Here is a 123,590-nt window from a genome sequence, read left to right as displayed (position 1 = left end):
TGGCTGCAGTGCTGATGTCACAAAGACAGCACAGCAGACAGAGGTCGCAATAATAGCTGTACAAGCATCGCAGTTGCCTGTGCAGGCTGCCTACACTTCAAGGACTCGTGCAAACGACGATATTTTCGGCCCGAGTATGATCCAATGTTTTGAAGTCATGTTATTCTATGGGGCCATGCACATGTCCAATTTTTTCCCTTGGACCAAATCTGTCCAAGGAAATTGTTTTTCCATCTTCTCCACATCTGAGAAAATCAGATCACACTATGATCACACACTGATCAAAGTCCGATCAGAGTCTGATGAGAGCGTGATTAACATAATCGGACCAATTTTCTCAGATGAGAGTGTAACGCTAATGGGTGTGGACCCACTGAGCCATGGGCTAGGCTTACCCGGGAGGGGCATAACTAAATGTCTGGTATTCACTAGAACATCAGATGGTGAGGATAGACTTGGTCACAAGTAGTGTTGAGCATTCCGATACCGCAAGTATCGGGTATTGGCCGATATTTGCGGTATCGGAATTCCGATACCGAATACCGATACTTCCCGCGTATCGGATACCGGAATCGGAAGTTCCCAGAATTCAAACAGAACGCAGCAGCCAATGAGGAATGATTGGAAGTGTGGGCACATCCTGTTTAGCATGGTGGGCATGTAAGTACTGGCAAGGCTGGGATTGGCTGCTGAAATGATGTCACTCTGCACTATAAAAAACGCTGCCGCCATTTTGCGCTCACTCTGCTGTGATTTCAGTTAGGGACAGGACGCTGTGTTCTAACTGAGGGCCAGTTGAGATAGCTAATTGCTTTATTTTGCTTTTCCAAGGCTAATTTAGCAAACGCTGTGTTCACTGTTCAGTTCAGCTTGCTCTTGCCTTGCAGCGCTGTTTTAACAGCGTTCTGCAAGGTCTCTGTGTGTGTGTGTGTGTGTGTGTGTGTGCAGCTCACTCTGTAGTTTGTGTGCAGCCATATACCCGGTTGTATTCAGCTCAGGGGGGGTTCACACTGCCTCACACAGTTGTCCTTTTTTGCTCATAGTGCAGCCTGCTGCACATTTTTTCTCAAATTTCCTATTAGTGTTTTTCCACCCGTCTCCAGCTAAATTGTGGAAAAACACTACATAGGATAACCTAGAGGGGGGGTTTTGGGCCTTGCAGCGCCGTTTACGGCTGTCTGCACGGTCTCCGTGTGAGCCCAGCTCGCCCTGTAGTCTGTGTGCAGCCATAGCCGGTTGGATTCAGCTCAGGGTTCGTTACTGGCTCATACCTTGAGAAAAATTTTCCTTTTTTTCAAATAGTGCAGCCTGTTTAAAAATTTAAACAAAAAATTCCCTATTAGTGTTTTTCCACCCGTCTCCAGCTAAATTGTGGAAAAACACTACATAGGATAACCTAGAGGGGGGTTTTTGGGCCTTGCAGCGCCGTTTACGGCTGTCTGCACGGTCTCCGTGTGAGCCCAGCTCGCCCTGTAGTCTGTGTGCAGCCATAGCCGGTTGGATTCAGCTCAGGGTTCGTTACTGGCTCATACCTTGAGAAAAATTTTCCTTTTTTTCAAATAGTGCAGCCTGTTTAAAAATTTAAGCAAAAAATTCCCTATTAGTGTTTTTCCACCCGTCTCCAGCTAAATTGTGGAAAAACACTACATAGGATAACCTAGAGGGGGGTTTTTGGGCCTTGCAGCGCCGTTTACGGCTGTCTGCACGGTCTCCGTGTGAGCCCAGCTCGCCCTGTAGTCTGTGTGCAGCCATAGCCGGTTGGATTCAGCTCAGGGTTCGTTACTGGCTCATACCTTGAGAAAAATTTTCCTTTTTTTCAAATAGTGCAGCCTGTTTAAAATTAAAAAAAAAAAATTCCTATTAGTGTTTTTCCACCCGTCTCCAGCTAAATAGTGGAAAAACACTACATTAGATAATAATAATAATAATAATAATTTTTATTTATATAGCGCCAACATATTCCGCAGCGCTTTACAAATTATAGAGGGGACTTGTACAGACAATAGACATTACAGCATAACAGAAATACAGTTCAAAACAGATACCAGGAGGAGTGAGGGCCCTGCTCGCAAGCTTACAAACTATGGGGAAAAGGGGAGACACGAGAGGTGGATGGTAACAATTGCTTTAGTTATTCGGACCAGCTATAGTGTAAGGCTCAGGTGTTCATGTAAAGCTGCATGAACCAGTTAACTGCCTAAGTATGTAGCAGTACAGACACAGAGGGCTAATACTGCATAAAGTGTATGAGAACATGATGCGAGGAACCTTTTTTTTTTTTTTAATTATAAATAGGCCACACAGGGATCGTTAGGTTAATGCATTGAGGCGGTAGGCCAGTCTGAACAAATGAGTTTTTAGGGCACGCTTAAAACTGTGGGGATTGGGGATTAACCTAGAGGGGGTTTATTGGGCCTTGCAGCGCCGTTTACGGCTGTCTGCACGGTCTCTGTGTGAGCGCAGCTCGCCCTGTAGTCTGTGTGCAGCTATAGCCGGTTGGATTCAGCTCAGGGTGCGTTACTGCCTCATACCTTGAAAAACAATTTACTTTTTTTCAAATAGTGCAGCCTGTTTAAAATTTTAAAAAAAAATTCCTATTAGTGTCTTTCCACCCGTCTCCAGCTAAATAGTGGAAAAACACTACATAGGATAACCTAGAGGAGGGTTTTTTGGCCTTGCAGCGCCGTTTACGGCTGTCTGCACGGTCTCCGTGTGATTTAAACTAGCTCTGTAGCCCGATCTGCACAAAAAAAAAAGTAAAGTTCACCAAACACAACTTAACACTTGTGTAGGCCACATTTGAAAAATAATAAAGTTTAGTCCACACTTTACAACATTAGTGTTTCTTACACCTGTTAGGAGGAGCATTTCAGGAATAAGCACACTAAGGCCTTAGTACTTTTCTGCTTATCTTTATCTGTCAACCAAGATGAAGAGGGCAGGGAGTAAGGCACGTGGGCGTGGGCGCGGAGCAGGGAGAGGAGCAGGGAGAGAACGTGGTGATTCTGTGCCTGCTGCGGGCGCCGGTGACTCGTCGTCACTCAGTTTCAGCAGGGAACAGTCCTTCATGCGCAGCTTTGTCGGAGAGCGCCGTGCACCGCTGCTGCGTGAAGACCAAATTGAAGCCGTTGTTGGGTGGATGGCAGCTAACGCCTCGGCATCGACTTCAGTTAGTGCCACATCCTCTCAGGCACAGAGCACTGGAGAGCAGCCATCTGTCTCTTCACCACCTGCCAAATTGGCCAGGCAGTCAGAGAGCCCAGGACAGGAGCCGTCTCTACTTCTGTTCTCTGAATCTCTTGGCTTGGAAACAGGGGGCCAGCCAAGCAGCATTGGAGAAATGGAAGAAGAGGCAGTGTGCAGTGATGCCCAACAGCTTTTTCTCTCTGACTCTGAAGAGGCAGGTGGGCCAGTGCCTCCGGTGACCACAGCACAGTACGCATCTGATGATGAAACTCAGGTGCCGCTTTCTGATGCGTGCTGTGCTGCCGAGACTACCCAGGAGGAGCAGTTGGTGGCAGAGGGTAGTGGAGATGATGAGGTCCTTGACCCATCGTGGCGTGAGGAACAGGAAGGTGGTGGGAGCAGCTCTGAGGAAGAGCTTCCCCTTACGGGCCAAAGAGGGAGAGGGAGGGGGAAGACTGCGGAGCCTGTAGCCTCCACTTTGGCACCCGTTAGGAGCCTGTCTCTTTCCAAAGCCAAAAAGGGCGCTCCCAAGACTTGCAGTGCCTGGTCCTTTTTTGACACAGTTGCAGATGACATTTGTTTTGTCAAATGCAAGCTGTGTCATCAGAAAGTAAAAAGAGGGAAAAATGTCAGCAACCTCAATACCACAAATATGTGGAAACATGTGCGGACCAGGCACGCGGTGGAGTTACAGAAACAGACTGAAGATGTAGGCCAACCAACAGCGGCAGCTACCACCTCTTCAGCTCGTGTTGCCTCTTCCTCCAGCTCACGCACAGCTGGTTTGGCTTCCTCCCAGGATCGCCATGGAAGAACCTCTGGCACTGTTGTCCAGAGACCTTGTGTAATTCCACCCACAGCACCACCTTCCCAGTCATCCTCACACTCCCAGTCTACTCTACAGCCATCGGTAGTACAGGCATGGGAGAAAAGGCGGGCATTCTCGGCCAACCACCCCCGAGCACAGGCTCTGAATGCAGGCATTGCCAAACTGTTGTCCCTGGAAATGCTCTCGTTCAGGCTGGTGGAGACTGACAGCTTCCGTGACTTGATGGCATTGGCAGTCCCACAGTACAAGGTGCCCAGCCGCTTTTACTTCAGCAGGCAGGCTGTCCCTGCCCTGCACAGGCATGTTGAGGCAAACATAAAACATGCGCTACTGAACGCCGTCAGTAGCAAGGTCCACCTCACCACCGATGCGTGGACCAGTCAGCATGGACAGGGGCGATATGTTTCCCTCACTGCCCATTGGGTTAATGTTGTTGAGCCAGGTACAGATCGTGCGAGTGGCGCAGGATGTGTCCTGCCCACTCCAAGGATTGCAAGAATCCAGTCTGTACGCATCGACTCCTCCTCTTACACCAGTTCCTCAGATTCCTCTCTGCAGGATCCGTCACAGTCCACCTCCACATGGACCCGTGAACGTTTACCTATGACCGACATGAGCACAGCCGTGGCCAAACGTCAGCAGGCCATCTTGAAACTAGTTTCATTGGGGCATCGAAGCCACACAGCGCAGGAGCTCTGGAATGCCATCAAGCAGGAGAGCGATGTGTGGTTACTGCCAGCGAATCTCCAGCCAGGCATGGTAGTGTGTGACAATGGCCGAAATCTGGTGGCAGCTTTGGCCCTTGGCAACCTCACTCACATCCCATGTCTGGCACATGTGCTCAATTTGGTTGTGCAGAGTTTTCTGAGGGACTATCCGGATCTTGATGCCCTGCTGCACAAGGTCCGCCTAGAGTGTGCTCACTTGCGGCGTTCCAGCTTGGCCAGATCCCGTATTGCTGCTCTGCAGCGCCGATTCCGCCTTCCGGAACACCGCATCATATGTGACCTACCTACCCGGTGGAATTCCACGTTACATATGTTGGAGCGGTTGTGTGAGCAGCAGCAAGCAGTTATGGAGTACCAGCTGCATCAGGCGCAAAGAAGTCGCAGTCAGCGCCGATCAGACTTCAAAACCACAGAGTGGGCCACTATGAAGGACGTCTGCCAGGTTTTGCGTCCTTTTGATTATTCCACGCGGATGGCAAGTGCAGATGATGCACTAGTCAGCATGACTGTCCCCCTTATCTGCCTGCTTCAGCAAACTTTGCAAGGGTTAAGGGATGATGTTGTGGAAGAGGTGGAGGATGAGGAGTCACCTTTTCCATCAGCTTCTGGAGAGTCAGCGCCACGTGGTTCCTCACAAAGGGGTACGCAGGGGCCAATTTGTGAGGAGGATGAGGAGGAGTCAATGGAGGAGGAAGAGCTCCGTCCAGAGGAGGGAGCGACACAATTGTCCAGTGTGAGAGGAGTGCTGCTAGTGCTTTACAAAGCAGCTCAGTGCGTCGAGGCAGTGGGGGAGGCTCTGCCCAAAGAGGGAGCAGAAGCAGTGCCTCTGCCCAAGGCAAGCCCAGTATGGCACAACTCTGGCACACTTTTGTGTGCCCGCCCCAAATGTCTACACCATCACCGGCAGCTCCAGTCAGCAGGAGGCAACGGTTCCGTCAGATGGTGACAGACTACATGGCTTGCCCTCTTACTGTACTCCCTGACGGCTCTTCCCCGTTCAAGTTTTGGGTCTCTAAGCTGGATACATGGCCAGAGCTAAGCCAGTATGCATTGGAGGTGCTGGCTTGCCCTGCGGCTAGTGTCTTATCGGAACGTGTCTTGAGTGCCGCAGGTGGTGTACTAACAGACCATCGCATGCGACTATCCTCCGATAACGTTGACCGGCTTACTTTCCTGAAAATGAACCAGGCCTGGATCTCGCAGGAATTTGCCACTCCTCTGCCTGATTAAGTAATTGGGTGTCATCCAGGTCTCCTGCTGTGTTCATCTTTCTACCACCTGAACTGCTATTCCTGGGCTCCAACACCACCAGTTGCGGCTCAGAAGTGCAGGCTGCACAGTAAAAACATACGACCCAGTGTTATTGGGTTTCAGTAACGTCAGCTGATCCCCAGCTGTGTAGCCTGCGACCGCCACGCTGGCACAACAACCTAAATGTAAGGGAACCTGTCCCCCCCCGCCCCCCCCCCGTCGTTTGTTACTGAAAGAGCCATCTTGTGCAGCAGTAATGCTGCACAAGGAAAAGGTAGCTCTTTTTTTTTAGCTCCTTGCACACGCAGAACTTAACACTTATAAAATGTGTTCACTGATACCGTTATACTGTCCCGGAGCTGGGACTTTCCTTCGTAATGTGACGCAGCACAGCCGTCATTCCTACCCCCTTGGTGCCATGCGCTGCCTCCTCAGCGTTGTTTTAAGCTGTCACGGAGCCTGCGCTGTTCTGTTATCCCTTGGGCATGCCCTATTTGCGCTGCCTGTCTTCTGACATAATTTGGTGTCAGGCTGGCTGTGCCTGTGCGGCCGCGCTGCCCGAGATCCCGCCTCGCAGTGTCTTCTGATTGAGTCACACTGCGGGCCTGGGATCCATGGGCATGCGCAGTGCATATCTTCCCCTCGGGGTCTCGCTCATTTCCCTCCGCCTTCTTTAGACTATGCGCCGTCAGCTGATCCTTAATAGCATGCCACGGTCCGTGACACCGCACAGTCTGAAGAAGAGGGAAGGAGGGGAGTGAGAGTCGAGGATATGCACTGTGCATGCCCATGGTTCCAAGGCCCGCAGTGGGATTACGTTAGACGAGACTGCGAGGTGGGATCTGGAGCAGCGTGGACGCACAGGCACTGACAGCCTGACACCAAATTATGTCAGAAGACAGGCAGCGCTAATTGGGCATGGCCAAGGGCTAACAGAACAGCGCAGGCTCCGTGACAGCTTAAAACAACGCTGAGGAGGCAGCGCACGGCACCAAGGGGATAGGAATGACAGCTGTGCTGTGTCCCATTACGAAGGAAATTCGCACCTCCGGGACGGTTTAACGGTATAAGGGGACACATTTTTAGTGTTTACTTCGGTGTTTGCAAGGAGCATAATTAAAAGAACCACCTTTTCCTTTTGCATCCTTAGTGCTGCACAAGATGGCTCTTTCAGCTACAAACGTCTTGGGGGGGGGGGGTTAAAGGTTCCCTTTCAACTTGCTCCAATCAGGCTTCGGCCTACACTCTGTTCCTCTGCTCCTCCTGCTGTCCCTGGGCTCTAACAACGCCAGTTGGTGCCTGGAAGTGCTGTGTGCACAGTCAACAGTCGCTCCTCTGTTATTGGGGTTCAGTAACGTCAGCTGATCCCCAGCTGTGTGTGCGGCAATACCTCCAATCTGCTCCTCCTGCTGTCCCTGGGCTCTAACACCGCCAGTTGGTGCCTGGAAGTGCTGTGTGCACAGTCAACAGTCGCTCCTCTGTTATTGGGGTTCAGTAACGTCAGCTGATCCCCAGCTGTGTGTGCGGCAATACCTCCAATCTGCTCCTCCTGCTGTCCCTGGGCTCTAACACCGCCAGTTGGTGCCTGGAAGTGCTGTGTGCACAGTCAACAGTCGCTCCTCTGTTATTGGGGTTCAGTAACGTCAGCTGATCCCCAGCTGTGTGTGCGGCAATACCTCCAATCTGCTCCTCCTGCTGTCCCTGGGCTCTAACACCGCCAGTTGGTGCCTGGAAGTGCTGTCTGCACAGTCAACAGTCGCTCCTCTGTTATTGGGGTTCAGTAACGTCAGCTGATCCCCAGCTGTGTATCCGGCAACGTGTCATGCGACCGCCACGCTGGCACAACTAAAATGTAAGGGGACCTGTCCCCCTCCCCCCCTAGGCGTTTGTTACTGAAAGAGCCACCATGTGCAGCACTAATACTGCACAAGGGAAAGGTCGCTCTTGAAATTATGCTCCTTGCAAACGCTGAACTACACACTCATGTAATGTGTCCCCTCACACCGTCCAACCGTCCCGGAGGTGGGACTTTCCTTTGTAATGTGACGCAGCACAGCCGTCATTGCTACCCCCTTGGCACCGTGCGCTGCCTCCTTAGCGTTGTTTGATTCCGTCATGGACCCTGCGCTGTTATGTTATCCCTTGGCCATGCACAGTTTGCGCTGCCCGTCCTCTGACATCATTTGTTGTCGTCCTGGCTGCGCCTGTGCGTCCACGCTGCCCGAAATCACACCTCGCAGTGTCGTCTAATGTGATCCCACAGTGGGCCTGGTATCCATGGCCATGCGCAGTGCATATACTAGCCTCTCACTCCCCTTCTTCACGCTTCTTCAGACTAGGCGGCGTCAGCTGATCCCTAATAGCATGCCACGGCCGTGATGCCGCACAGTCTGAAGAAGCAGGAAGGAGGTGAGTGAGAGGCGATGATATGCACTGCGCATGCCCATGGATCCCTGGCCCGCAGTGGGACTACATTAGATTACACTGCAAGGTTGGATCTCGGGCAGCTTGGACGCACAGGCACTGCCAGCCTGACACCTACATGATGTCAGAAGACGGGCACCGCTAACTGTGCATGGCCAAGGGATAACATTACAGCGCGGGCTCCGTGACAGAACCAAACAACGTTGAGGAGGTGGCGCCCGGCACCAAGGGGGTTGGAATGACGGCTGTGCTGTGTCACATTACAAAGGAAAGTCCCACTTCCGGGATGGTTTGACGGTGTGAGGGGACACATTATATGAGTGTGTACTTCAGCGTTTGCAAGGAGCATAATTTTCGGAGCCACCATTTTCCATGTGCAGTATTACTGCTGTACAAGATGGCTCTTTCAGCAACAAATGCCTGGGGGGGGGGTTAAAGGTTCCCTTTCAACTTGCTCCACTGCAGGCTTCGGCCTACACTCTGCTCCTCTTTGATTCCCTGGGTTTCAACACTGTCAGTTGCCACCTGGAAGTGTTGTCTACACAGAAAAAACACTAGGTGATGTGTCAGTGGGGTTCAGCACCGCCAGCTGTTCCCCTGCTGTGTAGTCGGCAACGTGTCCAGCACAAGCCACGCTGGCACAACAGAACAAAAGCTGCCACCAGTGCAGGCTTCGGCCTACACTCTGCTCCTCTCCTCCTCCTGCTGACCCTGGGCTCAAACACCGCTAGTTTTTGCCCAGAAGTGCTAGCTGCACAGAGAAAAACACCAGCCAATGTGTTAGTGGGGTTCAGCACCGCCAGCTGTTCCCCTGCTGTGTAGCCGGCAACGTGGCCTGCAAACGCCACGCAGGCACATGAACTGAAATTAAAGGGAACCTGGCCCCACCCCCCCAGGTGTTTCTATGTATAACAGCCACCTAGTACAGCAGTACTGCTGCATTTGTGCAAGGTGGCTGTTTTTTTATCCTTGCCCACGTAGAATTAAACACGTAAAATATGTGTCTCATTACAGACCATTACAATGTCCCTGAGGTGTGACTTTACTTTTTAATGACACGCACCACCCCCCTTGGTAGCGCTGCCCGTCTTCTGACATCATTGGTTGGCTGCCTGTGCCTGTGCGTCCGCCCTGCCCGACACAACCCCCCTCGTTTCATATATTTTGGCTGCGAGGGTGTGATTGATGGGCATGTGCAGTGCATATGTTCGCCTGTCTTAACTCATCTCCTTCCGCCTTCTTCAGACTGTGCGGCCTCCTGGCCGTGGTAGGCGATAAGGGATCAGCTGAGGCCGCCCAGTCTGAAGCAGGTGTAAGGACATGTGTGAGCGGCAAACATATTTACTGCACAAGGCCACGAATCCCAGCCACGCAGTGTGATTTTTTGAAAACACGCTGGGGCCTGGGATTCAAATCCATTGCTAACCGCAACGGCCAACATGAAATGAGGTGAGAAGACAGGCAGCGCTCAGAGCGCATGGCCAAGGGATCACAATAGCGCAGACTCCTGTACAGCTAATACAACGCTCAGGAATCTGCGCCCAACACCTAGGTGTAAATTTTGACACCTGTGCTGCTTTTCTTTAAAAAGACAAGTCACGCCTCCACTACTGTTTGACAGTTTAATGGGCTAAATAGTGTACGTGTTTTATTCAGCGTGTGCAAGGAGCAAACTAAATAGAGCAACCTTTTACTTGTGCAGCATTAATGCTGCACAAGGTGTGGCTCTTCTACCTTGCAACACCTGAGGGGGGGTTAAAGGTTACCTTTGAAATTGGTTCAACTAGGCTTCGGCCTACACTCTGCTCCTCTCCTCCTCCTGCTGACCCTGGGCTCTAACACCGCTAGTTTTTGCCCGGAAATGCGAGCTTCACAGAGAAAAACAACAGCCAATGTGTTAGTGGGGTTCAGCACCGCCAGCTGTTCCCCTGCTGTGTAGCCGGCATCGTGTCCAGCACAAGCCACGCTGGCACAACCGACCAAAAGCTGCCACCAGTGCAGGCTTCGGCCTACACTTTGCTCCTCTCCTCCTCCTGCTGACCCTGGGCTCTAACACCGCTAGTTTTTGCCCGGAAATGCGAGCTTCACAGAGAAAAACAACAGCCAATGTGTTAGTGGGGTTCAGCACCGCCAGCTGTTCCCCTGCTGTGTAGCCGGCATCGTGTCCAGCACAAGCCACGCTGGCACAACCGACCAAAAGCTGCCACCAGTGCAGGCTTCGGCCTACACTTTGCTCCTCTCCTCCTCCTGCTGACCCTGGGCTCTAACACCGCCAGTTTTTGCCCGGACATGCGAGCTGCACAGAGAAAAACACCAGTCAATGTGTCAGTGGGGTTCAGCAACGCCAGCTGTTCCCCTGCTGTGTAGCTGGCAACGTGTCCTGCAAACGCCACGCAGGCACATGAACTGAAATTGAAGGAAGCCTGCCCCCCACCCCCAGGTGTTTCTATGTATAACAGCCACCTTGTACAGCAGTACTGCTGCATTTGTACAAGGTGGCAGACTTTTTCTCCTTGCCCACGTTTAATTAAACACGTACTAAATGTGTCTCATTGAGACCATTCCACTGTCCCTGAGGTGTGACTTTCCTTTCTAATGATACGCAGCACCACCCTTGTTAGCGCTGCCCGTCTTTTGACATCATTGGTTAGCTGGCTGCGCCTGTGCGTCTGCCCTGCTCGAAACAACGCCCCTCTGTGTCTTATTTTTTTGGACAACGAGGATGTGATTGATGGGCATGTGCAGTGCATATGTTTGCCTGTGTTCACTCATCTCCTTCCGCCTTCTTCAGACTGGGTGGCCTCATGACCGCGGCATGCGATAAGGGATCAGATGAGGCCGCCCAGTCTGAAGCAGGTGTAAGGACATGTGTGAGCGGCAAACATATTTACTGCACAAGGCCACGAATCCCAGCCACGCAGTGTGATTTTTAGAAAACACACTGTGGGTCTGGGATTCATGTCCATCGCTAACCGCAACGGCCGACATGAAATGAGGTCAGAAGACAGGAAGCGCTCACAGCGCATGGCCAAGGGATAACAAGAGCGCAGACTCATGTACAGCAAATAACAACGCTCAGGAAGCTGCGCCCATGCACCAAGGTGTTATTTTCGACACCTGTGCTGCTTTTCTTTAAAAAGACAAGTCACGCCTCCACTACTGTTCTACAGTAGAATGGGCTAAATAGTGTACGTGTTTTATTCAGCGTGTGCAAGGAGCAAAATTAAGAGAGCAACCTTTTACTTGTGCAGCATTAATGATGCACAAGGTGTGGCTCTTGTACCTTGCAACACCTGAGGGGGGATTAAAGGTTACCTTTGAAATTGGTTCAACTAGGCTTCGGCCTACACTCTGCTCCTCTCCTCCTCCTGCTGACCCTGGGCTATAACACCGCCAGTTGTAGCCTGGAAGTGCTAGCTGCACAGAGAAAAACACCAGCCAATGTGTTAGTGGGGTTCAGCACCGCCAGCTGTTCCCCTGCTGTGTAGCCGGCATCGTGTCCAGCACAAGCCACGCTGGCACAACTGATCAAAAGCTGCCACCAGTGCAGGCTTCGGCCTACACTCTGCTCCTCTCCTCCTCCTGCTGACCCTGGGCTCTAACAACGCTAGTTTTTGCCCGGAATTGCTAGCTGCACAGAGAAAAACACCAGCCAATGTGTCAGTGGGGTTCAGCACCGCCAGCTGTTCCCCAGCTGTGTAGCCGGCAACGTGACCTGCAAACGCCATGCAGGCACATGAACTGAAATTGAAGGGAGCCTGCCCCCCACCCCCAGGTGTTTCTATGTATAACAGCCACCTTGTTCAGCAGTACTGCTGCATTTGTACAAGGTGGCTGACTTTTTCTCCTTGCCCACGTGGAACTCAACACGTACAAAATGTGTCTCATTGAGACCATTCCACTGTCCCTGAGGTGTGACTTTCCTTTCTAATGATACGCAGCACCCCCCTTGGTAGCGCTTCCCGTATTTTGACATCATGGTTAGCTGGCTGCGCCTGTGCATCCGCCCTGCGTGAAGCAACGCCCCTCGTTGTCTTATTTATTTTGTCAGCGAGGGTGTGGTTTATGGGCACGAGCAGTGCATATGTTCACCTGTCGTCACTCATCTCCTTCCGCCTTCTTCAGACTGTGCGGCCTCCTGGCCGCGGCATGCAAAAAGGGATCAGCAGAGGCCGCCCAGTCTGAAGCAGGTGTAAGGACGTGTGTGAGCGTCGAAAATATTTACTGCTCAAGGCCACGAATCCCAGCACCGCAGTGTGACTTTATGAAAAGGCAGTGTGGGTCTGGGATTTATGGCCATCGTTAACCGCAGCGGCCAACATGAAATGAGGTCATTAGACGGGCAGCGCTAACACGGCATTGCCAAGGGATAACACAAGAGCGCAGACTCCTGTACAGCAAAAAACAACGCTCAGGAAGCAGAGCCTAGCACAAAGGCGTTATTTGGGACACCTATGCTGCGTCTCCTTAAAAATACAAGTCACGCCTCAACTACAGTTTGACTGTAGAATGGGCTAAATTGTGTACGTGTTGCATTCAGCGTGTGCAAGTAGACAAATTAATAGAGCAACCTTTTCTTGTGCAGCATTAATGCTGCACAAGGTGTGGCTCTTGTACTTTGTAACACCTGAGGGGGGGTTAAAGGTTACCTTTGAAATTGGTTCAACTAGGCTTCGGCCTACACTCTGCTCCTCTCCTCCTCCTGCTGACCCTGGGCTGTAACAACGCTAGTTTTTGCCCGGAAGTGCTAGCTGCACAGAGAAAAACACCAGCCAATGTGTTAGTGGGGTTCAGCACCGCCTGCTGTTCCCCCACTGTGTAGCCGGCAAAGTGTCCTGCAAACGCAACGCAGACACAAAGCTGCCTCCAGTGCAGGCTTCGGCCTACACTCTGCTCCCCCTGCTTACCCTTTGCTCCAACACCGCTAGTTGGGGCTGTAGGAAGACAATGTTTAATAGGCAAAGCATCCGGGTTCCAGCACCGCCAGCTGGTTCTCGGCAGTGTTTTTGTCACGGGTACTCCCTCGTGCCAAACCTGGTTTCAGAACCGTCAGCTGTTTCCGGGTTGTGTCAAGTTCACTGAGACGCCTATTCTTGCCCCTTCGTGGTGCGGTCGGGTTAGCCAACTCCAGGGTGCCTCCAGTTTAGGAGCTTCCTATGTGGGCTGCGTGAACTGGTAGTCAAGGCTGGTTCTGTAGTGCCAGTAGGCCCAGCTCCCCCTGTAGGACTGTTGGGGTTCGGTAACTGCAGCTGCCTCGCGGCCTAGCTGTTCTCTCCTCTCCTGTGGACCTTCGGGTCCACCACCTGGTTCCAGCACCGTCAGCTGGTTCCGGGCCGAACCTTTGGCTTAGGTGCCTCCTCCTCGGTATCCGAGTTCCGCCAACGTCAGGCGGTCCTTGGTAGTGCTTTTAAGCGCGGGCACCTACAGCTTAGTAACCGGGTTCCAGCACCGCCAGCTGCTCCTCGGTGCCATTGGCTCTTGCACACTGGGGCAACGCATCTGGGTTCCAGCACCGCCAGCTGGTTCTCGGCAGTGTTCTTGTCACAGGTACTCCCTCGTGCCAAGCCTGGTTTCAGCACCGTCAGCTGTTTCCGGGTTGTGTCAAGCTCACTGAGACGCCTATGCTTGCCCCGTCGTGGTGCGGTCGGGTTAGCCAACTCCAGGGTGCCTCCAGTTTAGGAGCTTCCTATGTGGGCTGCGTGAACTGGTAGTCAAGGCTGGTTCTGTAGTGCCAGTAGGCCCAGCTTCCCCTGTAGGACTGTTGGGGTTCGGTAACTGCGGCTGCCTCGCGGCCTAGCTGTTCTCTCCTCTCCTGTGGACCTTCGGGTCCACCACCTGGTTCCAGCACCGTCAGCTGGTTCCGGGCCGAGCCTTTGGCTTAGGTGCCTCCTCCTGGGCATCCGAGTTCCGCCAACGTCAGGCGGTCCTTGGTAGTGCTTTTAAGCGCAGGCACCTACAGCTTAGTAACCGGGTTCCAGCACCGTCAGCTGGTCCTCGGTGCCATTGGCTCTTGCACACTGGGGCAACGCATCCGGGTTCCAGCACCGCCAGCTGGTTCTCGGCAGTGTTCTTGTCACAGGTACTCCCTCGTGCCAAGCCTGTTTTCAGCACCGTCAGCTGTTTCCGGGTTGTGTCAAGCTCACTGAGACGCCTATGCTTGCCCCGTCATGGTGCGGTCGGGTTAGCCAACTCCAGGGTGCCACCAGTTTAGGAGCTTCCTATGTGGGCTGCGTGAACTGGTAGTCAAGGCTGGTTCTGTAGTGCCAGTAGGCCCAGCTCCCCCTGTAGGACTGTTGGGATTCGGTAACTGCGGCTGCCTCGCGGCCTAGCTGTTCTCTCCTCTCCTGTGGACCTTCGGGTCCACCACCTGGTTCCAGCACCGTCAGCTGGTTCCAGGCCGAGCCTTTGGCTTAGGTGCCTCCTCCTGGTTATCCGAGTTCCGCCAACGTCAGGCGGTCCTTGGTAGTGCTTTTAAGCGCGGGCACCTACAGCTTAGTAACCGGGTTCCAGCACCGTCAGCTGGTCCTCGGTCGTGCCATTGGCTCTTGCACACTGGGGCAACGCATCTGGGTTCCAGCACCGCCAGCTGGTTCTCGGCAGTGTTTTTGTCACAGGTACTCCCTCGTGCCAAACCTGGTTTCAGCACCGTCAGCTGTTTCCGGGTTGTGTCAAGCTCACTGAGACGCCTATGCTTGCCCCGTCGTGGTGCGGTCGGGTTAGCCAACTCCAGGGTGCCTCCAGTTTAGGAGCTTCCTATGTGGGCTGCGTGAACTGGTAGTCAAGGCTGGTTCTGTAGTGCCAGTAGGCCCAGCTCCCCCTGTAGGACTGTTGGGATTCGGTAACTGCGGCTGCCTCGCGGCCTAGCTGTTCTCTCCTCTCCTGTGGACCTTCGGGTCCACCACCTGGTTCCAGCACCATCAGCTGGTTCCGGGCCGAGCCTTTGGCTTAGGTGCCTCCTCCTGGGTATCCGAGTTCCGCCAACGTCAGGTGGTCCTTGGTAGTGCTTTTAAGCGCGGGCACCTACAGCTTAGTAACCGGGTTCCAGCACCGTCAGCTGGTCCTCGGTGCCATTGGCTCTTGCACACTGGGGCAACGCATCCGGGTTCCAGCACCGCCAGCTGGTTCTCGGCAGTGTTCTTGTCACAGGTACTCCCTCATGCCAAGCCTGGTTTCAGCACCGTCAGCTGTTTCCGGGTTGTGTCAAGCTCACTGAGACGCCTATGCTTGCCCCGTCGTGGTGCGGTCGGGTTAGCCAACTCCAGGGTGCCTCCAGTTTAGGAGCTTCCTATGTGGGCTGCGTGAACTGGTAGTCAAGGCTGGTTCTGTAGTGCCAGTAGGCCCAGCTCCCCCTGTAGGACTGTTGGGATTCGGTAACTGCGGCTGCCTCGCGGCCTAGCTGTTCTCTCCTCTCCTGTGTACCTTCGGGTCCACCACCTGGTTCCAGCACCGTCAGCTGGTTCCGGGCCGAACCTTTGGCTTAGGTGCCTCCTCCTGGGTATCCGAGTTCCGCCAACGTCAGGCGGTCCTTGGTAGTGCTTTTAAGCGCGGGCACCTACAGCTTAGTAACCGGGTTCCAGCACCGTCAGCTGGTCCTCGGTGCCATTGGCTCTTGCACACTGGGGCAACGCATCCGGGTTCCAGCACCGCCAGCTGGTTCTCGGCAGTGTTCTTGTCACAGGTACTCCCTCGTGCCAAGCCTGGTTTCAGCACCGTCAGCTGTTTCCGGGTTGTGTCAAGCTCACTGAGACGCCTATGCTTGCCCCGTCGTGGTGCGGTCGGGTTAGCCAACTCCAGGGTGCCTCCAGTTTAGGAGCTTCCTATGTGGGCTGCGTGAACTGGTAGTCAAGGCTGGTTCTGTAGTGCCAGTAGGCCCAGCTCCCCCTGTAGGACTGTTGGGGTTCGGTAACTGCAGCTGCCTCGCGGCCTAGCTGTTCTCTCCTCTCCTGTGGACCTTCGGGTCCACCACCTGGTTCCAGCACCGTCAGCTGGTTCCAGGCTGAGCCTTTGGCTTAGGTGCCTCCTCCTGGGTATCCGAGTTCCGCCAACGTCAGGCGGTCCTTGGTAGTGCTTTTAAGCGCGAGCACCTACAGCTTAGTAACCGGGTTCCAGCACCGTCAGCTGGTCCTCGGTCGTGCCATTGGCTCTTGCACACTGGGGCAACGCATCTGGGTTCCAGCACCGCCAGCTGGTTCTCGGCAGTGTTCTTGTCACAGGTACTACCTCGTGCCAAGCCTGGTTTCAGCACCGTCAGCTGTTTCCGGGTTGTGTCAAGTTCACTGAGACGCCTATGCTTGCCCCGTCGTGTTGCGGTCGGGTTAGCCAACTCCAGGGTGCCTCCAGTTTTGGAGCTTTCTATGTGGGCTGCGTGAACTGGTAGTCAAGGCTGGTTCTGTAGTGCCAGTAGGCCCAGCTCCCCCTGTAGGACTGTTGGGGTTCGGTAACTGCGGCTGCCTCGCGGCCTAGCTGTTCTCTCCTCTCCTGTGGACCTTCGGGTCCACCACCTGGTTCCAGCACCGTCAGCTGGTTCCGGGCCGAGCCTTTGGCTTAGGTGCCTCCTCCTGGTTATCCGAGTTCCGCCAACGTCAGGCGGTCCTTGGTAGTGCTTTTAAGCGCGGGCACCTACAGCTTAGTAACCGGGTTCCAGCACCGTCAGCTGGTCCTCGGTCGTGCCATTGGCTCTTGCACACTGGGGCAACGCATCTGGGTTCCAGCACCGCCAGCTGGTTCTCGGCAGTGTTTTTGTCACAGGTACTCCCTCGTGCCAAACCTGGTTTCAGCACCGTCAGCTGTTTCCGGGTTGTGTCAAGCTCACTGAGACGCCTATGCTTGCCCCGTCGTGGTGCGGTCGGGTTAGCCAACTCCAGGGTGCCTCCAGTTTAGGAGCTTCCTATGTGGGCTGCGTGAACTGGTAGTCAAGGCTGGTTCTGTAGTGCCAGTAGGCCCAGCTCCCCCTGTAGGACTGTTGGGGTTCGGTAACTGCGGCTGCCTCGCGGCCTAGCTGTTCTCCCCTCTCCTGTGGGCCTTGGGGTCCACCACCTGGTTCCAGCACCGTCAGCTGGTTCCGGGCCGAGCCTTTGGCTTAGGTGCCTCCTCCTGGGTATCCGAGTTCCGCCAACGCCAGGCGGTCCTTGGTAGTGCTTTTAAGCGCGGGCACCTACAGCTTAGTAACCAGGTTCCAGCACCGTCAGCTGGTCCTCGGTCGTGCCATTGGCTCTTGCACACTGGGGCAACGCATCTGGGTTCCAGCACCGCCAGCTGGTTCTCGGCAGTGTTTTTGTCACAGGTACTCCCTCGTGCCAAACCTGGTTTCAGCACCGTCAGCTGTTTCCGGGTTGTGTCAAGCTCACTGAGACGCCTATGCTTGCCCCGTCGTGGTGCGGTCGGGTTAGCCAACTCCAGGGTGCCTCCAGTTTAGGAGCTTCCTATGTGGGCTGCGTGAACTGGTAGTCAAGGCTGGTTCTGTAGTGCCAGTAGGCCCAGCTCCCCCTGTAGGACTGTTGGGGTTCGGTAACTGCGGCTGCCTCGCGGCCTAGCTGTTCTCTCCTCTCCTGTGGTCCTTCGGGTCCACCACCTGGTTCCAGCACCGTCAGCTGGTTCTCGGCAGTGTCTTTTGCTCTTGTACCTTCTGCTCCCCATCCTGGTTCCAGTACCGTCGGCTGGTTCCGGGCAGAGCCTTTGGCTTAGGTGCCTCCTTCTGGGTATCCAAGTTCCACCAACGTCAGGTGGTCCTTGGTAGTGCTTTCAGGCACGGGTACCTCCTGCTTAGTAACCGGGTTCCAGTAACGTCAGCTGGTCCTCGGTAGTTCCATTGGCTCTTGGACCTTCGGCTACCCATCCGGGTTCCAGTACCGTCAGCTGGTTCTCGGCAGTGTCTTTTGCTCTTGTACCTTCTGCTCCCCATCCTGGTTCCAGTAACGTCAGCTGGTTCCGGGCAGAGCCTTTGGCTTAGGTGCCTCCTTCTGTGTATCCGAGTTCCGCCAACGTCAGGCGGTCCTTGGTAGTGCTTTTTAGCACGGGTACCTCCTGCTTAGTAACCGGGTTCCAGTAACGTCAGCTGGTCCTCGGTAGTTCCATAGGCTCTTGAACCTTCGGGTAGCCATCCGAGTTCCAGTTCCATCAGCTGGTTCTTGGCATTTTCTCAGCCTTCTTGTACCTTCTGCTACATTTCCAAGTTGAAGACCCTAAAGTCGACGACCCGGAAGACCACCCCGATGACGACGACCCGGAAGACCACCCCGATGACGACGACGGCGGAGACGACGACGGCGGAGACGACGACGGCTGAGACGACGACGGCGGAGATGACGACACTGGAGACGACGACCCTGGAGACGACGACATGGAAGACCGAGAAGCAGAAGAACAAGAGGCTGCAGAACAAAGAGCAGAAGAACATTAAGCATAAGACTTAATATCAGAGCAAAAGATATTATCTAAATTATATGCAGAAGAAGACTAAGCAGTGTATGGGGGTGAGTCCGTTCCTCCTCGTGGTGCCCCTGGATAAAGCCTGATGCTGCAGGCCAAACTGAACGCGGACAAATGTAACTTTTGTGACTTGCAGAACGGAAGGTGTAATCTTCAAACTTTTATAGATAACAACTATGGGAATGCCTGTCACAAATGAGAATATGATGAAGAAGTAGAATAGGAAGAATAATAACAGTGGAATAAAAAGAATATGTAGAATAGGAAGAGTAATAATAGTTGAATAAAATGAATATGAAGAATGTAATCAAAAAAAAAAAAAAGGTAAAGGATGAAGAAGAAGATGAATAAGGTGAAGAAGAAGTTGATGTCAAAGATGCTGATGATGATGAAGATGAAAGTGTGGGAAAAGAAAAAAAAAAAAGAAGGGGAAGGGCGTGGAATAGTGAAACATCAATATCTGACAAAATAAAAAAAAAAATTTACATAGTCAATATCTTTGTCACTCCGAACGTCTTAAAAAAAAACAAAAAACATGCTATTCTATTTGATTGGGATAAACCTCTATGACTTTAATGTCTCCGCCACCTCCCCAAATACATCCGGCATTATTCTTAGTTGTTTTCCTTCATGTAGAATGAACCTACAAGGCAAGAAAGGGTTTATTTTAATTCCGATATTTTGGTCCCATTGACTTGCATTGGGATCGGGTATCGGTATCGGCGATATCCGATATTTTTTGAATATCGGCCGATCCTATCCGATACCGATACTTTCCGATATCGGAAGGTATCGCTCAACACTAGTCACAAGTAGTTAGTGTCACCAGGTACCACTCCAAGGCAGTCACTGGGTCTGCATCAGCTTACCGGAGAGTCAGAGACATGGGTATGGGGAACTGGAGGATGAAAGCAAAGATGGGGTCAGACAATTCAAGGTCAGGGCAGGCAGCACAGGTTCAATATACATAGCCGAGGTCAGGAGTGGAGAGATCAAGATAAACGGTAAACAAGCCAGGTCAGTAACAGGGGAGACAGAACAAATATGCACAAACAGGAACTAGAGACAAGCTGCTAGCAACCTACTTTAAGGGAGAGAGTTGTGGGAGAAGCTTTCCAACAAACACACTGCTGCCTAGGGATAGGCTGGGGAAGTTAAACCCTGCAGTACACAACTGTGCTAACTTCCTGCAGGATCTGACTTCACCTCCCTATAGCCAGGAGGAGACAGCATGAATGTGCAGCAGAGCTGAAAGAGCTGCATGAGTACTCAGCATTGCGGCCTGACACGGGAAGCAGCAGAATGCAAATGCAGTGAGTAGCACGATGCTCGGAATGCATGCACATGACTGCTGTGACAGTACCCTCCTTACAGCCCTCCTGTCATGGTTATGGACAGGGTTCCTTCCCTGTCCTCTCGGGGTTAATTTGTATAGCCTCCCTCTGGTTTGGGGAGGGCTATATTTACCCACCTTCATCTGGGGATCCTTGTCAGTGATACATCTGTCTTGGCTGTGTGTCTGACCCCCTGGTGTGCTTGCATACTGTTCTCCGGTTTCTTTCTTGTGTATGACTCGATCTGTTTTCTCGTTCTGTGCTTTGCCTTGAGACTCTGTGCTAATTGTCAGAGCCACAAACCGACAATTAGCACAGAGTCTCAAGGCAATTAGCACAGAGTCTCGTTCTGTGCTTTGCCTTGAGACTCTGTGCTAATTGTCGGTTTGTGGCTCTGACCTTCAGCTTGGTACTCTAATTTCCCTCCTGTCTTCTCCATTTATACTGCACCACTATCTTCCGCTCCCCGACCTTTTTGCTAAGTCCCGACCACACTTATATCTCACCCTTTTGGCACTACATCGACCTCCCGGCTTGACTTCGGCACGTTCAGACTACTCTCCAGCTCCACCGATCTCCGCTGCCACTCGGTGTCTGGCTCCACCTCCGACCACTCCCCCGGAGGTCACGTGTTTCAGGTCCTGTGCTCAAGCAAGTAAGCTCACCGCAGCGCTCCTTGCTCTCTCTCTGTTCTTCTGTAACACGTGCACTGGCTCCTGCTGTAAGTCTGCAGCAGGGCTCTTGATACATCCCTTACCTGGCCAGCCAGACTGAGAAACCTTTCCAAGATAACACGGGCACAGATATTCTTTGCAGGCTCCCAGGATTGCTCCACAGGTTCAAAGCCCTTCCAGTCTACCAGTAAGAAGGTCCTCCCCTGAATCTTTTTATTATCCAAGTTGTCCCTAATCTCAAAAATGTCTGAGAGAGCCTCAGGAACAGAGGTAGCATGGGGCTTCAAGAAGCGATTCAGGACCACTGGCTTCAGGAGAGAGACATGAAAGGTGTTAGGGATCCATAGATTCACAGGGAGTTGAAGACAACAGGTCACCAGATTAAGTTAACTGAGGATTTCATATGAACTAAGGTACTAGGGTGCAAATTTGAATGAAGGTGAATATTCTCCAACCAACCCTAAGTGCTAGAGTTTCCCATGTCACAGGGCACTAGTGAACAAATTGTCCCTTGCCTCCACAGTAAATATATACATTTTCTCTGTGCCTCCGCTGTCGTTCCTGCACAAAAGGTTTGGCCTGCTCAACCTGCAATGGCTCAGTAGCTGGTGGTGCAACTTGTGGTAGCAAAGGGAACTGGAAGTATGGAGCCACTCTTGTTGAATTTCTGGCACAAAGAGACACTGAAGCTTGTTCCAGGACTCGCTCATGGAAGCCGAAATTTATTGTAGTGGCCAGGAGTATATGGACATCCAGCGAGGATGGTTGATTTCTGCCTACCAACTCATGCTTGATTTAACCAGACAGGCCTGGTCAGAAGGTTGCCACCAGGGATTCTTCGTTCCATACCAGCTCCAAGGTACAGGGGCGTAAGGCATACTGGACAATGGTGTTCATGCTCTGCTTTAGAGACAAAAAGGATGAAGCAGCTGCGGAGGTGCAGCCTGGAATTTTGAATACAACTCGGAACATCTCCGGGAACCTTCCAACATCACGGGTCTCTGGACCACCATGCTCACAAATGGGATTTGCCTAGGCCAGGGCTTTTTCAGACAGCAGAAAGACCATAAACGCTATCTGGTCCAAAGGAAGGAGATGAGCGTGGAGTGTGGAATGGATCTGCCACTAATTCATATAGCCGAGGCTCTCCTTGGGGTCTCCATTGTAGCAGGATGGAAGTGTAAGCTGGATCTTAACACTTTCTCAGGGAGGCTGACAATCTTGAGTAGGGTTGAGTAGGGTTGAGTAGGGTTGGCAAGACATGGTAAAGGTGGAAGGCAGGGTGGACATTGCGGCACAAAGACCATGCAGCTGAGTTGGCCCCACATTGATGGCCTGCATCCAGGTATGGACTGGGGCCAAAATTCAGCCCTGGCATTTGAAATCACACAGGCCCATGTTGTCCCCTTTTCCAAGCACCAGATGGAATATATTACTAATATTACCCTGGATGGAGGAAAGCAAGATTTACTACAAGATCAATATTTCTAATGATACCCGTGGCCTGATGGGGTAAGTGACTGAGTCAGTGACTTTGTGCTCTGTCACAACTCTTAACAGTATGGGTGTCTTGAGAACACTAATTCTGTTAACAATGTAGCAGACAAGGCAGCCCACTACCAGACAGGCCCTTCTGGCATTTGCCAGAATTGTCAGATGACCAGTCCGGCCCTGCCTGCATCGTCTTGTCCTGACGCTCACATTGAGAGCACACCTCCTGGTACAGTACTTACAAATTAGATGTGGGATCTCGGGCTCCAATTTGTTAGTGAGGTCCATGGCCTGAACGTACTGTAACGCTGGTGAGTGATGATCCACTATGCCATGGGCCGGGCTGACTCTGGAGATGCCCAACTAAGCAACTACCTGGTATTTACTAAATCCTCAAATGGTGAGGATAGGCTTGGCGGCAGGTAGCCACCAGCTACCATTCCAGGACGGTTCTCGGGTCAGCAGAAGCTGACCGGAGGGTCAGAAGCATGGTACGAGGCACAGGAGGGCAAAGACGTGGTCAGATAATTCAGGGTCAGGGTAGACTGCACAGATTCAATATAGCCGAGGACAGGAGTGGAGAGATCAGAATAAACAGAAAATGAGCCTGATTAACAACAGGCGAGAGAACGAATATGCACAAACAGAAACTAGAGACAAGCTATTAGGAACCTACATTCAGGCGAGTTGAGTGGAGCTGCCTAATAAACCCACTACTGCTTAGGGATAAGCTGGGGAAATGAAATCCCTCAGGACACAACAGGGTCAGGGGCTCCTCCCTATAGCCAGGCGGAGAAAGTAGGGATATGCAGCCGAGCTGGAAGAGCTGATTTAGGACTCGGTGTGGTGGCAGGACACGGGCAGAAGCAGAGCGGCGAACGCATCGAGTAGCACGGCACTGGTATTTCGTGAATTGCTGTGACAGATAGCAAATTCAGTTGTGTGATCCTAGCCTAAAAAGTTTCATAGGTATTACTACGCATGAAAGTTACCATGATCTTTGTTATGATGAATTCACTCACGCATTTCTCACGACATACCACCCTTAGTCATAGTATACTTCTTACTGACACTGGAATAGTATTTCAATCACAACAGCAAATCACATGTGACCATGCAATATTAGGAGGCATTGTTAACAGGTGTAAAATAGTATACACCATGTGATTAGTCAAACTTGCTGGAGTCTCAATACATGCATAATAGTGTGAATGTGTTTATATATACTATGTGAACCTGAACATCAAACATATATCAATTATATAACGTGACTGATTCCAGCGATTTTGTTTACAGTATTTATCGTTAGACAACAACGCCCTGTTATATCAGGGGCACAGCGAGTAACTAAGGCTGCCGTCACACTAGCAGTATTTGGTCAGTATTTTACATCAGTATTTGTAAGCCAAAACCAGGAGTGGAACAATTAGAGGAAAAGTATATTAGAAACATATGCACCACTTCTGCATTTATCACCCTCTCCTGGTTTTAGGTTACACATACTGAGGTAAAATACTGACCAAATACTGCTATAGTGTGACGGCAGCCTAAGGGTTATATGGGAAACCTTGAAACAAGACAGGAGAATTTGCTTAGCTCATGGTTATCTGGAGGCAATGAGCAAAGGCTCTTATAGAGGCTGCCATTAGTGTTTGAACCTGCAGGCAGCAGGTGAAGAAGAAAGGTTGTAAGGTAAGGGATTGTAATAATTTCTTTTTTCTTCCTATTTAGCAAAAATTGGAATTACAGAACTGAAAAACAAATAAACATAGAAGGAAATCTTGTATGAAATTAGCTTGGATGCTTTACAATGCAGTCTCTGTCTCACATTATAATGAGTAAAGCCTCATTCAAGTATCCGTGATTCTTGTAAATGCTGTATTCATGGTCTGTATGCTGGAACCCCCATCTTCACTTTCCTTCAAAAATTTTCTGTGAGGCTCAAGTCAGGTGACTTCTGGCCACTTGATAATTTTCAAGGACTACTTTTGAAATCAAGCCTTGGTGGATGTTGAGGCTTTGCTTTCAATCATTGTCTTGTTACAAGGTCCAAAGATGCCCTTTGCTGCAGAATTCAGCTTCCACCACAATTATCAACACTCAGTATTAGGCCTCGTTCAATAATTTTTGTAAATGGTACAAATGTCATCAAGTGTTTTGAATCCTAGTCTCATCCGTTTTTACCAACAATGTTTCATTAGTGATGCTCACTAATGAAACAATAAATGAATATTTCGCAAAGCTTCCCCTTTCGTTTGCCTTGTTAACCCTTTCATGACCACGGGTATTTTCGTTTTTGCTTTTTCATTTTCTGCTCACCTTCTTCCCAGAGCCATCATAACCTTTTTTATCTTTCAGTCAATATGGCCATGTGAGGGCTTGTTTTTTGCAGGACAAGTTGTACTTTTGAATGACACCATTGGTTTTAACATTTTGTGTACTAGAGAAGGGGAAATACAGTCCAAGTGCAGTGAAATTGCAAAAAAAAGTGCAATTCCACAGTTGTTGGTTTTTTTTTTACCATGTTAATTAAATGCTAAAACTGACCTGCCACTATGAAAGTGGTTAATCACAGACAGCACATTGATGGCACACTCTTACCATCCATGTGCTGCCTGTGAATTTTAGTAGGCGTGTATTGGTACTTTTTATCCTTGATGCCTGTAAAAAACAGATATGTCTCCGTAATTTTTCCACAGACACACGGTCCACAAAAAAACCTGGACATGTAAACAGCCCCATAGATTCTAATGGGTTCTTCTTTATAAAGGTAGAGAAGGGTGGAGGCTAAATGTTTTGTTCACTATAAACTGTGATATTGCTGTATATAAGCGATCAACTCCTTTTTCTCCAATTAAAAATAAAACATATTTGTTATTGCCATATCCATTAAGGTCTAATGTATCAATAGATAAAATTAATCAGCTAGATCAGTAAATTCAATGAGAAAATATTGAAAAAAACAAGATTGTGGGTTTTTTTTGTAGCTTCAGCATCGAAAAAAAATGTACTGTATACACTCATGTCTAAGGCGACCCGAGTAGAAGCCTAGGCACCTAATTTTGCCACAAAAAAACTGGGAAATCTTATTGCCGGGTATGCATTATCCCCTCATCCCTATCCTGGTATGCATGGTCTCCTCATCCCTATCCTGGTATGCATGGTCTCCTCATCCCTATCCTGGTATGCATGGCTTCTCATCCCTATCCTGGTATGCATGGCTTCTCATCCCTAGCCTGGTATGCACGGCCTCCTCCCTATCCTTGTATGCATGGTCTCCTCATCCCTATCCTGGTATGCATGGCTTCTCATCCCTATCCAGGTATGCACGGTCTCCTCATCCCTATCCTTGTATGCATGGCTCCCTCATCCCTATCCTTGCATGTATGGCCCTCATCCCTATCCTTGTATGCATGGCTCCTTATCCCATCCTTGTATGCATGGCTCCCTCATCCTTATCCTTGTATGCATGGCTCCTCATCCCATCCTTGTATGCATGGCTCCTCATCCCATCCTTGTATGCATGGCTCCTCATCCCTCTCATCCCTATCCTGGTATGCATGGCCATCTCATCCCTGTCCTTGTATGCATGTCCCCTTCATCCCTATCCTTGTATGCATGGTCCCTCATCCCTATCCTGGTATGCACGGCCATCTCATCCCTATCCTTGTAGGCATGGCCCCCTCATCCCTATCCTGGTATGCATGGTCCCTCATCCCTATCCTTGTATGCATGGCCATCTCATCCCTATCTTGGTATGTATAGCCATCTTTTCCCTATCCTTGTATGCATGACTCCTCATCCCCATCCTTGTATGCATGGCCCCTTCATCCCTATCCTTGTATGCATGGTTCCTCATCCCTATCTTGGTATGCACGGCCATCTCATCCCTATCCTTGTAGGCATGGCCCCCTCATCCCTATCCTGGTATGCATGGTCCCTCATCCCTATCTTTGTATGCATGGCCATCTCATCCCTATCTTGGTATGTATAGCCATCTCATCACTATCCTTGTATGCATGACTCCTCATCCTCATCCTTGTATGCATGGCCCCTTCATCCCTATCCTTGTATGCATGGCGATCTCATCCCTATATTGGTATGTATAGCCATCTCATCCCTATCCTTGTATGCATGACTCCTCATCCCCATCCTTGTATGCATCTCCCCTTCATCCCTATCCTTGTATGCATGGTTCCTCATCCCTATCCTTGTATGCATCTGCCCTTCATCCCTATCCTTGTATGCATGGTTCCTCATACCCATCCTTGTATGCATCTGCCCTTCATCCCTATCCTTGTATGCATGGTTCCTCATCCTCATCTTGGTATGCATAGTTCCTCATACCCATCCTTGTATGTATGGCCCCTTCATCTCTATCCTGGTATGCATGGTTCCTCATAGGGTTGAGCGAAACGGATCGGTCATTTTCATAAGTCGCCGACTTTTGGCAAAGTCGGGTTTCATGAAACCCGACCCGATCCCTGTGTGGGGTCGGCCACGCGGTACGCGACTTTCGCGCCAAAGTCGCATTTCGATGACGCGTTCAGTGCCATTTCTAAGCCAATGAAGGTGGACGCAGAGTGTGGGCAGCGTGATGACATAGGTCTCAGTCCCCACCATCTTAGAGAAGGGCATGACAGTGATTGGCTTGCTTTCTGCGGCGTCACAGGGGCTATAAAGGGGCGTACACGCCGACCGCCATCTTACTGCTGCTGATCTGAGCATAGGGAGAGGTTGCTGCCACTTCGTCAGAAGCAGGGATAGTGTTAGGCAGGGTACATTAACCCCCAAACCGCTTGTGCTGTAGCGATTTCCACTGTCCAACACCACCTTTTCTTAGCAGGGACAGTGGAGGCTAAATTTATTTTTCCTCAGCGCTGTAGCTCATTGGGCTGCCCTAGAAGGCTCCCTGATAGCTGCACTGCTGTGTGTACGCTGCTGTGCAAACCAACTGCTTTTTTCAAAGCACAAATCCTGTTGTTCCTTCCTTTCTGCACAGCTTTCTTGTTTGTTTGTCCACACTTTTGACTTTTTGTGTGCAGCAGTCCACTCCTTGTTATTGCTGCCTGCCATACTTTGCTGAGATTACTGCAGGGAGATAGTAATTGTAGTACAGTCCCTTTTTTTTTTTTTCGTTATATCTCTTCAAGCCACTTTCTGCCACAGAAAATATACTCTAATACAGTGGCCCAGATTTATTCACTAGTCTCCCTGAAGAAAAAAAAAAAAGGGTGCAGATTAAAATTGGCAAATCTGCATCAGTGGCAGTCCTGTGTGTGGCATCTGTGTCTCATTTTCTGGCACAGAAAACATACAGTCTAACAGTGGGCCTGATTTCTTGCCAATTCTCCCATAAATAAAAAAAAAAAATTGTGGGAGATTAAGATTGGCCATTCTGCCTCAGTGCCAGTGCTGTGTGTGGCATCTGTCTCTCATTTTATGTCACATAAAACCTAGTGTGTAACACTGGGCCAGATTTTTTAACAATTTTCCCAGAAGAAAAAAATAGTGGGAGATTAAGATTGGCCATTCTGCCTCTGTGCCAGTCGTGTGTGCGGCATCTGTCTCTCATTTTATGTAACATAAAACCTAGTGTGTAACACTGGGCCAGATTTTTTGACAATTCTCCCACAATAAAGTAAAACAAGTGGGAGATTAAGATTGGCCATTCTGCCTCTGTGCCAGTCGTGTGTGTGGCATCTGTCTCTCATTTTGTGCCACATAAAACCTAGTGTGCAACACGGTGCCAGATTACCATGGACCCTCTCCAGGCTATTAATATCTGCCCTCAGTCACTGGCTTTACTACTCTGGCGGAGAAAATTGCGCGGGAGCCCACGCCAATTTTTTCCGCCATCTAACCCTTTAATTTAATAGCTAGAACGGCCAAATTTTGCACATACACACTACTAACATTAGTAGTGTGGAATATGCAAAAAAAAATGGTGATATGACATGGTTTACTGCATGCAAACCATGTCTCATATCATGTCGGGTTTAGGAAGGAGATAGCAAAAGTCGGTAATTGAATTACCGGCTTTAAAGCTGTATAGCGCTGGAATAAATATTAATATATATACATATATGTGTCTCACTGACATATATATATATATATATATATATATATATACCTATTCTATGTGTACACATTTATTCTACCTATTCTACTGTAAGCTGTCAGTGTGATTTTACTGTACACCGCACTGAATTGCCGGCTTTCCTCTCTAACACCGCTGCGTATTTCTCGCAAGTCACACTGCTGGTCCGTGTGTAATCCGTATTTTTCTGGCTTCCATAGACTTTCATTGGCTTTTTTTTGCGCAATACGGTGACAAACGCAGCATGCTGCGATTTTCTACGGCCGTAGAAAGCCGTATAATACTGATCAGTAAAATACCGCAGATAGGAGCAGGGGCATAGAGAATAATTGGGACGTTTGTTAGGCGTGTTTTACGGACGTATTTTATGCGCTCATACGTCCGTAAAACTCGCTAGTGTGACGCCGGCCTGCCCCTGAAGCTGTGTACTGTTATACATTGGGCCTGATTTTCCCTGCAGTCTCACCCACCTATAAAGGGATATATAAATCCAACAGAAGTTTGAGTTCACCTTGTAAGTTGTTTTACAGTAACAAATACCGTTACTTTGGTTACGTTTTTCAAACAATGAGGAAGTCTGGTGGAAGAGGTCGTGGCCATGGGCGTTCATTGCCAGCTGGTAATGATGGTAGTGGTGGTGAAGCATCAGGTGGTCGTGGGAAAAGCAATATAGCACCTAAGTCTCGAGTTGTTGAGCCAGCTTCGTCGTCTGGCTACACAATAGTGATGGGAAATCTAGTTCATTTTGGTGATTAGTTCACCATGAACTAGTTCACTGAAAAGATTAGTTCAAAAGATTAGTTCATTTAGTTCATTTAGTTCAGTATTTCTCTGGATTCTGCTGAGAAGAGATGGACCAGTTCTAGTTCGTTATACAGAAGCTGTGGCTCCTAGCATGAGTTATAGTTTTGTTAAAATGATCAGAAATAGTTAATACATCTGATCATTTCATAACAAACTCTTGTTAAAGGGGTACTCAGTCTGGAGAAAAAAAATTCAAAAGTTATTTATTCAAGATAGTAATTTCTTTTTTTTCTTTGTGAAATATTTATTATTATTATTTAAATGGCGTGACAGATTGCCCACAGAACCGCAAGCTACACTTATCACATGTGAGCAGTAGGAACATTTTGCTTTCTTCTGATCTCCACTAAGTGTGAAATGATTCCATTCCTGGCTTCTTTCTCTTCAGTGTATTATCTGCACACATTATGGTCACTTGCAGTCTCTGGTATTGAGCACTGAGCAGACAGTATTCATTTCACACCACTGCAGTAGGTGGCAAAAGGAAGAGATGTGGTGAAACTACACAGAACTACAGATTTACCAAGCTGCCGCACAGTAAATGGATCTTTTGCTGCCCACAGCAACCAATCACAGCTCAGATTTCACTTGCCAGACCACTGCACTGCACTACTGCAGTATCAGAAAGCTGACCTGTGATTGGTTGCTATGGGGCAAAGAAAATCTTCCTATTAGACAGCCTGATAATTCTCCACCCTATCCTGTGAGGAGCTGATAGGAAATGCATCATGTCATGTGACCTGTGAACTAAATGAACTATATGAACTGCTGAACTAGATGTTCTGTTGAGAATGACTCAGGACAGCCTAGTTCAACGTGATGCATCTCACTGAGCCCAGCAGCATTTCCCCCTGTATTAGTGAGTAGAGTACTGACTCATAATGATTGTGTATGAGGGAGCTGAGAAGCCGTAAAGCATCCTGAGAACAGAACAGGAGCCAGTGGTAAAGATTTCAGCAAGACTGATCTTCTAGGCTACAGGAGGCTGATCCTCTACAGGAGGCTGATCCTCTACAGGAGGCTGATCTTATCACAAAGACTGGTGAGGGGCATGAACCACACCACAGAAACGCTCTCTCTCATACACACATGAGCTGTGTCCGTCTACTGTACAATTTCAGTTTTTATTATTACTATTATGTTTGTATTTACTATTTGATGTGTGGTATAGTGTTTTACTACCTTCTTTTCAAGCATCAGGAGCTATAAAGAGCAAGTGTGACACCAGGGATCTTCAGTGTGAGGAGCTGTATGAGGGATCACTCTCTGTCTCCTCCCACTTGCTGTTTAGTTCATAATGAACTAATCTCTGTCAGGATGGTAAACTAGATGAACTAGTTCACTCTGAAGATTAGTTCATTTTGAACTACTCACTCACGAACTACCCATCACTACTACACAAGGCCTCGAACGCTCCCTTTTCTGGGAGTAGGAAAACCGCTTTTAAAGCCGGAGCAGCAAGAACAAGTTTTGGCTTTCCTTGCTGAGCTCTTTCGCCTCCTCTTCTGAAACTGCTAAATGTAAAAGCAACGCGTCGTCAGTGGATGTTCACGGTCAGGGACAAGTCGCTTCCTTGTCTTCTTCACCAAGAACAACAGAGAAGGATGCGTCAGGCGACACAACGGGTTACTCCATGGAGCGCTTTACACATACCCCCAAATATAACAGAAACCATGGAAAGTCTACTTCTAAAGCAGATAGATGAAGCTGCAACCCATAATGAGGTCCTGGTTATGGGGGACTTTAACTACCCGGATATTAACTGGGAAACAGAAACCTGTGAAACCCATAAAGGCAACAGGTTTCTGCTAATAACCAAGAAAAATTATCTTTCACAATTGGTGCAGAATCCAACCAGAGGAGCAGCACTTTTAGACCTAATACTATCTAATAGACCTGACAGAATAACAAATCTGCAGGTGGTCGGGCATCTAGGAAATAGCGACCACAATATTGTACAGTTTCACCTGTCTTTCACTAGGGGGACTTGTCAGGGAGTTACAAAAACACTGAACTTTAGGAAGGCAAAGTTTGACCAGCTTAGAGATGCCCTTAATCTGGTAGACTGGGACAATATCCTCAGAAATAAGAATACAGATAATAAATGGGAAATGTTTAAGAACATCCTAAATAGGCAGTGTAAGCGGTTTATACCTTGTGGGAATAAAAGGACTAGAAATAGGAAAAACCCAGTGTGGCTAAACAAAGAAGTAAGACAGGCAATTAACAGTAAAAAGAAAGCATTTGCACTACTAAAGCAGGATGGCACCATTGAAGCTCTAAAAAACTATAGGGAGAAAAATACTTTATCTAAAAAACGAATTAAAGCTGCCAAAAAGGAAACAGAGAAGCACATTGCTAAGGAGAGTAAAACTAATCCCAAACTGTTCTTCAACTATATCAATAGTAAAAGAATAAAAACTGAAAATGTAGGCCCCTTAAAAAATAGTGAGGAAAGAATGGTTGTAGATGACGAGGAAAAAGCTAACATATTAAACACCTTCTTCTCCACGGTATTCACGGTGGAAAATGAAATGCTAGGTGAAATCCCAAGAAACAATGAAAACCCTATATTAAGGGTCACCAATCTAACCCAAGAAGAGGTGCGAAACTGGCTAAATAAGATCAAAATAGATAAATCTCCGGGTCCGGATAGCATACACCCACGAGTACTAAGAGAACTAAGTAATGTAATAGATAAACCATTATTTCTTATTTTTAGGGACTCTATAGCGACAGGGTCTGTTCCGCAGGATTGGCGCATAGCAAATGTGGTGCCAATATTCAAAAAGGGCTCTAAAAGTGAACCTGGAAATTATAGGCCAGTAAGTCTAACCTCTATTATTGGTAAAATATTTGAAGGGTTTCTGAGGGATGTTATTCTGGATTATCTCAATGAGAATAACTGTTTAACTCCATATCAGCATGGGTTTATGAGAAATCGCTCCTGTCAAACCAATCTAATCAGTTTTTATGAAGAGGTAAGCTATAGGCTGGACCACGGTGAGTCATTGGACGTGGTATATCTCGATTTTTCCAAAGCGTTTGATACCGTGCTGCACAAGAGGTTGGTACACAAAATGAAAATGCTTGGTCTGGGGGAAAATGTGTGTAAATGGGTTAGTAACTGGCTTAGTGATAGAAAGCAGAGGGTGGTTATAAATGGTATAGTCTCTAACTGGGTCGCTGTGACCAGTGGGGTACCGCAGGGGTCAGTATTGGGACCTGTTCTCTTCAACATATTCATTAATGATCTGGTAGAAGGTTTACACAGTAAAATATCGATATTTGCAGATGATACAAAACTATGTAAAGCAGTTAATACAAGAGAAGATAGTATTCTGCTACAGATGGATCTGGATAAGTTGGAAACTTGGGCTGAAAGGTGGCAGATGAGGTTTAACAATGATAAATGTAAGGTTGTACACATGGGAAGAAGGAATCAATATCACCATTACACACTGAATGGGAAACCACTGGGTAAATCTGACAGGGAGAAGGACTTGGGGATCCTAGTTAATGATAAACTTACCTGGAGCAGCCAGTGCCAGGCAGCAGCTGCCAAGGCAAACAGGATCATGGGGTGCATTAAAAGAGGTCTGGATACACATGATGAGAGCATTATACTGCCTCTGTACAAATCCCTAGTTAGACCGCACATGGAGTACTGTGTCCAGTTTTGGTCACCGGTGCTCAGGAAGGATATAATGGAACTAGAGAGAGTACAAAGGAGGGCAACAAAATTAATAAAGGGGATGGGAGAACTACAATACCCAGATAGATTAGCGAAATTAGGATTATTTAGTCTAGAAAAAAGACGACTGAGGGGCGATCTAATAACCATGTATAAGTATATAAGGGGACAATACAAATATCTCGCTGAGGATCTGTTTATACCAAGGAAGGTGACGGGCACAAGGGGGCATTCTTTGCGTCTGGAGGAGAGAAGGTTTTTCCACCAACATAGAAGAGGATTCTTTACTGTTAGGGCAGTGAGAATCTGGAATTGCTTGCCTGAGGAGGTGGTGATGGCGAACTCAGTCGAGGGGTTCAAGAGAGGCCTGGATGTCTTCCTGGAGCAGAACAATATTGTATCATACAATTAGGTTCTGTAGAAGGACGTAGATCTGGGGATTTATTATGATGGAATATAGGCTGAACTGGATGGACAAATGTCTTTTTTCGGCCTTACTAACTATGTTACTATGTTACTATACCGTTCCTGGGTTAGAAAGTGAAATAGTTAACAGGCCATGCTCATTACAAGTTGAATCGGACATGGAGTGCACAGATGCACAGCCACAGCCAGTCTACTATGCTGTTCCTTTGACTCAGACCAGAACATTGCCCTCGCAGTGTACTGATCCAGAATCTGACCCTGATGAGACTATGGTGCCCCGTCATGAACGCTATACCACCGGCTTACACGGTGACATAGACGAAGTTGCACACGAGATAGAAGAGGAGATCATAGATGACCCAGTTGTTGACCCCGATTGGCAGCCATTGGGGGAACAAGGTGCAGACGGCAGTAGCTCTGAAGCGGAGGAGGAGCAGCAGCAGGCATCAACATCGCAACAGGTTCCATCTGCCAGGCCCGTATCTGGCCAAAAACGCGTGGCAAAACCAAAACCAGTTGTAGGAAAGCATGGCCATCCGGTTAAAGAAGCTCAGTCTGCAATGCCTGAAAAGGTATCCGATAGTAGAAAGAGTGCAGTCTGGCATTTTTTTAAACAACATCCAAATGATCAGCGCAAAGTCATCTGTCAAAAATGTTCAACTACCTTAAGCAGAGGTCAGAATCTTAAAAGTCTAAATACAAGTTGCATGCGTAGACATTTAACCACCATGCATTTGCAAGCCTGGACTAACTACCAAACGTCCCTTAAGGATGTAGCACCCTCGGCCAATGAAGCTAGTCAGCAACGCTACATCCCTTCCCTTACTGTAAGCCCACCATTTCCCGCACCACCTGCAGTAAATGTGCAGGTTTCGTCACCAGGCCAAAGCAGTCAGGGAATCACCAGGTTCGTGGTAGGAAACACTGCATGTAGGGCACCAGCAAGAATACCATCTCCAACCCTCTCTCAGTCTGCCATGTCCACCGGCACCCCCGCTAGTTCCACAATCTGCAGCTCTCCAGTCCAGCTCACCCTACATGAGACTCTCATTAGGAAAAGGAAGTACTCATCCTCACATCCACGTACACAGGGTTTGAACGCCCACATTGCTAGATTAATCTCGTTAGAGATGATGCCCTACCGGTTAGTTGAAAGCGAAGCTTTCAAAGCCCTGATGGACTACGCTGTACCACGCTACAAGCTACCCAGTCGACACTTCTTTTCGAGAAAAGCCATCCTAGCCCTCCACCAGCATGTAAAAGACTGCATCGTCCATGCACTCAGGCAATCTGTGAGTACAAAGGTGCACCTGACAACAGATGCATGGACCAGTAGGCATGGCCAGGGACATTACGTGTCCATCACGGCACACTGGGTTAATGTGGTGGATGCAGGGTCCACAGGGGACAGCAATATTGGGACAGTTCTGCCTAGCCCACGGTCTAGGAAACAGTTGGCTGTAGGCGTTCGCCCCCCCCTCCTCCTCCTTGTTCTCCTGCAGAAGCGAGAGCTCGTCCACTGACCGCAGTCGCACAAGCACTCCATCCGCAGCTGCCACTGTTGCACATGAGGTGTCCCATTATGGAACAGCTAGTGGCAAGTGTCAGCAGGCTGTATTGGCAATGAAGTGTTTGGGCGACAACAGACACACCGCGGAAGTACTGGCCGAGTACTTGCAGCAAGAAACTCAGTCATGGCTGGGCAGTGTACATCTTGAGGCAGGTAAGGTAGTGAGTGATAACGGAAGGAATTTTATGGCTGCCATAGCCCTTTCACAACTGAAACACATTCCTTGCCTGGCTCACACCTTAAACCTGGTGGTGCAGTGCTTCCTGAAAAGTTATCCGGGGTTACCCGACCTGCTCCTCAAAGTGCGCAGACTTTGCTCGCATATCCGCCGTTTGCCCGTGCACTCCAGCCGTATGCAGAACCATCAGCGGTCTTTGAACCTTCCACAGCATCGCCTAATCATCGACGTTGCAACAAGGTGGAACTCCACACTGCACATGCTTCAGAGACTGGGCGAACAGAGGCGTGCTGTTATGTATTTGTGGGAGGATACACATACACGGGCAGGCAGTTGGATGGCAGACATGGAGTTGTCAGGTGTGCAGTGGTCGAAGGTACAAGACCTTTGTCAAGTCCTTCAGTGTTTTGAGGAATGCACACGGCTGGTTAGTGCAGACAACGCCATAATAAGCATGAGCATCCCCCTAATGCGTCTGCTGATGCAAAGTTTGACGCACATAAAGGAGCAGGCGTCTGCAGCCGAGGAAGAGGGAAGCTATGGTGACAGTCAGCCATTGTCTGGTCAGGGCAGTCTACAGGACGAGGTAGGGGGCGAAGAGGAGGAGGACGAGGAGGATGATGGAGATGAGTATTTTTTGAATGAGGAAGCTTCTCTGAGGCCAATAGAAACTGGTGGCGTTGCAAGGCTGGGTTCAGGCTTTTTGAGGGACACAAGTGACGTAGATTTGCCAGAAACTGCCCCTCAACCCAGCACAAGCGCAGATTTGACATCTGGAACTTTGGCCCACATGGTGGATTATGCCTTACGTATCTTCAAAAGGGACCCACGCATTATTAAAATGATGACCGATGATGATTACTGGTTGGCCTGCCTCCTTGATCCTCGTTATAAAGGCAAATTGCAAAATATCATGCCACATGAGAACCTCGAACAAATATTAGCAACCAAACAAGCAACTCTTGTAGACCGTTTGATTCAGGCATTCCCAGCACACAGCGCCGGTGATGGTTTTCACACGAGCTGCAGGGGGCAACAGGGCAGAGGTGTTAGAGGTGCACAAATCAGAAGTGGCGTTGGACAGAGGGGTTTTCTGACCAGGTTGTGGAGTGATTTCGCAATGACCGCAGACAAGACAGGTATTGCAGCATCAATTCAAAGTCACAGGAGACAACATTTGTCCAGTATGGTTACTAACTATTTTTCATCCCTTATCGATGTTCTCCCTCAACCGTCATTCCCATTTGATTACTGGGCATCCAAAATAGACACCTGGCCTGAATTGGCAGAATATGCATTGCAGGAGCTTGCTTGCCCAGCAGCTAGTGTGCTATCAGAAAGAGTATTCAGTGCTGCTGGTTCAATATTGACGGAAAAAAGGACTCGTCTGGCTACCCAAAATGTTGATGATCTAACCTTCATTAAAATGAACCACTCATGGATTTCGAATTATTTTGCCCCACCTTTCCCGGCTGACACATAGCTTTCCTATGAAAAGGTCTGGCTTGTGGACTGGTCTTACTGACTGTTCCAATCTCTTAATTTGCAGCAGCTGTTTGTCCATACGACATGTTTACACCTCCCTAAATGGGCTAACCCCCCCATGGGGCCGTGGTCTCGCCACTTGGCGCAAGCACCCGTGAGAGTGCCGTTTGTCTGAAGAGGTGGGTGTGCCCACTTTTGGTCGACGGCACTGCCACTGGGTCCCTCATAGTACAATAAAGTGTCTCTGGCGGTGGTGGTGCGCACCCAACGTCAGATACACCGTTGTAACATGAGGGGCCCTGGGCCTGAACCGCCGGCCACAAGAGAGTTTCCCCCCCCAGCTCAAACAGTGCTCTACCACTTGCAAAATTATCTCTCACAGCTCCACCAATGTTTAGTCTATGCGCAGACATCCTTCAATGCCTGGCACTGACAATACCAATTTGTTGACATGTATGATGCTAGTTAAAATAGGCAGGGTCACTGTCCTATATTGTCACCAGTAAATACTTAGCGCCAAATTACTATGTCTGAAACTCAGCAGAGGAGCCCACCCCTGTATCTAAGTATGCCACCCTTTTCTGGGGGGTTTTGTTGTTTTGCGAGACATTAACATCTATTTCTTTATTGGGAGTACTAACTGTCAGACATTCCTTCCAATCGTCCTCCGCTGACCACACCAATGCTGCCTGTGTACCCCTGGAACCTAATTAAAAGTGCATAGAGCCTACTTTTTTTAGTTTAGGCCTACTAAGTCTGTCTGCGGTCCCTCCTTCCAATAGTCCTCCACTGACCACACCAATGCTGCCTGTGTACCCCTGGAACCTAATTAAAAGTGCATAGAGCCTACTTTTTTTAGTTTAGGCCTACTAAGTCTGTCTGCGGTCCCTCCTTCCAATAGTCCTCCGCTGACCACACCAATGCTGCCTGTGTACCCTTGGAACCTAATTAAAAGTGCATAGAGCCTCCTTTTTTTATTTTAGGCCTAATAAGTCTGTCTACGGTCCCTCCTTCCAATTGTCCTCCACTGACCACACCAATGCTGACTGTGTACCCATGTAACCTTTTTTAAACCTGTGTTGAGCCAAATTTGTGGTGTAAGGCCTACTAGCAGTGTCTGTCTGTGCCACTCTATACAGCTGTCCTCTTAAAAAAATGACCTGCAATTGTCAGGTTTTCAGCCTATTGGAATTTTAAAACTGCAGTGGGGCTACTAGTTTGGTTGGGGCCTACTAACGGTGTCTGCCGCTCCTTGCTGTTCTCCTGGTTTCCGGTCCTGAACTTCCATTTTCAGGCTCTCGTTAAGAAGTTGTTAATATTACACTGCATTTGGCCTACTAGTGTGATTGGGGTCTACTAACGGTGTCTGCCGCTCCTTGCTGCTCTCCTGGTTTCCTGTCCTGAACTTCCATTTTCAGGCTCTCGTTAAGTAGTTGTTAATATTGCACTGCATTTAGCCTACTAGTGCAGTTGGGGCCTACTAACGGTGTATGCCGCTCCTTGCTGTTCTCCTGGTTTCCTGTCCTGAACTTCCATTTTCAGGCTCTCGTGAAGTAGTTGTTAATATTACACTGCATTTGGCCTACTAGTGTGGTTGGGGCCTACTAATGGTGTCTGCCGCTCCTTGCTGTTTTCCTGGTTTCCTGTCCTGAACTTCCATTTTCAGGCTCTCGTGGAGTAGTTGTTAATATTACACCGCATTTGGCCTACTAGTGTGGTTGGGGCCTACTAACGGTGTCTGCCGCTCCTTGCTGTTCTCCTGGTTTCCTGTCCTGAACTTCCATGTTCAGTCTCTCGTTAAGAAGTTGTTAATATTACACTGCATTTGGCCTACTAGTGTGGTTGGGGCCTACTAACAGTGTATGCCGCTCCTTGCTGTTCTCCTGGTTTCCTGTCCTGAACTTCCATTTTCAGGCTCTCGTGAAGTAGTTGTTAATATTACACTGCATTTGGCCTACTAGTGCGGTTGGGGCCTACTAACGGTGTATGCCTCTCCTTGCTGTTCTCCTGGTTTCCTGTCCTGAACTTCCATTTTCAGGCTCTCGTGAAGTAGTTGTTAATATTACACTGCATTAGGCCTACAAGTTGGGTCTGGGTTGTAGAGACGGTGTCTGCCGCTCCAAGGTGTTCTCCAGGTTGCCTTTCCCTAGCTTCTATCTTCAGGCTCTCATTAAATTGTTTTTAATATAACACTGCATTTGGCTTACTTGTTTTGTTGGCCCTACTAACGGTGTCTGCCGCTCCTTGATGTTCTCCTCCACTGAACAAACCAGTGCCGCCTTTTTACTTCTGTTAACAATTTTGAACTGCATTTAGACTACTTACTGTTAGGGCAGCACGGTGGCGCAGTGGTTAGCACAGCAGCCTTGCAGTGCTGGAGTCCTGGGTTCTAATCCCACCTTGGACAACATCTGCAAAGAGTTTGTATGTTCTCTCCGTGTTTGCGTGGGTTTCCTCCGGGCACTCCGGTTTCCTCCCACATTCCAAAGACATACTGATAGGGAATTTAGATTGTGAGCCCCATTGGGGACAGCGATGATAATGTGTGCAAACTGTAAAGTGCTGCGTAATATGTTAGCGCTATATAAAAATAAAGATTATTATTAAGATTATTATTTGGGCCTACTCACTGTGTCAGCCTCTCATTACAGTTGTACAATGCCCCCTGGTTAGTCCTGTTACCAATTTTGAACTGCATTTAGCCCACTTTATTCTTTGGGCCTATATCTGTGTTTCCTCCTCATCCTGGCCATTGCCCAGCCAGTGATAGATGAGTCTGCTGGTACATTGACCCAGAACGCTACATTCCCCGTGGACGCTACACAGCCAGAATGTGACCCTGCTGAAAGTCAGGTTCCCCTTCCCGCATCAGGTTGCTTCATCAGGTGGGGGGAGGAATACACGTTGGCGACGTCACTGGCACAGGGCCCCTCATAGTACGCAAAAGTGTCGCTGCCGGTGGGAGGCGCCCCCACCGTGCAAACACACCGCCGTACTTTGAGGGGCCCTGTGCCAGTGCCAATACGAATGAGTGCCTGCTTGCTCAGGATCACAGCACTTGTAAAGTTGAAATACTTACCTCTCCCTGCTCCACTGCCGTGACGTGGTCCACATTTCCTGGGCCCACTAAATACTTGAACCAGCCCTACCCCCCACAACTTTAGCCAAATGACCCCCAATTTCCAATGCCTTACTATTATTATAAGGTAAATTAAGATTGACAAGCTTCAGTAACAAGAATGGATGTTTTTGCCATTAAAATGGGCACTGTAGGTGTTTTCCTGGCCTCCACTCACTGCCGACTATGTTTCCCCATTGACTTGCATTGGGTTTCGTGTTTCGGTCGATCCCCGCCTTTTTGCGATAATCGGCCGATTTCACTCGACTCGACTTTTGAGATAGTCGGGTTTCGCGAAACCCGACTCGACCCTAAAAAAGTAAGGCTGGAGTCACACTAGCGAGTTTTACGGACGTAAGAGCGCAGAAAATACGTCCGTAAAACTCACCAAACAAGCGGCACAATTATTCTCAATGGGTCTGCTCCTATCAGCCGTATATTACGGATTCGTATTATACGGCTTTCTACGGCCATAACAAATCGCAGCATGCTGCGTTTGTCAGCGTATTGCGCGAATAATACGCCAATGAAAGTCTATGGGGGAGCGTAAAATACGGAATGCATACAGACCATGCGTGTGACTTGCGAGAAATACGCTACTCACTGGCAGATGTCCGGAAATGTCCAAAGGCCTCAATCAGGCAGGTGAGACATGCTAATTAGCTGAAAAAGCCACACAGTGAACCCGGAAGTCTGCTGCACGCCTCCACGAAGTGAGATCTTCAAGATGGCACACATCATAAATGTTGATCTCCTCATCATATTGGTGCAAGAAAGGCCTGTTATCTGGGATCAGAGGGATCCAAACTATGCCAACAGGGCACAAAAAGAGGCAGCATGGAGGAGTGTGTGTGGGTCCCTCTTCCCAAATTATGAGCAGCAGCCACGTGAGGCACAGCGGCAGATAAGTAAGTACACTCATGTTTGAAATTTAATGTTCTTGTTAAACAGCAGGACCTTAGTACTTTGAATTTTTAAACATGAATTTATTAATGAATACACAAATTAATTGAAAGCACACCAGTACGTACATGGTGTAGTATATGATAAACGGATTTCAATAATGTTTTTAACAGATGTCCCTTACTAACATTGTTTGCAAGTAATTGTTCTTTCTGAGATAAAGGGTAGCGGACTCTGTCCTTGTGGCCTTACTTTAGAATTGTCTTACGTCTATTCCTATGCTAAAATAAAATATGTGTAGTCAATTACACCTTGTGAGACCACTCTGCATAATGGCCTAATCAATGTGTGTAATATTTGTTGTTTCAGTGGGTGATGTTACAACCAGATGGCGGCGCAACCGCGACCAATATAGGTGGGAGAGGCAGCAGCGGGAGAGGAGTGGGGCAGGCGCACCTCCCAAGAAAAAAATATATATTTATTTTGACAGGCTCACTTTTTTGAACCCCAGCATGGACCTCAGGCCGTAAGTACAAACATCACAACCCCTTTTTTTTTTTTTTTTTTAAACATAAACATTTGTACTCAAAAACATTTTTCTTTACAGAACACAGTCCAACCTCACTGACAGGGAGACAGGGTCTGACTCAGAATTGGTCATAGACCCAGTGGGTGAAGGAGAAGAGGTGGCTGGTCCATCTTCTGCTCCCTCAGGCTCCATCCCTCAAGGATCCTCCTCATCTGGCCAGCCAGCTCCAGCAAAGCCAGAACAACAGGAAGAGGCCCCACAGTTGGCATCAGCAGCAGCAGCACCACCACCACCTAGCCAGGATGACAATGGAAACAGCAGCAGCCCTACTGTTGCCCTCGAGCGCTCACCACAGGCTGCAGACTTTTCACAGCGTGCTCGCCGCAGGAGAGAGCTCCTCCAAAGCTGGAGGAACGTTGATGCTGGTGTGATGAACTAACTGGCAAGGGTTCGTGAGGATGATGGGGAGGAGGGCTTTACCAGGAGCCTTGCCCAGTATTTAAGGCCAATAGAACGTGAGTTGAGGCTTCGTGTGAGAGGGTGCATTCAGATCCTGATTGATGCATGCACCCCCCAAATAACCCATACCAACTTATGGAAATTATTGAAGAGTGGCAGATGTCACCTCAAAATATCCTGCAGCCTCAGAGATTACAAGGCATGCATGCTCATGAGGGATCTGAAGCACCCCCTCCACGTCAGCCAACACCTCAACCACAACCCACACCCAACCCACCATGGCAACCTCAGTACCATATGGCATATCGTCAACCATCCCAATATGGCCACTTGTCCACACCCAGTGCTGGAGGCTGGTCCCAACCTGGGTTTGGACAATATGGCCATTTTGGTTTGGGGTATGATTCCAGGCCATATGTTCAGCAACATCAGGGGTTACCTAGAAATCCTTATCAAAATATGCCAACTGTCCAGCATCCTACCAGGCATAACGTTCCTCCATTATTTGTTTTTTTTATTTTGTTTTTACATTTTCTTAATTTTTAAATTTTTTTGTTTATACAATCTTGAGGTTGTTTGTGCTGACATAGCACTTTGTAAGCTGCTGATGTAGTATGTTTATATTGCCCCAAAAATAAGGGTAATGAAAATATATTTTCAAAAAAAGGTTATGACAAAACAATAACCAACACTAAAATTTTGATTTAAGTAAAAAGTATTTTGCAAAAAAGCAACATCTGGTTGTGGACAATTCATTATTCCATCACACACACATGATAGGATCATAACCATATGAAAATTAAATAAATACAACAGACAGATTTTTGAAAATGGTAATCAAAATATTTTATATTGAAAAATAAACATACTAAATTGCATATTCTTGCCAGGGAGTAGCACCTTGAAGACACAAAAAATAATTGGTGAAAACATCCCGAACTTTGAGGCCCGAAAGGGGACGACGCGGAGGAGGGACATATGGGGTAGGCAGAATAACATTGTTCATGAGGTGATCATCAATATTAGGTGAGGAACAATCATGTATGCGTGTAAAATTATGTAAAATAACACAGGCTTTGATAACTTCATTGATTGTAGCCTCACCTTGCTGAATGGCAGACTGAAGAACACGCCATTTGGCAACAAGAATCCCAAAGGCGCACTCCACCAGTCTCCGCGCCCTGGAAAGTCTCAGATTAAAGACCCTCCGCCGGTGGTCCAGGTTGCGCCTGGGTTAAGGCCTCATGACATGCCTCGTAAGTTGGAAAGCCTCATCTCCAACCAAAACAAAAGGCACTGCTTCCGCATTGGATCCTGGGAGTTGTTGTGGTTGTGGGAGGTTTAGCTGGTTATCACGTAGCCGCCAACCCATTATGGACGCATTGAAGACCCTACAGTCTCCAGTTCATCCATAGGCCCCAATGTCGACAATTATAAACCTGTAGTTACTGTCAGCAACAGCTAACAGAACTACAGAGAAAAACTGCTTATAATTGTAGAATTGGGAACCAGAGTTCGGCGGCTTACGCACCCTAATATGTTTCCCATCCACAGCTCCAATGCAGTTAGGGAAGTCACAAGTGTCCTTGAAACCACTGGCGATTTTTAGCCAATACTCCTGTTTGGGCTCAGGCATAACCACATCATGAAGTTTATCCCATATTTGGAAACAGGTTTTACGAACAATGCCTGAAATTGTTGAACGCCCAATAAGGAACTCCAAGTGTAGTCCCGCATAGGACAAGCCTGTGGACAGGAAGCTGAAAGAAAAAAAAATGTATTAAACATGAGTCCAAAGAAAACATGAAGAAGCACAAGTGTATAGTATATTTACAAAAACTTTATGTACAATCTAAAATTGTCAAGTTCCCATGGTTACTTTAATACAACATTAAGCACAGTTTTTTTGATGTGCTTGGGCCATAATGTCAACCTAAACTTACAGAAACCTACTAGAAGACAACACATAAAAAAAATATCATCAACATACAGTATGTGAGAATGTTGAATACATACCGTAAGGTTATGAGCAGACGCTCCTCAGCAGAGATGGCTTTTCTCATCCTTGTGTCCTGATAGGTGAGCCAAGGACGTAAGATCTCCAACAACATATCAAAAGTCCTGATGGTCATGCGACTATACAGGTAAAACTTGGCAGGATGTGACCTCAAAGCTGAATATAGCCTCTGAAAATGTCCTTTACTCTGGCGTTAGGTCAATAGAGGATGCACCCACAATCTTCGTCCCCTCCTTCGCGGATCAACATTGACCGGATATGGCTGTCCAAAGCGACGTGACAACACCCAGTGAAGTAACACCCGCTGAGTTGTGCTTAAATACACATGGTCAGACATTTTTGTAAGGTGAAAGCAACACAGCCAAAAGAAGCTCCAGAACAAATAGGGCACATGGGAGGGTTCCACCTGTTGTAGAGGGCTTAAATAGTGTTGTTAATGATGATTTAAATGTTTTGCAGGCCAGAAAACCGTTAAATGTCCATTTTGTGATACTGCATGAAAAATACGCCATACGGATCACATACGGATTACACATGCAACAGCACATGCGCAAAATACGCAACCACACCTAGGCTACGCATTAACTACGGAACTAGATTTCTGGGACATTTTGGCGTATTACGTGCGTATTACGGACGTAGAATACGTTCCATATTGTCTTACGCCGAGTGTGACTCCAGCCTAAAAGTCACTCAACCCTAGTTCCTCATCCTCATCTTGGTATGCATGGATCCTCATCCCTATCCTTGTATGCATGGCCATATCATTCATATCCTGGTATGCACGGTTCAGCTATTAGCGGTCTACCTACAAAGAGTATACACATCATTGTATCATAGTTACAGTATTTCTAGACTGATCGATTACTCAATCAAACCTGACTTTTATTTCTACAAGGGGCAATAGTCATGGATGATTATTATTAATTTTTCCAACTATATATTATCGAGCATTGCGCTCCATCGGGAAAAGTGGATCACATAATAATTATATTGTGATCCAATATGCATCCTACATGGATGTATGATACTTTTTATTATATTTTAGCAAATTATTAATAAACATTATATTTTTATCACACATCTCTTTTATTTCTTCACCCCTTCCCCACGTTCCACGATCTAATGGTGGTGTAAGGGGGTGTGCAGGCAGCTGGTTTGAGCCCTGCATTCCTGTGCATACCTACCTAATGAAACTGGGTACTTTTTGTGTTTGCTGTGTGCCCTGCGTAGTTTATGATATTTGACACTATTTAACCCCTTCATGACCCAGCCTATTTTGACCTTAATGACCTGGCCGTTTTTTTGCAATTCTGACCAGTGTCCCTTTATGAGGTAATAACTCAGGAACGCTTCAACGGATCCTAGCGATTCTGATATTGTTTTTTCGTGACATATTGGGCTTCATGATAGTGGTAAATTTAGGTCAATAATTTTTTGCGTTTATTTGTGAAAAAAATGGAAATTTGGCTAAAATTTTGAAAATTTCGCAATTTTCAAATTTTGAATTTTTGTTCTGTTAAACCAGAGAGTTATGTGACACAAAATAGTTAATAAATAACATTTCCCACATGTCTACTTTACATCAGCACAATTTTGGAAACAACATTTTTTTTTGCTAGGAAGTTATAAGGGTTAAAATTTGACCAGCGATTTCTCATTTTTACAACGAAATTTACAAAACCATTTATTTTAGGGACCACCTCACATTTGAAGTCACTTTGAGGGGTCTATATGGATGAAAATACCCAAAAGTGACACCATTCTAAAAACTGCACCCCTTAAGGTGCTCAAAACCACTTTCAAGAAGTTTATTAACCCTTCAGGTGCTTCACAGCAGCAGAAGCAACATGGAAGGAAAAAATGAACATTTAACTTTTTAGTCACAAAAATGATCTTTTAGCAACAATTTTTTTATTTTCCCAAGGGTAAAAAGAGAAACTGGACCCCAAACGTTATTGTACAAATAATGTGGCATGACAGGGCTCGGAAGGGAATGAGCGCCATTTGACTTTTTCAATGAAAAATTGGCTCCAATCTTTAGCGGACACCATGTCGCGTTTGGAGAGCCCCTGTGTGCCTAAACATTGGAGCTCCCCCACAAGTGACCCCATTTTGGAAACTAGACCCCCCAAGGAACTTATCTAGATGCATAGTGAGCACTTTGAACCCCCAGGTGCTTCACAAATTGATCAGTAAAAATGGAAAAGTACTTTTTTTTCACAAAAAATTTCTTTTAGCCTCAATTTGTTCATTTCCACATGGGCAACAGGATAAAATGGATCCTAAAATGTGTTGGGCAATTTCTCCTGAGTACACCAATACCTCATATGTGGTCACAAACCACTGTTTGTGCACACGGCAAGGCTCGGAAGGGAAGGAGCGCCATTTGACTTTTGAATGAAAAATTAGCTCCAATCGTTAGCGGACACCATGTCGCGTTTGGAGAGCCCCTGTATGCCTAAACTTTGGAGCTCCCCCACATGTGACCCCATTTTGGAAACTAGACCCCCCAAGGAACTTATCTAGATGCATAGTGAGCACTTTGAACCCCCAGGTGCTTCACAAATTGATCCGTAAAAATGAAAAAGTACTTTTTTTCACAAAAAAATTATTTTAGCCTCAATTTGTTCATTTCCACATGGGCAACAGGATAAGATGGATCCTAAAATTTATTGGGCAATTTCTCCTGAGTACACTGATACCTCACATGTGGGGGTAAACCACTGTTTGGGCACACGGCAGGGCTCGGAAGAGAAGGAGCGCCATTTGACTTTTTGAATGAAAAATTAGCTCCAATCGTTAGCGGTCACGATGTCGCGTTTGGAGAGCCCCTGTGTGCATAAACATTGGAGCTCCCCCACATGTGACCCTATTTTGGAAACTAGACCTCCCATGGAACTAACCTAGATGTGTGGTGACCACTTTAATCCCCCAAGTGCTTCACAGAAGTTTATAATGCAGAGCCGTGAAAATAAAAAATCATTTTTCTTTCCTCAAAAATTATTTTTTAGCCCGCAATTTTTTATTTTCACAAGAGTAACAGGAGAAATTGGACCCCAAAAGTTGTTGTCCAGTTTGTCCTGAGTACGCTGATATCCCATTTGTGGGGGGAACCACTGTTTGGGCACACGTCGGAGCTCAGAAGGGAAGTAGTGACGTTTTGGAATGCAGACTTTGATGGAATGGTCTGCGGGCATCATGTTACGTTTGCAGAGCCACTGATGTGCCTAAACAGTAGAAACCCCCCACAAGTGACCCCATTTTGAAAACTAGACCCCCCAAGGAACTTATCTTGATATGTGGTGAGCACTTTGAACCCCCAAGTGCTTCACAGAAGTTTACAACGCAGAGCCGTGAAAATAAAAAAATATTTTTTTTTTCCTCAAAATGATGTTTTAGCAAGCAATTTTTATTTTCACAAGGGTAACAGGAGAAATTGGACCCCAATAGTTGTTGCGCAGTTTGCACTGAGTATGCTGGTACCCCATATGTTGGGGTAAACCACTGTTTAGGCACACGTCGGGGCTCGGAAGGGAAGTAGTGATGCTTTGAAATGCAGACTTTGATGGAATGGTCTGTGGGCGTCATGTTGCATTTGCAGAGCCCCTGATGTGCCTAAACAGTAAAACCCCCCCACAAGTAACCCTATTTTGGAAACTAGACCCCCAAAGGAACTTATCTAGATATGTGGTGAGCACTTTGAACCCCCAAGTGCTTCAAAGAAGTTTATAACGCAGAGCCGTGAAAATAAAAAAATAATTTTTCTTTCCTCAAAAATGATGTTTTAGCAAGCAGTTTTTTATTTTCACAAGGGTAGCAGGAGAAATTGGACCCCAATAGTTGTTGCCCAGTTGGTCCTGAGTATGCTGGTACCCCATATGTGGGGGTAAACCACTGTTTTGGCGCATGTCGGGGCTCGGAAGGGAGGGAGCACTGTTATGACCTGGTGGTTAAGAAGCCACACTGAAATGACCTGGTGGCTAAAACGCAACATGGAACGAGCTCTGAGAAGGTGGTATCTCTACTGACCGCAGTCCCTAATCCTAACAACACAACTAGAAATAGCCGTGGGATGTTCCTGACACTCCCTAGACACCTCGTCACAGCCTAAGATATAACTACCCCTAAAGAAGGAAATAGAACGCTATCTTGCCTCAGAGAAACCCCCAAAAGGAAAGATAGCCCCCCACAAATATTGACTGTGAAAGGAGAGGGAAATGATGAACACAGAAATGAAATTAGAATTCAGCAAAGTGGAGGCCAATACTAAACTAGATAGACAGAGAGCAAAGGATACAGTGCGGTCAGTATTAAAAACTACAAAATCCACGCAGAGTTTACAAAAATGAACTCCACACCGACTCACGGTGTGGAGGGGCAAATCTGCTTTCCCAGAGCTTCCAGCTAGCCTAAATAAGACATAGTGAAAAGCTGGACAAAAGAGACAAAATGCAAAACAATAGAGTCCAAACAAATGGACAAACAAACTAGCAAAACTTATCTTTTGCAGACAAGGACTGGCCATATGAGAAATCCAAGGGAAGAATCAAATCCAACCAAGAACATTGACAGCAGGCATGGACTAAAGCCCAGAGCAGGTTTAAATAACAAACCCAGGCAAGGCGATTAGTGAAGGCAGCTGCTACAGCTACCTAACGGAGCAGCAGTTCCACTCAAAGCCACCAGAGGGAGCCCAAGGGCAGAACTCGCAAACATACCATTAGCAACCACAGGAGGGAGCTCCAGAACGGAACTCACAACAGTACCCCCCCTTGAGGAGAGTTCACCGAACCCTCACCAGAGCTCCCAGGCCGATCAGGACGAGCCAAATGGAAAGCATGAACCAAATCGGGAGCATGAACATCGGACGCAACAACCCAAGAATTATCCTCCTGGCCATAACCCTTCCACTTGACCAGATACTGAAGCTTCCGCCTCGAAAAACGAGAATCCAAAATCTTCTATACCACATATTCCAATTCCCCCTCAACCAACACCGGATCAGGAGGATCAACGGAGGGAACCATAGGTACCACATATCTCCGCAACAAGGATCTATGGAACACATTATGAATGGAAAAGGAAGCTGGAAGGGCCAAACGAAAAGACACTGGATTGATAATTTCAGAAATTTTATAAGGCCCAATAAAGCGAGGCTTGAACTTAGGGGAAGAAACCTTCATAGGAACATGACGAGAAGACAACCAGACCAAATCCCCAACACGAAGCCGGGGACCAACACACCGATGACGGTTAGCAAAACGCTGAGCCTTCTCCTGAGACAACGTCAAATTGTCCACCACATGAGTCCAAATCTGCTGCAACCTGTCCACCACGGAATCCACACCAGGACAGTCAGAAGGCTCAAGCTGCCCTGAAGAAAAACGAGGATGAAAACCAAAGTTACAAAAAAAAGGCGAAACCAAGGTAGCCGAACTAGCCCGATTATTAAGGGCAAACTCGGCCAACGGCAAAAAGGTCACCCAATCATCCTGATTAGCAGACACGAAGCATCTCAAATAGGTTTCCAAGGTCTGATTGGTTCGCTCCGTTTAGCCATTTGTCTGAGGATGGAATGCAGAAGAAAAAGACAAATCAATGCCCATTCTAGCACAAAAGGACCGCCAAAACCTAGAAACGAACTGGGAACCTCTGTCAGACACAATATTCTCCGGAATACCATGCAAAAGAACCACATGCTGAAAAAATAATGGAACCAAATCAGAAGAGGAAGGCAACTTAGGCAACGGCACCAAATGGACCATCTTAGAAAACCGGTCACAAACCACCCAGATGACAGACATCTTCTGAGAAACAGGAAGATCAGAAATAAAATCCATGGAAATATGCGTCCATGGCCTCTCCGGAATAGGCAAAGGCAAAAGCAACCCGCTGGCACGGGAACAGCAAGGCTTAGCCCGAGCACAGGTCCCACAGGACTGCACAAACGAACGCACATCCCGCGACAAGGAAGGCCACCAAAAGGACCTAGCCACCAAATCTCTGGTACCGAAAATCCCAGGGTGACCAGCCAACACCGAGCCATGAACCTCAGAAATTACCCTACTAGTGCATCTATCAGGAACAAACAATTTCCCCACAGGACAGCAGTCAGGTTTATCAGCCTGAAACTCCTGAAGTACCCGCCGTAAATCAGGGGAGATGGCAGAAAGAATCACCCCCTCCTTGAGGATCCCAGCCGGCTCAAGAACTCCCGGAGAATCAGGCAAAAAACTCCTAGAAAGGGCATCAGCCTTCACATTCTTAGATCCAGGAATATAGGAGACCACAAAATCAAAACGTGAGAAAAACAAAGACCACCGAGCCTGTCTAGGATTCAACCGCTTAGCAGACTCGAGGTAAATCAGATTCTTGTGATCAGTCAAGACAACCACGCGATGCTTGGCTCCCTCAAGCCAATGTCGCCACTCCTCAAATGCCCACTTCATAGCCAACAACTCCCGATTGCCGATATCATAATTACGCTCAGAAGACGAAAATTTTCTGGAGAAGAAGGCACATGGTTTCATCAAAGAGCCATCAGAATTTCTCTGAGACAAAACGGCCCCTGCCCCAATCTCAGAAGCATCAACCTCATCCTGAAAAGGGAGAGAAACATCTGGCTGACGCAACACAGGGGCAGAAGTAAAACGACGTTTAAGCTCCTGAAAGGCCTCAACAGCCGCAGAGGACCAATTCACCACATCAGCGCCCTTCCTCGTCAAATCGGTCAGAGGCTTCACCACACTAGAAAAATTAGCAATAAAGCGACGATAAAAATTGGCAAAGCCCAAAAATTTCTGAAGGCTCTTTACAGATGTAGGTTGAGACCAATCATGAATGGCCTGGACTTTAACAGGGTCCATTTCAATAGCCGAGGGAGAAAACATGAAACCCAAAAAAGAAACCTTCTGAACTCCAAAGAGGCACTTAGACCCCTTCACAAACAACGCATTAGAACGAAGGACCTGAAACACCATCCTAACCTGCTTCACATGAGACTCCCAATCATCGGAGAAAACCAAAATATCATCCAAATACACAATCATAAATTTATCCAGATAATTCCGGAAGATATCATGCATAAAGGACTGAAATACCGATGGAGCATTAGAGAGCCCGAATGGCATCACAAGATATTCAAAATGGCCTTCAGGCGTATTAAATGCTGTTTTCCATTCATCACCTGGTTTAATACGCACAAGATTATACGCCCCTCGGAGGTCGATTTTAGTAAACCAACTAGCACCCTTAATCCAAGCAAACAAATCAGAAAGCAAAGGCAACGGATACTGGAATTTGACAGTGATCTTATTGAGAAGGCGATAATCTATACAGGGTCTCAAGGAGCCATCCTTCTTGGTAACAAAAAAAAATCCCGCTCCCAACGGTGACGAAGACGGGCGAATATGCCCTTTCTCCAAGGACTCCTTTACATAACTCCGCATAGCGGCATGCTCTGGCACAGACAGATTGAAAAGTCGGCCCTTAGGGAACTTAAAGCCAGGAATCAAATTAATGGCACAATCGCAGTCCCTATGAGGAGGCAGGGAACTGGACTTGGGCTCATCAAATACATCCTGGAAATCCGACAAAAACTCAGGAACTTCAGAAGAAAGGGACGAGGAAATGGACATCAAAGGAATATCACTATGTATCCCCTGACAACCCCAACCAGTCACAGACATAGATCTCCAATCCAGCACTGGATTATGTTCCTGTAACCATGGAAAACACAGCACAACAACATCATGCAAATTATGCAACACCAAAAAACAAATATTTTCCTGATGTGCTGGAGCCATGCACATGGTTAACTGTGTCCAGTACTGAGGTTTATTCTTGGCCAATGGCGTAGCATCAATCCCCCTTAAGGGAATAGGACTCTGCAAAGGTTCCAAGGAAAAACCACAGCGCCTGGCAAACTCTAAGTCCATTAAGTTCAGGGCAGCGCCAGAATCCACAAATGCCATAACAGAAAAGGACGACAATGAGCAAATCAGGGTAACAGACAAGAGAAATTTAGGCTGCACAGTACTAATGGTAACAGACCTAGGGACCCTCCTAGTACGCTTAGGGCAATCAGAAATAGCATGAGCTGAATCACCACAGTAAAAACACAGGCCATTCTGACGTCTGAATTTCTGCCTTTCTGCTCTAGTCAAAATCCTATCACATTGCATAGGCTCAGGACTTCGCTCAGAGGACACTGCCATATGGTGCACCGCTTTGCGCTCACGCAAGCGCCGATCAATCTGAATGGCTAGAGACATAGACTCACTCAAACCGGCAGGCGCAGGAAAGCCCACCATTACATCTTTAAGGGTTTCAGAAAGACCTTTTCTGAAAATAGCAGCCAGCGCCTCTTCATTCCATTTAGTGAGCACAGACAATTTTCTAAATTTCTGGCAATATAACTCTGCCGCTTCCTGACCCTGACACAGGGCCAACAGTGTTTTCTCAGCATGCTCTACAGAGTTAGGTTCGTCATACAACAATCCGAGCGCCTGAAAAAATGCATCTACATTCAATAATGCCGGATTCCCTGTTTCAAGAGCAAATGCCCAGTCTTGAGGATCACCACGCAGTAAGGATATGATGATTTTCACTTGCCAAATGGGATCACCAGAAGAACGGGGTTTCAAAGCAAAAAACAATTTGCAGCTATTTTTAAAGTTCAAAAACTTGGATCTGTCCCCAAAAAACAAATCAGGATTAGGAATTCTTGGCTCTAGAGCCGGAGTCTGAACAATATAATCTTGGATACTCTGGACTCTTGCAGCAAGTTGATCCACACGAGAAAACAAACCCTGAACCTCCATACCAGAGCATATATCCAGCACCACCCAGATATCAAGAGGAAAAAAAAGGCAGAACAGAGCACAGAAAAAAAAATGGTTCAGAACTCTTTCTTTTTCCTTCTTTTGAGACGCATTCAATTCATTCTTGGCCTGCTGTACTGTTATGACCTGGTGGTTAAGAGGCCACACTGAAATGACCTGGTGGCTAAAACGCAACATGGAACGAGCTCTGAGAAGGTGGTATCTCTACTGACCGCAGTCCCTAATCCTAACAACACAACTAGAAATAGCCGTGGGATGTTCCTGACACTCCCTAGACACCTCGTCACAGCCTAAGATATAACTACCCCTAGAGAAGGAAATAGAACGCTATCTTGCCTCAGAGAAACCCCCAAAAGGAAAGATAGCCCCCCACAAATATTGACTGTGAAAGGAGAGGGAAATGACGAACACAGAAATTAAATTAGAATTCAGCAAAGTGGAGGCCAATACTAAACTAGATAGACAGAGAGCAAAGGATACAGTGCGGTCAGTATTAAAAACTACAAAATCCACGCAGAGTTTACAAAAATGAACTCCACACCGACTCACGGTGTGGAGGGGCAAATCTGCTTTCCCAGAGCTTCCAGCTAGCCTAAATAAGACATAGTGACAAGCTGGACAAAAGAGACAAAATGCAAAACAATAGAGTCCAAACAAATGGACAAACAAACTAGCAAAACTTATCTTTTGCAGACAAGGACTGGCCATATGAGAAATCCAAGGGAAGAATCAAATCCAACCAAGAACATTGACAGCAGGCATGGACTAAAGCCCAGAGCAGGTTTAAATAACAAACCCAGGCAAGGCGATTAGTGAAGGCAGCTGCTACAGCTACCTAACGGACCAGCAGTTCCACTCGAAACCACCAGAGGGAGCCCAAGGGCAGAACTCGCAAACATACCATTAGCAACCACAGGAGGGAGCTCCAGAACGGAACTCACAACAGAGCACCATTTGACTTTTTGAATGCAAGATTAGCTGGAATCAATGGTGGTGCCATTGGCGCGTTGCGTTTGGAGACCCCTGATGTGCCTAAAGAATGGAAACCCCTCAATTCTAACTCCAACACTATCCCCAACACACCCCTAACCCTAATCTCAACTCTAGCCATAACCCTAATCACAACCCTAACCCCAACACACCTCTAACCACAGCCCTAACCACAACACACCCCTAACCCTAATCCCAAACCTAAACATAATCCTAACCCTAACCCCAACACACCCCTAACCACAACCCTAACCCCAACACACCCCTAACCATAACCCTAACCACAAGCCTAATCTTAACCCTATTTCCAACCCTAGCCCTAATTCCAACCCTAACCCTAAGGCTATGTGCCCACGTTGCGGATTCGTGTGAGATTTTTCCGCACCATTTTTGAAAAATCCATGGGTAAAAGGCACTGCGTTTTACCTGCGGATTTACCGTGGATTGCCAGTGTTTTTTTGTGCAGATTTCACCTGCGGATTCCTATTGAGGAACAGGTGTAAAACGCTGCGGAATCCGCACAAAGAATTGACATGCTGCGGAAAATACAACACAGCGTTCCCGCGTGGTATTTTCCGCACCATGGGCGCAGCGGATTTAGTTTTCCATAGGTTTACATGGAACTGTAAAGCTGATGGAAAACTGCTACGAATCCACAGCGGCCAATCCGCTGCGGATCCGCAGCCAAATCCGCACCGTGTGCACATAGGCTAATTCTAAGGGTATGTGCACACGATGCGGAAAACGCTGCGGGTCCACAGCAGTTTCCCATGAGTTTACAAAAAACGCTGCGCACATGCTGCGGAAAAAACTGCGGAAACGCAGCGGTTTACATTCCGCACATTTCACTTCTTTCTGCGGATTCCGCAGCGGTTTTACAACTGCTCCAATAGAAAACCGCAGTGAAATCCGCAGAAAAAACACGGTAAATCCGCGATAAATCCGCAGCGGTTTTGCACTGCGGATTTATAAAAACCGCTGCAGAAAAATCCGCAGAGGACCCTGAATACGTGTGCACATTCCCTAACCCTAACCCTAGTTCTAGCTGTAGTGGGAAAAAAAAATTCTTTATTTTATTATTGTCCCTACCTATAGGGGTGATAAAGGGGGGGTCATTTACTTTTTTTTTTTATTTTGATCACTGTGATGTTTTATCACAGTGATCAAAATGTACATTTTCTGAGGGTTTCTGAGGGATGTTATTCTGGATTATCTCAATGAGAATAACTGTTTAACTCCATATCAGCATGGGTTTATGAGAAATCGCTCCTGTCAAACCAATCTAATAAGTTTTTATGAAGAGGTAAGCTATAGGCTGGACCACGGTGAGTCATTGGATGTGGTATATCTCGATTTTTCCAAAGCGTTTGATACCGTGCCGCACAAGAGGTTGGTACACAAAATGAGAATGCTTGGTCTGGGGGAAAATGTGTGTAAATGGGTTAGTAACTGGCTTAGTGATAGAAAGCAGAGGGTGGTTATAAATGGTATAGTCTCTAACTGGGTCGCTGTGACCAGTGGGGTACCGCAGGGGTCAGTATTGGGACCTGTTCTCTTCAACATATTCATTAATGATCTGGTAGAAGGTTTACACAGTAAAATATCGATATTTGCAGATGATACAAAACTATGTAAAGCAGTTAATACAAGAGAAGATAGTATTCTGCTACAGATGGATCTGGATAAGTTGGAAACTTGGGCTGAAAGGTGGCAGATGAGGTTTAACAATGATAAATGTAAGGTTATACACATGGGAAGAAGGAATCAATATCACCATTACACACTGAATGGGAAACCACTGGGTAAATCTGACAGGGAGAAGGACTTGGGGATCCTAGTTAATGATAAACTTACCTGGAGCAGCCAGTGCCAGGCAGCAGCTGCCAAGGCAAACAGGATCATGGGGTGCATTAAAAGAGGTCTGGATACACATGATGAGAGCATTATACTGCCTCTGTACAAATCCCTAGTTAGACCGCACATGGAGTACTGTGTCCAGTTTTGGGCACCGGTGCTCAGGAAGGATATAATGGAACTAGAGAGAGTACAAAGGAGGGCAACATAATTAATAAAGGGGATGGGAGAACTGCAATACCCAGATAGATTAGCGAAATTAGGAATATTTAGTCTAGAAAAAAGACGACTGAGGGGCGATCTAATAACCATGTATAAGTATATAAGGGGACAATACAAATATCTCGCTGAGGATCTGTTTATACCAAGGAAGGTGACGGGCACAAGGGGGCATTCTTTGCGTCTGGAGGAGAGAAGGTTTTTCCACCAACATAGAAGAGGATTCTTTACTGTTAGGGCAGTGAGAATCTGGAATTGCTTGCCTGAGGAGGTGGTGATGGCGAACTCAGTCGAGGGGTTCAAGAGAGGCCTGGATGTCTTCCTGGAGCAGAACAATATTGTATCATACAACTAGGTTCTGTAGAAGGACGTAGATCTGGGGATTTATTAGGATGGAATATAGGCTGAACTGGATGGACAAATGTCTTTTTTCGGCCTTACTAACTATGTTACTATGTTACTAAGTTACTATGGAACGAATCTGCCGGCCGGCAGATTCGGCGGGCGCATTGCGTATGCGCCCGCCAGTTTGGAAGATGGCGGCGCCCATGGAGAAGACGGACGGACACCGGGAGCCTTGGTAAGTATAAGGGGTGGGAGATCGGGGCACGGGGGGGCATCGGAGCACAGGGGGTGGCATAGGAGCACGGGGGGAGCGGACAGGAGGACGGAGGAGCGGAGCATAGGACGGAGGGCAGTGGACAACAGATCGGTGGCTTGGGGGGGGATCGGTGTGGTGGGGAGGGGGCACATCAGTGTTTCCAGCCATGGCCGATGATATTGCAGCATCAGCCATGGCTGGATTGTAATATTTCACCAGTTTTTTAGGTGAAATATTACAAATCGCTCTGATTGGCTGTTGAAAGTGAAACTGCCAATCAGAGCGATTGTAGCCATGGGGGGGTGAAGCCACCCCCCCTGGGCTAAAGTACTACTCCCCCTGTCCCTGCAGATCGGGTGAAATTGGAGTTAACCCTTTCACCGGATCTGCAGGGACGTGATCGTGCCATGACGCCACATAGGCGTCATGGGTCGGATTGGCACCGACTTTCATGACGCCTACTTGGTGTCATGGGTCGGGAAGGGGTTAAATCCCCCCCTGTACCTTCGGTGTCTTCAGCTCCACTGGAGCACTTACCACCGATCTGCGTCTCAGTGCCTCTGCTGCTCTGCCTCTGCTCTGCAGTGCGGGCGAGTGACGTCAGCAGCGTGAACACATGACCTGATCACGCTTCTGGCATCGCACATGCCCCAGCTGCCCCCCCTAGATACGCCACTGTATTAGATGCCGGTACAGTTGAAAGCAGTGATAGAGGAGAGCGTCATGTGAGGCTCCCTCTCCCATCATTCCCCCTCTGCCTATGACTCAGCAAGGTGTGCAAGCAGGGGAACTGAAGATCATGAGACACTGCAGAAGCCAGAGCACCTGATCAAGGAGGAGGAGAGGTGAGTTGTGTGTGTGTGTGTGTGTATATTATAGTGTGTGTATGTGTATGCATTATAGTGAGTGTGTGTGTGTGTATGCATTATAGTGAGTGTGTGTATGCATTATAGTGTGTGTATGCATTATAGTGTATGTGTGAGTGTGTGTGTATGCATTATAGTGTATGTGTGTATGCATTGTAGTGTATGTGTGTGTGAGTGTGTGTGTATGCATTATAGTGTATGTGTGTCAGTGTGTGTGTATGCATTATAGTGTATGTGTGAGTGTGACGAGGCTGAAGTTGGTTTCTTATTTGTCAGTTTCTTATTCGGCAATATTTTCTTTTCTGTTTCTTTATAGGTTTAACAACAAAAACTAAACATCACAATAATAACAAACAATGCAGCGAGGAGCCCTGATGTGAATACACTTAAAAACAGCTTCAAAAAGATAAAACTGGCACAAAAATGGTCATCAAAGTGGGCAACAAAGAGCGCTGAAGAAAGAGTTTAAATGCCTTTGGGCCACTGATCTCACACTGCAGACATATAGAACAGGGCGCCCCACATAAAAATCAGTTATCTCCAGCCTGGCCCAAATGGGTTTTGGACATCAGAACTGGCATCAAAGTGGGCAAACAGCCCATTTTCACAGATTCGAATAAGTAACTGATATTTTTAAGAAGTTAAATGACTTTGGGCCACTAATATGACACTTAAAATACCCAGATAGTGATTCCATGCATCAAACCCAGGTCCCTCCAGCCTGGCCTAAATGGGTTCTGGCCACCAGAACTGGCATCAAAGTGTGCAAACGGCCCATTTTCACAGATTTGAATAAGTAACTGATATTTTTAAGAAGTTAAATGACTTTGGGCCACTAATATGACACTTAAAATACCCAGATAGTGATTCCATGCATCAAACCCAGGTCCCTCCAGCCTGGCCTAAATGGGTTCTGGCCACCAGAACTGGCATCAAAGTGTGCAAACGGCCCATTTTCACAGATTTGAATAAGTAACTGATGTTTTTAAGGGGTTAAATGCCTTTGGGCCACTGATACCATCATGCATACATATAGAACAGAGAGCTCCACTTCAAAACCAGGTCTCCTCAGCCTGGCCCAAATGGGTTTTGGGCATCAGAACTGGCATCAAAGTGGGCAAACAGCCCATTTTCACAGATTTGAATAAGTGTTGTTTTCAAGGGGTTAAATGATTTTGTGCCACTGATCTGACACTTAAAATACACAGACAGTGATGCCCTGTATCAAACCCAGGTCCCTCCAGCCAGGCCAAAATGGGTTCTGGGCACCAGAACTGGCATCAAAGTGGGCAAATGGCCCATTTTCACAGATTTGAATAAGTAAGGCTACGTTCACATTTGTGTTGTGCGGGGCTGCGTCGGCGACGCACCGCACAACGCAAACAAAAACGCAACAAAACGCACGCTAAAACGCTGCGTTTTGCGACGCATGCGTCCTTTTTTGCCGAAAAATGGACGCAAAAAAAATGCAACTTGCTGCGTCCTCTGCGCCCTACGCTTGCGGCCAAAAAAACGCATGCGTCGCAAAACGCAGCACAACGCATGTCCATGCGCCCCCCATGTTAAATATAGGGGCGCATGACGCATGCGGCGCCGCGGGTGCGCCCGACGCAACCGCGCAAAACGCTAATGTGAACGTAGCCTAACTGATGTTCTTAAGGGGTTAAATGACTTTGGGCCGCTAATATGACACTTAAAATACACAGACAGTGATGTCCTGCATCAAACCCAAGTCCCTACAGCCTGGCCCAAATGGGTTCTGGGCATCAGAACTGGCATCAAAGTGGGCAAATGGTCCATTTTCACAGCTTTGAATAAGTGGCTGATGTTTTTAAGGGGTTCAATGACTTTGGGCCACTGTCTGTGTATTTTAAGTGTCAGATCAGTGGCCCAAAGTCACTTAACCCCTTAAAAACATCAGTTACTTATTCAAATCTGTGAAAATTGTCCGTTTGCCCATTTTGATGCCAGTTTTGATGCCCAGAACCCATTTGGGGCAGGCTGTAGGGACCTGTGTTTGATGCAGGGCATCAATATCTGTGTATTTTAAGTGTCATATTAGTGGCCCAAAGGCATTTAACCCCTTGAAAACATCAGTTACTTATTCAAATCTGTGAAAATTGAGTTTTTGCCCACGTTGATGTTAGTTCTCATGCACAGAACCCATTTGGGACAGGCTGGAGGGAACTGTATTGGATGTGGGGCTCCCTGTTCTATATGTATGCACTGTGGTATCAGTGGCCCAAAGTCATTTAACCCCTTAAAACCATCATGTACTTATTCAAATCTGTGAAAAATTGCTGTTTGCCCACTTTGATGCCAGTTCTGGTGCCCAGAACCCATTTGGGCCAGGCTGGAGGGACCTGGGTTTGATGCAGGGCATCACTATCTGTGTATTTTAAGTGTCAGATCAGTGGCCCAAAGTATTTAACCCCTTAAAAACATCAGTTACTTATTCAAATCTGTGAAAATGGGCCATTTGCCCACTTTGATGCCAATTCTGGTGCCCAGTACCCATTTGGGCCAGGCTGCAGGGACCTGGGTTTAATGCAGGGCATCACTGTCTGTGTATTTTAAGTATTATTCCCATAGTCCTAGATCATTTATGGCTAAAGTCACTTCAACAATACAGCAAATACATATTCTAATATGGAATACCATAGAATAAAAGAAGTGAAGGAGAATCATATAAATTAAAATAGTAAATTTATTGATAAATATTGAAATAAGTTTAACATATAGACAAAAAATTATTGATAAGAAGGGGAAATAAATACCACCAGTACTAAGAAAAGGGGGTTTTTAGCAAGGTACCATTCCAGGGATAAAAATATCAGTTAACCAATAACCATATGTGCGGTGCAAAGATGGCGGTTATATTTGTAAGTAAACAATAAAGGCACAGCAGATTGTAGGTGAGCCACCGCAGGAAATAATCATGAGCATGTAAATGTGTCCCAAAAAATTAATTATTCCTTACAAAGAAGGCAAATATAAGGCATATGTCCAGAGAATACAACAACAAGTTGTTAATAAGCTGGAAAGTGAATTCACTACAAACAGGGGAAAACAGGGGAAAATCACATGATAGGGTTAATTTACCTGTGGTGCATGTGAATCAGGAATAGCCGTGCACAAAGGTTGGAGTACCAATGCTGTTATTCCCAAGCCCGACGAGCGCTGTTTCGCAAATGCTTCTTCCATTGGGGCAGGACAAGTTACAAAGGTATTTGGGGGGGTTTATGCGGTATGCTGAGGGAAAATAAACCCGGAAGTGTCTCTGAGAAGTTCATGGGTGCGCACGCATGCAGGGCCGTCCCACCTTACCAAGGGACTTCCGGACATGCGCACCGTGACACGCAGTGGAACGCACTGCGGTCACATGGGTCAGCTCCTCCGGAAGTCAGAGGGGGCGTACGGAACCTGTGCGTGCGCAGGGAGAATTCACAGGACACTCCGAGAAAAGGAGAATGTTAGGCAGGCGCTTGCGCAATAGAAACTAATAGAGCGCGTAGGGAATGGAGGAAAGGAGGATGTTAAACCAGTGCGTTGCGCGAAAAAAGGTCATGACTGAAGGGGCAGGACATGGGAGGAGCTGAGGAGGGGAGAATGGACTCGCACTTGCAGAGGAAAGATTACGAGCATGAAAATAGACAGAATAAATGCAAGGGATGAAAACTAACTGGATGCAAATGGAAGGGGGGAAATAAGGGAAGGTAAAGTGAAATGAGCAAAGCGGTGCCATTGCCTTACCGCCTAAGAATCGATACATGACATATTATTAATATCTTGTAAAGGAAGAGGGTAATATAGTGCGCCACTACATGGAGGATAATAATATATGACATATAGTGAAATCACAAAGGATGAAGTGAAGGGTAACGCCGAATATGCTATCACATAAAAAAGTAATATGTGACAAGTGACATGTATTAATATATTCCCAAAGAATAAGGTGAAAAGTGACATGAATATGTAATGAGAGTAATATGGGAAATATGACTTTAGCAAAGAACTGGGGTAAAAACCAAAAAATGGTAAGGATAATGGTAAGACTTGTGGGGTGGGAATGTGAGAGACGGCAGTATTAATGCAAAGCACTACCGCAAAAAGCATAGTATATACAATATAAATATAAATATATGCAAAGGGAATAAGGTAGTGAAAGTGTGCTATCACATCATAAAGGAATATATAACATACTTGTTGGTGTATACACAAGGGATGAGGTAGAGGTGACAACAATATTTATCCCTGGTGGGAATAGTATAAAAGGTATGACATGGGAATAACTGAGGAAAAAGGGAGGGGGGGGAGGGGGAAGGAGGGGTGTCTCTAAAGGGCTTGGGGTTGAAGCCAAGTTTAAAAATAATATAAAATAAAAATATAAGAGGAATGATACGTGAGGGTAAAGAATTTGGATAAAATTGGAAAGAGAAACACTACCTAAAGTGAAAGGTGAATGTAACCGTGAATAATACAATAGTAAATACAAGAAACAAAACCATTATTTGATGTGAAGTTCATTATAAAGTCCGTTGCAAAGATGCTTAATGATGCAGATCCTCCTCATTTTCTTTCCCGATCAAGATGGTAGGCCATACGTTTTTTTCAATATATAGTTCATCTCCGTCCATCACTGTCCAAAGTGAGACCGGGAATCCATAATGAGGCGTGCCCGGATAATCACAAACAATTGTAAGGGAAAAGCGTCTGATGACCAGGAGCAGCAGCGCAAGCACATATGAGCCTATGATAAAGGATAATTATTAATATATGCACATAATAAAAACAGGCAAAAAAGGGTGAAAAGAGGAAGAAGGGAAGAAGGGAAGGGGGGAGAAGGAAAGGAGACGCCTTATAAATAGGATGAGGCATTAAAAACACAAAAATACAAAATTTAAAAACACCTTAACAACTGGTCCAAAAATTTGATTAAAAGAATGCAGATTACAAAAAATAATTAAAGCTAAAGCTTTCATTTAGGCCACTTGGGGTGATTGTGCCAAGGCGATATATCCATTTGCTCTCGAGTTGTGCAAGGAGTTTTGCCAGATCACCTCCACGTATGCCTAAATTGATTTGATCTATGGCTTTAAAGAGAAGGCCTTTAGGGTTACAATTATGGTGAGTTTTGAAGTGACGTGGCAAAGTTTTTAGAAGAGAACAGTCGTTGATCATTTTGGCTTTTTCAATGTTGCGAATGTGTTCGCGTATTCTGATTTTGACTTCCTGAGTGGTCATGCTAATATATATTAAGCCACATGGGCATGTGGCATGGTATACAACACCCTGTGAAGAGCATGTGAGATGTTTTCGAATGTCGAACATCTTCGATCCATTAAAGTTAGTAAATGTATGCGATTTTTTCGTGTTCAGGCATTTGTGTGTATGCATTATAGTGTATATGTATATGCATTATAGTGTATGTGTGAGTGTGTGTGTATGCATTATATTGTGTGTGAGTGTGTGTATGCATTATAGTTTGTATGTATGCCTTATAGTGTGTGTGAATGTGTGTATATATTACAGTGTGTGCATTATAGTGTGTGTGTGTCTGCTGCATGATACTGTGAGTGGGGGGACTATACTGTGTGTGGGGGCTGCATTAGACTTTGTGTTTGGGGGGTCTGCATTATACTGTGTGTGGGGGACTGCCCTATACTGTGTGTGGGGGGCTGCACTATACTGTGTGTGGGAGGGCTGTATTATACTGTGTGTGGGGAGCTGCATTATTCTGCTTGTGGAGTGATGCATTCTACTGTGTGGGGGGGCTACATTATACTGTGTGTATGGGGGTCTGCATTATACAATGTGGGGGGTGCTGCACTATTGTGTGTGTGTGTTTGTGGGGAGCTGCATTATACTGTGTGCATGGGGGCTGCATTACACTATGTGTGTGGGGCTGCATTACACTCTGAGGGTGCTACATTATACTCTGAGGGCCCTGCATTATACTCTTAGGGGGCTGGATTATACTCTGAAGTGGCTGCATTACACTGTGTGGGGGGCTGCATTATACTGGGAGTGTGTGGGGGCTGCATTATACTGTGTGTGTTTGTGGGGGGTTGGATTATACTGTGTGCGGAGGGCTGAATTATAGTGTGTGTAGAGCTACATTATACTCTGAGGGGGCTGCTTTATACTCTGGAGTGCTATATTATACTCTGAGGGGGCTGCATTATACTATGTGTGGGGGCTCCATTATACTGCTTGTGGGGGGCTGTGTTATACTCTGATGGGGCTGCAATATACTCTGATGGGCTGCATTATGCTCTATGACAGGACTACAATATACTCTGAGGGGGCTGCACTATTCTTTGAGGGGGCTGCGTTATACACTGAGGGGGCTGCATTATGCTCTATGAGGGGAGTACCTTGTATTCTATGAGGTGGCTGCATTATACTCTGAGGGGATTTGCATTATACTTTGAGCGGGACTGCAGTATATTCTGAGGGGGCTGCATTATACTCTAGCAAGGGCCATGGGGACTATATTTTACTATATGTACTATATGGGACCTGTGTTATACTGTATCAAGGACTATCTGTTCCAATCATTCTTCCTCAGCTGGAGTAAGGGTAGGTGCACACGGTCAGTAAACAATGCGGGTTGTACACTGTGCACTTGTGCAGTTTCCAGATGTTACAGCATAGTGGATAGGATTTCAAGAAATGCATGCACAGATGCCCATGGCTCACTCGCAGAGAAGGACATGCGGCTAGTCTCTCCAGACCGCAGCATATCTATTTATCTCGCAAAGGAGCGAGTCTCCTCAAGATAAATTTCACCCATACAATGTATTGGGACATGGTGATTCTGCACAGTTCAATGAAGACGTGCGGATTCACCTGCGTTCAATAGCCGGCATCGCTTTGGATGCAGCGGACACGTGTGCATATACCCTAAGGAGGTTGGGAAACAAGCGTCGAACGACTTCAATATTGTTGATCGTGCTTGTTTAGCGCCCTGAACTTAGCATTTGTAAATACAACAGAAATGTTTCTGTGTGATGGTGCAATATGTGAGCATTTGGGGCCCCACTTAAAAACTTTTTTCCCCAGGGACCCATTTTGTCTAAAACAAACCATGAACTGCTGTTACGGTAGTCATCCAAATATATACAGTATATATGCTCTTTTGCACTAGTTTCTGGATTAACTTTTGTCCTCACTGTGTTGGCATAATGATGAAGCGAATATTTTTTAATGTAAAACAGAAAAGAAATAGATACAAAACATGCAGTATATCATAAGGTTTAAACTAGATATAATATGGAAATGTAGTCAGATGAAAACTGCACTCACTTTAGGATACAAAGTACATGTTTATTTAAGATGGAAATAGGACAGTGTAATCCTAGTATCTTGGGCGTGCTCGGTAATATGTTCCTGTCCCTGCGGCTGCATGATTCGTGGCTGTTAGACAGCAGCAACACATGCAGGGATGGCCTGTTTGTCAGTGAATCCCTGCATGTGTTGCTGCTGTCTAAGAGCCGCGAATCAGGCAGCCACAGGGATTCAAACATATTATTCGAGCACGCCCAAGATAATCGGATAACGCCCGAGCATGCTCGGATAACACAATATCCGAGCACACTCGCTCATCACTAATGGTTATCTTAAAGGGAACCTGTCACATGAAAAAAACACTATTAGCCTGCAGATATTGGGTTAATCTGCAGGTTAGTAGCATTCTGAACCTGCCTGGCGCCAGCACTTAAGAGCCCTGCTGCTGGGAGGAAATTACATTTATTTCCCCGACAGTCATGGGGGTAGCGCCGGCGCAGGTTCTGTCACCGATCTGTGTATAGAGAACGGTCACTATAACTGCGCTCCCAGCCCTGACTGACAGACGTATCAGCATTAGGGCTCCATATCTTCAGTTTAATAGCATTTTTTCACAAGACAGGTTCCCTTTAATAATTATTAGTAGACATCAGGGATAATTTCATTTTGTTAATTTCATAAATTGCATTAAAATAACTTCTAAAAGATGTTTAAATATTAATTTATCTTATACACCCAGACCCTCCCTGTCCTGTACTCCTCCTGTGCTGGCTCGGCTCACTCCTGCCTTGCTTGTAATGTGCCTGGAGTCTTTGTAGCGTGCATAGTACAAACTTTTAAAAAGACAAAACAGGACACAAAATGTTCACTATACAAGAGAAAAATAGCTAAAACACCACTCAAATAGACGCTCTATGAATTAATTTGTCTATTATTTTTTCAGATTGAAATATTTTGCACTTTGAAGATTATTAGGATTTTTGATTACTTCCATATATTATACAGTATTAGCACAGATAAACTCAATGTATCTATGTGAAACAGATCTAGTATGTAGCAGTCAAAGGCATGAAGCAAGTGTGACAAGATCCTTATTTAAAAAATTGCAAACTGTACCCCTTCTCTGTGAATTTGCATTCATCATTTTCTTTATCAGGTGTTGGCCACATGAGACTACTGAATAAATAAATATGTAAAAGAAATCAATATTAACTCTTTTTATCTCTGTTATATTTTAGTGACACCTTACTGTTGAATCCATGATGTGGCTCCCTCTGCTGGTGCTGTTGGGTTTGATCTTCCTATACAGACGATACAGATATAGTCTGATCCTGGAGAATCTCACAGATAAATATGTTTTCATCACGGGATGTGATTCTGGATTTGGGAAATTGTTAACACGGAATCTGGATAAACGTGGAATGAAGGTTTTGGCTGCTTGTCTGACAGCAAAAGGAGCTGAAGACTTAAAGAAGGAAATGTCAAGTAGGGTGCAGACAGTAATTTTAGATGTAACCAGCACCGAAAGTGTTCGTGCCGCTCTTCAGTGGGCATCTGCAATTGTTGGCAACAAAGGTGTGGTTTGATTTGAAATACGTCTAGTACATTAATAGAATTACTTTAAAATGCTGTCTCTTGAAAAATCTTGATGGACACCCACAGAAAACCAAGCACCGTGCTGCGCGTTTCATTTATACATTCACTCATTAAGTCAGTTAGAGCAATCAAACCTCATGGTGGCACATCATGGCAATAAACAGGGCACAACTGGCCAAAATTACTGTAAAAGGCCTAAAGTTAAAGATGACACATTACATTTGTATATTAGGCAAACAAGTTATATATACCGTATATACTCGAGTATAAGCCGACCCGAGTATAAGCCGACCCCCCTAATTTTGCCACAAAAAACTGGGAAAACGTATTGACTCGAGTATAAGCCTAGGGTGGAAATGCAGCATTTACCGGTGAATTTCAAAAATAAAAATAGATCATTCTTGCCCCATAGCTGTGCCATATAATGCTCTGCACCGTTCATTATTGCCCCATAGCTGTGCCATATAGTGCTCTGCACCGTTCATATTTCCCCATAGCTGTGCCATATAGTGCTCTGCACCGTTCATTATTGCCCCATAGCTGTGCCATATAGTGCTCTGCACCGTTCATATTGCCCCATAGCTGTGCCATATAGTGCTCTGCACCGTTCATATTTCCCCATAGCTCTGCCATATAGTGCTCTGCACTGTTCATATTGCCCCATAGCTGTGCCATATAGTGCTCTGCACCGTTCATATTTCCCCATAGCTGCCATATAGTGCTCTGCACCGTTCATATTTCCCCATAGCTGTGCCACATAGTGCTCTGCACCGTTCATATTTCCCCATAGCTGTGCCATATAGTGCTCTGCACCGTTCATATTTCCCCATAGCTGTGCCATATAGTGCTCTGCACCGTTCATATTGCCCCATAGCTGTGCCATATAGTGCTCTGCACCGTTCATATTTCCCCATAGCTCTGCCATATAGTGCTCTGCACTGTTCATATTGCCCCATAGCTGTGCCATATAGTGCTCTGCACCGTTCATATTTCCCCATAGCTGCCATATAGTGCTCTGCACCGTTCATATTTCCCCATAGCTCTGCCATATAGTGCTCTGCACCGTTCATATTTCCCCATAGCTGTGCCATATAGTGCCCTGCACCGTTCATATTGCTCCATAGCTGTGCCATATAGTGCTCTGCACCGTTCATATTTCCCCATAGCTCTGCCATATAGTGCTCTGCACTGTTCATATTGCCCCATAGCTGTGCCATATAGTGCCCTGCACCGTTCATATTTCCCCATAGCTGCCATATAGTGCTCTGCACCGTTCATATTTCCCCATAGCTGTGCCACATAGTGCTCTGCACCGTTCATATTTCCCCATAGCTGTGTCATATAGTCAGAGGCGTAGCTAGAGCTTTTGCCGCCCGGGGCTGTTCCCGAGTTTGGCGCCCCCCCCACCCCCCCCCCCTCCCCCGGCTCAATACACACAAAGGTTACCAAAAATGGTTTTCCTGTTTTGTAGAACTTAAACTGGGCCTAATGGTGTCACCCCCACATGCCAAACCTGTGACTTAATACCACCACACCATGACCAGACCACATAGTGACCGAATAATACTACATACAAGGGACAAATACCACCGCACCATTTCCAGACCACATATTGCCACCACATAGTGACTGAATACTACAATACTGATCAGTAATAAAAAAAAAAAACACAATACTATCACCATAAGTGCCAGTATTCACAGGAGATCTGTACTTAATATGCAGTGTCTGTGTAGAGGTAATACAGAGATCACTGGTGGTATTATACACAGGAACTCTGTATGTAATGTATAGATAATACAGTGATCACTGGTGACATTGTACACAGGACCGCTGTATATAGTATACAGTGTATAGTGTCAGTGTATAGGTAACACTGACTCACCAGTGACGTCTCTAGGTGAAGTCCTTCATCTTTCATCCAGCACAGACCGCCATCATTCCTTCCAGCCAGGACTCGTTTCTGCAGGAAATAACACAGTTATCTCGAGCTCCGCTTGCAGAACACATTACTTAATTTTTCACAACTTCTACATTACACCACATGAAGAAAAAAAGGTGACATAGTGTCACTCTGCACAGTAACAGGACCGCCCCCTCATTTAAAACAGTATTGTTGTGAATTCTGTGGCAGAGCTCCCTCCTGTGGTCACAAGTGGTACTTCGGCTGATTCTCTCTGTGAGCTTCCATTAGTGGAGGAGAGTGGTACTGCGGCTTCTGAGTTTCCTTCCTCAGGTGATGTGGTGAAGTCGTTAGGTGCTGCTCTATTTAACTCCACCTAGTGCTTTGATCCTGGCCTCCAGTCAATGTTCTAGTATTGGACCTGTTTCCTCCTGGATCGTTCCTGTGGCCTGCTGCTCTGCATAGCTAAGTTCCGCTTTGCTATTTTGTTTGCTGTTTTTTTCTGTCCAGCTTGTCTATTTGTTTTTTCTTGCTTGCTGGAAGCTCTGGGACCCAGAGGGTGTACCTCCGTGCCGTTAGTTCGGTACGGAGGATCTTTTTGCCCCCTTTACGTGGTTGTTTGAAGGGTTTTGTGTTGACCGCAAAGTTACCTTTCCTATCCTCGCTCTGTTTAGTAAGTCGGGCCTCACTTTGCTAAATCTATTTCATCTCTACGTTTGTCTTTTCATCTTAATCACAGTCATTATATGTGGGGGCTGCCTTTTCCTTTGGGGTATTTCTCTGAGGCAAGGTAGGCTTATTTTCTATCTTCAGGCTAGCTAGTTTCTCAGGCTGTGCCGAGTTGCATAGGGAGCGTTAGGCGCAATCCACGGCTGCCTCTAGTGTGGTTGGAGAGGATTAGGGATTGCGGTCAGCAGAGTTCCCACGTCTCAGAGCTCGTTCTATGTTTTTTGGGTTATTGTCAGATCACTGTATGTGCTCTGACTTCTATGTCCATTGTGGTACTGAATTACCTCTTCATAACAGTACTGGAGGCCAAAGTACTAATGATTCTCAATAGAGGGAAAAAAGAAGTTCTGAGACCATTTTTTTTTCTCTGCACTGTGTTTTGCCTTTTTTTTCCCCTAGACATTTGGGTGGTTCAGTACACAGGTGTAGCGATGGACATTAAAGGTCTGTCTTCATGTGTGGATCAGCTCTCGGCAAGAGTACAAAAGATTCAAGACACTATTGATCAGAAATCTATGTTAGAACCAAGAATTCCTATTTCTGATTTGTTTTTTGGAGATAGAACTAAATTTCTGAGTTTCAAAAATAACTGTAAACTATTTCTGGCCTTGAAACCTCGCTCCTCTGGTGACCCAGTTCAACAAGTTTTGATCATTATTTCTTTTTTACGTGGCGACCCTCAGGACTGGGCATTTTCTCTTGCGCCAGGAGATCCTGCATTAAGTAATATCGATGCGTTTTTCCTGGCGCTCGGATTGCTGTACGATGAACCTAATTCAGTGGATCAGGCAGAGAAGAATTTGCTGGCTCTGTGTCAGGCTCAGGATGATATAGAGGTATATTGTCAGAAATTTAGAAAGTGGTCCATACTCACTCAATGGAATGAAGGTGCGCTCGCAGCTATTTTCAGAAAGGGTCTCTCTGAAGCCCTTAAGGATGTCATGGTGGGATTTCCTATGCCTGCTGGTTTGAATGAGTCTATGTCTTTGGCTATTCAGATCGGTCGACGCGTGCGTGAGCGTAAATCTGTGCACCATTTGGCGGTATTACTTGAGCTTAAACCTGAGCCTATGCAGTGCGATAGGACTTTGACCAGAGTTGAACGGCAAGAACACAGACGTCGGAATGGGCTGTGTTTCTACTGTGGTGATTCCACTCATGCTATCTCTGATTGTCCTAAGCGCACTAAGCGGTTCGCTAGGTCTGCCACCATTGGTACGGTACAGTCAAAATTTCTTTTGTCCGTTACCTTGATCTGCTCTTTGTCATCGTATTCTGTCATGGCATTTGTGGATTCAGGCGCTGCCCTGAATTTGATGGACTTGGAGTATGCTAGGCGTTGTGGGTTTTTCTTGGAGCCCTTGCAGTGTCCTATTCCATTGAGAGGAATTGATGCTACGCCTTTGGCCAAGAATAAGCCTCAGTACTGGACCCAGCTGACCATGTGCATGGCTCCTGCACATCAGGAGGTTATTTGCTTTCTGGTGTTGCATAATCTGCATGATGTGGTCGTGTTGGGGTTGCCATGGCTACAAGTCCATAATCCAGTATTAGATTGGAAATCCATGTCTGTGTCCTGCTGGGGTTGTAAGGGGGTACATGGTGATGTCCCATTTCTGACTATTTCGTCATCCACCCCTTCTGAGGTTCCAGAGTTCTTGTCTGATTACCGGGATGTATTTGATGAGCCCAAGTCCGATACCCTACCTCCGCATAGGGATTGTGATTGTGATATCGATTTGATTCCTGGTAGTAAATTCCCAAAAGGTCGACTGTTTAATTTGTCTGTGCCTGAGCACGCCGCTATGCGGAGTTATGTGAAGGAGTCCTTGGAGAAGGGGCATATTCGCCCATCATCGTCGCCATTAGGAGCAGGGTTCTTTTTTGTAGCCAAGAAGGATGGTTCGCTGAGACCTTGTATAGATTACCGCCTTCTAAATAAGATCACGGTTAAATTTCAGTACCCCTTGCCGTTGTTATCTGATTTGTTTGCTCGGATTAAGGGGGCTAGTTGGTTCACCAAGATAGATCTTCGTGGTGCGTATAATCTTGTGCGTATTAAGCGAGGCGATGAATGGAAAACTGCATTTAATACGCCCGAGGGCCATTTTGAGTATCTAGTAATGCCATTCGGACTTGCCAATGCTCCATCAGTGTTTCAGTCCTTTATGCATGACATCTTCCGAGAGTACCTGGATAAATTCCTGATTGTGTACTTGGATGACATTTTGATCTTCTCGGATGATTGGGAGTCTGATGTGAAGCAGGTCAGAACGGTGTTTCAGGTCCTGCGTGCTAATTCTTTGTTTGTGAAGGGATCAAAGTGTCTCTTTGGTGTGCAGAAGGTTTCATTTTTGGGGTTCATCTTTTCCCCTTCTACTATCGAGATGGACCCTGTTAAGGTCCAAGCCATCCATGATTGGACTCAGCCGACATCTCTGAAAAGTCTGCAAAAGTTCCTGGGCTTTGCTAATTTTTATCGTCGCTTCATCTGCAATTTTTCTAGTATTGCTAAACCATTGACCGATTTGACCAAGAAGGGTGCTGATGTGGTCAATTGGTCTTCTGCTGCTGTGGAAGCTTTTCAAGAGTTGAAGCGTCGTTTTTCTTCTGCCCCTGTGTTGTGTCAACCAGATGTTTCGCTTCCATTCCAGGTCGAGGTTGATGCTTCTGAGATTGGAGCAGGGGCTGTTTTGTCGCAGAGAAGTTCTGATTGCTCGGTGATGAAACCATGCGCCTTCTTTTCCAGGAAGTTTTCGCCTGCTGAGCGAAATTATGATGTGGGCAATCGAGAGTTGCTGGCCATGAAGTGGGCATTCGAGGAGTGGCGTCATTGGCTTGAAGGAACTAAGCATCACGTGGTGGTATTGACTGATCATAAGAACTTGACTTATCTCGAGTCTGCTAAGCGTTTGAATCCTAGACAGGCTCGTTGGTGTGCTGTTTTTTGCCCGTTTTGACTTTGTGATTTCGTACCTTCCGGGCTCTAAAAATGTGAAGGCGGATGCTCTGTCTAGGAGTTTTGTGCCCGACTCTCCGGGTTTATCTGAGCCGGCGGGTATCCTCAAAGAGGGAGTAATTGTGTCTGCCATCTCCCCTGATTTGCGGCGGGTGCTGCAAAAATTTCAGGCTAATAAACATGATCGTTGCCCAGCGGAGAAACTGTTTGTCCCTGATAGGTGGACGAATAAAGTTATCTCTGAGGTTCATTGTTCGGTGTTGTTTGGTCATCCTGGAATCTTTGGTACCAGAGAGTTGGTGGCCAGATCCTTTTGGTGGCCATCTCTATCGCGGGATGTGCGTTCTTTTGTGCAGTCCTGTGGGATTTGTGCTCGGGCTAAGCCCTGCTGTTCTCGTGCCAGTGGGTTGCTTTTGCCCTTGCCGGTCCCGAAGAGTCCTTGGACACATATCTCAATGGATTTTATTTCAGATCTTCCCGTCTCTCAAAAGATGTCAGTCATTTGGGTGGTCTGTGATCGCTTCTCTAAGATGGTCCATTTGGTACCCTTGTCTAAATTACCTTCCTCCTCTGATTTGGTGCCATTGTTCTTCCAGCATGTGGTTCGTTTACATGGCATTCCAGAGAATATCGTTTCTGACAGAGGTTCCCAGTTTGTTTCGAGGTTTTGGCGAGCCTTTTGTGGTAGGATGGGCATTGACTCGTCTTTCTCCTCGGCTTTCCATCCTCAGACTAATGGCCAGACCGAACGAACCAATCAGACCTTGGAAACATATCTGAGATGCTTTGTTTCTGCTGATCAGGATGACTGGGTGTCCTTTTTGCCTTTGGCTGAGTTCGCCCTTAATAATCGGGCCAGCTCGGCTACCTTGGTTTCGCCGTTTTTCTGCAACTCTGGGTTCCATCCTCGTTTCTCTTCAGGGCAGGTTGAGTCTTCGGACTGTCCTGGTGTGGATACTGTGGTGGACAGGTTGCAGCAGATTTGGACTCATGTAGTGGACAATTTGACCTTGTCCCAGGAGAAGGCTCAACGTTTCGCTAATCGCAGACGCTGTGTGGGTCCCCGACTTCGTGTTGGGGATTTGGTTTGGTTATCTTCTCGTCATATTCCTATGAAGGTTTCCTCTCCTAAGTTTAAACCTCGTTTCATTGGTCCGTATAGGATTTCTGAGGTTCTTAATCCTGTGTCTTTTCGTCTGACCCTTCCAGATTCTTTTTCCATACATAACGTATTCCATAGGTCATTGTTGCGGAGATACGTGGCACCTATGGTTCCATCTGTTGATCCTCTTGCCCCGGTTTTGGTGGAGGGGGAGTTGGAGTATATTGTGGATAAGATTTTGGATTCTCGTCTTTCAAGACGGAAACTCCAGTATCTGGTTAAGTGGAAGGGTTATGCTCAGGAAGATAATTCCTGGGTCTTTGCCTCTGATGTCCATGCTCCCGATCTTGTTCGTGCCTTTCATATGGCTCATCCTGGTCGTCCTGGGGGCTCTGGTGAGGGTTCGGTGACCCCTCCTCAAGGGGGGGGTACTGTTGTGAATTCTGTGGCAGAGCTCCCTCCTGTGGTCACAAGTGGTACTTCGGCTGATTCTCTCTGTGAGCTTCCGTTAGTGGAGGAGAGTGGTACTGCGGCTTCTGAGTTTCCTTCCTCAGGTGATGTGGTGAAGTCGTTAGGTGCTGCTCTATTTAACTCCACCTAGTGCTTTGATCCTGGCCTCCAGTCAATGTTCTAGTATTGGACCTGTTTCCTCCTGGATCGTTCCTGTGGCCTGCTGCTCTGCATAGCTAAGTTCCGCTTTGCTATTTTATTTGCTGTTTTTTTCTGTCCAGCTTGTCTATTTGTTTTTTCTTGCTTGCTGGAAGCTCTGGGACGCAGAGGGTGTACCTCCGTACCGTTAGTTCGGTACGGAGGGTCTTTTTGCCCCCTTTGCGTGGTTGTTTGAAGGGTTTTGTGTTGACCGCAAAGTTACCTTTCCTATCCTCGCTCTGTTTAGTAAGTCGGGCCTCACTTTGCTAAATCTATTTCATCTCTGCGTTTGTCTTTTCATCTTACTCACAGTCATTATATGTGGGGGCTGCCTTTTCCTTTGGGGTATTTCTCTGAGGCAAGGTAGGCTTATTTTCTATCTTCAGGCTAGCTAGTTTCTCAGGCTGTGCCGAGTTGCATAGGGAGCGTTAGGCGCAATCCACGGCTGCCTCTAGTGTGGTTGGAGAGGATTAGGGATTGCGGTCAGCAGAGTTCCCACGTCTCAGAGCTCGTTCTATGTTTTTTGGGTTATTGTCAGATCACTGTATGTGCTCTGACTTCTATGTCCATTGTGGTACTGAATTACCTCTTCATAACACAGTATACTCAAAAAATAAAATAAATACATCACTGCAGTAATAATATCCCTTAATTACCCCCTATGGTAATAATATTCCCCACCCTGGCCCCGTTTATCTCATTCCTGGCTCCAGCCATATGTTCTCGCATCCTGCCCTCATGAGTATCCATTCTACCCCACATGATCTCCCCATCCTGCCCCACCAGCCTCCATCGTATCCGTCCTGCCCCATGATCCAATCCTGCCCCGTGTCTCCAATCATGCCCCGTATCTACATTCTGCCCATGCCTCAAGTCCTGCCCCCAGTGTGTCCAGCATATTACCCCCATGTTGTCCAGCATTGCCCCAGTGTGTCCAGCATTGCCCCCAGTGTGTCCAGCAATCTGCCCCAGTGTCCAGCAATCTGCCCCAGTGTCCAGCATTGCCCCAGTGTGTCCAGAAATCTGCCCCAGGGTCTCCAGCATTGCCCCCAGTGTGTCCAGCATTGCCCCCAGTGTGCACAGCAATCTGCCCCAGTGTGCACAGCAATCTGCCCCAGAGTGCACAGCAATCTGCCCCAGCGTGCACAGCAATCTGCCCCAGCGTGCACAGCAATCTGCCCCAGCGTGCACAGCAATCTGCCCCAGCGTGCACAGCATTGCCCCAGCGTGTCCAGCAATCTGCCCCAGTGTCCAGAAATCTGTCCCAGGGTCTCCAGCATTGCCCCAGTATGTCCAGAAGTCTGCCCCAGGGTCTCCAGCATTGCCTCAATGTGTCTAGAAATCTGCCCCAGGGTCTCCAGTATTGCCCCAGTGTGTCCAGCAATCTGCCCCATGGTCTCCTGTATTGCCCCAGTGTGTCCAGCATTCTGCCCCATGGTCTCCAGTATTGCCCCAGTGTGTCCAGCATTCTGCCCCATGGTCTTCAGTATTGCCCCAGTGTGTCCAGCATTCTGCCCCATGGTCTCCAGTATTGCCCCAGTGTGTCCAGCAATCTGCCCATGGTCTCCAGTATTGCCCCGGTGTGTCCAGCAATCTGCCCCATGGTCTTCAGTATTGCCCCAGTGTGTCCAGCATTCTGCCCCATGGTCTCCAGTATTGCCCCAGTGTGTCCAGCAATCTGCCCCATGGTCTCCAGTATTGCCCCGGTGTGTCCAGCAATCTGCCCCAAGGTCTCCAGCATTGCCCCCAGAGTCAGACATAAAGAAAAAAAAAAAATCCTCACCTCTCCCGTTCCTAGCGCAGGTCCGGTGCAGCCAGTCAGCGTCTCTCCGGCTCTGCAACGCTCAGGACAGAGAGGCTGAGCGGCGCGCACAGTGATGACGTCATTGCGCCCTCTGCCCTGAGACGTCGCAGAGTCAGAGGGCGCTGAAGACGCTACAGCTGCCGCAGGAACCAGGAGAGGTGAGTATTAGAGCGGGGGCCGGGGGTGGGGGGAGCCTGGTCTTGGCGGCGGACGGCGCCGCCCGAAGATTTAAAGTGCCCGCGTCTTTTTTTTTCGTTTCTTCCTCCTCCTGCAGCGCCGGCCGCCCCCCGCATTGTGCCGCCCGGGGCGGCCCGCCCCCCCGCTCCCCCTTTCCTACGCCACTGCATATAGTGCTCTGCACCGTTCATATTTCCCCATAGCTCTGCCACATAGTGCTCTGCACCGTTCATATTTCCCCATAGCTGTGCCATATAGTGCTCTGCACCGTTCATATTTCCCCATAGATGCTCCACATATATCTGTGCCATTGCTGCTGCTGCTGCAATAAAAAAAAAAAAAGCCATACTCACCTCTCTTGCTTGCAGCTCCCAGCGTCCGGTCCCGGCGTCTCTCCGCTCTGACTGATCAGGCAGAGGGCGCCGCGCACACTATATGCGTCATCGCGCCCTCTGACCTGCACAGTCAGTGCAGATAGACGCCGGGAAGATGGAGCGGCGCCCGGCGGCTGGAACGGGGACAGGTAAATATGCGATACTTACCTGCTCCCGGCGTCCGGCTCCTTCCCCCGTACAGCTGGTCTTCGGTGCCGCAGCTTCTTCCTCTATCAGCGGTCACCGGCACCGCTGATTAGAGAAATGAATAGGCGGCTCCACCCATATGGGAGGTGGAGCCGCTTATTCATTTCTCTAATGAGCGGTCCCACGTGACCGCTGAACAGGGGAAGAACTGCAGCACCGAAGACCGTGGGACGGCAGGGGGAGCGTCAGGATCGCTGGAAGCAGGTAAGTATGCCTCAGCGCCCTCACCCCCTCACCCGCCGACCCTGCCGCCCACCTTGACTCGAGTATAAGACGACAGGGGCACTTTCAGCCCAAAAATTTGGGCTGAAAATCTCGGCTTATACTCGAGTATATACGGTATATATATACGTATATATATATATATATATATATATACGTATATATATATCTATATATCTATATATATATATATATATATATATATATATATATATATATATAGATCGATAGATAGATAGATAGATAGATAGATAGATAAAGAAGAACACAGCAGCACATGTACATGAATCTAGGTCATGTGAAAACACCAGATAAATATGCAATACGAATTATACTTCTCAAAAATATTTTTTCATAAAATTTACAGTTATAGATAAAATGAAGATTCTTAGCGCATAAATTGTCCAATTCATGTGTGCCCATCAACCACGGCAAGGTGATCTCCCTCTGATGGGTCCTACTCTACCATACATGCCACTTTTGGGCCACCAGCCCATAACTCTGGACAAAACACGTCACTCTGGGCTAAACCTACAATTTATGGACAGGTAGAGTTGATTACCACCTCCTGCAAGGTCAATTGGAGGAGTGCAAAGATCAGTCAGGATGCAGCCACATCCATACATCAAATAGAGGAAAAAAACAAAACAACCAGCACTCCTAATGTGAACACGTGCAAGCTGCAAGCTGCATCATATAGATAAAGAAGAACACAGCAGCACATGTACATGAATCTAGGCCATGTGAAAACACAGACAAATATTCAATACGAATTATACTTCTCAAAAATATTTTTTCATAAAAAAATGTAAAAACTTTTTTTCATAAAACTTACAGTTATAGATAAAGTGAAGATTCTTAGCGCATAAATTGGCCAATTCATGTGTGCCCATCAACCACGGCAAGGTGATCTCCCTCTGATGGGTCCTACTCTACCATACATGCCACTTTTGGGCCACCAGCCTACAACTCTGGACAAAACATGTCACTCTGGGCTAAACCTACAATTTATGGGCAGGTAGAGTTGATTACCACTACCTGCAAGGTCAATGGGAGGAGTGCAAAGATCAGTCAGGATGCAGCCGCATCCATACATCAAATAGAGAAAAAAAAACAACCAGCACTCCTAATGTGAACACGTGCAAGCTACCGGGAGACGAGGTCACAGATATATGGAGGAGACAGATTGTGGATGGCTTTGTATGCCATGGTTAAGGTTTTGAACTGCAGTCTCAGGGTAATGGGGAGCCAGTGAAGGGATTGACAGAGGGGAGAGGCCAGGGAATAGCGGGGGGACAGGTGGATTAGTCGGGCAGCAGAGTTTAAGATAGATCGGAGGGGCGCGAGAGTGTTAGAGGGGAGGCCACACAACAGGAGGTTGCAATAGGCAAGACGGGACATGATGAGGGCATGCACTAGAGTTTTTGCAGATTCTAGGTTGAGGAATGTACGGATCTGGGAGGTGTTTTTGAGTTGAAGTTGGCAGGAGTTGGAAAGGGCCTGGATATGTGGTTTTAAGGAGAAATCAGAGTCAAGGATTACACCGAGGCAGCGAGTTTTTGGGACTAGGGAGAGTGAGCAGCCATTTACTTTAATGGATAGGTTTGTTGGGAGAGTCGAGTGAGATGGGGGAAAGATGATGAATTCTGTTTTGTCCATGTTAAGTTTTAGAAATCTAACAGAGAAGAAGGATGAAATAGCGGACAGACATTGTGGGATTTTGGTTAGTAGGGAGGTGATATCTGGTCCAGAGATGTAGATTTGTGTGCCATAAGCATAGAGGTGATACTGCAAGCCATGAGATTCTATTAGCTGTCCCAGTCCAATGGTGTAAATGGAGAAGAGCAGGGGCCCTAGGACTGAACTTTGCAGGACTCCGACAGATAGGGGGTGAGGTGCGGAGGTGGTGTTTGAGTGGGAGACACTGAATGTCTGGTCTTTTAGGTATGATGCGATACAAGATAGGGCCTAGTCTGTGATGCCAAGAGATAAGAGGGTCTGTAGTAATAGGGAGTGGTCCACTGTGTCAAAGGCAGATGACAGGTCCAGGAGAAGGAGGACAGAGTAGTGTCGCTTGGCTTTGGCAGTCAGCAGGTCATTGGTGACTTTGGTTAGGGCAGTTTCAGTAGAGTGAGGCAGCCAAAAGCCAGATTGTGAGCAGTCGAAGAGGGAGCAGGAAGAGAGGTGGAAGGAAAGGTCAAAATGGAAATGTTGTTTTGAGGCAAAGGGGAGAAGTGATATTGGGTGATAGCTAGATACAGAGGATGGGTCAAAAGATGACTTTTTGAGGATAGGTGTGATTGAGACATGTTTGAAGCATGAGGGGAAAACACCAGTTGTTACTTTGTTACTGATAGGTTGAAGAGATGGGTTAGAGTTGGGATGAAGACTATGGTGAGGTTTGGGATGAAGTGGGATGGGATCAGGTCAAGTACAGAGATGGTGAGATGTGATCTTGATAGTAGGGTGGAAAGTTTGTCTATAATTGTGGAGAAGCTGGTTTTGGAGAAGGGCTGAGTAGTTAGGAATAGGTTTTTTGGGGGTTGTATGCCAAAGCTTTCTCTGTTTGACTGTTTGAATGCAGTGAAAACCTTGTTGGAGTGTGATCTTTTCCATCTCCGCTCAGCAACCCTGGAAGCCTGCCTCAGTTCTTTGGTCAGGCTGGTTTGCCAGGGTTGTCTGTTGATTTTGGGAGCTTTGGTATGTGCGAGAGGGGTGACCGATTCAAGAGCTGCAGCTATTGTAGTGTTATACAAAGCAGTAGCGGCGTCCGCATTGTGTAAGGAACTTATGTCTGTAAGAGGGAGAAGAGATTCAGAGAGTGAGTATAGATCGAGGTGTTTGAGATTTCTGCGAGGGTATGCAAGTTTGTGTGGTGGTGATTGTGGACCTGGAGAGGACAGGGAAGAGAATGTAAGCAGGTTGTGGTCAGAAAGAGGTAGAGGTGAGTTAGAGAGGTTAGATAGGGAGCAGAGGCGGGTGAAGATGGAGTCCTGTGTGTGGCCATCTTTGGGAGTGGCTGCAGAAGACCATTGACCGAGGCCGAAGGAGGAAGCGAGAGATAGAAGTTTAGTGGCAGCTGAGAGGGAAGTGTCAATGGGGACGTTGAAGTCACCCATGCTGATAGTGGGGATGTCAGAGGACAGGAAATTAAGTAGCCAGGTGGTGAAGTGGTCAAAGAAGGTGGTGGCTGGCCCTGGGGGCAGTAAATAACAGCCAGTAGGAGGTTGGTGGGGGAGTAGATGCGCACAGAGTGCACCTCAAAGGAAGGGAGGGTAACAGAGGGTGGCAGTGGAATGTGGGTGAAGGAGCAGTTATCTGACAGGAGAAAACCAACTCCTCCGCCATGCTTGCTGCTGGGGCAGAGTGTGTGTGAAAGGTGGAATCCACCATATGAAAGTGCAGCTGGAGAGGCTGTGTCAGAGGGGGTGATCATGTTTCGGTGATAGCAAGGAAGGAAAGTATGTTAGTAATGAAAAGATCATGGATGTAGGAAAGTTTGTTGCAGGCAGAGCGAGCGTTCAATAGAGCTCCTGTTAGTGGGACTGGGGAAGTGGGGGCCAGGCGAATGGGTATAAATTTAGAGAGGTTACGGAAATTTGTGATAGACTGTGGATGGGAGGTAGAAATGACTGTGGGGATAGGGCGAGAAGGGCCAGGATTTGGAGAGATATCGCTGGCAGTGAGGAGGAGCAGAGAAAGTGTTAGCAGGTGGGAGCAGGAGAGGGCTTGGGGGGGTCTGTCTGTGTTTGGAGACAGAGGATTGTATGTTTAGGAACAGTTCTGAGGAGGAGGTGAGGTGGGTTGGAAGGGTGGAGGTAGAGATAAACAGTTCTTTACTAGGTGTAGGGATTGGGGGATAGTAGAAAGTGAAGGGTTATAGGGGAATTTTTCTGAATATTTTCTCACGCTAGAGTTCATATGAGTTTATACCAGCAGGGGGCGCAGCACCGCAAGTCTAGGTAGCTACGTTCCCCTGCTTTCAATTCATTCCCCAGATTTTACAGTCAGGAGCACAGCTATATTAGCAGAGCTCCTGGCTGTAAATTTTTTTAACCCCTTCAGATGGATTTACAGCGTGGGACGTGACTGAGTTCTGGAAAGGTATGGGATATTGTTGCTTTTTTTTTTCTTTTACAGAACGAGGGTCGTCATTTGGATTAAGAGTATAATAAACTATTACGACACCCTGTGTACAGATGTGCCTTTTCTGGGGTGGCTGGGGGCAGATGTTTGTAGCCGGGGGGGGGGGGGCAATAACCATGGTCCCTCTCTAGGCTAATAATATCTGCCCTCAGCCACTGGCTTTCCCACTCTGGCAGAGAAAATTGTGCGGGAGCCCACGCAAGTTTTTTCCGTGAATCCCTTTATTTTAACAGCTAGAGCCCCCAAATTTTGCACACTCACTCTACTAACATTAATAGTGAGAAATATGCAAAAAAAATGAGGGATATGAAAGGGTATACTGTATGTAAACCATGTCTCATATCCTGTCGGGTTTGATAAGGCAATGGCAAAAGCCGGTAATTGAATTACCGGCTTTTATGCTATCCAGCGCTGTATTAAATATAAATATATACAGTCATGGCCAAAAGTATTGACACCCCTGCAATTCTGTCAGATAATACTCAGTTACTTTCTAAAAATGATTGCAATCACAAATTCTTTGGTATTATTATCTTCATTTAATTTGTCTTAAATTAAAAAATACAAAAGAGAATGAAGCAAAAAGCAAAACATTAATCATTTCACACAAAACTCCAAAAATGGGCCAGACAAAAGTATTGGCACCCTCAGCCTAATACTTGGTTGCACAACCTTTAGCCAAAATAACTGCGACCAACCGCTTCCGGTAACCATCAATGAGTTTCTTACAATGCTCTGCTGGAATTTTAGACTATTCTTCTTTGGCAAACTGCTCCAGGTCCCTGATATGTGAAGGGTGCCTTCTCCAAACTGCCATTTTTAGATCTCTCCACAGGTGTTCTATGGGATTCAGGTCTGGACTCATTGCTGGCCACCTTAAAAGTCTCCAGTGCTTTCTCTCAAACCATTTTCTAGTGCTTTTTGAAGTGTGTTTTGGGTCATTGTCCTGCTGGAAGACCCATGACCTCTGAGGGAGACCCAGCTTTCTCACACTGGGTCCTACATTATGCTGCAACATTTGTTGGTAGTCTTCAGACTTCATTATGCCATGCACACGATCAAGCAGTCCAGTGCCAGAGGCAGCAAAGAAACCCCAAAACATCAGGGAACCTCCGCCATGTTTGACTGTAGGGACCGTGTTCTTTTCTTTGAATGCCTCTTTTTTTTCTCCTGTAAACTCTATGTTGATGCCTTTGCCCAAAAAGCTCTACTTTTGTCTCATCCGACCAGAGAACATTCTTCCAAAACGTTTTAGGCTTTTTCAGGTAAGTTTTGGCAAACTCCAGCCTGGCTTTTTTATGTTTCGGGGTAAGAAGTGGGGTCTTCCTGGGTCTCCTACCATACCGTCCCTTTTCATTCAGACGCCGACGGATAGTACGGGTTGACACTGTTGTACCCTCGGACTGCAGGGCAGCTTGAACTTGTTTGGATGTTAGTCTAGGTTCTTTATCCAACATCCGCACAATCTTGCATTGAAATCTCTTGTCAATTTTTCTTTTCCATCCACATCTAGGGAGGTTAGCCACAGTGCCAAGGGCTTTAAACTTCTTGATGACACTGCGCACGATAGACACAGGAACATTCAGGTCTTTGGAAGTGGACTTGTAGTCTTGAGATTGCTCATGCTTCCTCACAATTTGGTTTCTCAAGTCCTCAGACAGTTCTTTGGTCTTCTTTCTTTTCTCCATGCTCAATGTGGTACACACAAGGACACAGGACAGAGGTTGAGTCAACTTTAATCCATGTCAACTGGCTGCAAGTGTGATTTAGTTATTGCCAACACCTGTTAGGTGCCACAGGTAAGTTACAGGTGCTGTTAATTACACAAATTAGAGAAGCATCACATGATTTTTTAAAAGGTGTGAATACTTTTGTCCACCCCCTTTTTTATGTTTGGTGTGGAATTATATCCAATTTGGCTTTAGGACAATTCTTTTTGTGTTTTTTTCATTTAAGACAAATTAAATGAAGATAATAATACCAAAGAAATTGTGTTTGCAATCATTTTCAGGAAGAAACTGAGTATTATCTGACAGAATTGCAGGGGTGTTAATACTTTTGGCCATGACTGTATGTATGTGTCTCAATGACATATATATATATATATATATATATATATATATATACGTATATATATATATATGCATACCTATACCATGTGTAGACTTTTACTCTATTCTATTCTAACCTGTCAGTGTGATTTTACTGTACACCGTGCTGAATTACCGGCTTTTCTATAGAACACCGCTGCGTATTTCTCGCAAGTTACACTGATGGTCCGTGTATAATCCGTATTTTTCTCGCCCTCATAGACTTCCATTGGCGGATTTTTTACGCAATATGCTGACAAACGCAGCATGCTGCGATTTTCTACGCCTGTAAAATACGGCTAAGAAATATACAGCAAATAGGAGCTGCTCCATAGAGAATCATTGGTCCGTGTACAATGCTTAGTTTTTGCGCCTCTCATACGTCCCTAAAACTCTCTAGTGTGACGCCGGCCTTAAGGTCTCAAACCTTGGTCAAAGTTATCTGAGTACACGAATCTCCAAGGGTGCACAAACATTTGCATTGGCCCATTTTCAATGTTTTTTTTTTTTGCCTGAACTAGAAAGGAAACGTGTCATTGTTCACTTTAGCCCTTTTAGAGATCATTTCATCTTCAACATGCTTAACTGTTCACAATAATAATAATTCTGACAAGGGGTGCCCAAACTTTTACATGCCAATGTATATATCCCAATTTTATTTTGAATGTGCTGGTATTCTTTTGGGGTGTGTGGATGTTTGCACTTTTTAATTCCCCAAAACTCTGTAACCAGAAATCTATATATTATCTAAGTAATTATCATTATGGTTTGAGACACTTTTAGGCTATGCGCACACGTTGCGGATTTACTGCGGATCTGCATCGACTTTTTCCATGCAGAAACGCTGCAGATCCGCATGTGATTTACAGTACAATGTAAATCAATGGGGAAAAAAATTGCTGTGCTAATGGTGCGGAAAATTCCACACGGAAAACGCTGCGGATCAAAAGAAGGAGCATGTCATTTATTTGTGCGGATCTGCAGCATTTTTGTACCCATTCTGTTATAGAAATCCGCAGGGGTAAAAACGCATTAAATCCGCACAAAATCCGCAGTAAATCCGCACAAAATCCGCATAAAAAACGCATCAAATTTGCACCTGTGTTTTCTGCCAAGAGACACAGAATCCGCAAGAAAAATTCCAGAGACAAATCCGCAACGTGTACACATACCCTTATAGTGCTTTGAGGGGTCTGCAGTATTTTTATCACAATGAAGCATGCTCTTGGTATGAAATTTTTTCAGGCATTTCTCTCAATAGGGTTTCCTTAAAGTACTTAAAAGATAGAAATAAAAGAACATCATCAAATATGCATGTGGATATGACATAAAACCATTTGAAATGCATTAAAAGCAACAAAGTGTGGTGAAGGTGACCTTTTTTGAAACTTGTGTAATATCCAAGTTGAAAGACTTCATCTGCCAAGTAACACATTATAAAACATGCAAACTAAACCCTTGTGTTATGTGTATGGCATAAGACAGCATAATCTCAAAAGTTTTCACCTGACCTCAAAAGTATGATATATAAAAAATATGCACAACCCTGGTGTCATGTAAAAAAAATAATCACATTTTGAATTTCAGGCCACAATCTGTACAGACCTTTTGAAAAACAAGTGGTCATTTTTGTGTCTCAAAGGCAAAACTTGACTACCATGATAAGGAATGCCTACAACCTGTATTTTGGCTGCAGAGTAGAAGATCAGGACAAGAGTTGGGTTCCACACATATGCTACAAAAGATGTTCATCACGTCTTACCCAGTGGTTGCATGAGAAGAGGCAATCTATGTCATTAGCTGTCCCAATGATCAGGGAATGCAAACCAATCACACTACCCATTGCTATTTCTGCATGGTCCCTCCCATTAGGAAAGAAGTTTCAAGGAAGAAGAAGAAGAAGTGGACTTTACAGTATGCAAACATTCCATCTGCAACACGCCCAGTACCACATACAGAAGAATTACCGGTTCCAAAACCACCAGAAACGTTTTTAGTCGAGTCAAGTGAGGAAGAAGATGGCACTTGGTGTCATGAAGCATCTTCCTCTCATGACCCAGACTTTCTGTCAACAACCTCAACTAAATCACATCAAAGTGAACTGTGCGATCTTGTTAGAGATGCAATGTCAATGGTGCTAATGGAAACTGAGGACAGCTACTGGTGGGACCAGCGATTAGGCGCCCATCGTCTGAATAGACGATACGTCTTGATCATGTAAACACTCTTTTGACTACTTAACTTAGCACCATGTGATAAAAGTAAAGCTGCATTGTAAATGCTTATTTGTCCTGCAGCAACAGCTGATCATGAGGTCTCTAAGTAAGGATCACCTTCCTTGAGTAGTGTTGGCAGGGATACTTTAGGATATGTGCACGCAACGTCTTTTTCAGGCAGATTTTGCCATGGAAGCCAACCAGACAACGCTAAAAAGAATTAGCATATGCATCTGTATGTAAAAAAGGACTTTTGAACATCCTTTAAGTAGAGATGAGCGGTGTTCGAGTTAAACTGTTCGCCAATTTCAAATTCGAGCTGTTTTGGGCGGTGTTCGAATCGTTCCACGAACTCAAATAATTTGCTTAAAATTCATCTGTTCGAGTTTCTGTTCGATAACTGTTCGTTCCCCAAAAAGCCTAACTTGATTTTCACATTAAAACTGTTTATCAATGTTAATAGACTGTTTCAAAGTATAGAGTTCCGGGGGGGGGGGGCGGATAGATCTATGGTGAAATAACGCCGATCTTCATTATTTTTTCTTTGCCGCATTTACAGTGGGGCGGTGCAGTCTCTCAGCTTATCAGCAGTCCACACACACACACAGCAATGTGCATGTGATGCACACAAGTAAGGGCATGTGTCATTGGCTGTGTATGCCACATGTCCTTGCCCTATAAGAACCAGCCATTTTCCCCCTCGCCACCATTTCCTCACTGCTGCAGCTTAGTTTTAGACGGCACCACTGCTGCTGTGGGCGCTATACAGTCTAAGAGTGTTTTTTGCGAGCGAATTGTCTGTTAGATAGAGAGAGATAGGTTTAGGGAGTCGGGAACCGGGACTAGTTGTAATATCAGCCCTTTTCAGGGTAGGTTACAGCAGTTCATAGCACTTTTTGCCAGGCAGGTCTGTGCGAGTGCTGTGCAAGTGTTTGTCACAGCATTTGGTGTAATCTAGCTCAGCCAATCCTTTTGGGCTAGTAGCATTGTCTGGTAGTCATCTGAGTAGCCCGCCTGTGAAGCTAGCTACACCGCCTGTGTATCTAAATTTTTAATGCATCTAACCCAGAAAATCGTTTTGGGCTTAGTAGCAGTGTCTGCACGTCAGCGGAGTAGCCCGCCTGTGAAGGTACATAGTAACATAGTAACATAGTAACATAGTTAGTAAGGCCAAAAAAAGACATTTGTCCATCCAGTTCAGCCTATATTCCATCATAATAAATCCCCAGATCTACGTCCTTCTACAGAACCTAATAATTGTATGATACAATATTGTTCTGCTCCAGGAAGACATCCAGGCCTCTCTTGAACCCCTCGACTGAGTTCGCCATCACCACCTCCTCAGGCAAGCAATTCCAGATTCTCACTGCCCTAACAGTAAAGAATCCTCTTCTATGTTGGTGGAAAAACCTTCTCTCCTCCAGATGCAAAGAATGCCCCCTTGTGCCCGTCACCTTCCTTGGTATAAACAGATCCTCAGCGAGATATTTGTATTGTCCCCTTATATACTTATACATGGTTATTAGATCGCCCCTCAGTCGTCTTTTTTCTAGACTAAATAATCCTAATTTCGCTAATCTATCTGGGTATTGTAGTTCTCCCATCCCCTTTATTAATTTTGTTGCCCTCCTTTGTACTCTCTCTAGTTCCATTATATCCTTCCTGAGCACCGGTGCCCAAAACTGGACACAGTACTCCATGTGCGGTCTAACTAGGGATTTGTACAGAGGCAGTATAATGCTCTCATCATGTGTATCCAGACCTCTTTTAATGCACCCCATGATCCTGTTTGCCTTGGCAGCTGCTGCCTGGCACTGGCTGCTCCAGGTAAGTTTATCATTAACTAGGATCCCCAAGTCCTTCTCCCTGTCAGATTTACCCAGTGGTTTCCCATTCAGTGTGTAATAGTGACATTGATTCCTTCTTCCCATGTGTATAACCTTACATTTATCATTGTTAAACCTCATCTGCCACCTTTCAGCCCAAGTTTCCAACTTATCCAGATCCATCTGTAGCAGAATACTATCTTCTCTTGTATTAACTGCTTTACATAGTTTTGTATCATCTGCAAATATCGATATTTTACTGTGTAAACCTTCTACCAGATCATTAATGAATATGTTGAAGAGAACAGGTCCCAATACCGACCCCTGCGGTACCCCACTGGTCACAGCGACCCAGTTAGAGACTATACCATTTATAACCACCCTCTGCTTTCTATCACTAAGCCAGTTACTAACCCATTTACACACATTTTCCCCCAGACCAAGCATTCTCATTTTGTGTACCAACCTCTTGTGCGGCACGGTATCAAACGCTTTGGAAAAATCGAGATATACCACGTCCAATGACTCACCGTTGTCCAGCCTATAGCTTACCTCTTCATAAAAACTGATTAGATTGGTTTGACAGGAGCGATTTCTCATAAACCCATGCTGATATGGAGTTAAACAGTTATTCTCATTGAGATAATCCAGAATAACATCCCTCAGAAACCCTTCAAATATTTTACCAACAATAGAGGTTAGACTTACTGGCCTATAATTTCCAGGTTCACTTTTAGAGCCCTTTTTGAATATTGGCACCACATTTGCTATGCGCCAATCCTGCGGAACAGACCCTGTCGCTCTAGAGTCCCTAAAAATAAGAAATAATGGTTTATCTATTACATTACTTAGTTCTCTTAGTACTCGTGGGTGTATGCCATCCGGACCCGGAGATTTATCTATTTTAATCTTATTTAGCCGGTTTCGCACCTCTTCTTGGGTTAGATTGGTGACCCTTAATATAGGGTTTTCATTGTTTCTTGGGATTTCACCTAGCATTTCATTTTCCACCGTGAATACCGTGGAGAAGAAGGTGTTTAATATGTTAGCTTTTTCCTCGTCATCTACAACCATTCTTTCCTCACTATTTTTTAAGGGGCCTACATTTTCAGTTTTTATTCTTTTACTATTGATATAGTTGAAGAACAGTTTGGGATTAGTTTTACTCTCCTTAGCAATGTGCTTCTCTGTTTCCTTTTTGGCAGCTTTAATTAGTTTTTTAGATAAAGTATTTTTCTCCCTATAGTTTTTTAGAGCTTCAATGGTGCCATCCTGCTTTAGTAGTGCAAATGCTTTCTTTTTACTGTTAATTGCCTGTCTTACTTCTTTGTTTAGCCACATTGGGTTTTTCCTATTTCTAGTCCTTTTATTCCCACAAGGTATAAACCGCTTACACTGCCTATTTAGGATGTTCTTAAACATTTCCCATTTATTATCTGTATTCTTATTTCTGAGGATATTGTCCCAGTCTACCAGATTAAGGGCATCTCTAAGCTGGTCAAACTTTGCCTTCCTAAAGTTCAGTGTTTTTGTGACTCCCTGACAAGTCCCCCTAGTGAAAGACAGGTGAAACTGTACAATATTGTGGTCGCTATTTCCTAGATGCCCGACCACCTGCAGATTTGTTATTCTGTCAGGTCTATTACATAGTATTAGGTCTAAAAGTGCTGCTCCTCTGGTTGGATTCTGCACCAATTGTGAAAGATAATTTTTCTTGGTTATTAGCAGAAACCTGTTGCCTTTATGGGTTTCACAGGTTTCTGTTTCCCAGTTAATATCCGGGTAGTTAAAGTCCCCCATAACCAGGACCTCATTATGGGTTGCAGCTTCATCTATCTGCTTTAGAAGTAGACTTTCCATGGTTTCTGTTATATTTGGGGGTTTGTAACAGACCCCAATGAGAATTTTACCATTTTTCCCTCCATGAATTTCGACCCATATGGACTCGACATCCTCATTTCCTTCGCTAATATCCTCCCTTAAAGTGGACTTTAGACAAGACTTTACATAGAGACAAACCCCTCCTCCTCTCCGATTTTTACGATCCTTTCTAAACAGACTGTAACCCTGTAAGTTAACTGCCCAGTCATAGCTTTCATCTAACCATGTTTCGGTTATTCCCACTATGTCAATGTTGCCTGTAGATATTTCTGCTTCTAGTTCTTCCATCTTGTTTGTCAGGCTTCTGGCGTTTGCGAGCATGCAGTTTAGAGGATTTTGTTTTGTTCCAATCTCCTCGCTGTGGATTGTTTTAGAAATGTTCTTACCTCCCTTCTGAGTATGTTTTCCTGGATCTTCTTTGTTCAAGTCTAATGTTTTTCTTCCCGTCCCCTCTTCTTCTAGTTTAACGCCCTCCTGATGAGTGTAGCGAGTCTTCTGGCGAATGTGTGTTTCCCAGGTTTGTTGAGGTGTAGTCCGTCTCTGGCGAGGAGTCCATCGTACAAGTAATTCACACCGTGGTCCAGGAATCCGAATCCTTGTTGTCTGCACCATCGTCTTAGCCAGTTGTTTGCATCAAGGATCCTGTTCCATCTCCTGGTGCCATGCCCGTCTACTGGAAGGATAGAAGAAAAAACTACCTGTGCATCCAGTTCCTTTACTTTCTTCCCCAACTCTTCAAAGTCTTTGCAGATTGTCGGTAGGTCCTTCCTTGCCGTGTCATTGGTGCCAACATGTATCAGAAGAAATGGGTGGACGTCCTTGGAGCTGAAGAGCTTTGGTATCCTATCGGTCACATCTTTGATCATCGCACCTGGAAGGCAGCATACTTCTCTTGCAGTTATGTCCGATCTGCAGATCGCTGCTTCTGTGCCTCTCAGTAGTGAGTCTCCCACCACCACCACTCTTCGTTGCTTCTTGGCTGTACTTTTTGCTGTCACTTGTTGCTGTGTGCCCTTTTCTTTTTTGCTTGCTGGTATTGTTTCATCCTTAGGTGTGCCATCTTCATCCTCTACAAAGATTTGATATCGGTTCTTCAGTTGTGTGGTTGGTGATTTCTCCATGGACTTCTTGCTTCTTTTGGTCACATGCTTCCACTCATCTGCTTTTGGAGGTTCTCTGACACTTTTTTCACCTTCTGTGACCAGTAGAGATGCTTCTGTTCTGTCTAGAAAGTCTTCATTCTCTTTGATGAGTTTCAAAGTTGCTATTCTTTCTTCCAGACCCCGCACCTTTTCTTCTAAAAGGGCCACTAGTCTACACTTCTGACAGGTGAAATTTGATTCTTCTTCTGGTCGATCTGTGAACATGTAGCACATGCTGCAGCTCACCATGTAGGTTGTCACATCTGCCATGTTGCTCCTAGATCCTGCTGACTTGCTGTGTGTTTTCCTTCTTGTGTAATCTACTCAGCCAAGCTCTCTTGCATTAATGTCCTACAGGCCTAATGTCCTACGGCGCGCGGTTTGGTGATTCTTTCCAAGCAGCTGGTCCCGGCTGTACCCAACGATCTTCTAGCTTAGGGAGACTTTTCGCTTTTCCCAGAAAGCACCTGGAATATGCAAATTAGCCTCCTCAAGCTTGAATCCCTGGTTTGGTGATTCTTTCCAAGCAGCTGGTCCCGGCTGTACCCAACGATCTTCTAGCTTAGGGAGACTCTTCGCTTTTCCCAGAAAGCACCTGGAATATGCAAATTAGCCTCCTCAAGCTTGAATCCCTGGTTTGGTGATTCTTTCCAAGCAGCTGGTCCCGGCTGTACCCAACGATCTTCTAGCTTAGGGAGACTCTTCGCTTTTCCCAGAAAGCACCTGGAATATGCAAATTAGCCTCCTCAAGCTTGAATCCCTGTGTATCTAAATGTTTACTGCATCTAACCCAGTAAATCGTTTTGGGCCTAGTACCACAGTTTGACCACTCAGCTCTGCTCGGTTTCCATCCATCGTTTTTTGTGCCAACAACTACAGAGTTGCCAATTAGTAAAGCACCAAAATGAGTGGCAAAAGGCCTGCTGCTGATGGAAAAGGGAATAGGCGTGTTGGAAAGGGAAAAAAGGTTGTGTCCGTGGGGTAGGTGGTAAAGCAACAGTAACATCTTCAGAAGAAAGACCATCTTCCAGCCAAAGTGGACAATCTGATACGATCCCTTTCTTACGATCATCGCTACGAGCTTCGCTACAAATTCCAGATGAGCCACAAAAACAGCAGGTGCTTGAACGGATATCAAGTGCTCTTTCAACTGGGCTCTCCTCGACCTCAACTTCAACATCACAAATACTCCAGTCCTCAGAGGTGTCACCCCAACCGCACTTGCTTCCTCACAGCTCCCAAGTCTCCAGTCGCCCGTCTGAGTATGGGGTAACACAGATGGTTGAGTCTGCAGAGCTGTTTACTCATACTATAGCCAGGGAATCAGATGTCTGCTCCAAAGCTTCAGTGTCTGCTAGTCAGCAGAGTAGCCCACCTATGAAGCAAGCTACACCGCCTGTTTATCTAATTACTAATTTTTATCTGCATCTAGCCCAGGCAATGCTTTGGGCCTAGTAGCAGTATCTGCTACTCAGCAGAGTACCCCACCCACGAAGCAAGCTACACCGCCTGTTTATCTAATTGCTAATTTTTAACTGCAACTAGCCCAGGAAATCCTTTTGGGCCTAGTAGCAGTTTCTGCTACTCAGCAGAGTACCCCACCCATGAAGCAAGCTACACCACCTTCTTCCTTTCTCAATATAACCCCTCGGCTTTGGGGTGTCCGCTTTCCCTTCAGCTCTCTCCTTCTCACAGCTGGACTACCGCGTGTATTCACATTGTGGCGAACCTTTGGGCCCAGGCATAAGAAGTCGTCGAAGTAATAGATAATATGTGCCGCCTTACAAACGTCCACGACGACCCAGGAAGCAACTAAACGCCTCAAATAGTGAGTAGGATATGGAGCACCCCATGGGCAAACAGCGATCTATGTAGTATGCTCCTTCACAGAAGCAGCCCAATAGGCAGAAACTATTCGGAGACACACGTAGTAACTGGAACGCCCCTTCAATGTCTGTTTTGGCCATTAGGGTGCCCCTTCCCAACTTCTTGACCCGCCTGATTGCCTCGTCAAAGGAGGTACAGTATATAGTACTGTACTTGATTCCACGTCGATGTTGTCGTTTACTGACCTGCGCCTTGGATATGACAAATGGTGGATTAGTCTGAATGTATTGGGTTCCTTTTTTAGCACGACTCCCAATTGGGGTACCACTACGTCTTCTAAGGAAAGTGTTCTGAATGGACCCAACATTCTATCTAAAGATATTTCTTTTTTAAATATTTTTGTCACGACGTCTGGGTGTTGGTAGGCTGATTTTAGATTTTTACTCCAGCCTTTCTTGATTTTAGAAGGGCATGACATGCCTATATCTGTGTCTCCTCCTCCTTTTACTCCTCCACCTCTTTTATTTTCGCATGACTATATGTACTTGTGACTTTTCCTTGTGTTTGTTGTGTCTTCTGAGCAGTTAGTCAGGTTTTGGACACCTTTTGAGGTGTTTTCTATGTGTTTGTATGTGTTTGTGTTTGCCTGCCATTGGTTTCAATGGAGCTCGACGGTGTTCTTCGAACACGCCCCAATTCGACGAACCGAACCATACGCGAAAACTAGGGGGGTGGCTCAACACTACTTTTAACCACTTCACTCTTCAAAAAATGCCAATTGATTAACCCCTTCATGACCTTGGGATTTTTTGTTTTTCCATGTTCGTTTTTCACTCCCCTCCTTCCCAGAGACATAACTTTTTTATGTTTCCATCAATATGGCCATGTGAGGGCTTATTTTTTGCAGGACGAGTTGTACTTTTGAACAACATCATTGGTTTTAGCATGTCGTGTACTAGAAAACGGAAAAAAAATTCCAAGTGCGGTGAAATTGCAAAAAAAGTGCAATCCCACACTTGTTTTTTGTTTGGCTTTTTTGCTAGGTTCACTAAATGCTAAAACTGACCTGAAATTATGATTCTCCAGGTCAGTACAAGTTCATAGACACCTAACATGACTAGGTTATTTTTTACCTAAATGGTGAAAAAAAATTCCAAACTTTGCTAAAAAAAAAAAATTGTGCCATTTTCCGATACTCGTTGCGTGTCCATTCTTCATGATCTGGGGTCAGTTGAGGGCTTATTTTTTGCGCGCCGAGATGACATTTTTAATGATAGCATTTTGGTGCAGATACATTCTTTTGATCGCCCATTATTACATTTTAATGCAATGTCGCGGCGACCAAAAAAAGTAATTCTAGTGTTTCGAATTTTTTTCTCGCTACGCCGTTTAGCAATCAGGTTAATGCTTTTTTTTAATTGATAGATCGGGCGATTCTGAATGCGGTGATACCAAATATGTGTAGATTTGATTTTTTTTATTGATTTATTTTGATTGGGGCAAAAGGGGGGTGATTTAAACTTTTATATTTTTTTTATTTTTTTCACTTTTTTTTTACTTTTGCCATTTTTCAATAACCTCCATGGGAGGCTAGAAGCAGGCATAGCACGATCGGCTCTGCTACATAGCAGCGATCTGCTGTTCACTGCTATGTAGCAGAAAATCAGGTGTGCTGTGAGCGCCGACCACAGGGTGGCGCTCACAGCTACCGGCGATCAGTAACCATAGAGGTCCTAAGGACCTCTATGGTTACAAGGTACAAGCATCGCCGACCTCCGATCATGTGACGGGGATCGGCGATGATGTCATTTCCGGCCGCCCAGCCGGATGCGGTAGTTAAATGCCGCTGTCTGCGTTTGACAGCGGCATTTAACTAGTTAATAGGAGCGGGCAGATCGCAATTCTGCCCGCGCTTAATGCGGGCACATGTCTGCTGTTCAAAACAGCTGGCATGTCCTGGCTTTGATGCGGGCTCACCGCCGGAGCCCGCATCAAAGAGGGGCTTCTGACCTCGGACGTACTATCTTGTCCGAGGCCAGAAAGGGGTTCAAAAAAACAATGCTTTCAACATGGAACTGTACTTCACAATAGAAGTCAATTTGAAAGCTCAAAAGATGCCTGTAAGATACATGGGAGTCTTTTGGAGCAATTTGTCATTGCTAGCAATAGCTTCACTATTCATTGGAGTGAAAAAAAAGACAAAAAAGCAAAAAAGATTTCACAATAGTCATAGTAACCACCCCCCCCAAAAAAATGTTGCTTGCCCACACTGTCGGAAAACCCCCGAGGTAACAAGTGAAAAAAATACAAAAAAGACCATTCAGGAAGCTTTGGTTTGAAAAACTCTTCTGCTTGAAAACACACTGCATTTGCCGGAGTTTTAAAAGGCGTTGTGTGGACTTACCCTTAGGCCTCATTTACACATCAGTATTTTTGTGACATTGTTAAAGGGAACCTGTCACCCCGTTTTTTCAGATTGAGCTATAAATACTGTTAAATAGGGCCTGCGCTGTGCGTTACTATAGTGTATGTCGTGTACCCTGATTCCCCATGTATGCTGAGAAATACATTACCAAAGTCGCCGTTTTCACCTGTCAATCAGGCTGGTCTGGTCAGGTGGGCGTGTTCACAGCGCTCTTTTCTTCTCCAGCTTTCCGTTGGTGGCGTAGTGGTGTGCGCATGTCCAAGGTCCGAATTCCCTGCGCCCACGTGAAGACACAGCGCGCGATCTGCGCTGTAATCCCTTGTATCGGTGGGGGCGGCCATCTTCCTGGGGCCGCGCGTGCACAGATGGAGTGCTCTGCTGCACGGGGCTTCAGGAAAATGGCCGCGGGATGCCGCGTGTGCGCATTAGAGATCGCGGCGGCCATTTTCCCAAAGCCGAGTTTGCATCTCGGCTTTGGAAAAATGGCCGCCGCGATCTCTAATGCGCACGAGCGGCATCCCGCGGCCATTTTCCTGAAGCCCCGTGCAGCAGAGCACTCCATCTGCGCACGCGCGGCCCCAGGAAGATGGCCGCCCCCACCGATGCAAGGGATTACAGCGCAGATCGCGCGCTGTGTCTTCACGTGGGCGCAGGGAATTCGGACCTTGGACATGCGCACACCACTACGCCACCAACGGAAAGCTGGAGAAGAAAAGAGCGCTGTGAACACGCCCACCTGACCAGACCAGCCTGATTGACAGGCGAAAACGGCGACTTTGGTAATGTATTTCTCAGCATACATGGGGAATCAGGGTACACTACATACACTATAGTAACGCACAGCGCAGGCCCTATTTAACAGTATTTATAGCTCAATCTGAAAAAACGGGGTGACAGGTTCCCTTTAAATCAGTATTTTTATGCTAAAACCAGGTGTGTCTCCAAAACACAGAACTGGTGTCAATCTTTGAATTATAGTTTTTTATGTGTAATTATAGTTTTTTTGTCTAATTTCTGCTCCTGGCATACAAACACTGATGCAAAATGTGAATGGTGCCTTATGGAGATTTCCATAGTGTTTCTGTTTTAAAAAGCCCAGAACTTATATATAAATCTAACGTCAGATATTCTTTGTCTGCAGGACTCTGGGGCATTGTGAACAATGCAGGAATTAGTGTCCCAAGTAGTGCTACTGAATGGATGACAAAAAAGGACTTCTTTAAAGTCATAAATGTGAACCTACTGGGAGTTGTTGATGTGACCATCCACTTCTTACCCTTGATCCGCAAAGCTCGAGGACGAGTTGTGAATGTATCCAGTGTAGCAGGAAGGTTAACTATAAATGCTGGCGGTTACTGCATTTCCAAGTATGGAGTAGAATCATTTTCAGACTCTCTCAGGTTAGTCATATTAACTGTGCCAAACATGTTTTGCTCTCTTGTTTCTCTTTTACCTTGAATCTTTTAAAATAAATCTGTAAAATGTGTGATTATTAGTGGTGAGCGAGTGTACTCGTTACTCGGGTTTTCCGAGCATGCTCGGTTGTTCTCCGAGTATCTCGGGCGTGCTCGTAGATTATGTTTGTGTCCCTGTAGCTGCATGATTTGCGGCTGTTTGACAACCTGAACATATGTGCGGCGCCCCAGGGACCTGGTCGTCGCAGTAGTATTCCTTCCCTCTCGGGGAGAGTGATGCTACGTTTGAAGGCAATGAAGGATAACTGCATCCAGGTATCACAAACATGTAACACATTTCACACTCCAGGCCACCAGGGGGAGTTCTTGCTCCTATTTATTAGGTCACTCCCCACATAGGTAAAACTGGTCGCCTGTAGGGAAAGTCAGTCAGTTGCTGGCTGAGCTCTGCTCAGTTAGTTGGTCCCTGGCAGGGGTGGGAACCCGTCAGAGAACGAAGGAGAAGGACACAGAGCTGTGCATGCCCTCAGAGCTGCAGTTCCTAGAAAGAGACACACAGAAGGCAGAACTGTATTGAAGCGAGCGTGCAGGAAGTCGTAGCAAAGGAGTGGATACCAGAAGGGGACCAGCCCTACACAGGCTGCTTCCTTCTGAGGCGCAGAAGCCCGGTAGCCGGAACACCAAGGGAAGACCATCAGGACAGCTAATTTTATGTTACCTGTCCGCCCTACACCCAGGAGGCACGGCGGCAACCTTTGGAGGCCGGGGCATGCTAGAGTCCCTATAAACAGCCTCAAGCCACCAGTCATACGGGTGTGTCCTATCCTATATGGGGAACAGAGAGAAAGACATTACATCTGTGAGGACCTTATGTGATGCCTTAAGCAGGGCCGGTGTTAGGGGCAGGCTGACCAGGCAGCTGCGTGGGGCCCCGGCTCCCCTAGGGGCCCCCAGCTAGCGGCAAGTCACGCAGCCGCTATGGGGCCTCTGTGAGGCGGGGGCCCGCCTGCCGCCAGCGCCGACTCCCCCAACGCATTGAACTATACCAGCGTCTGCCGGTACAGTTCAAAGCAATGATGGAGGAGAGAGCGTCACCTGATGCTCCCTCTCCCATCATTCCCCGCTCTGCCTCTGACACTGCGGGTGCGCGTCATCGTGCATTCACTGTGTGCCAGGCAGTGAGGCGGCAGCCGCCGACACAGGAGCAGCGCAGGCATGAGGAGAGGTGAGGAGCGTATTTTTTTTTACTGGACTGTGGGGCCATTCTCAGGAGGGGAGGGGGGATGTGGGCTGTGCTGTATACTACTGTGAGGGCAGTGCTGTATACTACTGTGTGGGCTGTGCTGTATACTACTGTGTGGGCAGTGCTGTATACTACTGTGTGGGCTGTGCTGTATACTACTGTGTGGTCAGTGCTGTATACTACTGTGTGGGCAGTGCTGTATACTACTGTAGGCTGTGCTGTATACTACTGTGTGGGCAGTGCTGCATACTACTGTGTGGGCTGTTCTATATACTACTGTGTGGGCAGTGCTGTATACTACTGTGTGGTCTGTGCTGTATACTACTGTGTAGTCAGTGCTGTATACTACTGTGTGGGCAGTGCTGTATACTACTGTAGGCTGTGCTGTATACTACTGTGTGGGCAGTGCTGTATACTGTGTGGGCAGTGCTGTATACTACTGTGTGGGCTGTGCTGTATACTACTGTGTGGACAGTGCTGTATACTACTGTGTGGGCAGTGCTGTATACTACTGTAGGCTGTGCTGTATACTACTGTGTGGTCAGTGCTGTATACTACTGTGTGGGCAGTGCTGCATACTACTGTGTGGGCTGTTCTATATACTACTGTGTGGGCAGTGCTGTATACTGTGTGGGCAGTGCTGTATACTACTGTGTGGGCACTGCTGTATACTACTGTGGGCTGTGGTGTATACTACTGCGTGGGCAGTGCTGTATACTACGGTGTGGGCTGTGCTGCATACTACTGTGTGGGCAGTGCTGTATACTACTATGCGGGCTGTGCTGTATACTACTGTGTGGGCAGTGCTGTATACTACTGTGTGGGCTGTGCTGCATACTACTGTGTGGGCTGCTCTATATACTACTGTGTGGGCAGTGCTGTATACTACTGTGTGGGAAGTGCTGTATACTACTGTGTGGGCTGTGCTGTATACTACTGTGTTGGCAGTGCTGTGTACTACTGTGTGGGCTGTGCTGCATACTACTGTGTGGGTAGTGCTGCATACTACTGAGTGGGCAGTGCTGCATACTACTGTGTGGGCAGCGCTGCATACTACTGTGTGGGCTGTGCTATATACTATGTGGGTATATTATATTCTATGGGGGAGGCTGTGTCATATACTATGTGGCTGTGTTATATATTGGGGGTACATTATATTCTATGGAGGAGGCTGTGTTATATACTATGGGGGGCTGTATTATATTCTGTGGGGGGCTTCATTAGATTTTATGAGGGATGATTGCATCATACTCATTGATGGGGCTACATTACATTCTATGGGGAGGTGGGCTGTATTATATCCTGTTCGGGGCTACATTATATTCTATGGGCGGCTGTATTATATTTATATTCTATGAGGGGTGATTGCATCATACTCTATGAGGGGGCTACATTATACTATATGGGGGGCAGCATTATATTCTATGGCGAGGTTACATTATACTCTGTGGGGTGGTGGTTGCATTATACTATATGTGGGCTGAATTATACTGTATTGGGGACTATGGGAAATACATTATACTATATGAAGAACTATGGGGTGCATTATACTATGGGAAGTGAATTGTATTACATGGATGACTATGGCGGTGCATTATACTATATGGAGCTCTGTGAGGAGTGTATTATGCTATATGGAGGACTGAGGAATACATTTTAATATATGGAGGACTATGAGGAGTGTATTAAACTATATGGAGAACTATGGGAAGTGTATACTATATGGAGGACTATGGGGTGTTTTATACTATATGGAGGACTATGAGGAGTGTATTCTAATATATGGAGGACTATGGGGTATTTATATTATATGGAGGACTATGGGATGTGCATTTTACAATATTGAGGACTGTGGTGCACATTATAATATATGGAGGACTATGGGGTGTATTATACTAAACAAGCAACATGCTGCATATTCATTGGGTGATTGGATTGTTTATGCCGGAATAAAAATCATTGTTCTCAGCAGGACATCGCCGATGTAAACTGTAGATGTGCTGCTGATAACATGATACTGTATGGTGATCTGTTAGTGATCGCTCTGTCCCTATCATTCTTTCTCAGACGGTGGAAAGAGGCGGGGAAACAAGGGTCCAATGACTTCAGTATTGTCGATCACACTCGTTTAGCGGCCTGAGGTCAGCGCATGTAAATGCAACCAAAATGCTTCTGTGTGATGTGCAATATGCTAGCATTTGGGACCCCATTTTAAACTTTGCCTAGGGCCCCACTTTGCCTAAAACCGGCCCTGGCCTTAAGCAGTAAGGAACTACAACACTGCAGCGCAAGGGAAGGCTACTGATTTCCACCTGGACAAGGGGACTCTGGACTTGCCTCCAAACGGCCGGACTCTGCCTGCCCTGTGATCTGGTGCCCTGGACTGTGGTTGCTGAAGTCTTCAGTAAAGGTAAATAGACTGCAACCTTGTGTCCTCGTTCTTCTCTGCACCTCTAACCATACCATCATCTACACACCGGGAAGCCCTGGGCACATACTTCACCTGTGGGAAGGTATACCATCTAGCTGCCATAACATCACCCCAGCGGACCCCTTAAAGCAGCGTCGGTCACCCTGACCGAATACCACAAGTGGCGTCATGAACACAAACTTTATCCCTTTAAAGACCTTTCCCTTTTACATGGACGTCCCAGGGCCACGGACCGGGTCAGTCACCGTGTTATCCCCTTGTGAACCGCAGGACCTGGTACCGAGTACCCCACTGCCCCATGGGGGCGCTCCATATGCAGGGATTGCCTGTTTGTTAGGGAATCCCCACATGTATTCAGGCTGTCTAGCAGCCGCAAATCATGCAGCTGCGGGGACTCAATCATAATCCCAAGATACTCGGAGAACAGCCGAGCATGCTCGGAAAACTCGAGTAACGAGCACACTTGCTCATCACCAGTGATTATATGAAGCTTTATTATTTGTCTTCTCTTCCAGCATATTTTACTTTCCTGTGTGCAGGCTCTTAGTAAAAATCTGTGCATATGACATCTTTTCCAGGTGGGCGAACCTGAAGAAGTATTCAAGTGAAAACGGCTTCACTACTTCAGGAAATGTTGGCTGTTTTTTTTTCCTGTAGCAGGTTTTCTTATTTTTATGACTATATCCAGAGAGCCTTTTCAACATTTTTGAAGACTGCATTTTTTTACAGTGTTTTTGGGCAATTTTTTTTACTGATGTTTTCTGGAATTTTTTAACTCAACAATGAATAAATATCTAGTTGTTTTCGAGCAAAAATGCTGGCTAAGTGCTCAAAAAGATGCACAAGCTCCTTAGACCTCTTTTGAGCCCTCCCTTTGTCTTAAATTGCAAATATTGAGCGTCTTCCAAGTGGAAGATTTTTGTAAACCCTGAGCATATGTACAGCAAGTCAATTTACATAGTAATGTACAGTATATGTTCATTCTTTTGAATGTTTCTTTTGAATGTTTTCCTAAGTTGATACCTTTGGTTAAGAAACCCACTTTTTCTTTAATCACCATTTGAAGTTTTCTACTAATTAGATTTCACTGCACAGGTGCCCGGAATGTACACGGGGGTCTTCTCCGCCCTGTCTGCGATTTTGCGACCCTCTGCTGCCTCTAGTCTATGAATGACGAATCTCTGCTGAAATTTCAGACTGAGGAGACAGATCAGTCACATACCGGAGACAGCAGAGGGAGGAGACAGGGAGGAGGAGACCCCCGTGTACAGTCCGGCCCCTGTGCACCGAAATCTTTAAATGGTGATTAAAGAAGATCAACAAAGCGGCTTTCTTCACCAGAGGTATCAATGTAATCAGTATTACAGCGTCATTACAGCCATTTCTTTAGTTTAAATTACAAAATTTGGGCCGACAGGTTCAATTATAAAAAAAATCTATTAAAAAATTTTCATGGCTGAGATGAGAAAAATTGCATATAGGTGCCACCCACCAGAGACGGGCTACAAAAACAGCCAAGTGTTGTGCTGTTTAACTTCCAAAGAAATTAATAGGATTTGTAAACATAGTGTAGCGAAGAATAACTCTTGAATTAGTGAAAATTAGCTCACTGTGCTTCATTGTTTCTTGGCACCTACAAGCAGATTTTTCAATTTCTGCCTTGAAAGACTGAAATGGGTATAAACCCTTTAGGTGGGTTCACACAGCTATTGAAAACTTATTGTAGCAGTAACTGAGCAGAAACTCAGCAGATCTTCCTTAAAGATTCAAATAAGGAGTTTTTCACGAGAATTTCGAGAGTTTCTGCTCAGTTTGTTTCAAAAACTCAGTATGAACACATCCTTAAACGAGTCGTCCATACTAGGACAACCCCTTCTTGATCTGAATGTTTGCTCCAGTGAAAACAAAAACACTTATACTCACCTCCCGTGTCGATGCCGTTCCAGCAGTGTCAACACACATGTTCCCAGGACTCACACATGGTTGTTGTGACACAAGACCCCCTTGCCCAACCACAACTACCGCACATGAGCCCCGGAAACATGAGTGCCGACACCGCTGGAACTGTGCTGGTACGGGAGGTGAGTATAAGTGTTTTTATTTTCACGGGGTCAAACATGATGAATGAGAATAGGTTATCCTCGTAGCTGACTATCCCTTTAAACTTACTTACAGCACCATTAGTCTTTCTCGCCTTTGCTTGTGCAACCTGTTAGATAAGTGCCAGTCATTTTTTTGCCACATTGATCATTTCTGATGATCAGTAAGTTTGGGAAAAAATAGTACAATTGCTGTTTGACTCTATTTTACAGACGTGAAATGAAACCCTTTGGGATTAAGGTGTGCATAATTGAACCCGGCTTTTTTAATACACAAATCACAAGTAAAGAATTGCTTAAAACATGCATAAAAGACTCCTGGGACAGCGCTTCAGAGGAAGTTAAAAAAAGCTACGGAGTGCAGTTTTATCAACAGAGTAAGTATTCTTAAACCAAAGCATTAATGTTAGATAGTAGTGAATATACTGTATTGCTGCAGAAGGCTGTTACTCTCATGGGTCTGTTCACTATATACAATTTTTCAGACCCTGTACATGCTCCTTTGCTTCCCATTAGATGTTCAGGCATTATGGATTTACTATGGAAACTATCAGTAACAAATCTGTAAGGCCGGCGTCACACTCAGCGTATAAAAATACGGTCCGCAATTTACGGCCGTAATACGCAGAAAAGTCCCCAAAATAGTGGTCCGTATCTCATCCGTAGGGAGGGTGTGTCAGCGTATTTTGCGCATGGCATCCTCCGTATGTAATCCGTATGGCATCCGTACTGCGAGATTTTCTCGCAGGCTTGCAAAACCGACATAGGGACATACAATGGATCCATGTTCTCAAAAAATCGTAAAAACATAAATACTGTCTATATATATATGATACATGATATATATCATACAGCGCTAGATAGCTTAAAAGCCAGTAATTCAATTGCCGGCTTTTGCTATCTCCTTCCTAAACCCGACATGATATGAGACCTGGTTTACATATAGTAAACCATCTCATATCCCTTTTTTTTGCATATTCCAAACTACTAATGTTAGTAGTGTGTATGTGCAAAATTTGGGTGCTGTAGCTATTAATTTAAAGGGTTAGATCGCGGAAAAAATTGGCGTGGGCTCCCGCGCAATTTTCTCCACCAGAATGGTAAAGCCAGTGACTGAGGGCAAATATTATTAGCCTGGAGAGAGTCCATGGTTATTGCCCCCCCCTGGCTAAAAACATCTGCCCCCAGCCACCCCAGAAAAGGCACATCTGTAAGACGCGCCTATTCTGGCACTTGGCCACTCTCTTCCCATTCCGTGTAGTGGTGGGATATGGGGTAATGAAGGGTTAATGTCACCTTGCTATTGTAAGGTGACATTAAGTCAGATTAATAATGGAGAGGCGTCAATTATGACACTTATCCATTATTAATCCAATTGTCTGAAATGTTTAAAACACACACACACACACACACATTATTACAAAGTCTTTTAATGAAATAAAAACACAGGTTGTTGGAATAGTTTATTAGACTGGTAATCCACCTGAAGACCCTCGCTCTGTAAAAAAAGTAAAATAAAAAAACAACAATATCCCATACCTTCCGATGATCAGTCTCGTCCCACGCTGTAAATCCATCTGAAGGGGTTAACTAATTTTACAAGCAGGAGCTCTGCTAATGCAGCTGTGCGCATGCCAGTAAAACCCCAGCGAATGAAAGGAAAGTAGGTCAATGACCTGTAGTTACCTTCAGTTGCGGTGAGGCACCCTCTGCTGGATGTCCTCATATGAACTCGAGCCTGGGAACTTTTCAGAATATTTTCCCACGCAACACCATTTCCAGACCTCATATTACCACCACATAGTGACTGAATACTACAATACTGATCAGTAATACAAAAAAACAAAACACAATACTATCACCATAAGTGCCAGTATTCACAAGAGATCTGTACCTAGTATGCAGTGTCTGTGTAGAGGTTATACAGCGATCACTGGTGACATTATACACAGGAGCTTTGTATATAGTATACAGTTTATAGGTAACACACTGACTCGCCAGTGACGTCTCTAGGTCAAGTCTTTCATCCTTCATCCAGCACAGACCGCCATCATTTCTTCCAGCCAGGGCTCGTTTCTGCAGGAAATAACACAGTTATCTCAAGGTCCGCTTGCAGAACACATTACTTAATTTTTCCCAATTTCTACATTACACCACATGAAGAAAAAAAGGTGATATAGTGTCACTCTGCACAGTAACAGGACCGGCCCCCATTTAAAATAGTATACTCAAACAATAAAATAAATACATCACTGCAGTAATAATATCCCTTAATTAGCCCTTATGGTAATAATATTCCCCATCCTGTCCCCGTGTATCTCATTCCTGGCTCCAGCCATATGTTCTCCCATCCTGCCCTCATAAGTATCCATTCTACCCCATATGATCTCCCCATCCTGCCCCATCTGTCTCCATCGTATCCATCCTGCCCCATGATCCAATCCTGCCCCATGTCTTTCATTCTGCCCCGTGTCTCCAATCATGCCTCGTATCTACATTCTGCCTGTGCCTCCAGTCCCGCCCCCAGTATGTCCAGCATATTGCCCCAGAGTGTCCAGCACATTGCCCCAGACAGTGTGTCCAGCAATCTGCCCCAGTGTGTCCAACATATTACCCCCAGTGTGTCCAGCATTGCCCACAGACAGTGTGTCCAGCATATTGCCCCAGTGTGTCCAGCAATCTGCCCCAGTGTGTCCAACAATCTGCCCCAGTGTGTCCAGCAATCTGCCCCAGTGTGTCCAGCATATTACCCCCAGTGTCCAGCAATCTGCCCCAGTATGTCCAGCATATTGCCCCAGTGTGTCCAGCAATCTGCCCCAGTATGTCCAGCATATTGCCCCAGAGTGTCCAGCATTGCCCCAGACAGTGTGTCCAGCAATCTGCCCCAGTGTCTCCAGCATTGCCCCAGTGTATCCAGCAATCACCTGCCCCAGTGTGTCCTCCAGCATTGCCCCCAGTGTGTCCAGCAATCTGCCCCAGTGTCTCCAGCATTGCTCCAGTGTCTCCAGCATTGCCCCAGTGTCTCCAGCATTGTCCCAGTGTCTCCAGCAATCATGTACCCCAGTGTGTCCTCCAGCATTGCCCCCAGTGTGTCCAGCAATCTGCCCCAGTGTCTCCAGCATTGCCCCAGTGTCTCCAGCAATCATGTGCCCCAGTGTGTCCTCCAGCATTGCCCCCAGTGTGTCCAACAATCTGCCCTAGTGTCTCCAGCATTATCCCAGTGTGTTCAGCAATCATCTGCCCCAGTGTCTCCAGCATTGCCCCCAGTGTGTCCAGCAATCTGCCCCAGTGTCTCCACCATTGCTCCCAGTGTGTCCAGCAATCTGCCCCAGTGTCTCCAGCATTGCCCCAGGGTGTCCAGCTATCATCTGCCCCAGTGTGTCCTTCGGCTCCAGCATATTGCCCCCAGTCAGACAGTGTCACTGACTGTCCAGCATTCTGGCCCGCCCGGATTGCCATTAGGTTAGCAAAAAAACAAACAAAACAAATCGAGTTCTCCTCACCTGACCAGCGTTCCAGGCGGCGAGCTCCCTCCAGCAGTGCGCACTCGCCAGCGACTGACAATGACGTCAGACGCCGGCGACGTGTGCACTGTGCCTGCGGCCAAATTCAGCTGCCAGCCTCCAATTGGCTGGAGGCTGTTGTTAACTATTGACATGCGGGCGCGCGCCCGCACGTCAATGGGGAACCACCGCAGCGCTGGTAGGGGCCCGGTGAGCAGATGAGAATGGGCCCGATGCGGGCCCCCTCTGTCTGCCCACCGGTCCCATAAATGATACGCCAGTCAGGGCACGGGCAGTAATGCCCTGATGGCGGCGGGCAATCTGCGCGGTAGCCCAGGGCCCCCCTACACCACTGGGCCCCAGATTGACCCTCTTATAATCTGCCGCTGACCCCATGTGACTGGCATGACCTTTACAGGAGGTTGGGTTACACCAAGATTGGCATGGAAACCTTGTTAGAATAAAATAAAAAAAATCATGTGGAATCATGTTTTTGTAAATATATATATATTTTGTATATATTTTGCTACAGACATGTGGGTAATCCTCATTGGAATGGGATTTATCGCGAACTTTGACTTCTCCATTAAAACCACAATTTATTTACAAAAGAATTAGACATGTTGAAGATAAAAATAATTCTCATCCACTATGCCGCTAAAATCACTGCTGAGTTCAAAAACCCAATAAAAAACTGCAGCAATTCTGTGAGTCCACAGCCTAAGGTTTTATTACTTCCTAATGTGTGTACAATTGCCCCTTCCACGTGACCACAAAGCAGGGGAGAAGCGACGACGTACCGCATGTAGTGCTGAGCGAACATGCTAGGATAATACATATATTATTTTTCGAGCACGATGAAGACACTCAGCACCTGAGCGTACGTTCACGCATTACTGACCGCTGAGCATTGATGTGATGCTTTGCTTTTGGCACAGTACTAGTCTTCCTACACAGTCAGCTGTTTGGGAGCGATCTTACAGTGATACATCAGTTGTTTATGATGGGCATTCATTATTGAAGCACTGGAGAGGGTTGTTTTCCTAAGCACTATTTAATGACCAGACTTACTAGTTTTCCTATACTAATGAATCTAAAAGAGTGTTATGGGTCCATTTGTTTCAGATGCTTTTCATGGCTATATGTTTATTTTCCACAAATATTCTAATTCAATCAAAATTGCAAGACACTTGTTGAATTTTATTGTAACTGCATAAAAAAAAATGGTAGTGAGTAATCGTAACATTTATGGCACACAACCATAAAACAATGATGCCACGGGGAGATCCGCAGCCTGTACATTGTATATGAATAAGCGGAAAATGTAATGGGTCCTAAAATTACTATTATTTCAAGAAGCATGAGGGATGTAATGGTTGGTTCATAAACCAGTCAACAGATCACGACAAGCCAAAAAGATGAATCACTAATAATTTATTTAAAGATCTCCATAATCTCAAACATTTATACAATTTGTGCTTTATGTGAAATTGTGCGAAATCCCATAAAAACATATGTGAAAGAAAGCAAACATGATGAATGGACCATGAGGTTTTGATCGGTTTCATATTTTACATCTAGGTATGGAGATCCTTGACAAAGTAGCACTCATATGTAGCAAAGACTTGTCTCTAGTCACAAACTGCATGGAGCATGCTCTGACTGCTGTTCACCCCTGGACTCGTTACTCCACCGGATGGGATGGCACGCTCTTCTATTTGCCGTTTTCCTATTTGCCTACAGTGGTTTCAGACTTTATATTATGCATGGGACAACCTAGACCAGCAGGTGCCATCTGATGATCCTTCTAGAATTCCTACGGCTTAAAGATGTTGGACACTTTCTTTTTTTAACACGTCTTCAAGATCTGTATCAGTTTGTGCCACAAAATTAAAAGTGTTATTAATGTTACTTTATTTTAATGAGTGAATACATTCTGATGTCACAAAAAATGCTGATATAGAAACGTGAAAAAACAGATAGATCTAATTCCATTAGTGAGGTGGATCATATTTTCAGCAGTGTTTCATGTTTCATCCGTTATTCTCATAGGCAAATAAAAACTAATGGAAGTTTCTCTACATTTTTTCAGCAAATAGTCAGTAAATACAGACAGCCCTATAATGCCAATCTGTGGGCTTTCTAACTTTTTCATCAACAGATAGACTTGAAAGGGTGAATTTGAACAAAACTTTCTTTGTTTTTTGCAAAATCTGTGGTCAGCAAACAAAACACGGACATGTGAACAGCTCCATAGATAATAATGAGTAAGTGTTCAACTTGTATAACACAGAACACAGAAGAAAATTGGACGTGTGAAAGAAAAATAACTTTTAGGTTTGTGTGTTTTTTTAAATTTTTGTTCCATACATGAGAAGTGGGAACTCTGTCTCAATAAATTTGTATATGTTTACAATGAGAGCACATTCGTATTAACAAAAGGGGTAACTCAGGGGAGGACATATCGTCGATGCAGCTGCACCAGGGCCCGGAGTTGAAGTGGGCCTGCTGGTACCAGCAACTATTTCAGTTGGCCGTGAGTCCTCAGATGCACATTCAGCTGAAATGTTGAAAAGAAGACTAACATGGGGGACATTATCCTAGGAAAGGGACCAGGATGGGGCACATTATATCAGGAAAGGACCAGGATTGGGAACATTACACCAGGAAGGAATACAGGATCAGGCACATTATACAAGGAAGGGGACATTACACCAGAAAGCGAACAAGGATGGGGGACATAATACCAAGAAGTGGACCAGGAAGAGGAACATTTTACCAAGATGGAGGCCATGTTGGGAAACATTATCCCAGGAATGGACACAGTAATACTGGAAGGGGTGTCCCATAATATGTATCATCCTCTTTAGTTATGTATGGGGCAGTCCCTTATTACGTAACGTTCTCTGTTGTTAAGTACAGTTCTGTCCCATTATTACATAGTATTATGTCATGTTATATATAGCACCATCCCTTGTATAAGTGTATTCTCATTAATTTTGTTATTCACAGCACCCTCTCTTTATTAAATAGAGTGCTTTCTTGTCAGATATAAAATGACTGCTGATGGGGCAGCACCTGACCAGAAGACCAGTCTATCAGCCTCCTCCATCAGAAAAGAAGAAGCTTTACCATGTTTCATCAGCAGTCAATTCAGTTTATAACAAAAGAAGACATTAAAGGGAACCTGCCACCTGAATTTGGCGGGACCGGTTTTCGGTCATATGGGCGGGGTTTTCGGGTGTTTGATTCACCCTTTCGTTACCCGCTGGCTGCATGCTGGCCGCAATATTGGATTGAAATTCATTCTCTGTCCTCCGTAGTGCATGCCTGCGCAAGGCAATCTTGCCTTGCGCATGCGCAGTATGCTTTGCCCAACTGCGGGCAAAGCTGAAAAGCATTAGTGCGCATGCGCCGGCGCACTATGTCCCAGAACACAGCAAAATACTTCTAGGACATAGTGCGCTGGCGCATGCGCACTAATGCTTTTCGGCTTTGCCCGCAGTTGGGCAAAGCATACTGCGCGTGCGCAAGGCAAGATTGCCTTGCGCAGGCGTGTACTACAGAGGACACAGAATGAATTTCAATCCAATATTGCGGCCAGCATGCAGCCAGCGGGTAGCGAAAGGGTGAATCAAACACCCGAAAACCCCGCCCATATGACCGAAAACCGGTCCCGCCAAATTCAGGTGACAGGTTCCCATTAAGTAATAAAGACAGGGTGCTCTAAATAACAAAAAATAACAACAAAATCCAATATGAAAGGAGCGGTGCTGTACATAACAAGAGAGGGCACTGTGTAATAAAGGATAGTAATATACATAATGAGAGGAGACTGTAATTTCATAAAGTGGCATGTAAACGTTTGGGCACCGCTGGTAAAAATTGCTGTTATAGTGAACAGTTACGTAAGTTGAAGATGAAATGATCTCTAAAAGGCCTAAATCTAAAGACGAAACATTCCCTTTGTATTTTAGGCAAAAAATATATGCCTGTATATATTGTCATTTTTTCCATTTTAAAAATTACAAAAAGCAATATGGGCCAATGCACAATTGGAAATTTGTGAGCTCAGATAACTTTGACCAAGGTTTTAGACCTTAATTATCCTGTTAGGGTTATGGCTTCTGTACTGTCATCGTTCGGAAAGGCCAGGTAAAGCAAATTTCCCAGTTTTATAAAATCCCAGTTTCCTCTAACCTTGTGCCAAAAAGCAGCAGCCTTGGGTTCTTACAAGCAGCTGCCTAGCACTCTGGAAATGGTGGTGGCCAACAAAGCAGGAGAAGACTATAAAAAGATAGCAAAGCGTTTTCATATTGCCCTTTCCTCAGATCATCCTTGTTAAGTTTCTAGAGAATAAAGTCTAAATTCTCATAAAGGAGGAAGAAGGAAGGAATCCGGCAGAATTCTAGCACTCTGAAAATGAAAATTGTGGAGGCCCAATCCTAGGCACAATACTAGCTCTCTGAAAATGAAAATGCTGAAGGCCCACAAAGCGGGAGAAGGTTATGAGAAGATAGCAGAGTGTTTTCAAGTTGCCCTTTCCTCAGATCATCCTTGATCCTCGCAGTTAATTCTCTTGAGAAAAAAGTCTAAATTCTCATAGAAAAGGAGGAAGGAAGGAATCTGCCACAACCATCCAATGTTAAAATCCAGTTTATTCACAAGCCATTAAAAACAAGAATCCTTGTTTTCAATAGCCTGTGAATAAACTGGATTTTAACATTGGATAGTTGTGCCAGATTCCTTCCTTCCTCCTCCTAGTCATGGCTGTGCCTCCCCAGCAGAAGCGGTACCCTCCACCTGTACAGTGGGGAAAATACCGTAAGTATTTGATACACTGTCAATTTTTCAAGTTTTCCCATCTACAAATAATGGAAAGATCTGTAATTGTTATTCAGGGTGCACTTCAACTGTGAGAGAAAGATTCTAAAAATAAAAATGAGAAAATCTAATTGTATGATTTTTAAATAATTAAATTGCATTTTTAGTGCATGAAATAAGTATTTGATCACCTTCCAATCAGCAAGAATTCTGGCTCTCAAAGACCTGTTAGTTTTTCTTTAAGAAGCTCTCCTGCTCTACACTCATTACCTGTATTAATCGCACCTGTTTGAACTTGTTACCTGTATAAAAGACACCTATCCACACAATCAATCACACTCCAACCTCTCTACCATGGCCAAGACCAAAGAGCTGTCTAAGGACACCAGGATCAAAATTGTAGACCTGCACAATTCTGGGATGGGCTACAGGACAATAGGCAAGCAGTTTGGTGAGAAGGCAACAACTGTTGACTCAATTATTAGAAAATTGAAGAAACACAAGATGACTGTCAAAAGATGTTACCCACAACCGCAGCGATACCACAATCCCATCTCACTAATGAGTTCCAGCTTCTGCTCAGCCTGCCAAACATGGTCGACCTTCAAAGATTCTGCATGGGTAGCTGCCTCAACAGGCTGGGGAGCAAGTAGTCTTTGAAATGGCATGGCCAGATGTGACAGTCTCCCCACAGACGTCACCTGTCCTGTCTGGTCTGCTCCTGAAGGCTGGGAAGGGAAGTTTTTGCAGACGGTTCTGGGTTCGGCTCATCGAAGGCCACCAGGAAGGCTCATAGGTCCAAGGTGATAGGAGCCCCATTTTCCCATAGGGGTTTGAGCCATGCCAGGGCATCTGCTAGGTAGGACATCAAGAAACCCACTTTGACCCGATCTGAGGAAAACTGCTGGCTGAAAATTTCATAGTGCCACATGCACTGCTCCAGAAACACATTGCACTGCTTCAGATCCCCATAGTACCAAGGCAAATTAGACAGGACGGTGTCACAGAGTTACCACGATAGCGTAGAGCCAGAAGACAGCAGCATCTGATTGCTCCTACTCCAGCGCTGACAAGCACTTTTCCTTTATTTCTTCTGGCAGAACAGGGGGTAATCAGCCATGTTGAAAATCCCTGTGTTCACAGCTGAGCTTGTTTAGCCACTTCCTTTCACTTTATAATCTATGCTCTGATACAAATCTTTGTCAGAGTTAACTTTATTGCTGCATGGCTAATGGAGGGAGGAGTTCTTATGAGAAGAAGAGTTGGAGGAGTTATTAGTGACTGTTGCTTGGTTTGTATTATCCTTCTTTATTTTGGTTTATTCCCCTACCTTCACACCCCGATGCATTCCTATGTTATATGTGAGTGAATATTTTTTATGCCGGGAGTTTTCTGTTAACCCTTGTTTGTGTCGCTTTGTTTCTCGGGTTGTCGGGTTGGTGTACTACGATGCACAATAGCGCCCCTCTTCCCTAGATGGGGGAAGAGAACAGATGGATGGTTAACTCAGGAGATAAGGCAAGGGTGGAGGCCCCTGCATCTTCACCTTCGGAAGTATCCGGCGAGCTAGGGTGCCCCCTAGTGTTAGGGACAGGGAAGGGTCACCAGTCAGCTGTGTTGTGACAGATGGGTTCCATTCCGGGAGCACAAGTTTCAGGTTTTGCAGACATTAGGGCTTCCATGTGGGCATCTGGTGTCATCAGATTAGACTAAATTTTTCCTGGCTCTTTCTGGTAGCGAAGCTGCCGAAACAGCTCCAAAGCACAGAGAGGACTGGGGATCAGCGAGGCCCATGGCCAAACAAACTGTTACGCCCAACAAACAGGCTATCCATGCATGTGTTGTGACTGTGAAACAGCCACAATACATGCAGCTGTGGCGCCGAATAGCTGATTATCGGGAGCACTCCAGGTATCCAGGTTACTGATGCAGCTATTCGGCAAGTGCTATAGCTATTTGGATAAGCACTTACCCAAAGCTATTCGATCATCCATATCCTTCTTATGGATGCAGACATCAAGGCTGCAATAGGTCCAATTCCCCTAGCCACATACCAAAAGGGATAGGCTGGTCCACAGCCATTACCAAAACCTTACCAATCCATATTGGTTAGGCACACAGCACAAGGATGTTATAGATGTGGGACATGCAAGTCCTGACAGTTAATGTCACCAGGAAAATCAATCAAAAGTAATTATACAGGCAGAACCTACTTTATCAGACAATTTATCAATTGGCAGACCACAGGCGTCGTATACAATGCCACATGTGAGGGTGGGATGTAGGAGTACATAGGTAAAACAATAAGAGCAACTTAATGAGCAACTATTCTTTACTTCTTTGCTTTAGATCAGTTGGATCTAAGGATAATGAGACCAGGAAGAGCCTCTGTCGAATGGGGGTGCTATATGCGCAGGATACTAGGGTGCCAATCTCTGCGTTAGGTAGGGTACTACAGTTTAGGTAGTTATAGGGACAAACTGGCGCCCCCTTCCTTGATGTGTTCCTGCTTTCCTTTTTCTTGCCATCTGCTCCCCAATTTCATATACACAGGTGGGATCGGTGGTGTCGGGACATGCGAGTTACTTATACATTTTCCGTTGTTTTTTTTTATGTAGCTCCACTCAAACTGTGGTATACATCCCTTCTGTGTGTCACTGCTCCAATCTTACATACACATCTCAGATTTTTTTCCTTCTCTTATACTACTGCCGTGATAAGGAGACAGCACATTATCTTATGGCTTATCTTGAATATTGTGAATGAATGGTATCATAATATCCATTATTAATTTGTTTAGTAATCTGTTATATTAAGGATTAAACAGGAGGTGTATTTGGAAAGTTTATATCTAATGTGTTCAATCTCTGAACCCCTATTTTTTTTAGCAAATTCCTATGACTACACTATTATGAGTATTCATGCAACATGGCATATACTTACCAACCAGCGCAAGCGATGTGTTAGGTGCTTGCGTTTCCTTTCGGTTGTTGCCCTTCAAACACCGGATATCCACCTTGATCTGCGGTCCACGGACTGGAAGTGCGCACCAGAGCTAGGCGTGCATTTTTAGGTTTACATCCAGAATTATATTACACATGACAGCAACATTCATCTTTCTATTTATGCTAGTCTTTGCACCTTGCACTTTGTGGTTTGCGTGATTGAATTTTCATGTTGTTATTAGTTGTTCATTAAAAGTTAATTTTTATCCCAATTGCTAAACTATAAGATTTCAATCAAAACCCAGAGTTTTTCTAAACAAGTATGCGAAAAGAAAATGGTCTGAATAAAGCCTGACATGTTCTATTTGTGTTTTTCACAGATAGAACACATACCCATTACAATCCATGGAGCTGTTCACATGTCTGTTTTTTTGCAGATCATGTGTCAGCAAAAAAAAACAAAATGGAAAAATGTCCATTTTTGATATTTGTTATGGATCATATTTATTCCTTTTTAACATTGGTCAGTAAGTCCATTTTTACCATCAGGGATTTTCATGTTTGGAAAAAATGCAAAGTTTCTAACACCCAATTAAAACACCGATGAAAACTGAATCCAAATAATTGATGAAAACTCAACTGATTTTTGCCATTTTTTGGGGTATGAGAAAAATAATTGATGTCTGAATGAGGCTTCAAGCAGTCAGCACGTACTGTCATTATCAGGTGTGTCTTTCACCTTCACGTTAATCTTTGTATCTCACATTTACATCAATTTCTCAGCAGTTAAATAACCTTGAGAACCTTATCTACACTGTTGGTTTTTACTCCTATTACTAAACCCTCCTTGTCAAAGCAATTATTTTCTCATGGTCACTGACAATAGTTTTCTTCTATTAAGGTGCTTTCACACTGCGTACAGGCACCCATTCAGTGGCTATGTCGGAGCTTACGTCTAAACTTCCCACAAACTGGGATTCGGCGTATGCGCCAACATATTAGACTGAGTTTTAGTGTCCGCCCCCAGTAGACATACATGCCCAAAAATTATGCACGACAGAGTACGTTTGCTTTGTCGGCACTTTTATAGTCTATGGCCCCATTGGCACATATGTCCGAATACCGTTTTGAGTGGTGTTCTGACGTAAGCCCCGACGGAACCACTTTATGAGTGCCTGAACGCAGTGTGAAAGCACCCATAGCCATTTATTTTTATACATTGACATCCAATATTGACAACCAATCTTTCTTATACAATTAAGTTAGAAGACAATCTCTAATTTAATTAGAGATAGGAGTTGTGATCTGCTCTACACTGCAGGTCAGCAGCGAACGTGCTTGATGACACTTAGATATCACTCAAATACTCAGATGTGCTTGTTACTTGGCGAGTAATGGGCGGTACTAGATGTAAAACTCGAATTTCTGTTCCTCAACTTTTGCGCCTCTTACGCAGCCAATAAGCATGTGGGGATTGTCTGTGAGTCACTGCACTGCCGTAGCCATCTTGACTGTGGCATTACTTTGAATAGTTGGCCATCTGACATCATCAGAAATTATAAATGGACAGCTGCCGCCCAACTCGACACACTGACACCATTGCACAGCTCTATGACACTTCGTATTGGAGGCAGAAAATGGTTGTCTAGGCCTGTGTGCACGGTATGACGAATCAGAGGCCTGTAATCTTGATACTGGTGCTGAAGTTGAGCCATTATACTAACAGCCCTTCTAAATGCTAATCGTTTGTATCACATACAATCTGCATTTAGTCTAGGGAGGGAGAGAGAATCGCAGGAGCAAGGAGAGTGACAGAATCCTGTCTGTAAACAGGGATTAGGCCTGTGCAGTCCGCTGGCAAATATATAGCTGCAGGTTTTTTTGTGGAGGCTGAAAAAATTGAATATATTTTGGTCCATCAAGTATGTGCTTTAATGACCTTTTTTGTGCTACAAAACACACCCTCAAAATCAAGAAAACATTTTCCTGGAAACTAAAGCTTTTAAAAATTTTGCAGGCTTCCATTTCTCAGACATTCAGTGTTACAGTTGTGTTCAAAAGTTTACATACCCCAGCAGAAATTTTTGCCTTCTCTGCCTTTTTTCAGATAATATGAATGATAACACCAAAACATTCATGGTTAGTGGTTGGGTGTAGCCATTTATTGTCAAACTACTGTGTTTTCTCTTTTTAGATCATAATGACATAACAAAACATTCAAATGACCCTGATTAAAATGACAGCTTGAAGTCTTTTGTGGCAGTTGTGGATGGGGTTCTTTATTTTCTCAGATGGTAAAGCTGCCCACTCTTCTTGGCAAAAAGCCTCCAGTTCCTGTAAATTCCTGGGCTGTCGATCATGAACTGCATCCCATGCGCAGTTCCGGGCTGATGATTGAACATTTGCCTCCAGTATTTGCTGATAACGTGCTGCATTCATCTTTCCTTCTACTTTGACCAAGTTTCCTGTGCCTGTGCAGCTCACACATCCCCAAAACATCAGTGATCCGCCTCAGGCCTTGTTGATCTCTCTCCAAATGTAACGTTTACGGTTGTGGCCAAAAAGTTCAATTTTGGTCTCATCACACGAAATTACCTTGTTCCAGAAGTTTTGAGGGGTTTGTCTTTGTGTTGTTTTGCGTATTGTAGGTGAGATACCTTGTTTCTGTCCTTTGTCTTTTGACTTATCCGCTCCTGACTGTTACTGACCCCCTGGCTTGTCTCTGACTGTGAGTTCGCTTTTTCCTTTGGTACTGTGCTACAGTCTAGGATTTGACCCGGCATGTTTTGACTATTCTGCTTTCACCTGTGGTAGCCTCACTGCTGCACTGCAAGTTAGCTCTGCTTAGGTGCAGACCTTCTTCCTCTCTACTGCCATCTAGTGAAGCCTGCTCCTACCTGCATAGCAGCAGCATGACTGGATTTTTCTTTGCATCACAAACAATTTTCCTGGCAGTTGTGGACAAAATATTTGTAGGTCTACTTGACCATGGTTTTGTTTTTAACTCCTTTACCCCCAAGGGTGGTTTGCATGTTAATGACCGGGCCAATTTTTACAATTCTGATCACTGTCCATTTATGAGGTTACAACTCTGGAACGCTTCAATGGATCTCGGTGATTCTGACATTGTTTTCTTGTGACATATTTCATGTTAGTGGTAAAATGTCCTTGACATTACTTGAGTTTATTTGTGAAAAAAACAGAAATTTCGAAAATTTTGCAATTTTTCAAATTTGAATTTTCATACCTTTAAATCACAGAGATATATCACACAAAATACTTAATAAGTAACATATCCCACATGTCTACTTTACATCATTACAATTTTGGATCCAACTTTTTTTTGCTAGGGAGTTATAAGGGTTAAAAGTTGCCCAGCAATTTCTCATTTTTACAAAACCATTTTTTTGGGGGGACCACATCACATTTGAAGTCACTTTGAGGGGTCTATATGATAAAAAATACCCAAGTGTGACACCATTCTAAAAGCGGTACCCCTCAAGGTGCTCAAAATCACATTTAAGAAGTTCATTAACCCTTCAGGTGTTTCACAGGAATTTTTGGAATGTTTAAAAAAAAATGAACATTTAACTTTTTTCACAAAATTTACTTCTGATCCAATTTGTTTTATTTACCAAGGGTAACAAAGAGAAATTGGACCCCCAAAATTGTTGTATAATTTGTCCTGAGTACGCCAATACCCCATATGTGGGGGTAAACCACTGTTTAGGCGCATGGCAGAGCTCGGAAGGGAATAATTGGCATTATGGAATGCAGACTTTGATGGATTGGTCTGCGGGCGTCACGATGCGTTTGCAGAGCCCCTGATGTACCTAAACAGTAGAAACTCCCCACAAGTGACCCCATTTTGGAAACTAGACCCCCCATATGTGGGAGAAACCTACTGTTTGGACATACGGCAGAGCTTGGAAAGGAAAGAGCACCGTTTTACTTTTTCAACGCAGAATTGTATGGATTGAGATCGGACGTCATGTTGCGTTTGCAGAGCCCCTGGTGTGCCTAAACAATGGAAACCTCCAAATTCTAACTCCAACCCTAACCGCAACACACACCTAAGCCCAATCCCAACCCTAACCACACCCTTAACCTCAACACACCCCTAACCCAAACACACCCCTAACCTTAATCCCAACCCTAACCACACCCCTAACCTGAACACACCCCTAACCCTAATCCCAACCCCAACACAAACCTAACCCCAACACTCCCCTAACCCTAATCCCAACCCTAACCACACCTCTAACCCTGCCACACCCCTAACACAGCCGTAAATATAGTCCAAACCCCAACTCTAGCCCCAACCCTAACTTTAGCCCCAACCCTAACTTTAGCCCCAACCCAAACTTAAGCCCCAACCCTACCTTTAGCCCCAATTCTAACCCTAATTTTAGCCCCAACCTTAACTTTAGCCCCAACCCTAACCCTAACTTTAGCCCCAGCCCTAACCCTAACTTTAGCCCCAATCCTCACTTTAGCCCCAACCCTAACCCTAATGGGAAAATAAAAACAAATAAAATTTTTTATTTTATTATTTTTCCCTAACTACACCATGTTCCAAATTATTATGCAAATTACATTTTTCTCGGATTTTCCTAAATGGTCGGTGAAAATGATAGTCAGTCTAATAAAAGTCATCACCCGTTAGAGTATACATTGAATTTTATTCAAGAAACCTCCAAATGATAACAGTATAATCTCCAAAATGAAAAAAAAACCTCAAAATGCACTGTACCAATTTATTAGGCACAGTAGAATTTCTAAACATTTGATATGTTTTTATAGAATTGAAAATGTTCATTTGTGGAATTTGCAGCATTAGGAGGTCACATTCACTGAACAAAAAAGCTATTTAACTCCAAAACATCATAACAGGCCAAGTTTCATGCTAACATAGGAACCCTTCTTTGATATCACCTTCACATTTCTTGCATCCATTGAACTTGTGAGTTTTTGGAGAGTTTCTGCTTGTATTTCTTTGCATGAAGTCAGAATAGCCTCCCAGAGCAGCTGTTTTGATGTGAACTGCCTCCCACCCTCATAGATCTTTTGCTTGATGATACGCCAGGGCTGCCACTAGAAATTTCGAGGCTCCATACTGGCAAAATTTTCGGGGCCCCCTTGAGACTCCGCCCAGGCTCCACCCCAGCCCCGCCTCCAGGCTCCACCCCTCGAACTGTCCACAGTCCCACCGCTCTCTCTTGGAAAATCTCCACTTCTCACCTATCACACATTAACAGTTCCCATCACCAGATCACACATATAGCCGGCAGCTTTTGTTTTGGCCAAAAGATTTTCTAAGCCGCCACCAGAACACGGTTGACACTTTTGGCCGGGCCCTACTGTACTGTAACCTACTAAATATTTGTTAAAATATGCAATACAATTTAGGTATATTTTTATTTATTTTTCTATTTTTAAAATGACCTATAATACTACATACAAGGAACAAATACCACAGCACTATGACCAGATGACATATTACCACCACAGTGACCGAATAATATCAAACACAAGGAACAAATACCACAACACCATGACCAGACCGCATATTACCACCACATAGTGACTGAATACTACAATACTGATCAGTAATAAAAAAAAAACCACGATACTATCACCATCAGTGCCATTATACACAGGAGATCTGTAATTAGTAAGCAGTGTCTGTGTACAGGTAATACAGTGATCACCGGTGACATACACAGGAGCTCTGTATATAGTATACAGTGTATAGTGTCAGTGTATAGTTAACACTGACTCACCAGTGACGTCTCTAGGTGAAGTCCTTCATCTTTCATCCAGCACAGACCGCCATCATTTCTTCCAGCCAGGACTCGTCTCTGCAGGAAATAACACAGTTATCTCGAGTTCCACTTGCAGAACACATTACTTAATTTTCACAGCCTCTACATTACACCACATAAAGAAGGTGACATAGTATCACTCTGCACAGTAACAGGACCTCCCCCCATTTAAAACAGTATACTCAAAAAATAAAATAAATACATCACTGCAATAATAATATCCCTTAATTAGCCCCTATGGTAATATTCACCATCCTAGCCCCCGTGTGTCTCATTGCAGGCTCCAGCCATATGTTCTCCCATCCTGCCCTCATGAGTATCCATTCTGCCCCATATGATCTCCCCATCCTGCCCCATCTGTCTCCATCGTATCCATCCTGCCCCATCTGTCTCCAATCCTGCCCCATCTGTTTCCAATCCTGCCCCATCTGTGTCCAGCACTCTGCCCCATCTGTGTCCAGCACTCTGCCCCATCTGTGTCCAGCACTCTGCCCCATCTGTGTCCAATCCTGCCCCATCTGTGTCCAGCACTCTGCCCCATCTGTGTCCAATCCTGCCCCATCTGTGTCGAATCCTGCCCCATCTGTGTCCAATCCTGCCCCATCTGTGTCCAGCACTCTGCCCCATCTGTGTCCAGCACTCTGCCCCATCTGTGTCCAATCCTGCCCCATCTGTGTCCAGCACTCTGCCCCATCTGTGTCCAATCCTGCCCCATCTGTGTCCAGCACTCTGCCCCATCTGTGTCCAGCACTCTGCCCCATCTGTGTCCAGCATATCTGCCCCATCTCTGTCCAGCATATCTGCCCCATCTCTGTCCAGCGCTCTGCCCCATCTCTGTCCAGCGCTCTGCCCCATCTCTGTCCAGCGCTCTGCCCCATCTCTGTCCAGCGCTCTGCCCCATCTCTGTCCAGCGCTCTGCCCCATCTCAGTCCAGCGCTCTGCCCCATCTCTGTCCAGCGCTGTGCCCCATCTCTGCCCAGCGCTCTGCCCCATCTCTGCCCAGCACTCTGCCCCATCTCTGCCCAATCTCTGCCCAGCACTCTGCCCCACCTCTGCCCCATCTCTGTCCAGCACTCTGCCCCATTTCTGTCCAGCGCTCTGCCCCATCTCTGTCCAGCACTCTGCCCCATCTCTGTCCAGCACTCTGCCCCATCTCTGCCCAGCACTCCGCCCCATCTCTGCCCAGCACTCTGCCCCATCTCTGCACAGCACTCTGCCCCATCTCTGCCCAATCTCTGCCCAGCACTCTGCCCCATCTCTGTCCAGCACTCTGCCCCATCTCTTCCCAGCACTCTGCCCCATCTCTTCCCAGCACTCTGCCCCATCTCTTCCCAGCACTCTGCCCCATCTCTTCCCAGCACTCTGCCCCATCTCTTCCCAGCACTCTGCCCCATCTCTTCCCAGCACTCTGCCCCATCTCTATCCAGCACTCTGCCCAGCACTCTGCCCCATCTCTGTCCAGCACTCTGCCCAGCACTCTGCCCCATCTCTGCCCAGCACTCTGCCCCATCTCTGCCCAATCTCTGCCCAGCACTCTGCCCCATCTCTGCCATATCTCTGTCCAGCACTCTGCCCCATCTCTGTCCAGCACTCTGCCCAGCACTCTGCCCCATCTCTTCCCAGCACTCTGCCCCATCTCTTCCCAGCACTCTGCCCCATCTCTTCCCAGCACTCTGCCCCATCTCTTCCCAGCACTCTGCCCCATCTCTATCCAGCACTCTGCCCAGCACTCTGCCCCATCTCTTCCCAGCACTCTGCCCCATCTCTGTCCAGCACTCTGCCCCATCTCTGTCCCAGCACTCTGCCCCATCTCTGTCCCAGCACTCTGCCCCATCTCTGTCCCAGCACTCTGCCCCATCTCTTCCCAGCACTCTGCCCCATCTCTGCCCAGCACTCTGCCCCATCTCTGCCCAATCTCTGCCCAGCACTCTGCTCCATCTCTGCCCCATCTCTGTCCAGCACTCTGCCCCATCTCTGTCCAGCACTCTGCCCCATCTCTGTCCAGCACTCTGCCCCATCTCTGCCCAGCACTCTGCCCCATCTCTGCCCCATCTCTGTCCAGCGCTCTGCCCCATCTCTGTCCAGCACTCTGCCCCATCTCTGTCCAGCACTCTGCCCCATCTCTGCCCAGCACTCTGCCCCATCTCTGCCCCATCTCTGTCCAGCACTCTGCCCCATCTCTGTCCAGCACTCTGCCCCATCTCTTCCCAGCACTCTGCCCCATCTCTTCCCAGCACTCTGCCCCATCTCTTCCCAGCACTCTGCCCCATCTCTGCCCAGCACTCTGCCCCATCTCTGCCCAGCACTCTGCCCCATCTCTGCCCAATCTCTGCCCAGCACTCTGCCCCATCTCTGCCCCATCTCTGTCCAGCACTCTGCCCCATCTCTGTCCAGCACTCTGCCCCATCTCTTCCCAGCACTCTGCCCCATCTCTTCCCAGCACTCTGCCCCATCTCTTCCCAGCACTCTGCCCCATCTCTTCCCAGCACTCTGCCCCATCTCTTTCCAGCACTCTGCCCCATCTCTTTCCAGCACTCTGCCCCATCTCTATCCAGCACTCTGCCCAGCACTCTGCCCCATCTCTGTCCAGCACTCTGCCCCATCTGTGTCCAGCACTCTGCCCCATCTGTGTCCAGCACTCTGCCCCATCTGTGTCCAATCCTGCCCCATCTGTGTCCAGCACTCTGCCCCATCTGTGTCCAATCCTGCCCCATCTGTGTCGAATCCTGCCCCATCTGTGTCCAATCCTGCCCCATCTGTGTCCAGCACTCTGCCCCATCTGTGTCCAGCACTCTGCCCCATCTGTGTCCAATCCTGCCCCATCTGTGTCCAGCACTCTGCCCCATCTGTGTCCAATCCTGCCCCATCTGTGTCCAGCACTCTGCCCCATCTGTGTCCAGCACTCTGCCCCATCTGTGTCCAGCATATCTGCCCCATCTCTGTCCAGCATATCTGCCCCATCTCTGTCCAGCGCTCTGCCCCATCTCTGTCCAGCGCTCTGCCCCATCTCTGTCCAGCGCTCTGCCCCATCTCTGTCCAGCGCTCTGCCCCATCTCTGTCCAGCGCTCTGCCCCATCTCAGTCCAGCGCTCTGCCCCATCTCTGTCCAGCGCTGTGCCCCATCTCTGCCCAGCGCTCTGCCCCATCTCTGCCCAGCACTCTGCCCCATCTCTGCCCAATCTCTGCCCAGCACTCTGCCCCACCTCTGCCCCATCTCTGTCCAGCACTCTGCCCCATTTCTGTCCAGCGCTCTGCCCCATCTCTGTCCAGCACTCTGCCCCATCTCTGTCCAGCACTCTGCCCCATCTCTGCCCAGCACTCCGCCCCATCTCTGCCCAGCACTCTGCCCCATCTCTGCACAGCACTCTGCCCCATCTCTGCCCAATCTCTGCCCAGCACTCTGCCCCATCTCTGTCCAGCACTCTGCCCCATCTCTTCCCAGCACTCTGCCCCATCTCTTCCCAGCACTCTGCCCCATCTCTTCCCAGCACTCTGCCCCATCTCTTCCCAGCACTCTGCCCCATCTCTTCCCAGCACTCTGCCCCATCTCTTCCCAGCACTCTGCCCCATCTCTATCCAGCACTCTGCCCAGCACTCTGCCCCATCTCTGTCCAGCACTCTGCCCAGCACTCTGCCCCATCTCTGCCCAGCACTCTGCCCCATCTCTGCCCAATCTCTGCCCAGCACTCTGCCCCATCTCTGCCATATCTCTGTCCAGCACTCTGCCCCATCTCTGTCCAGCACTCTGCCCAGCACTCTGCCCCATCTCTTCCCAGCACTCTGCCCCATCTCTTCCCAGCATTCTGCCCCATCTCTTCCCAGCACTCTGCCCCATCTCTTCCCAGCACTCTGCCCCATCTCTATCCAGCACTCTGCCCAGCACTCTGCCCCATCTCTTCCCAGCACTCTGCCCCATCTCTGTCCAGCACTCTGCCCCATCTCTGTCCCAGCACTCTGCCCCATCTCTGTCCCAGCACTCTGCCCCATCTCTGTCCCAGCACTCTGCCCCATCTCTTCCCAGCACTCTGCCCCATCTCTGCCCAGCACTCTGCCCCATCTCTGCCCAATCTCTGCCCAGCACTCTGCTCCATCTCTGCCCCATCTCTGTCCAGCACTCTGCCCCATCTCTGTCCAGCACTCTGCCCCATCTCTGTCCAGCACTCTGCCCCATCTCTGCCCAGCACTCTGCCCCATCTCTGCCCCATCTCTGTCCAGCGCTCTGCCCCATCTCTGTCCAGCACTCTGCCCCATCTCTGTCCAGCACTCTGCCCCATCTCTGCCCAGCACTCTGCCCCATCTCTGCCCCATCTCTGTCCAGCACTCTGCCCCATCTCTGTCCAGCACTCTGCCCCATCTCTTCCCAGCACTCTGCCCCATCTCTTCCCAGCACTCTGCCCCATCTCTTCCCAGCACTCTGCCCCATCTCTGCCCAGCACTCTGCCCCATCTCTGCCCAGCACTCTGCCCCATCTCTGCCCAATCTCTGCCCAGCACTCTGCCCCATCTCTGCCCCATCTCTGTCCAGCACTCTGCCCCATCTCTGTCCAGCACTCTGCCCCATCTCTTCCCAGCACTCTGCCCCATCTCTTCCCAGCACTCTGCCCCATCTCTTCCCAGCACTCTGCCCCATCTCTTCCCAGCACTCTGCCCCATCTCTTTCCAGCACTCTGCCCCATCTCTTTCCAGCACTCTGCCCCATCTCTATCCAGCACTCTGCCCAGCACTCTGCCCCATCTCTGTCCAGCACTCTGCCCCATCTCTGTCCAGCACTCTGCCCAGCACTCTGCCCCATCTCTGCCCAGCACTCTGCCCCATCTCTGCCCAATCTCTGCCCAGCACTCTGCCCTATCTCTGTCCAGCACTCTGCCCCATCTCTGTCCAGCACTCTGCCCAGCACTCTGCCCCATCTCTTCCCAGCACTCTGCCCCATCTCTATCCCAGCACTCTGCCCCATCTCTTCCCAGCACTCTGCCCCATCTCTTCCCAGCACTCTGCCCCATCTCTTCCCAGCACTCTGCCCCATCTCTTCCCAGCACTCTGCCCCATCTCTATCCAGCACTCTGCCCAGGACTCTGCCCCATCTCTGTCCAGCACTCTGCCCAGCACTCTGCCCCATCTCTGCCCAGCACTCTGCCCCATCTCTGCCCAATCTCTGCCCAGCACTCTGCCCCATCTCTGCCCTATCTCTGTCCAGCACTCTGCCCCATCTCTGTCCAGCACTCTGCCCAGCACTCTGCCCCATCTCTTCCCAGCACTCTGCCCCATCTCTTCCCAGCACTCTGCCCCATCTCTTCCCAGCACTCTGCCCCATCTCTTCCCAGCACTCTGCCCCATCTCTTCCCAGCACTCTGCCCCATCTCTATCCAGCACTCTGCCCAGCACTCTGCCCCATCTCTTCCCAGCACTCTGCCCCATCTCTGTCCAGCACTCTGCCCCATCTCTGTCCCAGCACTCTGCCCCATCTCTGTCCCAGCCCTCTGCCCCATCTCTGTCCCAGCACTCTGCCCCATCTCTTCCCAGCACTCTGCCCCATCTCTGCCCAGCACTCTGCCCCATCTCTGCCCAATCTCTGCCCAGCACTCTGCTCCATCTCTGCCCCATCTCTGTCCAGCACTCTGCCCCATCTCTGTCCAGCACTCTGCCCCATCTCTGTCCAGCACTCTGCCCCATCTCTGCCCAGCACTCTGCCCCATCTCTGTCCAGCGCTCTGCCCCATCTCTGCCCAGCCCTCTGCCCCAT

The 123,590-nt window shown here is 46.6% G+C and overlaps 1 protein-coding gene across 2 annotated transcripts; it reads left to right on the top strand.

Moving 5' to 3' along the window:
• The first annotated feature begins 19,430 nt into the window (after positions 1-19,430).
• On the top strand, positions 19,431-106,170 carry LOC138670810 (retinol dehydrogenase 7-like). Of its 2 annotated transcripts, none has more exons than XM_069758498.1 (5): positions 19,431-20,159; positions 65,533-65,869; positions 94,710-94,968; positions 100,970-101,133; positions 105,841-106,170. In XM_069758498.1, the coding sequence occupies exons 2-5, from the start codon at positions 65,554-65,556 to the stop codon at positions 106,056-106,058; spliced, it is 957 nt and encodes a 318-aa protein (XP_069614599.1). In that variant the 5' UTR covers positions 19,431-20,159; positions 65,533-65,553; the 3' UTR covers positions 106,059-106,170. The 2 variants fall into 2 exon arrangements, with proteins under 2 accessions (XP_069614599.1, XP_069614598.1); XM_069758497.1 differs by lacking the exon at positions 19,431-20,159 and adding an exon at positions 23,325-24,037.
• Positions 106,171-123,590: the final 17,420 nt, after the last annotated feature.

Source organism: Ranitomeya imitator, chromosome 3, assembly GCF_032444005.1.
Source record: "Ranitomeya imitator isolate aRanImi1 chromosome 3, aRanImi1.pri, whole genome shotgun sequence".
Lineage (NCBI taxonomy): Eukaryota > Metazoa > Chordata > Amphibia > Anura > Dendrobatidae > Ranitomeya > Ranitomeya imitator.
This window is presented reverse-complemented; position numbering and strand designations above follow the sequence as displayed.

Bases quoted from the DNA above. Each gene is read 5' to 3' on its own strand.
- LOC138670810 (XM_069758498.1), top strand. From the start codon at position 65,554: ATGATGTGGCTCCCTCTGCTGGTGCTGTTGGGTTTGATCTTCCTATAC. The intron at 65,870-94,709 runs GTGTGGTTTGAT...CTTTGTCTGCAG, and splicing joins TGCAATTGTTGGCAACAAAG to GACTCTGGGGCATTGTGAAC. The intron at 94,969-100,969 runs GTTAGTCATATT...TCTATTTTACAG, and splicing joins TCATTTTCAGACTCTCTCAG to ACGTGAAATGAAACCCTTTG.